The sequence below is a fragment of the Maylandia zebra genome, linkage group LG23 (assembly GCF_041146795.1).
Source record: "Maylandia zebra isolate NMK-2024a linkage group LG23, Mzebra_GT3a, whole genome shotgun sequence".
Classification (NCBI taxonomy): Eukaryota; Metazoa; Chordata; class Actinopteri; order Cichliformes; family Cichlidae; genus Maylandia; species Maylandia zebra.
The window spans coordinates 7,492,484-7,631,703 of NC_135188.1; the positions used below are offsets into that span (position 1 = coordinate 7,492,484).

The 139,220-nt window shown below is 40.6% G+C and overlaps 11 protein-coding genes and 2 pseudogenes across 29 annotated transcripts in view; 10 read left to right on the forward strand and 3 right to left on the reverse strand.

Moving 5' to 3' along the window:
- Positions 1 to 6,707: 6,707 nt before the first annotated feature.
- prdx6 (peroxiredoxin 6) lies at positions 6,708 to 13,364 on the reverse strand. Its single transcript, XM_004557232.5, has 5 exons — positions 13,141 to 13,364; positions 11,045 to 11,201; positions 9,582 to 9,725; positions 7,698 to 7,844; positions 6,708 to 6,999 (listed from the first exon to the last, which is right to left on the reverse strand). Exons 1-5 carry the CDS (start codon positions 13,230 to 13,232, stop codon positions 6,874 to 6,876), a joined length of 666 nt encoding a protein of 221 aa, XP_004557289.1. The 5' UTR covers positions 13,233 to 13,364; the 3' UTR covers positions 6,708 to 6,873.
- Positions 13,365 to 13,874: 510 nt separating this feature from the next.
- Positions 13,875 to 22,813, forward strand: plpp6 (phospholipid phosphatase 6). Its single transcript, XM_004557231.5, has 2 exons — positions 13,875 to 14,559; positions 16,663 to 22,813. The coding sequence occupies exons 1-2, from the start codon at positions 14,067 to 14,069 to the stop codon at positions 17,028 to 17,030; spliced, it is 861 nt and encodes a 286-aa protein (XP_004557288.1). The 5' UTR covers positions 13,875 to 14,066; the 3' UTR covers positions 17,031 to 22,813.
- A 1,447-nt stretch (positions 22,814 to 24,260) lies between these two features.
- LOC101471395 (flavin-containing monooxygenase 5) lies at positions 24,261 to 28,221 on the forward strand. The gene is made up of 9 exons (XM_004557230.5): positions 24,261 to 24,469; positions 24,583 to 24,748; positions 24,891 to 25,033; positions 25,135 to 25,334; positions 26,281 to 26,416; positions 26,502 to 26,721; positions 26,817 to 26,889; positions 27,553 to 27,805; positions 27,916 to 28,221. The coding sequence occupies exons 1-9, from the start codon at positions 24,344 to 24,346 to the stop codon at positions 28,063 to 28,065; spliced, it is 1,467 nt and encodes a 488-aa protein (XP_004557287.2). The 5' UTR covers positions 24,261 to 24,343; the 3' UTR covers positions 28,066 to 28,221.
- Positions 28,222 to 30,681: 2,460 nt separating this feature from the next.
- On the forward strand, positions 30,682 to 43,391 carry LOC101470927 (flavin-containing monooxygenase 5). 4 transcript variants are annotated; one of them, XM_004557227.3, is made up of 11 exons: positions 30,682 to 30,712; positions 37,486 to 37,624; positions 37,746 to 37,934; positions 38,031 to 38,196; positions 38,274 to 38,416; positions 38,628 to 38,824; positions 39,411 to 39,546; positions 39,644 to 39,863; positions 42,210 to 42,282; positions 42,466 to 42,718; positions 42,821 to 43,391. In XM_004557227.3, the coding sequence occupies exons 2-11, from the start codon at positions 37,493 to 37,495 to the stop codon at positions 42,965 to 42,967; spliced, it is 1,656 nt and encodes a 551-aa protein (XP_004557284.2). In that variant the 5' UTR covers positions 30,682 to 30,712; positions 37,486 to 37,492; the 3' UTR covers positions 42,968 to 43,391. The 4 variants fall into 4 exon arrangements, with proteins under 4 accessions (XP_004557284.2, XP_004557285.2, XP_076736459.1 ...); XM_004557228.2 differs by lacking the exon at positions 30,682 to 30,712 and adding an exon at positions 34,956 to 35,045; XM_076880344.1 differs by lacking the exon at positions 30,682 to 30,712 and adding an exon at positions 36,241 to 36,305.
- Positions 43,392 to 46,143: 2,752 nt separating this feature from the next.
- On the forward strand, positions 46,144 to 55,838 carry LOC101470625 (flavin-containing monooxygenase 5). Of its 4 annotated transcripts, XM_023155428.3 has the most exons (12): positions 46,144 to 46,299; positions 47,659 to 47,736; positions 52,315 to 52,455; positions 52,647 to 52,835; positions 52,930 to 53,095; positions 53,194 to 53,336; positions 53,423 to 53,622; positions 53,895 to 54,128; positions 54,318 to 54,439; positions 54,514 to 54,586; positions 54,682 to 54,751; positions 54,830 to 55,838. In XM_023155428.3, exons 3-12 carry the CDS (start codon positions 52,324 to 52,326, stop codon positions 55,205 to 55,207), a joined length of 1,707 nt encoding a protein of 568 aa, XP_023011196.2. In that variant the 5' UTR covers positions 46,144 to 46,299; positions 47,659 to 47,736; positions 52,315 to 52,323; the 3' UTR covers positions 55,208 to 55,838. The 4 variants fall into 4 exon arrangements, with proteins under 4 accessions (XP_023011196.2, XP_012776174.2, XP_004557283.2 ...); XM_012920720.4 differs by lacking the exons at positions 46,144 to 46,299; positions 47,659 to 47,736 and adding an exon at positions 49,563 to 52,132 and having other exon boundaries at positions 53,260 to 53,336; XM_004557226.5 differs by lacking the exons at positions 46,144 to 46,299; positions 47,659 to 47,736 and adding an exon at positions 49,961 to 52,132.
- Positions 55,839 to 57,051: 1,213 nt separating this feature from the next.
- On the forward strand, positions 57,052 to 62,683 carry LOC101483981 (flavin-containing monooxygenase 5-like; annotated as a pseudogene). The gene is made up of 8 exons (XR_013095705.1): positions 57,052 to 59,265; positions 60,042 to 60,230; positions 60,280 to 60,445; positions 60,600 to 60,742; positions 60,882 to 61,078; positions 61,637 to 61,777; positions 61,943 to 62,162; positions 62,373 to 62,683. The product of XR_013095705.1 is annotated as a flavin-containing monooxygenase 5-like (transcript).
- A 2,298-nt stretch (positions 62,684 to 64,981) lies between these two features.
- On the forward strand, positions 64,982 to 71,038 carry LOC101470147 (flavin-containing monooxygenase 5). Of its 2 annotated transcripts, none has more exons than XM_014414290.4 (10): positions 64,982 to 65,104; positions 67,012 to 67,152; positions 67,954 to 68,142; positions 68,293 to 68,458; positions 68,892 to 69,034; positions 69,264 to 69,460; positions 69,555 to 69,702; positions 69,788 to 69,995; positions 70,108 to 70,180; positions 70,263 to 71,038. In XM_014414290.4, the coding sequence occupies exons 2-10, from the start codon at positions 67,021 to 67,023 to the stop codon at positions 70,669 to 70,671; spliced, it is 1,665 nt and encodes a 554-aa protein (XP_014269776.3). In that variant the 5' UTR covers positions 64,982 to 65,104; positions 67,012 to 67,020; the 3' UTR covers positions 70,672 to 71,038. The 2 variants fall into 2 exon arrangements, with proteins under 2 accessions (XP_014269776.3, XP_014269773.3); XM_014414287.4 differs by lacking the exon at positions 64,982 to 65,104 and adding an exon at positions 66,771 to 66,928.
- Positions 71,039 to 72,890: 1,852 nt separating this feature from the next.
- On the forward strand, positions 72,891 to 77,979 carry LOC101470326 (flavin-containing monooxygenase 5-like). 2 transcript variants are annotated; one of them, XM_012920769.5, is made up of 10 exons: positions 72,891 to 73,022; positions 73,433 to 73,573; positions 74,123 to 74,311; positions 74,462 to 74,627; positions 74,835 to 74,977; positions 75,256 to 75,452; positions 76,179 to 76,326; positions 76,412 to 76,619; positions 76,732 to 76,804; positions 76,887 to 77,979. In XM_012920769.5, the coding sequence occupies exons 2-10, from the start codon at positions 73,442 to 73,444 to the stop codon at positions 77,299 to 77,301; spliced, it is 1,671 nt and encodes a 556-aa protein (XP_012776223.5). In that variant the 5' UTR covers positions 72,891 to 73,022; positions 73,433 to 73,441; the 3' UTR covers positions 77,302 to 77,979. The 2 variants fall into 2 exon arrangements, with proteins under 2 accessions (XP_012776223.5, XP_076736416.1); XM_076880301.1 differs by lacking the exon at positions 72,891 to 73,022 and adding an exon at positions 73,068 to 73,324.
- Positions 77,980 to 80,228: 2,249 nt separating this feature from the next.
- LOC101483699 (flavin-containing monooxygenase 5-like) lies at positions 80,229 to 84,871 on the forward strand (annotated as a pseudogene). Its single transcript, XR_013095582.1, has 9 exons — positions 80,229 to 80,287; positions 82,030 to 82,207; positions 82,372 to 82,538; positions 82,720 to 82,862; positions 83,113 to 83,310; positions 83,528 to 83,675; positions 83,761 to 83,968; positions 84,061 to 84,133; positions 84,237 to 84,871. The product of XR_013095582.1 is annotated as a flavin-containing monooxygenase 5-like (transcript).
- A 6,983-nt stretch (positions 84,872 to 91,854) lies between these two features.
- prrc2c (proline-rich coiled-coil 2C) lies at positions 91,855 to 114,484 on the forward strand. Of its 2 annotated transcripts, none has more exons than XM_004557225.3 (34): positions 91,855 to 92,250; positions 98,320 to 98,489; positions 98,909 to 99,083; positions 99,272 to 99,381; positions 99,721 to 99,840; positions 100,153 to 100,451; positions 100,564 to 100,643; positions 100,853 to 100,989; positions 101,098 to 101,185; positions 101,784 to 101,967; positions 102,113 to 102,731; positions 102,824 to 102,996; positions 103,250 to 103,520; positions 103,622 to 103,832; positions 103,940 to 106,405; positions 107,053 to 107,213; positions 107,302 to 107,456; positions 107,541 to 107,931; positions 108,037 to 108,122; positions 108,207 to 108,401; positions 108,507 to 108,764; positions 109,313 to 109,405; positions 109,508 to 109,609; positions 109,711 to 109,882; positions 109,977 to 110,198; positions 110,340 to 110,461; positions 110,553 to 110,707; positions 110,793 to 111,024; positions 111,110 to 111,220; positions 111,347 to 111,529; positions 111,612 to 111,712; positions 111,940 to 112,066; positions 112,169 to 112,411; positions 112,503 to 114,484. In XM_004557225.3, the coding sequence occupies exons 2-34, from the start codon at positions 98,375 to 98,377 to the stop codon at positions 112,767 to 112,769; spliced, it is 8,424 nt and encodes a 2,807-aa protein (XP_004557282.2). In that variant the 5' UTR covers positions 91,855 to 92,250; positions 98,320 to 98,374; the 3' UTR covers positions 112,770 to 114,484. The 2 variants fall into 2 exon arrangements, with proteins under 2 accessions (XP_004557282.2, XP_076736697.1); XM_076880582.1 differs by having other exon boundaries at positions 110,349 to 110,461.
- A 2,913-nt stretch (positions 114,485 to 117,397) lies between these two features.
- myoc (myocilin) lies at positions 117,398 to 123,826 on the reverse strand. Its single transcript, XM_004557224.4, has 5 exons — positions 122,963 to 123,826; positions 120,490 to 120,555; positions 120,321 to 120,413; positions 118,617 to 118,828; positions 117,398 to 118,529 (listed from the first exon to the last, which is right to left on the reverse strand). The coding sequence occupies exons 1-5, from the start codon at positions 123,456 to 123,458 to the stop codon at positions 117,948 to 117,950; spliced, it is 1,449 nt and encodes a 482-aa protein (XP_004557281.2). The 5' UTR covers positions 123,459 to 123,826; the 3' UTR covers positions 117,398 to 117,947.
- Positions 123,827 to 125,833: 2,007 nt separating this feature from the next.
- On the reverse strand, positions 125,834 to 138,377 carry vamp4 (vesicle-associated membrane protein 4). Of its 5 annotated transcripts, none has more exons than XM_004557221.4 (9): positions 136,755 to 136,983; positions 135,930 to 136,067; positions 135,035 to 135,136; positions 130,830 to 130,876; positions 130,466 to 130,516; positions 129,454 to 129,554; positions 127,692 to 127,771; positions 127,225 to 127,276; positions 125,834 to 127,128 (listed from the first exon to the last, which is right to left on the reverse strand). In XM_004557221.4, the coding sequence occupies exons 2-9, from the start codon at positions 135,930 to 135,932 to the stop codon at positions 127,103 to 127,105; spliced, it is 462 nt and encodes a 153-aa protein (XP_004557278.1). In that variant the 5' UTR covers positions 135,933 to 136,067; positions 136,755 to 136,983; the 3' UTR covers positions 125,834 to 127,102. The 5 variants fall into 5 exon arrangements, with proteins under 5 accessions (XP_004557278.1, XP_004557277.1, XP_014269820.1 ...); XM_004557220.4 differs by having other exon boundaries at positions 136,698 to 136,983; XM_014414334.3 differs by lacking the exons at positions 135,930 to 136,067; positions 136,755 to 136,983 and adding an exon at positions 138,355 to 138,377.
- Positions 131,676 to 139,220, forward strand: part of rangrf (RAN guanine nucleotide release factor) — a 7,737-nt gene continuing 192 nt past the window's right edge. Inside the window, exons 1-2 of one of the 4 annotated variants that reach the window (XM_076880801.1) lie at positions 131,676 to 131,808; positions 138,380 to 139,220. The exon at positions 138,380 to 139,220 is cut by the window's right edge and continues 192 nt beyond it. In XM_076880801.1, coding sequence (XP_076736916.1) covers positions 131,681 to 131,808; positions 138,380 to 138,974 — 723 coding nt within the window. In that variant the 5' untranslated portion in view covers positions 131,676 to 131,680 and the 3' untranslated portion in view covers positions 138,975 to 139,220. Of the gene's footprint in view, positions 131,809 to 138,180; positions 138,276 to 138,379 lie in introns of those variants that run through there. The other 3 variants (XM_004557219.3, XM_004557218.4, XM_012920719.3) reach the window with 3 other exon arrangements.

Sequence of the window (139,220 nt, forward strand, 5' to 3'; positions counted from 1 at the left end):
TTATTCTCCCTTCCCTGTTTCCACCTTCTCAAATCCCCGGGCCGACCTATGTAAATAAACGTGTGTACACGTGGTCGACTCACCTCTACTCCCCACCATCTCCTACTTAAATAAACATATGGGGGGAAGTGAGGGGTTAATAAGGCCAAGTTTAGGGAGAAGAAGAAGAACGGGGGGAGCGATGGAGGCATGGAAGGAGGGGTGGAAGGTGAGGGAGACCCAGGGGAGCTCATTATACTAAGTCAAAGTGCACACGCACACACACACATTCTGATGCACACCTCCAAACTTTTTTAACACACACACGGAGACTTGTTACTCTCCATGTGTAACATATGCTGGCTTAAAGCCCCATTAACACACAAGTTTTATAAGCGCACTTACTGAAAGCAGTAACCCACAAACCTTACTGTTTGCTGGTGAGGTGAAGCCCACAAGTGACAAAATAACAGTAACTTTCAAGGATATTAAACTGAGTGTAGCAATGATCTTAGTGTTTTTTTCTCTCTCTCTCTAGAGTTTAAGATAACATTTTCTTCAGGAGCAGGCAGGTATATATGTGTTGCACTACAAATATATTTTGTTTTTTAGCTTTTCTCTGAATCTCTAGCTTGACACTGTTTATTTACAAGTGCTTGTTTTATGATCATCGCTTTAATTGATAGTTAACTATGGCTCTGCACTCCCACTGTTGGATGAACATAAACAAGTGCTAAAGAAAAACACGTGTTACCCTCTCTCAGCTCTGTGTGTGTGTGCATGCACATGACCTGGGGTGTGAGAGCCAGGAAAGCCAGACTGGTTTCATTATGCTCCAAACTAGCCCATTACAGTTCAGGGAGAATCGTCCAAACCTTTAAAAAGTTTCTATGGCATTACCATCTCAACTTCAACTTTCCCCACTCTCTTCTTGTTCCTCACCTCTGCCTCCACTTTCCTCCCCCTCTCTGTCCACCACATGACACACACACAAACGTGCAAATTGCCACGCACGCAAGCTCACGTGCGTGCAAACACACACACACACACACACACACACACACACACACACACACACACACACACACACAAATGTGCAAACTGCCACGCACACAAGCTCACGTGCATGCAAACACACACACACACATAGAGGAACGTGGCATTCATTCTCTTTTCCCCCAGCGATAAAGTTTCACAGCCACCTTCTCTCTGCCCTCTCAGATTGACTGCCCTCTGCTTAAACATAAATAAACTGGTGGAAAAGTTTTATTTTCATCAAATATTCTTATTGCTGGAGCATTTTGGGCTCCTCACTTTCATTCCCTGTGATGTTCAATTCAGGTTTCTGCGAAAGGGCGACAACAACAGGAGGACTCGCTCTGTCAGAGCCTGGTTAGTGGTCAGTTTTTAACTAGGTCAAGGTGATTTTATCACAGTGGATTCACAGTGGTTCTCAGACTCTAACCCCCAAATAGAAATGTAACAGCTTTTATAGTTTTAGGTCTTTCTATAGTTTAATACTGATAATTAAACTTCAGGACCTGAAGTGGGAGCCCACCATCACCTCCGTCATCAAGAAAGCCCAGCAGAGGATGTACTTCCTGAGGCAGCTGAAGAAATTCAACCTGCCAACACGGACGATGATGCAGTTCTACACCGCAATCATCGAGTCCATCCTTACCTCCTCCATCACCGTGTGGTACACTGGAGCCACTATCAGGGACAAACAGAGACTGCAGCGTGTTGTGCGCTCTGCTGAGAAGGTGATTGGCTGCAGACTCCCATCTTTGCAGGACCTGTACACCTCCAGGACACTGGGGCGTGCAGCTCGGATCTCAGCTGACCCTTCTCACCCTGGACACAGTCTGTTTGACCTGCTACCCTCAGGCAGGAGGCTCCGGTCCATTCGCACCAGAACCTCTCGCCATAAGAACAGTTTCTTCCCCTCTGCTGTTGGACACATGAACAATAACCATATGACTGTCCCCGCCACTAACACATGACCCTACGCTGTGTCACTGCATCATTCCATGTTTGGCACTGATCACCACCTGCACTCATGTATATATCTATCTACGTAGCACTTTTAATTCTTATTCTCATGTATATATCTCATGTATATCTCATGCACATATCTTTCTACGTAGCACTTTTAATTCTTATTCCTACTTTTATTTTTTCATGTCTATTTAAGTGCTATTTATGACACTATGTTTGCACTGAAGCACCGCAGCAATTTCCTAATGTTGTAAACCTGCTCAACATTTGGCAATAAACCCCCTTTCTGATTCTGATTCTGATAATGGTGAAATTCATAGACTCCATAAGAAGGATGGATGCTCCCACCAAGTCACCACACTAAACTTTAGAAAGATGACTGTCACCATCTTGCTAAAGTTGTTTTTTAGTTATCAGAAGAAACTTGTCTTTGGATTTGGTGCATCACAAAGATGTGCCTGCTAATCAGTGCCAAGTTACATACAGATAAATACTATGATTTCACTCACCAAAACTAACACTGACACCACACACATGGTTGAGAGAAGCAGTTTGGGGACTCCATTTAACTGAGTATAGGCCCTAATTATACAAAATTAAGCTGCAACAGAATTTAAACCTCTTCAGTTGTAATGAATGGGGGAAAATGTCAACCAAACCAAATCCATTTCTTCTACAAGGCTGGAAATATGTGTATTTGCTGCTCTAAAGTTAGGCATTTTACCACGGGAGTCCATAGGGGTTAACTCCCCTTTTTAGTTAGCCTTAAAATAACTATTGGAGGAACTACCATGTTCACCCTTCCATGTTTGCTTTATTTTTCAGGCCCAGTTGCCACCTGGCAGCCTTACCCGATTTTGCATTAAGCCAAAAAGGAGCTGAGCAAACAAACTGTGTGCTTTTGCCAACAGATTTGACATCAGTTTCTTCATCTAACTCTAACCAACAAATGAGTATGTTTCAGAAAAGTCCAAACTACTCATTTAGGAGAGAAGTAGGAGAAACTGCACTTTCAATAATTACAGTGCAGATGTCTCTGTTGCAAAGCATTTTAATGACTCAAAGAGGTCTAGCACATCTGCGTTGTATGGCAGGGCTGGTGGTCTGTGATTCTTATTGGGTTGTGTTTGATTTCTCATCTTAATGTGCCCTGCATTATGATCGTGCACACATACACATCGCACACTCTATTATATGAGCCATTTACCGTGTCGCCATGATAAAGCTCTTGGCGCTCTGCTGAAGCTGTTTTAAAGCCCAGACACCCTTAGCCATTACTCAGGTGATATGCCAGCAGCCCGTGATCAATGTGTCTCTAATAGAGAGGATGAGGGAGGGCAAAAAGCGAGAGAAAGGCAGCAATATTGATAGAGAGAGGCAAAGATAAGCACATAGAGGGATTGCACTTTTACCTTCACATTTATCACCTTCTTCATTCAGAGCAATAGCCGGCCCTGACCTGTGCTGCAGTAATAGCCTGTCTGGATGCTGTATTTACGAGGTGCCATCAAAACAATTGCATTTATCTCGGCACCCAGATCATACACTTTCATCATTATGTCTTCACCTCTGTGTATGCAGGTGTGTGTGTGTGTCATGACCCATGCTTCAGCAGGAGTGAGGAAAGCTCAGGGGTGACTGTTGACTGTGATGCGGTTAATACTTCTTAAAGTTCAGCCAAATCCTGAGGTCATCACTCATGTGTCTGACCTTCAATCTGTTCACGTAGCTTATGTCCTATCAGTAAGTCTATCTAAGTCATACTTGGGCGGTCGGTACACAGAAATGCCTTCGGGCTTTGCAGCAGTTTTCAGAATGTAAACACTGTGAATCATAAAGAGGATTGAAGAGCACTGTGATGGAAGAAGAAACAAAGTGAGGGCTTTGGCTGTGCAGTGTTATGTCTGTGCATGGGAAAGGGAAGCTGAAGAAGCGAAAACTTTGATAAGCCGGGTTGAGTGAAATGGGGGAGGTGCCATTGTGTGAGTGTGTGTTAGACTGGTTTAACATGTGTGGGAGATGTGGAGAGCGGAGCGGGTGAGAGTGCCAGGCGATGTAGGGTGGAGAGAGAGCGGGGGCGCGTCTGGAAAGTATCAAACCTCAGCTTTGCATATGTGTGAGTGCACGTGCATATGTGGTGCGTTGTGGAGCCCCTCTGGTCTCTGGCTTGTTAACCTGCAGGTCACGGGCAGCTTCAGGTGATGAAGTCAATGCCTGGCACACAAGACGAGAATAATGAGCTCTTCCAGAAAAAGCACATGTTCGTGAATAAGAATACATACATACATACATGTGTTCGGGTGTTTTTAATGCTCTTTACATCGAAGTGCTGTTTTCACATTTAGGAAATCGTGCTTACTTGTCAACCGATTCCCCTCTTGTGGCTAAATAGCAACATACACAGCAACCAACTGGCTGTAGATTCATATGTAACCTGCAACATATTTTGACTTACAGTATGATTTTGGCATACCAGGTGCATGCATAAAGCTTATCTCCATTCTATTTAAATCACTTCTCCAGAAAACCCTCATCTGAAGCATCTGAGAGGAAAACATCTTATTTTCTGAGATGGACTGAAGGCCACTCCTTTTAGAGCAGCCTGTATTTCTTTGATCATGGGTATTGTGTGTGTGTGTGTGTGTGTGTGTGTGTGTGTGTGTGTGTGTGTGTGTGTGTGTGTGTGTGTGCTCATTCTACAGAAAGAAAGAGGCCAGCAGCTGGTATTGTGTGTGTTACCCCGTGAGACCTGGTTGGGGCTGGTGTTGTATTACATGTACTGGTGTTGCTGAGGCGAGGTGGGGTGAGTTGGTTCGATAGCCAAGAAGTGAGGGGTGATAGATGAACATGGTGATGCAGGGTGAGTGGTGAGGGGGTGGATACTGGCCAGTTATGCCCAGACACCCAAAGCCGTTCTCATGCTCTGGCACTGGCTATTGTAGTCTGGAATTTGAGAAATCCATTTGATCAGCACGGTGTGTCTGTGTGGGTGTTATTTTGGATGGCTCCTGAGGACAAAACAGCCATCAGACAAGGAAAAGAGAGAACAGACAGAGGAGACACAGTGCAAGGCTTACCTGATGAATACACGAACCTTCAACACACATTTGAAAGCTTAGGCCACGGCCTAAGACTCAACATTTTCATCAGTAAGAATGCAGCACTACATGTTTGGAAAACTGCAAACTATATGCAATCTTTTAGAAAAAAAATGTTGTCCAGGCGATGGAAAAGAAAAAAGAACATTCCAGTTCACATTGTGTGGATGACAAGGGTGGAAAGGAGGAGCACTCTGAGATATTTTATCTGCCCCTGCACTATTTTGCACCTCTGCACTCAAAGGGAATCCCATCTTTTCTCTTTGACCTCAGCATTCCTCAGACTGAGAGTGAATGCAAGGTCAGAGCATGTGTGTGTACGTGTGTGAGAGACACAAGTGCTCACCTTCAGACTACTTAAGGTAATTAATTCGATCCTCAGCCATGCAGTTTTGATGGTTGAATAACCCAAAGAGAAAACCTACACCTGGGTTTAATGTCTCAGTTAAGGTCGTCCTGCTGAGATGATTTTTCTGCAGCTGAAAGTTCGAGTCTTTCATCAGTCTCTGGAAGTTTGTGATGCTTTATAGATTTACGAACACATGACTATGTGTCTTTGAAATGAATAATAAAGTGTGTGTGTGTGTGTGTGTGTGTGTGTGGGGGGGGGGGGGGGGGGTTCAGCTATACAAAACTGGAATTATTCATTTCCTTTCTCTGGCTTTTCACTACACAGGGTGCATCCTGCACAGGCCACCCATCTGTTGCAGGGCTAACAGAGAGACAGCAACTCACACTTGCATTCAGATCTATGGGCAATTTAGAATCACCAGTTAACCTAACCCATTTAATTCTGTGTCTTTGGAGTATTGGAGGAAGCCAGAGTGCACAGGGACAACCCATGCAAACTCTACACAGAAATGCTCCAGCCAGATGGTGAAGTCCAACTCAGGACCTTGCTGTGAGGCAACAGTGCTAATTACGCCGTCACCACACCTCTACATGGAGTGTAGGGAGGGGCGGGTAGCTCTTTGGAAGTACTGCTAAAAACCTGAAACTCTGAAAAGTGAAGTGCCTCAATCCCACATCTTTTAATGTTACTCTTTGTGGCTGGAAATCACAAATCCATTATCTAGCAAGGTTTCTGCTTCATAATTCTAAATGTGGTGTTATGAACTAAAGTACAATCAGATAAATAGTAAAAGATTTAGCTTAATTAAAAACATATTCCAGTAGCATAATGCTCATTGGTACATTAAAGACATAATTATGCATAATCTGCAAGCTGAGGCAGCGCAACGAAAACAGAAAAGCGTGAGAAGGTTTTGAAAGTCTGCATATTATGAGAAATACAACATTACTGAAAGTAGAGCTCACCTTTACTACCAGTGTCCTCTATCATCTTTTTAATGTGTGAAAATACAAGTAGTCATTTCATTACATGTGGTACCACTCCCTATCACTGCAGTTGTTGAGAACAAGTTGGTTCTTTTGCCAATAGCTCAGCGAGGATTCCATTTAACACATACTGCCACCTACTGACAGAAAGCACTACTGCAGCAAAGGCAGCATGGTAATATTTCCATGCCAGGTTGTAGGAGGACACCTAGTGGCAAATTACACATGAGGACCTTGTTTAAAACTGTTGAAAAATTGTACAAAAAGGGAAAGGCTCAGAAAGCACAAAACAAATGTGAAAAATGTGTTTATTTGGGGATAAGTAGTTTGGGGATAAGGCATTTCTGCTTCAGTGTTGGAAATGTTGCATGACTGAGAATACAAGTCACCTAACTGGGTACGTGCACCGATTTATGTGAATTATTAACCAAAGATTTCCAGGTCAAAGAGTAATGTGATTTCAGATGTGGGTGTAGCGCAGGTATTTCTTTCCAGAAGGCACTTCTTCAGTTGTCACACCATTAGGAAACAGAGACGCAGCTTCAGCATCTGAGAGCGAGGGAATGACCATGACTTTGTCACCGGGCTGAAAAACATGTAAGGGTATTTTAGACACAGGGTATACGCCTTTACTATTTCATCATACGACATTCCCCCAATAAACCACTTTTTAGGAATAAACCTAAAATGTTAAATGAAATTTAGGAGGCAGTTAGCCGACCTTAAAAATGGTTGGTGCTTCAGACCAAGAAAAGTTTAACACAAATTTAAAACTGACCCCCCAAAAAACAAGACGTAACATGCTATTGGTGGATTTTGAGTCAGCTAGCTTGGAAAGAACCATTCTGCATTCAGCCTTAGTGCTAGGCCAATTGTCTACTCACTGCAGGCCCATATTTAATAGAACTTAAAAGCACTTTATGAGTCTTTATTAGCAAAAAGTGAATATTTCCCAACTATTTAAATCATTTCTATAAAACACTAATGTTTTATAATATGACAGACTGCTATAGTCTTAGTTGGAGAAAAATTTCAATGGAAAAAATAATAATAATAATAAAATGAACAGGCTGGGTCCCAGGACGATATTTACCAGATACTGAATGTGAGTTTTTACATTTGTCATAATAACATTATTTGCTATTTGCAGTCTAGTTCAATTATGCACACTTGGCATGGATAACTTATTAAGAGCTGCTGCTCAGTAGCTGCGCAGGTGGCGTTACATCAGTTCTTGTTCTCTGTTGATGACCTCGCTTGCTGACTGATGCCTTCACTACGTACCTTCCAGTCAACTGGTGTGGCAACCTTCTTCTGTGCAGTCAGCTGCAGAGAGTCAATAACTCTTAGCAGCTCATCAAAGTTTCTTCCTGTAGTTGCAGGGTATAGGATGGACAACTTCAGCTTCTTGTCAGGGCCGATCACAAACACCTAAAGTGGAACGAGATAACACTCCTTAACCACAACACTCTGGATATACTCTGTGTTTTAGATTTAAAAAAATTCAATATGTCCAAAAATGCTAAAACAGTAAAAAGGGTTTCCTTGCTAACTGAATTAAAATAATTAAATAACTGGCCACCTTGTTAGGTATGTCTGAAGTTCAATGAAGAAGAAAAGGGGATTTAAGTGAACATTGTTGTTTTTGCCATGTGGGCTCTCTGAGCATTTCAGAAAATGTTGAGAATGTTTAAAAAAAGAAAAAAAAGAAAAACATTTTTAAAAACTGTGAGCAGTAGTTCTCTGTGTGAAAAGTGCCTTGTTGATGCCACAGGTCATCAACAATGACACACCAGTCAGGTTAGAACAGGACACTGAGGCTAGGGCTGTTCGATATAACAATATATATCGGATGACCATATAAAAACGTCTATCGTTTCATTTTACGCTATCGTTTGTTTCGTGGTGTCGCAAAATAAACTGTTTACGGCAATATTTTTTCATCATTTTGATGGCTATATTAATTTCTTAAAGTTCTCTCTTTCTCTTATATTTAATATAACCACACTACGGAAGGACAAGCGTGGTTAGCAACAACGACAGTAACAGCATCGCGTGTCCGCTTGTTTATGTTCCACATAAACCTTTCACAATAAAGCTCAAGATCCTGTTGAGACTTTTCAAAATAAACTGAATCACGTGAAAGAGCAGATTATTTACGGATGAGAATTAAAAAAAGAGCCGCCAGGTGCTAAAAAATAAACCTTAGACTCAAACGTTAGAACAGGCTTTTCCTCGCAGCACGCTGTGTAATAATTACTCACAAAGAAAACGGCGGCCTTTACAACTTATGTCTAAAAATGTATAGTTTCATGCATCGGTTAATTAAAACACTCGACTCCAGCTACATGACGCGCAGCTGGAAACACTTCCCACAAGACGAGCTGCCTGAGATTCACAGAATTTACAGAAAATGTTACATTTTTGTGATTTATATCGTTATTAGACGATAGAATTCTTATATCGGGATATGAGATTTTGGTCATATCACACAGCCCTAACTGAGGCTACAGTTCACACACCAAAACAGGACAACAAAAAGGAAAGACAATACTGGATCTGATAAATCTAAATTTCGGCAGTGAGATTTGGATAGTATGGTCAACTTTGACATTTGTGTCATGTCACAAATCTCAAATGATCTCAAACTGGTTTCTTGAACATGAAAATGAGTTCACTATCCACCAATGACTCATTGCTATCCACCAATGGCCCTCTCAGTCACCAGATCTCAAACCAATGAAGCACCTTCGGGATGTGGTGGAATGGGAGCGTCGCGTCATAAATGTGCAGCTGACAAATCTACAGCAACTGTGTAATGCGATCGTGTCAACACGGACCAAAAACCTCTGAGGAATGTTTCCAGCACCTTATTGAATCTGAACATTGCCCGGGACTAGCAAGGTGTGGCTAACAGAGTGGCCAGCAAGTGTACATTTCAGTTTAACTGTAAAAATCAATACTTTTTTCAAGTATTAACTACCAGGTATGGTGGGTAATTAAAACAGCAAGTATAAAGCCAAAACATTTCACAAGCATGCAAGTCAGTGCAGATCTTATGGCAAAATAAAAATATGCATCTAATTGTCTGTTCTTTCACAATTATAGTGCTATTTTTTGTTTTACTTTTATTTATTGAAGAAAATAAAAAGTGAATGGGTTTCTCACACAGCGAGCCGTGAGGGGCATGCCATCTTTGTCTTTCTCATCTGGGTCCAGCATACCCATCAGGACTGACAGCTCCCTCTTGTCATCAGCGATGATGGGGAAAGGCAGGTCAGTATCAGCGTTTTTGCTAACAGCCATCACATCCTGTTCAGAGACAAGAGATACAGTCAGCTTTTAAATGGTTGTTAGTTCACATTTCATCCTCTGTTAATAATTGTGTCCCTCCTGGCAGCCATCTCTCCACTATTGCAGCACAGGTTTGATGAGTGATCACAGATCCTCGGCATGTAATCTTTAACTACTGGATAAGGAACAGCAGCATGTTTTATAAAGGCCATAAGTATATTCGCCTGTAGTACTATCATTGTTAATTTGAAGAATAAACGTGGTAGAAGTAGAAGTAGAAGTAGAAGAAGAAAAAGAATCCATAATAGTTTAACTTTCTTTGACAAACAAAATACATTAAAAATAGTTTACATTGGTAAAAAAAAAGTTTAAATGATATGTAGAATTATATATTTAAGTCAAAATTAAATCTGTATTTTTATAAAGTAAAAAGGTAAAACCACAGCTGGTGACCAAAGTGCTCTACTGTATTATACTCTATTATAAATACTTAATACTCCAGATTATTTTAAGTAGAAGATTTCACAGATTTAAAGAAAAAGAAAAAGCAGCACAGCTCTGATCCACTCAGAGAAACATTTTGTAGACTTTTATAAAAGTTTGGTGCTTTTTGCTTGACCAGGATCAGCTATGATTCCTTACACTCAAAGTAATGTACAAATAACAGCTGTAGTAAAGTCCACATTAAAAAAGTGTGATGATAATAATAATAATATACACTACAACAGAAACAAGAAAAACAAGAAAGAGACAATAATTAAGTAAGTAATCATTATAATAAACATTATTTCTTCCTCAGTGTATTTTACACTTAATATCATTTTCATACTTTAGTTCCAGTTGAAGGTTGTAAATTTACTTTCATATTCCTTCTTTCTTGCCATGCAAAACTATTTCATTACACCCCTTGCTGGTTTTGAAAATAACTACCATTTAGTGCTTCTGATGAGGTGCATTTTTCTATATACTATTTGCAGCACTTAACCTACTGTATGTGCTTCTTACTGGAAACTTAACTCGAGTTGGGACTTGAAGGCTAAATTACTTAATTACTCTTAGACCAGACATGTAGGAGCACTAAAGTTAAGATAAACAGGGTTTTTCTCCCAACGGAGCAGACAGAACCAGATCTTCCCAGTCCACGGACATTAGACAATTATTATCTCTGGAAATGTGAAGAAATTAAGCTTAGGATAGATTGTATAACCTGATAATACCAGGTTGAGTTTGAAGATAATGGTCAATATCTCAATAATATGTACTTTTCAGCAAGGGTGTCCTGAAGAACTTAAATTAAAAAAAAGTTCTTATACAGTTTGTGCTTGTGCATTCCTAACCTTGCTCCAGCTGTTGTGATCAGCAACACTGTCAATGGACAAGGCAATCATCTTTACGCCTCGTTTCTTGAACTCATTGCTGATCTTGGCAGCACGGGCGAGCTCAGTGGTGCATACAGGAGTGAAGTCCCTCGGGTGGGAGAACAGGATACCCCATCTGCAGGGGAAAAGAGATGTTGTTCCAACTCAACAAGGCCTCTGTTTGGAGCATCAATTAAAAGTAAAAATAAAATGTTAAAATAAAAAGTTTCAATGTGTTCGATCATCTTTATAACAGTCATCGTGTGCAATTCAAATCTTTATAGACAGGGTGTGTTACAAAAAACAAGTCACAAGTTCAAGGTAACCACAAGCTGAAGAGACTTGTAAAACAATAAGCAAGTTTTCATGCTTTCACCACCTTGTGCTTCCAACATGCTTTACAAACTGATACTGAGAAATATTCTGAAAGAAAAAGATAATTAAAGAGTAGGAGCCGAAACAAAAGAAAAAAAAAAGGAGGATGAAATAGCAGAGAAAGGGGAACAAAAGGAGGAGAGTAATTTCCAAACACAGGCTAAAGCAACAAGTATCTGTGAGTATGACAGAGAGAACAAGACTTTAAATCCACTAAGGAGTTACCTGTTGGTCTTTTTAAAGTAGCTTTGGAATCATGTGAGTTTGGGGTCTGCCATGACTTCGATGGATTTGCCCTTCAGTCTGTTGTGACCCCTCATCACATGGTTTAGAAGCATTATGATCAGCTGATTATTGGGTGACTAAACCAGTTTGGGTTTTTTGTTTGCTTCTTTGATGTTTTTGGCTAAATATCCTACGACTACCAGGCTTCAAATGAGGCTGAACAAAGTTTGTTCACCTCTTGGGATTAGAATTTGAACTGGTAGGGAAAAAAAAAAAATCCAAATGAGGGGGGAAAGGCACAAGGAAAAGCTTGAAACGGTTTGAACAGATGGCTGCCTCACACAGTCCAACATTTCCGAGGAGGGAAAAATAAGGAAGTTATTATGCAGTCACCAAAACTGGGTGGTGTTCTCATGTTGATGAAAGCTGGAATTATCTGATCCAGTTATACTTTTGATAACGCAATGTGTGCCAAAACTTTAGGATAGCAGAATGACTGTTTTCATTCTTTTTTTCCCCAAATATTCTGCTTTCTCTGGCAAAAACTGCAAGGCGTTTGATTTGTAGGGATATAAAACTGCATATAGGAGAAGCCTGAATTTTGAATGGTTTGCCATAAATCATTGCAAATTATTTTCTTGGGTATTTACAAATCAGCTAACAACTACATGTTTCAGTTTTTCCGAAGGAAAGAAAAACACCCCAGATATTTAAGTAGTGTTGAAAAGTGTTCCTGTTTAAAGCACATCGTTTCCCCCACTCTTCTCTCCTCCCCATAAAAAACGATGTGCTTTAAACAGGAACACTTTTCAACACTACTTAAATATCTGGGGTGTTTTTCAAAGGACGTTGCATCATGTTATTGGGACACCTCACAGCAAAATGTGCATTTCCACATTTCACCTCGAGCTGTGTGTGGGGGTGTGTTAAATATTATACATGCACACAGTGCTCTTTTTTTCTCTGCTCTTTTAACCAATCGAGCCTATTATTGTTGGATGTTTGAAGGATGTGTGCACTGCCAAGTTCAACAATAGGCACACAACAAGGAGTGCAATTAAACCTCAGTGGAGAACAGACTAGAGGGAAAACACAGCCACGCACACAACCGTTTCACATAGTTTACACCTCCAGTATCTAATGAACTGCTTCTTGTAGTCGATTTTATTGTCTAACAGTTTACCTGTTAACAGCGTGTAGTTAAGACTGTTAACTAAGTTTTTTGTTTGTGTAGTTGACAAACTACAAGTGTCTCTAAACCAATAGGTCACGCTTGTGTAACGCCGTCTATGTCAGCCGCCATAACTGGCGAGTAAGATCTGGGAAAAATCTGCTAAAGCTTTTAATCGAGAGGAATCGCGAAGGGATGGTAACTGACTGAGCACGCAATAAGCTGCACTGTTGCAGCATTATTACCAAAACCCACTTAAAACAAGTTACAGTGCGACGTCTGTATGCTGCAAGATGACACTCACGAGTTGCCCAGGAAGTCGTGAAACTTGATCCTGCCGATGCTGGTGTCGGCCTCGAAATTTGGGAATTCGTCTCCCAACAGAAGTCCAGGCATGCTCGACTCTCCTGTTCAGCTCAAACACCAGAGATAACGGACAGGAGCAAAATGCTGACCCCACTGCGCAATATGTCAATGGATCCGGATAGAGGCGGATCCATTCGGTCCAGCGTAGCTCACCGACCAACCAGAGAAGAGTCCTAAAACACGTGGGTTTTTTCCGACATCTTTCGACATTAACTATCGAAACAAACAGAGAATAACGACGCAAACGTATTAGAAAAAAATAATTAAAAACTTTTCAAAAAATAATGTGCAAAGTGTAAGAAAGATATATTGCTAATGTAAAAACGAAGACCAAAATTAATAAATTAATTCATTAAAATATGGCGAACTCGTCATAAATTTTAGGCCTTGTCAGTTTGCTATAAAAAAAAATCATTTTTATAGAAAATGAATTAAACGAACGTTCTCTAAAAAATAAATAGACTTAAAAACAAAAGATAAAAAAGATTGCAAATATTAAACCGTACTAACTCAGTTTTATAGAAATCAAATACATGCAAACTTAAAACTACTCAATTTTATACATGTATTTATTCAATTATTTGTTTATTTATTTTGAAAATACACAATTTCTACACAATTTTAGTCGCGATAACTTCGCTAAGGGAATAAAATAGTTTCGAAAACACAGCTTCCCAGGATACTTTGCGAGAAGAACAACAAATATGGCGTCACGGCTCATCTTTTCCTGGACGTGATAAGAATTGTGAAACGTACAACAGATGAGCTAAAGAAGCGACAACCGGGACAGCACTGCAGAAAATTTACCGCTGCTGTGCATCTACACTACACATACCTGTCTACGCCGGTGAGTTAACGGACACCATGCCCTCTCCTAAAGCGAAAAACCCCGGTCGCAGCGGAGGAAGCCCGGTGCTCGGGAGCTCCAACGGTCGCTACGAGTTCATGTCTCTGACAAAGCCGCTAAACCGGTCTTCACCGCCACACCTGCTCCAGCGCCAGGGCTCCGACCCGACCACGGCCCGCCTTCGAGCCTCTGAAAGCCCCACTCGGCGCCGGGGCTCCGGCTCCTCCACGGGCTCCGCGAGCGGTCAGGGGCCACCTGAAGAGGATGGTATCCGGCTCAACCCCTCCCTCATTCGCGTAGCGCTCAGCTCCTTGTTGGCCATCGACCTGTGGCTGTCCAAGCAGCTGGGAGTGTGTGCCTGTGAGGACTCGTCCTGGGGCAGTGTGCGCCCCTTAATGAAGCTCTTAGAGATATCGGGACATGGTATCCCGTGGCTGGCTGGTACCGCCTACTGTCTGTACAAGAGCGACAGTGCTGCAGGACAAGAAGTCATGCTCAACCTTTTCATGGGTAAAACTCTGCTTTTTGTGTTCTTTCATGTTGCTTCTTCTTCCAGCATCGTATGTAATCACAGATAAACCCCTCTCAATACATATCAGTGCGCCACTGAGCTGGGTTTGGTGTCACAGCTCCTTGCTCCTTCCCGGTCCTGATTTGTCCTGCACAGTTCTTTCATAATTTCTTCACTTAAGCAACAGAAGAGCTGATCCCACCTCTCATAACGCGTCAGATAATGAGTATATAGGGTTATCTTTGTGTAATTGGTGTTGGCTGGCTCTCACCTGTAGATGTCACCTGTTACACCTTTTGTGATGTTCCTTCACAGCTTGGGAAACTGGTAAAAGTATAAGATTATATGAAATAGGTCTTAATCTGGAAAACTGGATAGCTATGTAAAATGTTGACTGAAGTGCCAAAGTGGTCTGGGGCTTCTTTGCCTCCAGGGAGTGTCCATGTGATGCTGTGTGAAGCCACAGCAAGGAAATGCATGTGATAGTGATGTTTTCAGAAGAGTAGGGTCAAGACCGGAGTATTCTGCAGTGAAACCAGAAATGCCAAAGACCTATATTTGGATTCTAGACCGAGTTATAAACAGTTCTTTAATTACCGAGGTTGTGTTCAGAGTCATAATTGGATTAAGCAGTTGGTATCAGTAAAGCCCACAGTGTCGTGATTGCATGTACTTATTTATTGTGGTTTTACATTATACATTTATTGCTGTTCGGTGGCAGTATTACCTCGGTAATATCATAGGAAAACAAACATGCAGAGTTTCAGAATGTTTAATGGGCTTCTAAGCTAAAAATATGAGTAATAGTTTCATATGAAATTGACCTATGACAAAGTGTGATGGACATTTTCTCTATTTTATGACCTGCTTTCCACTTTCAGATATTAAGGAGAAGTCAGAAACTGAATTAAGCTGCCGTTTAAGCTGGATCAGGCAGAAACTTTATGTTAAGGGGCATTAAATAACAGACTATTGAATAAGGGCTTCCCTAGTTAAACCTCATTTACCACAATAGAGAGATGTGCCCCAAGGGTATTGAATAAAAAGTTCAATATGTCCCCATAGTCTTTCAGTAATCATTTAATATTTACTTGCCAACCCTCCCAAATGCATAATGTTAGTGAGTAAGCACCAACTACTGTGGTTCATATCAGCATTAAATAAACACAAGGCTTTAAGAAGTATTACCTTAAGTAGTTTAGAGCCAGTAAGCATTGGTATTGGTAAAATCCCAGCTCTTCATCAAAACATGTTTGGAACAAGACTCCCTCTTACACAGCACTCTGATGTGGGGGCTAAGTAGTGCACTTACTTCAAAAGAACAGCTTAAAAGGGAAGCAGCAAGCTGCTGTGTGATAATGCAAACCGTCTAAACCCTTTTCTCTCTATGGTTATTAACCTCAGGTCTTAAAAGCAGCAGATAATAATGTAACCACATAGTAGTTGTCAGTAATGATGGATGCAATGTGCATTTCTGTTTTCATTTTGCTGAAGCCCTTTCATTAGATTCGTAGAAGCGAATTGGCTTCATGCCACCTGAGTGTTGCATTAATTTTTCAGTGCTGCAGCCCAGGAGACCAAAAGCTTTTCATTCTCTCAATGCAGAAACACGACTTAAAAACTGCAGTCATTCCTGTAATCAGTGCTGCTGTTGTATCTTTCCCTTTCATCATACTGTGAAATTCTTTGTGATATCATTGTGGTGCAAATAACAGTTAGGTTTTGTTTTTTGTTTTTTTCAATAAGAAAACCCTGGTTCAAACAACAACAATCTTTACCAGATTGCAGATTATTGTAGGCCTTCTACAAGTCTAAAAATCTGCAAGTCAAGTTAACTTTTCACTTTTAATAGGAAAAAATAAAGGTTAACACAAAGTTTAATTCATCTGCTTAATCTTCAAGATCCTGGAGGATTTGCTGGCACTGAAATGGACTAAATAGTCTATGGTCTGGTTCTTACCTGGTGCTTTTCTACTCTACTTGATCACTGTAAACACTTCATACAACATGCTTCATTCACATTTGTTTGTTTGTTTTAATGTGGCTGTGTTGTTGTTGTTGTTTCATGCATTGTAGCATATCTCCATCTTCTTCCCCTGCAGGCCTGCTGCTGGACCTGATCTTGGTTGGCATTGTTAAGGCGGTGGTGCGTCGGCGTCGGCCAGCACATAATCGTATGGACATGTTCGCCACCTTTTCTGTGGACCGCTACTCCTTCCCCTCCGGACATGCCACGCGTGCCGCCATGTGTGGCCGCTTCCTGCTGGCTCACCTCGTGCTGGCTGCCCCGTTGAGAGTCCTCGTTCTGCTGTGGGTGGGCCTGGTAGGGTTGAGTCGAGTGATGCTGGGCAGGCACAATGTGACTGATGTGATGTTTGGGTTCTGGATGGGCTATTGCCAGTACAACCTTGTGGAAATGCTGTGGCTGTCCCCTCAAACACTGCAAGGGCTGCTGGGACAGTCAGCTTAAGGACTTAAGGAAATGGTAGTTTATATTTGAGTAAAGGAGCACGTACACACCTTTTTCCCTTATAGTAATATATTCTCACTGAATTGAAAGCAGCACTATTTCTAAGGTTGGGATCATTTTAAAAATACATTTACTTTGTAACAAAACGATATTTGCTGAAGAGAAATATGAATAATGTTGTGGAGCATAAAGTTGTGTTAAAACAAAAATTGTTTTGTTATAAAATAAATGTTTTTATACATTCAAATAAATATTAAGAATACTTTTTACATCCCATAAGTGTTGTATTGGAGATTATGCTGACACTAGAGAGTAGATCTTTATCAAAAAAAACAAAAAAAAACGAAGAGTTTTTCATGTTGTGTGACAACTAAGTCCACTACTAGCCCTCTTTCTGAGGTAGCTGCTAGCTCGTCTATAACAAGTAGCAGGTTAATCCCAACAGATTACAGGAGAACAGGTTTGACCATTTACCTTGAAGTTCTCTAACTCACTTATGACACTTCTGTAGCTTGATTCAAGGATACAATATAAAGTCTAAACTCAATTTTACATTCACAACACAGTTTAATGGGCTCTTACTTACTTTACACATCCACAAACTTTATAAGCAAGCTCAGTTCAGTCTTTACAAAATCTAGCAAAAAGTTTTTAAAAGTGAAACAGATGTGTTGAACACAATGTTATGCTACCACAACATTCCACCAGTGGCAGCTTATTCGCGTGCATCAAAAGAAGTGTACTTTAGAGTTGCTGCACAGCTTTAAACACTGTCTGAAAGTTTACAGTGAAATAAGTTGTTCAATCTGGAAACCATGGCAAAAACATATTAAATAGTAGTATTTATTAAACATAACGGGAAAAACTGAATTAAAAATATCCAGAATGTAACTTGTTTTATAATTTATGAATCAGACATGCTGGGTTTTTGTTTTTTGTTTTTTAATGAAAGATTGTATAACTACTCTGTGAATAGTTTTTTTTTTTTTCACAATTCACATTTACTTGCTGACATCAAATGAAAACTGCACATATAGCAAACTTGCTTACCTGTCTTCACCTGCCCCCCTCTAGCCTTTCTAGGTGCTAATCATGATATAAGCCCTAACATGTCCTCAAAGCTTTGTTCACAGAGCACAGAGGGCCTTTTTTCTTCTTTACGTGACTACTGATCAGATAAGAAGACATAACATTCTTTTAAGGAAGCACATCCAAACCCTCATAAAGATTAATTGCACCCCATATATTTGTCTGTTTCACTTTAACACTATCTCTCTTTCATTATTAGTCAACCAAAACTGTACATGTAACTGATAACTTATCAGCTCTGAAGGATTACATACACTTAACCGTAATGTTATCAGGTCGTCTACATATATCACTTGCAGAAATTTGCAAACGCAGTATAGTTGGCATATCAGAATTGTACAGTGTATTTGCTTAAAGGGACAATTCACCCAAAAATCAATTGGCTTAAGAGTTGTCTTCACTTAAATGGAATAAGACACTGCACATTTGTCTTTATTAGGCAGGAATGCAGTATAATGCACACACTTGGGTCTTAAGTACTACAGGAGTATATACTGTATATAGACATTTTCATTGTGAAATTTACTGAAAAACTAATGAAAAAAGTAACTTGATTCACTTGAATGACTCACAGGTGTGCTGTTTTAAATATATATAAAAGATTGTAAATATATTGCATGGTTAGGTTTTTTCATTCACATTTAAATGCTCTTGGACATTAAATACATAATCGTATATGAAGGGGGAAAAAATAATGATCTGTAGTTTCATTAACCAATTTTTCAGTCTTGTTTTCTGGTTTTCTTTTAAGCCCTTTGCTGCATTAGAACTTTGCACAAAAAGTAAAAGTTTGGTTGATTATGTCTTTGTTGTAGCAATGCTTCTGGGCGATAAATCTTATACTGCTGGAGAACCTGTTGTTTCCCCCTAAATGGTGCCACATTTGTAAGGGAAATGCATTTGTGGGTTGTGCAGCAGAGTTGAGTATTTGCGTTGCACCTATGAGAAACTTGCCAAATCTTCTCTGCCAATGCCAAACAGCTTATTCTGCTATTGATTCTTTGTTTTTGAGCTTCTGACTAGCAGCACCAGTGACCCTGCCAGTTAGTGCTCCAAACATGCTACGTTTGACTGATCTGGATAGGGCTCTTGCCAACTTCAAGAGCAACTTCAAGGGGATGTTGTCCAAAATAAAATTGCAGCATTATTTGGAGTGAGCTCTAATACCTTCTCCAAATTAAAGATCAAGTTCCATATAACGGATGAAGTCAGAAGTAGGCCATGAAGCGCATGTCACAAGAAGACAACACCACATGAAAACCGTTTCCTCACCCTGTCAGAACCTCGAAACTGCAGGCTGTCTTCTACAGAGGACAAAATGCTGGACAATATGGTGAGACAATCCAGAACAGACTCCACACAGCCAGTCTTATGAGGCCGCCAGGAGGCCTACCATGACTGCCCTTCACAGTAAGGCCCATTTGCATTGTTGGTGTGAGTAACATGTGCACTGAAACCTGAAAGTGTGGAGGAACATTCAGTAATGCGTCCAGATTCTGTCCACAGCAGTCAGATCGCCTCTTAAAGTATGGACTCACTACTTTTGAACATTGAACGGGGTCCTTCCAGAGTTTGGAAGTTGAGAGGATGGTGTTCGTTGATTTCCAATGAACACATATGGGATCAACTTGTGCGTGCTGTTTGTGCGAGAGTTACCAGCACAACCAGACTGGCTGATTTGTGACAAATACTGGTTGAAGAATGGGATGCGATCCCATAGCAGTGTGTGACCAACCTGGTAACCAGCATGAGCAGGAGATGCCAGGTTATTGTGGCTGCGTATGGTTCGTCCGCATGCTACTGAAGCCCGATTGTTAATTTACAAACTGCTAAATTGCCAACATGTCTTGTGTCTTCAAACCTCAATAATTCAACTCAATAAACGACACAAACAAGAGTAAAGAGCAGACTAAGTTTTGCATTGCCAGAGGAGATTTGGCAAGGTTTTCATGGGGGCAAACCACGTACTCAATACTTCTGCTCAAACCACAAAAGCATTTTTCTTACAAATATGGCAGCATTTAAGGGGAAATAAACAGGATTTCCAACGGTATGAAATATATAGTGTTACAACAAAGAAATAACTGAGCAAACACAAATTTCCTGACTTTTGTGATAAATTTGGAAGCAAATTAGAAGATAGCTGCAGGGGCGTAATTTCCAGGGGGGTTAGGGGTGTTATGACCCCCACCCCCCCACCCAATAATCAGACCCAACCAATATAACCCACCCAATAAAATTATGAATTATCTTGCATACATAGACTGTTTATTTTCTTTACTCATTTCAGTTATTATCTACAAAATAGTTGGATGTTTAATCATCTGGGAATTTACCCACATTTATTTATTTAGACAGAGATCTTGACACCCCCCCCCCCCCCCCCAAATGCATGGAATGCATGGGTAAACACCTGGAATGAAATAATTTCCTCAAGTCCATACCTGATTGCTCTGTCTGAAAATTAAAAATTTCAGTCCAAGAAAATATTGCCTAAATTTTTCTTATTGAAAATTTGTCCTAATTCCTACACTGTGAAATAATTCCTAACAATACTAGAGTTTTACTTTTTTACTTCTTTTTAATGCTCCACCAATGTTTAAAAAAATGAGGGCAATAATCTAGATAAGTAAATAGAAAACTAATAAGCTGATTTCTTTTAAATTACACAATTTATTTGCCACTTGTGCCAAAGCAGCAAGCAGTTATTTTGTTGGTATCACATTTAGGTGATGCCATGTTAGGTTTACTATTTCATTTATTATGTTATGATATGGTGTGTGCTGCAAGGGGTTCATGGATGAATGGACATGAGGTATATGGTTTTGTTTCTGCATTGTACATGTACTAAGATGCATCGATAAATGTGGAATATGCATTTGTGGAAATCGCCATCGCCAAAAGGACTGAATAATGTCTCTTTTTCAACTACAATAATGAGTGATATAATGTTCGTAGATTATATATTTGATGACCTGGCTCTTTGACCTACTGAACCCGATGTGAATTTCAATTTTTAGTCAAAACACAAGAAACAGTCATGTTTCACTGGGTTAGGTATCACTGGGTTAATAATTATCCACACCGACCCAATGACTGAACCTGTACGCGAAGTTTTTCAGTTCACATATTGCTGTATTTCCCAGATTTATTTTGATGTTTAATCCATTTTGGTGCAATGCCACTATCAGTAGTTGATTAAATGCCCAAGTGAGGTCCAACATTAACAATAAAATTTTAAATGACGCAAGTAGTTAAGATGTTGTAACTGAAATGTGTGTTTGACGTTGGCATTGTCACAGAGGCTATTGACCCTTCCCATTAGAACGTGGAGGGCGTGAGAAGAGACGTAGTTAACCTTTTTGTGTCCTTGAAGCTGCTCCACTTGTGTGCCAAATCTGAGTGAATGTTTATTTCTTCTTCTTCTTCTTCTTCCTGGTAAAATTGCAGTGTTATTTAGGAAATTTTGCTTCTACTAGGGATGCACATTGGCTCCATAGATGATGGCAGTGGCTAATATTTAATCTGTAATCGGTGCATTCATTTTGCACTCACTTACTGTTCAAAGATGTGGGATTAGAAGGTGAAAGTACATTTTCAAATAGTTTTTTTAATGATAAATATTTTTTTCTTTCCCAGTACAACAGAGAAAATGAAGGGATATGAACATTAGCTGCCAGTCGAATCAATACTTCAAATAGCAGTATCAGCTAATCACCATCAGTCCATCATTATAAAACTAAGCTTAGTAAGTTGAATGGGAATTTTAAATCCTTTTTGATTGGTTTATAATTCAAGAAAGGAAAAAATAGTTGTGCTAGTACTACAAAGAAAAGCAAAGAAACATTATGAATATGTTTTTGAATCTGTGAATGAGTTTTAATGCCGTGTTTGAAGTGTATGGCTAAACCACTCTGTCAGGAGGGAGAAAATACTTGAGTCAGTTGCACAACAGCTTGCTCACTTCAAACACACACCTCAGTACTGCCAGAGACAAGAAGTTACATCAGTTTTTTTGTCCTGTATTACGTGTATTTGACAAAAAGAAAGTTTCGTGTCCGTCTCTGGGGTCTTTTTTTTTCCCACCGGTTTGTGCTAGTTGGTCTAAGCCAGATCCAGATACCTGTATGAACTCAGCAGACTGTTCCCACTCAGATATTTTATTGACCTTGTGCAATCTGTGCTGTCTCTGCAATAACTAACCAATGATCTTCCCAGTGCCAGTGAGAAAGGTTTCAGCTTTGAAGATTTTCACTTCATTACACTTTGGTTGTAAATCTAAATATGCTGGATGGTAATTTTTGTGACCAAATAATTTTTATGATTGATTCTTTTCTTTTTTTAAGACTAAAAATGTTTAAAAAAATTAGTTGTGTATGTTGTGTACTGAAAGATTTTGCACATTTCTCATAACCTGTACTGTAACAGTTGAGAAACTTTATGAACAAAATGTATTTCTTATTCTATACATTTTTCAAACATGAAGCTTCTATACATTTTACTGCACTCATTGCCTGCTAAATACTATGAACTTCACTGTACATCACTTGTATAGATCTTATAATGCACATTTATGTATACGTCTGTGTGTGTGGTTATGCTGTATTATAGTCCGTGGATTTGAATTTGCTGTTGAAAATTATCCCGTAATTTGATTGTAAGAATTTGTAATTAAATGGGGAACCAATCTAAAACTGTTTTGCGTCATGTGTAATAGATGGATACATTAATAGAGTTCTGTGCGTATCATTATTGCTCCTTCTTCCCATTGCTCACTATTGTCACTCATTTGCACTCCTCTTCCTACTTAAAATAACACGAATTGAACTTTAGTCAAAGTCAAACCCATTTTGATTTTGGTAAACATGGTTCAGCTTGGTAGCTTCCTTTTTTGGACAGGACTGAGAGAAAGAAAAAAAGAGTGTGTATTAGTTACCCTCTCTGTATAAAAGTCTGTGGTCAGGTGATGCTTGCCCCACTTGAGAGGCACACCAAATCACCACAGGAAGATCAAGGTAAGCAAAAATAGACACTTTCTGCAATATAAAGCTTCCATATGTGTGTCGGGATTTTTAAATCAGCAATATTTCTAAGTGTGTCATGGGGTACAAAGGGTTTAAAATAGCTTGTGATTACTTGAATATAAGATGGCGTATTTCTTTTAATTTATTAACATAATTTTGCATTGTTATGATATTGTTATGATAACCATGCTCCAATGATATAATGACAAAATGGTAAATGGCCTGCATTTGTATAGCGCTTTACTCAGTCCCTAAGGACTCAGTCCCTAAGGACTTCACACACTGGCAATGGCAAGCTACGTTGTAGCCACAGCTGCCCTGGGGCGCACTGACAGAGGCGAGGCTGCCAGACACTGGCGCCACCAGGCCCTCTGACCACCACAAGTAGGCAAACATGGGGTTAGTATCTTGCCCAAGGACATTTGGCATGCTTGAGGTCTTTCAAAGAACTTTGATGTCACCTTTGCTCTTCTGTTTCTGAGAAGAATGTTTTATGACAGATGCCAGGATTAGGAATTTGTAGAGTTCAGTCATGTAAAACATGGTTAAACCATCAATTGCTCTAAATTGTTGCAGTCACTACTTTAAATCAAGTAAACTAACTGAGGATTATTGGAAAGGGATTGCCACGTGACCGTTTTATCTCGGTCTGGTAAAAATCTCTCGAGCATTTTAAACGAGCTGGAAACTAATTTAAGCTTCATTCTTAAACAGGAAAACTGTTCAGTATTAATACAGTTTTCTATGCATGTTTTCTTTTGTATTTCTTTTTTAACATTAAGATCTTGTCACCTGAATATAGTGCAATTGACGGTTTCCTTGGTTACAAATTTACATTTTCATACTTAATTTCACAAATGTTCAAAATTACAGGTACATTTTCCAACATCTGGTTGCAGGTCCATCATGGTGCACAGAGTAGCAGTGATCGGGGCAGGCCCCTCTGGTCTGACCAGCATAAAGGCTTGTCTGGAAGAAGGCATGGAGCCAACCTGCTTTGAAAGTAGTGACGACATGGGCGGACTGTGGAAATTCAAGGCAAGTCTACATTTAAGAAGACAAACATGTTGACAAGCAAACTGTTCGTGTGAAACTGAGTAAAATTCTTTGTTGTCTTTTAAAACTATTTCTCTGCAGGAAGTTTCGGAGCCCAACAGGGCTAGTATCTACCGGTCACTTACAATCAATATCTCAAAGGAGATGATGTGCTACAGTGACTTCCCCATTCCCTCTGATTATCCCAACTACATGCATCACTCTAAAATCCTGAACTACTTCCGAATGTATGCAGACCACTTTAAACTCCTAAAATACATTCGCTTCCAGGTAATAAAAACAAAGAAGAGTAGAATGAGAGAAAAGCACATTCTTCAAAACTGTTTTGGTGACATTTGGCAGATATCTGAAAACCTGAATCGGCCTACATTGTTATTTTTTAGACCTTAGTGAAAAGTGTGAGAAAAGCACCGGACTATTCTCGCACTGGCAGGTGGGAGGTGTTGACTGAAAAGAGAGATGGACATGAGGAGAGGCATGTCTTTGATGCAGTGATCTGCTGCTCTGGTCACTACACCTACCCTAACCTCCCACTCAAAGATTTCCCAGGTAAAATGTTTTGCATTTATCCTGAAAAGGCTTTGATTAAAATATGGCTGATTTTTAAAAATCAACCCTTAAAAAAATAACTGTCTTGTTTTTATACCTTTGTGTGTTAGTCTTTTCATATGACACCTCTGTTATGTTGCAGGAATTGAGACATTTGAAGGAAAATATCTCCACAGCTGGGACTACAAAGGACCTGAAGACATGTATGGAAAAAGAGTGGTGGTAATCGGAATTGGAAACTCTGGAGGTGACATTGCTGTGGAAACCAGCAGAGTTGCAGAGCAGGTTGAAGAAAGCTTTTTCGTTCTTCTTATCTTCTTTTGATTAGAGATAGAAAAAAAACTCCTTCATGAGTTTTGGTGAATTCTGTCTTTCCCATTCTCCAGGTGTACATGAGCACTCGTCGTGGTGCTTGGATCATCCGGCAAGTTTCCGACAATGGTGTGCCAGTTGACATGAAGTACAACACACGCTTTGTTCATATCCTGTTTCAGCTATTCCCAATCAACTTCTTCAATTGGTTTGGTGAGAAGAAACTCAATGCCATGTATGACCACACCATGTACGCCCTAAAACCCAAACACAGGTAGGTGGTGTCACGCCCACATAGATTTTGACTCAGGCCAAGGTAATGAGATCAATCACAGTGCGTTAGTTCCCTATAATATACACCAATCAGGCATGACATTGTGACCACCTGCCCAATACTGTGTTGGTCCCCCTTTTGTTCCCAAAACAGCCCTTACCTTTTAAGGCGCTGGCTCCACTAGACCCCTGAAGGTGTGCAGTGCTATCTGGCACAAAGATGTTAGCAACAAATCATTTGAGTCCTGTAAACTACAAGGTGGGATCTCTGTAGGTCAGATTTGTTTGTCCCACACATCCCACAGGATTGAGATTTGGGGAACTTGGAGGCCAAGTCAACACCTCAAGCTCATTGTGCTTCTCATATCATTGCTGGACCATTTTTGCTTTGTGGCAAGGCACATTATCCTGCTGAAATAGGCATCAGGGAACACAGTTTCCATGGAAACTGCAACAATGCTTAGGTTGGTGGTACATGTCAAAGTAACTTCTCCATGGATGGCAGGACCCAAGGTTTCCCTTCAGAACAGTACCTACAGCATCACGCTGCCTCCGGCAGCTTTCCTTGTTCCTATAGCGCCATCCTGTTTACAGATGTTCCTCAAGGTAAGCGATGCACACTTAGCCAGCCAGCAACGTGATATAAAAGAAAACATTAACAATACTAATCCCTGCAGACTGGGAACACCCCACATGAGCTGTAATTTTGGAGGTGCTCTGCTCCAGTCATCTGGTCATCACAAACTCTCTCAATCCCCTATGTTTAGCCAATTCTCTGTTTTTAACACATTGAATCTGAGGACAAAATGTTCACTTGCTCCCTTATAAAGAGATAACTGGTGTTACTGACTTCACCTGTCAGTTGTCGTAATGTTATGCCAGATTGGTGTATAACGCTGTGCTGTCAGATGAGGGATTCTGCTTCTCATTAAAATACTCTACTCTAGGCTCTTCAGTCAGATCCCAGTAATCAATGATGACTTACCAATGAAGATTCTGTCCGGGGCAGTCATCATCAAACCAAATGTGAAGGAAATCTGTGGGTGCACTGTGGTGTTTGATGATGGAAGTACTGTGGAAAAGGTCAGAGAAGAGTTTTCTTCAACTTTCTCCAAGATCTTTGTTCAGTGAAGACTTAGTTTAATACCATATTTCTTTGTTGTCACAGGTGGACACTATTGTATTTGCCACAGGGTACAACTATGATTTCCCCTACTTGCCAAAAAACGCCATGTACAAGTCTGGGCACCGTGCGGGTCTGTACAAGCATGTTTTCCCCCCAACCCTAGAGCATCCTACTTTGGCTGTCGTGGGTTTCATTCATGCCCTTGGAGCCATCATGCCTCAGGCTGAAATGCAGGCCCGTTGGGTCACTCGTGTCTTCAAAGGTAAGGTAGTCTGTTATTACTAACAGTTAGCATGCCTAACTGTTAGTTACAAATTAGTTCATTTATATTTACAAATTACCTTTTTTGCTGCCTAGGACATAAAAAACTGCCGTCAAGCCAGTCCATGATCAAGGCTGTTGAAAAAGATACAAAAAATATTGAAAAAAGGTAACTATTTGTCTTATTAAATACTTCAACCTGTCTTTTACCATTGTCCTTTCTCCTGTTATATGTCAGAAGATGCTCTAGCTATAGTGAGATTGGTTAGCAAGGTGCATAGCGAGGTTAGACAGGTGTATTGTCATAATACCTAAACATACAAATGCTCATTAGTCTGAACATGTAAATAAATTAATACTCACATTCTTTTTTCTTTGTAAGCAAACTGTACACATACATAATTTTCATTATCCATGTAATTGCATTTAAAAAGCAAATGGCACCATTTTAAAAAATCCAGTTAGAAATCTGAATTTGAAGCCAGCTGCTTGCATACCCTGACAATTCTAGCATGTGATTTTTTTTTTCCTTTTTTCCTTTTAAAGTTCAGACTGTAAAGGTTGCAGCTGCGTCATACCACATTTTAATCTTACACATTTTATAGCCATTAAAAGGTGTTTAATTTTAGACTTTTAATATTGCAATGATCAAGAACACTTAGCATTGGAATTTTTAGACTCTGGAAGCAATCATAATATCAAACCTAAGTATAAACAAGGAATGCTTTATTCTAGCATATCTATTCTGCGCTATACTCTTATATCTTATACTTCTATACCATGTTAGTGCCACTTTAGAATAATACTATTCTTTATATTATTCTCTCCACAGTTACATTGTTTCAAAGCTGACCCCACTGCAGGTGGACTTTGTTTCCTACATGGATGAAATAGCTGGAGAGATTGGTGTAAGGCCAAGCCTCCTCTGGCTCTTCTTCACAGACTACCCCTTGTTCAAGAGGGTTCTCTGGGGGCCCGTTACCGCCTACCAGTACCGGCTGATGGGACCAGGGAAATGGGAGGGAGCCCACAGGGCAATCTTTACCCAGTTTGATCGCATGTTCCAGCCTCTAAAAACCAGAAAGGTTTGATGTTACACTTTTTCTTCTGCAGTCTTCTTTGTTACTGTTGTGCATGATTTTAACATGAAGTAAAAATCATCACCACCCCCACCCCCACCCCCACCCCCCCGTAGCTGGAACCAGAACAGCCCTCCACTGCTCGTCGACTGGTTAAAATGAGCTTGACTGTCATGGTTGGAGGAGCTGCTATCTACTACTTTCATACTCGCAAGCCAGATGTCATCCCCACACTGCTGTCCAACATGCGTCCACAAAGAGTCTGATCAAGCTTCAGGGTCCAACAATGAGCAGAGGACTCTGAAACACACCAAATGAAATAAAGAAAAACACAAATTCTACTATTTCTGTAGTTCTTTAAAATATTTAGTTCACTATACTCCTGTTTGGAATTATTGAGCGATTAAAAAGGTGTCTGCTGATTTGTGTGTTATTCTATTTTTCATATGTGTGGTTATTTTAATGCATAGATTTAAAGCAACATTTTTTCTTTAAAAAACCCAGAAACATTTAGTTATAACACATTTAAAGTGCATTCCTTGCAGTACAGGAACTTAGGCTGACAGTGGATAGAAATGAATAAGTTCATACCAATGCAGATGACAGATTTTTTAAAATTATATTATTATTCTTTATTCTTTCTTTTATTGACAGATTTTCTGGATTGTTGAATCTCAACCAGGAAAACAGTTAGAAAAAGGTCTTATTCACATCACATTTTAAGTTATAACTGTAGAGTGTGAGTCCGGTGTGGATAAAGTAGTGTATGATCTGAATGGTATCTTGCTCTACTCAAACAAAAAAGGGTATCTTCTGAGAAGAAAATGCAAAATCATTTCCTGATTCCCAAGTTCCTAATGTTGCAAAATGACTGGTGGCTTGTGTCAGCCAAACACTTTTATTGTGATAATAATGAAATAATGAAAATAACTATTCAAAATATGAAAAGGCATATCTGCTGATTTAAGAACTTCTGGAAATTACAGCTGTATACAGTACAGCTAGTATGACTAAGTCATTTATTAATGTATATATTTCCACCTCTGAGTAGCTCCCTATAGCACAGGTGTCAAACTCCAGGCCCCGACGGCCGGTGTCCTGCAGGTTTTAGATGTGTCCTTGATCCAACACAGCTGATTCAAATGACTAAATCACCTCCTCAACATATCTTGAAGTTCTCCAGAGGCCTGGTAATGAACTAATCATTTGATTCAGGTGTGTTGACCCAGAGTGATATCTAAAACCTGCAGGACACTGGCCCTCAAGTCCTGGAGTTTGACACCCCTGCCCTATAGTAAAAACATGGTGTCAAAGAAAAAAAACACCTCTGGTTTTTAACTTGGGAACTACTGCAGGCCAAAATACCAGTTAGACCAGACAGTGACTGATCCTGTAAAGGAAAATGTTTCTTTAAAAAAAAAAAGGGGGGGGGGGGGGGTTTATAAACCCGTTCAACCCCCTTTGCCGTCATTTGATACCTTTCCATGCATTTCAACACACTGAACCTTTTTTAGCCAAACAAAACTGTACAGATGGAAATCAAGCCAATTATTCACACTCCCCAGCATGTTCGTACATACAGAAAAAAGCACACTGTATCTATTGAAATATTTTTTTAGCCAAAAAACAATAATAAAAGCAGGTTTGCTTTGCATTTCAGTTTGTTACTACCCTCCTGACTAAACCTGAAAACCATAAAGAAAAGATTTTAACATGAAGAACACAGAAGTGTGTTCCAGACTGTCCCAGAATTCAAAGCTTTTATTGCTTAAGATTAATTATTGTTTCATTTATTTATACGTATAGTATTGGTGGAATGTCTCCGTTAACAACTACAATCTAACGAGTGGACCTTGTTTTGTTGTTTTGCATTATGCTTAACTTAATCTGAACATTAGATTTCGTTTCACTGCCAGAGTGGAAATTTCCATCAGGCTGGGCAAAGTCTGTTTCTCTCTGTCAGTGTTACTTTTCTGTCCTTTTTCCCTCTGTATTATCTCTCCACTACCTTGTATGCTCTCTTTGATTTTCTGATATGCGGCTTATTCTTCTTTTTTTTTCGTCACTATTCTGCAACTCAAATGTACATTTTTTTGGTTGTTGTTTTTTTTTTTTACACCCAACTCAGAGAAGCAACAAAGTGGGCACTGGGGGCATTTTTTGAACCCATGAACCTCTTGACCCCAATTTTAACTGATTTATGGCTTCTAGTAGCCATTCATAATTACACAATGAGTTTGCAAGCCATCTGTGATCTATGTCCAGGCTGGGCACACAGTCAGGGAGGCAGCTGGCTATCAATCATTTACCTATTTTGCGGCATGCGCACACATTCACGCACTACAAAGAGCATCTCTTACAGTTGTTTATTAGCCTCTGCTCAAACACACCACCTACTGTAAAGCAAAGAATATTTGTTTTACAACTAGATCCAGTTTTTGTTACCTTTTTATAAAAGTCATCTAACAACATGCTAAATTAACAGTCCGATTAGCTTTACTTCCCTAATGAGCTTATGCCTGTCCACAGCTACAAAGGACTCTGGGTTGGCTGCCAATTACACCCATGAGGTGAGAACTGCTTTATTAAATCATCCGAGCTAAGACCGCCCCCATTTCCAGTACATGCTACAGGAATATATTATTACTATTTTTTCTGTATGTTTCTTTGAAAGAAAAAACAACTTAAATTCTTTTTTTTTCTTCAATATTCAAATAAAATGCATCTATATACATGACGCATACCACGTCCTTTCTAATCGATCTTAGAAGAACATTTGGTCTTTTCATCCCTATGTTGGGGAGGGGGAAGCCTGTCATTGGTCGCTGTCTCAGTGGGGCTATAAAAGTCGGTGCTCTGATGATTCTCTTTCCTCTTTCCAGACACAGAGCCAACAAACATACCAGGATCAAGGTAAGAAAGAAACCTGGCGTCCTTCAGTTTTGTTTCCCTACACACTCTGACACACATGCACACACATTTTTTGGGATAGCACAAGTAAATTTATCATTTCTAATCCCTGAATTTTCTGCATTTTCAGGGGCTGATTCCCACATGTGCACATAAAAAATAATTGCATGACAGTCGAGGCTGAAAAATTATACAAAGTGACTACCCAAAAAAGAATATTTGCATTTTCATTCTTGCATTTCTGTGCTGTGCACGGTTGCGATAAAGAAATAATCTGTAAAATGCATAACTGCAGAGATGAAAGTGAAAAGTACAGAATAGGTTTGACATCCAAAGCAAGCTTGTAAAAGCAAAGTATCAACAGGCTGCAAAAATATGACTGCAGAGCAAATTAGCTGAGCAAACTACATCCAAAGGGTCATTCCAAAGTTTCAGTGCTATTACAGCAAAATCACCTTTGGCCTTCATTCAAGTTCTAGGAACTGACAAAGTTTTATGACAGAAGTGGGGACTAAGGGTTGCTGTGCTGTGCAGTATCCTGGGAATCCAGAAATATAAATGAAGCTAAACCCATTAGTGCTTACTGTGTAATCAGCAAAATGCTGGGAACAGTTTGTTCTGCTATTTGTACTGTAAAGCACCTAAATGACACATGAAGTTTGTTTTTTTTAAACTAAATAATGATTTATTTGTATTCCACTTGGAGCTAACCCCCATTTTCCACTCAATAGCAGTATGCTCACACTTAACTAGTGGCAAAACTATTGTATTTCTAAATAAAACATTATATAGCAGTTTCTCATGACCACCATATTTACATGTCATAGTGCAGCATGTGACAAATGTAAACAGCTAACACTGTGCACTTCTTAAAGCATGGAAACAATCAAGGGGGATTCACTTCTTGTCTTTTTGGCAAAACATTGCAGTAGTGAGTTGCTGCATGTTAGATATATCAGTCTGAAAAAGTGTGATTATTTCAACAGATAATTTTACTGTATAAGTAGAATGAACCAATATTAGGTGATGGAGAAATGACTATTGTTATATATATATATATATATATATATATATATATATATATATATATATATATATATATATATACATATATACATACATATATATATACATACATATATATATATATATATATATACATACATACATACATACATACATACATACATACATACATATATATATATATATATATATATATATATATATATATATATATATATATATATATATATATATATATATATATATATATATATGCTTCCTAACCTGATGGTGTATCCAAAAACATGGAAAAGCTGAGGGAATTTAGATCAAAGTCTATCTAGTTAAATGTTTCTGTGGCTCGATTGGCTTGTGGGTTTTGTAGGTAAGCTATTATTTAAGTCGATGGTGTCTGAGGTGGAATGAGATATTTTTAGATGTGTTAGGCTATTTACATTTTTATATTGCTTTTTAGCTACCCTAACTTTCACAGGAGGCTTCTTTTTTTCCCCCCAGGCCATCTACCCATTCATTTTCTGCTGCTTATAGAGATTAGGGTTGCAGGGGCAGGAGTCTAAGTAGAGAAGCCACTTCCTCCAGTTTCCCCACGGGGATACCGAGATATTCCCCGGCCAGCTGGGATATAAAATTTCTCCAGCATTTCCTGGTCTCCTCTTTTGGTCATTACCCAGAGCTCATAGCCCTAAGTGAGGGTGAAAAAAGTACAGACATTCTGTGCTTAAGCAGAAGTGCAGATACTAGTGTTGTAAAGTACTCTAGTAAAAGTTCAAAAACAAATTCAAATTCTTTACTCAAGTGAAAAAGTACAGGTTATGAAATGTACTCAGAGTAAGAAAGTAAAAAGTAGCTCTTTGGAGGAAGTTCCACCAGATATTTTTGTTTAAAGCTAATTGAACCTTGTGCTATATTCATGTAATAATAAAGTATTATCAGTAGGGGAATGCAATTTTTTATTTCAGTCCAAATATTAATTCTAATAAATGTATTCAATTTGAATCTGGTAAGTAGAGCATGAGCAGAGAAAAAAAGGAAGGGAGATTCAGCCTGTGGGGAAACCTAAAATCAGTTTTGGAAGCACCTCTTGGATTATTCCTCAGATGTCCAGCACATGCAGTCTGGCGGTGGAATTCAAAATGGGGAAAATGTGGAAAGAGTAGGGACTCATAGGGAAGTAGAGGAGCAGAGAACTATAATGGAATCTAAAGAAACGGAAGTGGAACCATTTATCCCTGTCAATGGTGCTTATAAGCCTCAGAACCACTCACAGTCTTTGCTTGTCTACAAGTTAGCACACAGCTCTCCGTGACTGCCCAGCCACAGCAGCTTAGCCAATCCTGGCACAAAGATTTGAAAATCTCAGGTCAGTTCGATGAACCAGGCCAGAAAGATACATTGACATTTTCCCACCTTGCTTATCAGATTTAAAATGGACTGAAAAGGGGTTATAATGAAATCAGCTGTTTGGCCAGTTAAAGAAATTAAGTGGAGTGGCTGGGTCTCAGACAACATTCTATCAGCCAATGGGGAATGGTCAGGTGGAAAGGATGAACGGGACACTGGTGCAAAAGCTTAAGACACTGACTCACACAGAAATCAAACTGGAAGGAGCCCCTAAACAAGCTGGTGTATGACTACAACTATAAACAATTGTGATGTGACCTGTTATTTACCATTCTATATTCTCCATGGGAGATCACCCAGACTTCCAATTGATATGTTTTTGGGCTGCACTCTAAGTCAGCGTTCAATGATCAACATGAGTATGTAGAGAAATGGAAGGAAGGTATAGAGGAAGTCTATGGCATTGCCAAACAAAATGCTCAAAAGGCTGCTGAAAGGAGTAAGAAGTACTATAACACAAAAGAAGTTCAGTGCTGCAACCCGGTGAACATGTCTTGATTAAGAATCTGACACCCAGGGGAAGACCAGCCAATCTGTTCCTGGGAGAACATAGTTCACATAGTAGTGAGCCCAGTGGGTTCTGACCTGCCAATCTATGAAGTGAAACCAGAAAGGGGAAAAGGACGCTCCAAAGGCCTGCACAGAAACTTCTTAATGCCCTGTGATCAATCGCCTGTTGACACAACTGGAGCCCCCCAGAAGGGACCAAAGAAAACAGGAAAGGAGGCACCGGCCTGAAACGCAAATTCAGGAATCTGAGGAAGACAGTGGAGATGAGTATGAGCTACATTAATAAGCACTCCAAGCTTCCACCCTGTCAATGGAAAGAAACGGCCTTCTTGGTCAATCAGAGATGGATATTGTACATAACTGCACACCAGCAGGAGGAAAATTAGAAAAGCCAGTTTTCGTAGTTTTCGAGTTCAGTGAGCCTAGTGAAAATCTGGACATAAACTTACATGCTTAAAACTTGCCTGATGGGAACCTACCGCATGCATCCCTATCCTCAAATGCAGTGGCTGAACCTGAAAAGGCACCTGCCACAGAGAGCAAGAGAGGCACCCAGCAAGATGCATGACCTATGATAAGGGCAGCATTCCTTCCTTTTACAGTGTCCAGCCAGTATCCGTGTTGTTACCTGTGTGTCACGCTCCATTTCTCGTCCCATGGCTGCTACCCCTGCAGCCATACTTTCAGCCCTCCTTCATGTATGGACTCATGCAAGTCTGTGTGCAGACTGTTGCCATGAATAATTCATAGACTGTTCACAAACACCATTGCCATGGGCACTGAAAATGCTGTCTGCATAGTTAATTGCTCTTAATAACTCGTGGACTTTCCAAAGAATACCCATAGACTGTTTATGTGGTACTCTGTTACCAATTATGGATTGTGGTCTGTGTCTTTAAACTGTGACCCCTGACCTTTGTTCGTGTGCAAGCTGGCAGAACAAGAGCTTCAGTGTCAATTTCATGAGAGACTAGTAAAAAAAAAAGAGAGCGAGAGAAAGTAGAAACATTTGTGAGAAGATTTTGCAATTGTTTAATGTCGAGACAGCATCTATTTTGTTGGGAAGCGTGCAAGAAGATAAAATAACAACAAATTTTAACACATTTTTTAATAAAAACAGTATTAATATTCTGTGATTTATCTAAGGAGGTTACACAGGTATAGGACATGTTTTATAAGATACGTTTGAGAATTATTTTTAAAGTAAACTTTGTTTATTTCCTCCCTTACTGTTAAATATTAAGTGTTATCTGTGATCTACGAAGTGGTCTGAATCGGGTCACTTGAGATTGATTGCTTTTGTCTCCACCCATTTAGCTGGGGGAAATCCTCATTCGAGTAAAAGTTCTCAGTGAGGAAGCACCAGCTTGTCACTTTTGTGGTTATTTCTCCCTTGCAGGTATGCTTACAGTGTTGAGTGTTACTAAAATGAGTTATGGAGGGGAAAAAAGGTGCATGTTAATACTATTCCAAGTATGAAAAGAATATGTATATTAGTTAGAAAGTTTTGCAATGTGTGAGCAAACTCCCAGCAATGGGTTAAATACAGCCTGTGATAGAGCTGTAATGTACGAGTGTAAACCCATTAATCTAGTTAATTCTAAATTGTTTATATATTTGAGATATATCATTTGAGTAAAAGTTTTCAGTGAGGAAACACCCGCTTGTTACATTTGGGATCATTCAGGGGTGTAACATGAGACCCAAGCTTTTTACTCTCAGATTCCACAAAGGGTGGGTCAAGAGTGTCATGGGGGTTGGAATCTGAAAGAAGCCTTCTGCCTTTCTTGGCAAAGAATACAGAAAGAAGTGAGTTCTCGCCAGAAATGAGGCAACTGTTGTTAGCTGGCTCTATATAAATGAAATAAAATTAAAATGATTTGAACTGGAAGCTAACTGACAAAACAAGCAGAAGCTGGATTTAGTTTGGGAGGAAAAAGGAAGAAAAAAAGAAGAAAATTAATTATATCTGGAAACTGTGTGCGAGCGTGGGAACACAGAAAACAGAGATCTCAAGCGGGCAGGTCCCAAGGATTTAGGATAGGGTAAGACAAATGGGACCTGTGGAGAGTGCCAAGCCAGACAGGAGTTTGGCAACATAGATAAATTCCTTGTGGAGACTGGTCATGTGGCCAATGGTGGAGGCTGAGATGGTTGTATCATTTGCAGGGGTAGATGATTTATACATGAATGAGACACAAGTGAGAATAATCCAAATAATTCCAAAGGAGCAAGTAAAAGTAATGCAAGATACTCAGGAACTAACCAAAACATGGAGACTAGACTTTCACTGGACATAGAGGCAGGTAATCAGGCATTAACAGAAAGACAAGAGGGAGCTGAAATCACTGCAAACAATAAAAATCAAGACATAAACCAGAACACACAATCTTAAAATCAGACTCATCACTTAAATATCCATCAAGGAAAACAGAAACAGATTCAATTATATCAAAAGAAATAACACAAAACTGCTGGAAAAACTAGATGAATCAAAACAGGAATCCAGATACTAGGGAAAAAACTACAGATACTAGGGAAAAAACACTCAAAACTCAAACACCACAAAATAGCCAAGGACTGAAACATTGGGGGCATTTGAATACTGCAAAGTCTGTTTGCCAAATTTCAGAGAGCTAAAGATAAAAAAGAACATAAGGTTGGTAATCTGCTTCTCAAGGGTTCGAATCTGCAGCATGTTTACTTACAAAAGAAAGAGAGAAGCCAAAGCATAGATACTGAGTCAAACCTATCAATGCCTCCAAACACAAAAATCGATTGGTCTGATAAGGAAATGCTGACATTTGTGTTTCAAAGCAAATACTTTATAAAAATGTGCAGAAGCCCCTGGTCACGTAGAGTGTTTGGAGTGCCTGTGTCTCACTCTTCATATGTTTAGATTTTCGCCTTTCTTCAACATGAAAACAAACATGATGAAAAGACATTTTATGTGGTTTATAGACTGCCTGTGCAAATTAGATCAATATTCAGATTGATTCTTGCCTGAACTTTTACGTAAGTGTTATTTTCATGTAAGATATATTTTAAGTGTACAAAGAGCAGGTAAGGTCAAACTACTGTTTTTGCTTTTCAAACTATTTTTTAAAGACACTTATTGAACTTATTGATCAACAAGAACTCTCTCGTAATATCTTTCCTGACATTTATCCCCCTCGTTTTCAGGACCTATATTTTAAGTTATATTTTAATCAAGGTATTCCATTTACACGGCACACAGTTTTGCATTCTTCTTTACATTCTTAATGGTTCTAAATAGCGTCATAAAAGCAATGCAGAAACGATCTTCTTAAGAGTATTTCTTAACTTATTGACTTGTTTTGGGACTTTTGAGCTGATCAATCATCAGCCTTTCATGTTTGCGTGTTTGTTAAAATCTGACTGAGTATTTAAACTGGAGGACAGGATCACTCATTTCATCTCGCTCTATACAGAAGAGGTAAGGCTGACACAGGGCTCGTGTTTATGGTAATATGACTTTTAAATGCAATCGGTTACAGACTGTAAGATATGCTCTAAGACGTACGGCTTCATTATCTGTGTAATCTATCTGTAACAGGAGTTATCTGACTTTCGTAAAATTTTAAATGTGTAGAGTTACATGAATATTACGGCAAGTAAATGTGCAACTGTATAAGCAATGCAATACATGTTGCAATGGAAACAACCAATAAGGTTTCCCTTTTTCTTTACAAAAGCTTTCGGTATTGAGTTTCACTGCAACTTTGTCTCTTCCTGTACGATATCGTACTATACGGTGTCTTGTTTAACTTTAATTTTCCCTTTTTTCTCCTTTGATAAATATTTTTCTCCTGTTGCAGATCCATCATGGTTCACAAAGTAGCAGTGATCGGGGCAGGACCCTGTGGTCTGACCAGCGTAAAGGCTTGTCTGGATGAGGGCATGGAGCCAACCTGCTTTGAAAGCAGTGATGACATGGGCGGACTGTGGAAATTCAAGGCAAGACTTTAGTCTAGAGAAAGATTCACTACTGACTGTGACTATTTTTCATATAAAATTTAATGTACAATTTTAAACTATTATTTCTTAACATCTGTTGTCTGGAACGTCTTCTCTGCAGGAAGTGTCAGAACCAAACAGAGCTAGTATCTATCGTTCCCTTACTATCAATGTGTGGAAGGAGATGATGTGCTACAGTGACTACCCAATCCCTGCAGACTACCCCAACTACATGCACCACTCTAAAATCTTGAACTACTTCAGAATGTATGCAGACCACTTTAAACTACTGCAATACATTCGCTTCCAGGTAGCAAGATAGAAAGAAGAGCGATCAATTTTATTATACCCTATATTAATATTTATATGTATAAACTGACCTGCTATTATATTTATTGTATCTTAGACCAAAGTCAAGAGTGTGAAACAGAGACCGGACTTTTCTCGCACTGGTCAGTGGGATGTGGTGACTGAGACTAGAGATGGATACGAGGAGAACCACATTTTTGATGCCATTATCTGCTGCACTGGTCACTTCAACTATCCTAACCTGCCACTCAAAGACTTCCCAGGTGAGTGAATATCTGTACCACCACATGATAAATGTTAAAACATGACTGTATAAAAATTCCACTCTGTTGTCTGAAAGGAATTGAGACATTTGAAGGAAAATACTCCCATAGCTGGGACTACAAGGGGCCTGAAGACATGCATGGGAAGAGAGTTGTGGTCATCGGCATCGGCAACTCAGGAGGTGACATCGCGGTGGAGGGCAGCAGAGTTGCAGAGCAGGTTGGTAGTGCTCTCTAAGTGCTCAGCTTTCTTCCTAACATTTTAGTGTCCCTTTTTTTGTCTGATAGTGTGCCAATTTGATGTGCCTTTTGCATCCTCATTCCTCAAGCTTTACCTCCTAAAATAAAGAGTACAAGGATGCCCTTCATCCCGTGAGATAAGACAATTTCACGTTAGTGTTACTTCTTTCTTTCTGTGTCTTGTCTTACAGATGTATCTGAGCACTCGTAGTGGTGCTTGGGTCATTCGTCAGGTTTCTGACAATGGTCTTCCAGTGGACAGGTTCAACACACGCTTTGTCCATATCATGTTCAGGCTGTTGCCAATGAGATTTCTCAACTGGCTTGGTGAGAAAAAGCTCAACTCCATGTATGATCACGCCATGTATGGCCTCAAACCCAAACACAGGTGGGATATGTAAATTCTTCCCTAACGCCACGGTTTCGCTGGATGCAATCTATCACATATAAGCTGATTGTCTCATCTTGTTTGCTAAACTGTTCACCATACCAAAATTGTCCATAGACTGTGTATCTGCTAGGAAGTGAACACTATTTAAATCATAATTTGTCTATTGGGCATGTGGGCAATCGTGGCTCAAGAGTTGGGAGTTTGCCTCGTAATCGGAAGGCTGCCGGTTCGAGACCCGGCTTGGACAGTCTCGGTCGTTGTGTCCTTGGGCAAGATACTTCACCCGTTGCCTACTGGTGGTGGTCAGAGGGCCCGGTGGCGCCAGTGTCCGGCAGCCTCGCCTCTGTCAGTGCGCCCCAGGGTGGCTGTAGCTACAATGTAGCTTGCCATCACCAGTGGGTGAATGTGTGTATGAATAGGTGAATGACTGGATGTGTAAAGCGCTTTGGGGTCCTTAGGGACTAGTAAAGCGCTATATAAATGCAGGGCATTTACCATGTAGTTTACCACGTAGTTATCAGAATATATTATTATATATGAATTTTACATGTCTGTCTTTCCTCTGCTGCCCTCACCTCATCAGGCTCTTCAGCCAGATCCCAGTGATCAATGACGATCTGCCCTTCCGGATTTTGTCTGGGTCGGTCATCGTCAAACCAAACATAAAAGAGATCCGTGGTTCCACTGTGGTGTTTGATGATGGCAGTACTGCAGAAAATGTCAGAGAACCAAATTATCTGATGTGCTTTAAATATTCCAGTTCTTAATGTCATTAAAAACAATTTCAGCTCTTCTTTCTTGTCCTCTTTATTACAGGTGGACCTGATTGTGTTTGCCACAGGATATAACTACGATTTCCCCTACTTGCCAAAAAATGCCATATACAAGTCTGGGCACCGTATTGGACTGTACAAACATGTTTTTCCTCCAATCCTAGAGCAGCCTACCCTAGCTATTGTGGGTTTTATCCATTCTGACGGAGCCATCATGCCTCAAGCTGAAATGCAGGCCCGTTTTGTCACTCGTGTCTTCAAAGGTGAGGAATTTCCAATAAAAGAAAATTTTAAAACTGAGGTGAAATAAAATCTTTTACAGTTAAATATCAAATACATTGCATTTTACTAATGATTGTCGCTGGTCACTGTGTTGTCTTCGTAGCGCTTGTTAAAAATAACACAGCATCCACTTATGATTGCGAGCTACCGCTCCAAACATTTTATTAACATCCTTATACCACACCACAGACCAGTCTTCTTTTATGCGCTCTCCCTGGAGGCATTCATGACCTCCTCAATACAGGTTCTGAAACAACTTCACTTTTCTTCACAGTCTCATGACCATCTAGTAGTTTCAAATCAGACACCGTCTCTGCATGTGACACATAAGCATTTTCATCTTCCTCACCACATTGTTCCTCCCTTAATGTCTCTTTAGTCTTCAGTAAGTTGCGACGGTTCCTTCTGAGCACATGACCTTCTTCAGTTCTTACATCATATAATCTTGGACCTGCTTCCTGAAGAACAATGGCTTTCCTGTTCCATGCATTCTGATCTTGGATTCTCACTACATCATCCTTTGCAAGCAATCCAAGTGCTCTTGTTCCCTTGTCCCTTGTCCCTGTGGATGTTGAGGACTTGATGTGACATGTTTAAAGCCACATTCTCTTGCGAAATTCTGCCATTCTTTGCAATTATAGCAAGGACCATTGTCACTAATGACAGTTTCTGGTATTCCATGCCTGGCAAAGATGGACTTCACATGTGTGATCACATTATTAGCAGTTGTACTTGTAAGTAGAGCAATCTCAGGAAAGTTAGAGTAATAATCTATAACCAACAGATAGTCTTTCCCATTAAAATGAAATAAATCTGTTCCTACTTTCCTCCACGGTGCTGTAGGACGTTCAGGAATCATCATGGGTTCTCTTGCCTGTCTGCTCTGAAACTTCTTACATGTTTCACACTTTCCGATCATGTTCTCAATGTCTTTATTAATACCAGGCTAGTACACAGTATCTCTAGCCGTCCTTTTACACTTTTCTATTCCCAGGTGTCCCTCATGTATTCTTTGAAGTATCACCTGTCTCAGACTATGTGGTATCACGATCCTATTGCCTCTCAACAGCAGTCCATTTACCACGCTAAGCTCTGATCTAACATGATAATACTTTGAACAGGACCCTTTGGGTCAGTCTCCTTGGATATTTTCCATCACTGTTTGCAGCTCCCTCTCTGCAGCTGTCTCCTCACATACTTGTTTTATCTTTGCGTCAGACACTGGCAGAGACTCCACTATCATATTAACATGATCATCTACTTCTTTCTCAGTGGAGCTTGCTTGACACACCTGTGATGCTCGTGACAGTGCATCTGCTAAAGCTAAATACTTGCCTGGTGTGTATATCAAGTCAAAACTATACCTCTGCAGTTTCATCATGAGACGCTGAATCCTCGGCGACATCTCATTCAGATTTTTCTTAATGACTGACACAAGAGGACAATGATCTGTCTCAACTGTAAAGGTAGGAAGACCATAAACATAACAGTGAAAAATATCAAGTCTATATGCCAGCCCAAGACATTCTTTCTCAATCTGAGCATATTTGGTTTCAGCCTTAGTCATGGATCTAGAAGCATAAACAATTGGTTTCCAGCTCCCCTCTTCAGCTTGAGGTAAAACAGCTCCAAGCCCATTCTTTGAGGCATCTGTTGAGATTTTCAGACTCTTAGTTGGATCATAATATGCAAGCACTGGGCACGTTGTCAGTGTGGTCTTTAAATCATTCCATTCTTGTTCATGCCTCGCTGTCCATTTAAATTCCATGGAATCACGAAGTAACTCCCTTAGTGCTGATGTTCTCACTGACAAGTTAGGTATGAATTTTCCAACAAAGTTGATCATTCCCATCACTCTGAGCACACCTCTCTTATCTGTTGGGTGTGGTATGGTTGCAATGGCTTTTATTTTTCTTTCATCTGGCTCAAGACCTCCAGCAGAGAATTTGTCTCCCAAAAATGTTATTTCCTTTACACCAAAATGACATTGCTTCTGGTGGCTTCAAATTTCCATCTCAAACAGAACTTTGAACTGCTATCGCTTCCACAGTCTCGCTTTTACTCCTGGTACCATTTGTTGTCTTCATAGCGCTTGTTAAAAATAACACAGCATGCACTTATGCTTTGCGAGCTACCGCTCCAAAACATTTTATTAACATCCTTATGCCACGCCACAGACTAGTCTTCTTTTATGTGCTACCCCTGGAGGCATTCATGAGCTTTCTTAAATACAGTGCCCCCTGCTGGTAAACCTTATCATTACATCAACATCTACATATCAACACAGTCACTATCTTTACTCTTGCTTTCTCTCTTTTGCTCTTCAGGACATAAGAAACTGCCCTCAAACCAGGCCATGATCAAAGCTGTTGAGAATGACACCAAGAAGATTGCAAAAAAGTATTTAAAAACTAATTTTCCCCTCTTAGATTTAGTAATAATAAGAATATTTTTTGCAAATCATTTACCAAAAAAGTGAAGAAATCATTTAAACCTTTCAACCCTTCCTTGTTTAAAACTAGGTGTGTGGGTCTAATATTCTATTGGTTAACTTATTTGTTTTTTGACTTATCCTCTTTACAGCTACGTTGTGTCAAAGTTAACACCTCTGCAGGTGGACTTTGTTGAGCACATGGACGACTTAGCAAAGGACATTGGAGTGCAACCAAATCTCCTCTGGCTCTTCCTCACAGACTTCCCTCTATTTAAGAAAGTTCTGTGGGGGCCTGTTACAGCCTACCAGTACCGGTTGATGGGACCAGGAAAATGGGAGGGGGCACGCAAGGCAATCTTCACTCAGTATGACCGCATGTACCAACCTCTAAAAACTAGACAGGTCTGAAAAAAGCGTTTATTTTGCATACTCTGAGTTTTGCTGTATGCACCAGTCAGCCAATCAAAGATGCATTCTTATAATCTTTTCATATGTCTCCTCCAGCTGAATGCACAACAGAGTTCAACGACAGGTTTCCTGATCAAGCTTAGCTTGACATTCATGGCTGGAGGAGCTGCAATCTACTACATCCACCGCAACCCAACCACCATCTCCACCCTCGTGTCCAAGCTGCGTCCACAATCAGTCTGATTGAATGAGAAACCCAGCACCAGTATCTCATCTTGCACCTCCTTTGATACTTAGGGTTTCAAAATAATTTGAGAAATAACAGTGAAGCTATTAAGAGACAATACCAGTCACTAATTCCCATAGTTAGTAACACCACACTGAAAACAATGACAGAGGCTTGACTTGGATTTTGACATGTTGCATAAAATACCATCGTAAGAAGATCTGTTAATGTCATATACTGACTCATTTAAGTACTGTAACCATTTCTAGGGTAACATATAATTAGGATCCTATGATTACTTATTTCTTTGATATGCTAAGAGGTTATACACTGTAAGATATTACAGCAGATTATCATGTTTTCTGTCAGCAGTATATTACATTATTAAAGACTTTAAAAGCTGTACTGAATAATTTATAAATATTCAGTATGTGCTCCGAATTGTTTGTTTTATTTATTAATTTATACGTTCTGTTTTTGATGTCTCTTGGCCTGTTGTATGAGGTTTAACAATATCAGTCTCTGTGAATCTGTTCACTTAACTTCTTATCAAATACAAGGTCAAGGGGTCATCGACACACTTGGTGTATGTGAGACAATGAAATAAGATAAACTTCTGTCAGTGCGTCCCAGGGTGGCTGTGGCTACAATGTAGCTTGCCATCACCAGTGTGTGAATGTGTGTGTGAATGGGTGGATGACTGAATGTGTAAAGCGCTTTGGGGTCAATAGGGACTAGTAAGGCGCTATACAAATATCGCGATGGGCGTAGCTCAAGAGTTGGGAGTTCGCCTTGTAATTGGGAGGCTTCCGGTTTGAGCCCCGGCTTGGACAGTCACTGTGTCCTTGGGCAAGACACTTCACCCGTTGCCTACTGGTGGTGGTCAGAGGGCCTGGCGGTGCCAGTGTCCGGCAGCCTCGCCTCTGTCAGTGTGCCCCAGGGTGGCTGTGGCTACAATGTAGCTTGCCATCACCAGTGTGTGAATGGGTGGATGAATGGGTGAATGACTGGATGTGTAAAGCGCTTTGGGGTCCCTAGGGACTAGTAAAGCGCTATACAAATACTTACCATTTACCATATAAAAGATGTGGTCAAATCATTGTAATTTTGTCATTAAACTACCTCAGAGCTGTTTGACTGAGAGAAGGCAAAAATACTTTTAACTAATATTTAACTAATATTGATGACCTTTATTACATTTTCTGTTAGTTATCTAAAAGATATAGTTTGGAAAATATTTTAGAAGTCCCTGTCCATGAATGTTGTTTTCTGCTAGAGAAAGTAGTTAAAAAAAAATAAAAGACCAATGATAAGTTTATTTATTACACTGTCAGAATCAGAAAGACATATCTTCATTGATACGAAGACATGTCTTTTACATTCTGCCCACTGGAGGCGTTGTTCTACAGCGCAGTCATGACTGTTGCAGGGACAAACACAAACATCTGCAGGTGCAATATCAAACTGTAATCTGGGTATAGTTTTACAAGGATGATGATTTTGTTAATAACTCTGTAAGTGATTATGGTTTTTGTAATTGTTTCAACTGTTTACACCTTTGGACAGTGTTGGGGAGTAACAGAATACATGTACCGCCGTTACGTATTTAAAATAAAAAGTATGAGTAACTGTATTCCGTTACAGTTACCGTTTAAAAAGGTGGTATTTAGAATACAGTTACTTTGTTGAAATAAATGGATTACTTTATTATTTTCCTGTTTCATATTGTGGCGGGTCAGGCCGGTTTGGGTTTTTTGTTTTGTTTTTTTGCCTGTTTGGGTTTTGTTTGACAGCTATGTTCTGTTGTTCCAGGCAGCAGCGTTACGGTTGCCATGGTGACGCGCTCTCTCTGCGAGCGCTTTTGTTGTTGTTGTTGTTGTTGTTGTTGTTGTGCTAAGCTAATAGGCTTAAAAAATGTAGCCTAATGGTATGGGGCACCGTTTGTAAAGTGAAACATGCTGAAATTAACGGCAACATTTTTCCACATTTAGCTCAAAACAAGTCCTTTTTTTACAACATTTAGTAAAATATTTGTAACTTTTCATATTTAAAACAGAATTTTAAATGTTAAATATTCAATCTAAATGTTAAATCTAAATATTATATTTATATCTAAATGTTAAATGTTAAATCTAAATATTATATTTAAATCTAAATCTAAATTTTAATTCTATATATTATATTAAATCTAAATGCTAAATCTAAATATTATATTTAAATCTAAATGTTAAATCTAAATGTTTAGGCTAACATGCAAATTTATTGCACGGATCAGCGGAAATACCAAAATAAAAGCTTTCCGAAAACCTCCGGTGCAAAAGTGTGCCGGTAGTGGTCAGACACGGTCTCACTCCCTGAGCGTAATAATTTTCGCTAGGTGACAAATTGTCAACATTTTATGCTTTCGGGTACACAACACGTTCCTAAATGATGGCATCGAAAACAGGAGAGCACATGAGAACCGTTTGGACTCAATCTACACATGTTCGATCATTTTCTAAAAATCGCTTTGGAAAACACTATTTTACGTAATTTAACTGCTAGTTAAGGTTAGGAATGAGGTTATGGTTAAGGTTAGGTTTAGGGCTGGAACACATGGCTGGAACGACTATTATGGCGGGACCTTCATTCCACTGGAATTCAGCCATAACCCGGCACAGACCACGAGAAAGCACGTCCGGCAATTTAGCTGAAAACATCGGAAGATCCATTTTGTCGGCCATCCAAAGGTTCAGCAGTAGTGCACTCTTAGCAGCTGCAGTCTCCACTTCACAATCACTGCAGCACATGTCCAGCGATTTTGCTGGACATGGTCGTAGGCAAGAAGTGAAGCAGCACATGGCGAGGAGAAGTGAGGGGGAGAGCAGACACAATTTTGCACCGGAGGTTTTCGGGAAGCTTTTATTTTGGTATTTCCGTTGATCCGTACAATAAATTTGCATGTTAGCCTAAATATTTAGTTTTCTGTAACATTTAGATTTAACATTTAGCATTTAAATATAATGTTTAGATTTAATATTTAACATTTAGATTTAATATTTAACATTTGATGAAAAGTTAAAAATATTTTACTAAATGTTGTAAAAAATTACTCGAAAAAACATGTTTTTGTAAGGTTTGAGCTAAATGTGGAAAAATGTTGCCGTTAATTTCAGCATGGTTCACTTTACAAACGGCGCCCCATATTATGGCAGTGTAGTCCGTGCTGCCGGGAGAATGGACTGCCATACCCATTATGTGTCTGTGAGCGCGAGGAGGGAGAAAAATGTGAGTGGAAAAGTACGAGCTGTCACCGAGCAGAAACAATAATAACCACTGCAGCCAAGAAGAGTGCCTGACGAGCCCAGTTGTAAGTAAGCTATTAAGACTCTGCTGTAGGGGAGACCGGGGATAGTTGTAACATTTTTGACATTTCTGTCTGTAAATTGAAGCTCTTTTAAGGTAGTGGATTCAAAATGTAATGCAAAGTATTTACATGTCTCTGCTATTAAATAGTGCAGATATTTTCTCTGCAGCACAATTACCCATTGCATGGTATGGCCTCAAACACAAAGAGTGAAATGTTACAATTAACCCCATAGTCTGGGTTAGTTGTAACATATCCTGGGGTGAAATGTAACACAATGAAATAAGGGTACTAACAAAATATTAACATGTAATCTTTGTTTATTCAACAGATGAATTCACTTACATCCATTTATGTAGTTATGTGTGTGTGTGTGACAGAATGCAGAAATCTAGCTTTTGAACATATTTCAACCCCTCAAAAAAGACAAATTATGGAATTTTCTGCAACTGAATATTTCATTAATTTTGGTTGGTCTTCCTTGAGTTTGGCCTCATTGGCTCAGTGGGCATTATAACCTACAACTCTTGCACCAATTTTGAACATAACAATGAAGCTGAAAAAATGTAGTTGTTCACCAGCATCGCAATTCCATTACTTTTTTTCATGGCTTACCTTGGTGTGGTTTGCAGAGTGCTTCAGAAAGATGAGGAAATCTGTTTCTTGCACCCATCCTGATTTATTTCCACTACCAGTACTTCCTACTGGTCCATCTCTGACACAGTGGTCTGCATAATGTATGTGTGGGAACACAAACAGTGGAGGAATTGTGTTGCCAATGGCATTAACCGCATATACAAATGCGACCAGTGAACCTCTCTCTGCTGATGTCGTTGCCCCAACTTGTTTAATATAAGTTAAAGTAATAGTGTGGTAAGTTGTAACATCTGTATTATTGTTACAACTGACCCAGACTCCTATAGCCATGAACTAGCTAACATTACAGCCAACGGCTAAAACATTAGCACTAAAGACCTACACAGAATATATCCCCATAGACATACAAATAACATAATTTAAGTTTGATGAGTTTAACTGCAAAGCAGATAATGCTATTAGAAATTGAAATAAAGTAGAAAAACTTACTTTTTGCCATACAAATGACTTTTTTTCATGTTAAATTGTCTGTGTTTTGACAAAATGTCCTGATTTTTCACATGTGATAGCAGAACTGAATTGGGCATGCACAGGATGAGTCACATCATTTGAAACTTAGCCCTGATTGGAGAAATTGGAAGTGTTACAACTGACCCACGTTACAACTATCCCCGGTCTCCCCTACACTGTGTTCGTGTTTTCCTCCGAAACAACAAGTTCCGTTGGAGCAGCCTTTCAACGCCTCTCTCTGTCTTTATTTTTCAGCTACGAGCCCGACACGGAACCAACGTATTAGCCAGAGGTCCCTTTACTACAGTTCGGAGCCGCGGACCTTCAGTAATAGTAATAAATCACACAGCAACAGTACATTCATGCAGTTGTAAAAAGCATGATAATATATTAAGTAATCCAAAGTATTCAGAATACGTTACTCTCATTGAGTAACGTAACGGAATCTGTAGTGGAATACATTTTAAAAGTAACCTTCCCAACACTGCCTTTGGATTATATCATCAGATAATTCAACAGGCTGATGTTTTTGGTGTCCTTAAAAGGAATGTTTAGGGGCAAGAGGGTGGCAACATCATCAACAATGTTTTAATGAAATAAGAAATAAATTACAGGGAATTCAGCCAAACTAACATTAGTTCAGAGAAACACCCAAAGCATGCTGTGAACTTCTCTGTCCTTCTTCCGAATCACTGAGTGCCCCATTAATTCTCCAGGAAATAACAATACCATTAGCAAGATAGCAAGAAGATCTAGAGTCTTTGTCTTTCCTGTCTTTACAGGATCAGTAACAAATATAAATAAATTCTTACTTGTCATTTTATGTCCTGGTTGTTTTCCAAAACACAGGCCATATTGTTTGGTCCTCCACTATTAAATGAGAGTTAAAAGATTACCTGCACTTTAACTCGTTTTATTAAAGCACCGGTTAAAAATCTTGGTGTAATCTTTCACACAAATTTAAAATGTGAAAAGCAAATCAGCGCTGTGGTCAAGAGCAGTTTGTCCCAGCTCAGGTGAATCTCAAGATTAAAATCTTTAAAAAAAGAAGCACATCTGGCAATGATTATGGAAATGAATATGCATTCTTTTGTTATGTCTAGAGTGGACTTCTGTAATACACTGTATACTGGAATTAGTTAATCATTAATGTCTGCTTTCCAGTCACTCTTCATCCAGTCATGTTGTGGTTGAAGCTTATTTTGAAAGGGGGCCATACACAAATCTAAACAATTACTAAGAATGACTAACACAACAATTATTATCCAATTATTATCTGATTCTCCCATGAATTACTGAATACTGAATAAGTCCGGTGTTGGGGGAAAACTCTGTAAAAGACCCAGGAGAAATAAAGACACAATGAGACAAGATCACTTTTTATGCTTTAACGTGCACACGGGTAAGCTGTTCAGAACAACTCACAACGTGTACAGAGGCTGGGCACTTTTTATAGGAAAGACAGTGAGAACAGGATAAGAAAATACAAAACAGATAAAATAAACAACTCCATATGTGGCGCTAGTCTCGTCAGCAGAGAGCTGGGAGAAAGCTGTGAGAGATAAAACAATCTAAAACAATATGTCCCAAAACAGTATGTCTTTGCTGAGAAAGTCTAAAAAGATAATTCTAAACTAATCTAACCATAGACAAAAGGGCATGCTTGCACATTTAAAAGAAGGTAAAGAAACATAGAATCATTTTTCCTGTAGCATTCCCTCCTGTTTTAACTTATTTTAAATGTATACAACAATTGTCTGTGAAGGTTATTTATTAAGTATCTTAAGCAATTTTTTAATTTTCAAAATGTCAGCATAGCAGAAATGGAAATCATTTGGTCTAAAGAATAAAACAAAATAAAATAATAAAAAGAACAAAGAAAATCATAGTAAATGAAAATCATAGTAAATGAAAATCATAGTAAATGAAATAACAAGTGGAATAAACAAGAAAAAATAATAAAACTAAACTACAAAAAATAAAGGATAAAAACCTTATATTTAAAACGAAAACTACAAAAAATAAAAGGATGAAAACCTTATATTTAAAATGAAAACTTCAAAAAATAAAAGGATGAAAACCTTATATTTAAAATGAAAACTACAACAAATAAAAGGATGAAAACCTTATATTTTATTAAAATATTTTCGTGTGAATTATTTGCTTTATATTCATTTTATACATTGTGGGCATGGTCATCATGCCAACTGTGTTTCATTGTTAATATCACTTTACAGGTTGTTATCCTTGCTATTATTAATTTCAAATACTCTAAAGATAATTTCTACTGTAACTTTCCCTTTGTTCATCTTTATTTCGTACTTTTTATATTTATATCTACTCAGTGGGGTCTGTTTTCAACCCTTTTAAACTACTACAAAACTACTGTGATCTCTAGTTTTCACTTAATAAGGGATTATTATGTTCTTCCTGATATGGGTGTTGCTGCAGATGCGGCTGCAGGAGTGAGTGATGGTTTACTAAAAGGATTGTGGGAACTGCACAGTGTCTCATCTTCTGGTTTTACTAAACTGGCAGTTGAGTTCTGTTCTTCTGATTGTTTATATTTTGTTTTCTTAAATCTCTCAGTTTACAGACACTGTTTTTGTCCGGCGTCTGGACTTTTCTTTTCTCACCACTGCTCGTAAGCAGGAGTGAGTTTTAATTTCACTTGCTTGATTACCCATCTTATTTATGTATTTACTTATTTTTGTTTAAGTAATATATACACAATACAGCTGCTATCACCTTCGCTGGTATTAGAGACGAGAGTGGTTGCTCACACGCCCTTCTACTTTCGGACTATTTCCAAAAGCGGTGTGAACTTTACGAGACGGAACTCGACCGTTCTCTCAACTCACCAGCACGTCAGTGAATAGCAGTAAAAGAAAAACACAGTAGGAGCAGCTCAGTCTCTTATTGGACCGTGAAAATTCAGCTTGCTCCATTAATTAAAACAATACACACACACACACACATTCACATTCACAGCTTCGACACGCGCGCGACCAGAACCCTTATGATAAGGGGAGCTCCCAGAGCTACTTACTCCCTAGACCCAGTCTAGACCCAGCTGGGGGAGCTACCCAGAGCTCCAAAGCTACCAGTCGACGAGCTCCCAGAGCTACCAGTCGACGAGCTACGCTACCAGTCGACGAGCTCCCAGAGCTACCAGTCGACGAGCTACTTCCGCTATTTTAAATTCCCTGAATTCAAAATGCGCTTTTACGCAAGATTGTGTCAGTGTGTCTGTATCTACCTGGTCAGTGTCGCCGGGTCTGGTCCACCTCGATCGGGTCCCACCACCGTGGGTCGCTTTCTAAGACGTTGGCCAAGACCCGAATTTAAACGCTCTTGGACTTTTATCACACACCTGGTGTGTGAGCTGTCGACAGACGAACAACGTGGACTGGTCACGGAGATGGGACACGATGGAGGCGATCCGGCTCGAAGGACCAAGAAATGTTGGGGGAAAACTCTGTAAAAGACCCAGGAGAAATAAAGACACAATGAGACAAGATCACTTTTTATGCTTTAACGTGCACACGGGTAAGCTGTTCAGAACAACTCACAACGTGTACAGAGGCTGGGCACTTTTTATAGGAAAGACAGTGAGAACAGGATAAGAAAATACAAAACAGATAAAATAAACAACTCCATATGTGGCGCTAGTCTCGTCAGCAGAGAGCTGGGAGAAAGCTGTGAGAGATAAAACAATCTAAAACAATATGTCCCAAAACAGTATGTCTTTGCTGAGAAAGTCTAAAAAGATAATTCTAAACTAATCTAACCATAGACAAAAGGGCATGCTTGCACATTTAAAAGAAGGTAAAGAAACATAGAATCATTTTTCCTGTAACATTCGGTAACTTATACAGTTTGCTTTTTGGCCAGCTTTCCTTTTAGTCTGGTATTAGAATAGACTTTATTAAGATAGCATCTCCACTTCAGTCTTAGTGACTAAAGTACAAACCTTCTTTGTGGTACAAACCCCAGTGATACCTGATTCCTAAGTACAACAAACTAGACTCCTGAATCTTACTTCCTATAATATGTAAATCAAGAGAAAACAGTGAAAAAAAAAAAAGAAGGAAAGAAGCAGTTCAGCCTTTATATATGATAACAAATTTATGTATTTACATGATAGAACACTTAATACAAACCACACTAACAAACACTGGGCCTAAAGAGACTTCTCCTCTATAACAGAAAGAGTATAGCAGGGTTTGGAGGTCTGGGCCAAGTTGCTGTCAGGAGAGTAATATAGAAACCCGAACCTTTAAACAGCAGGATGTCATGGAGGAGCCAATCAGCAGCAAACACATCGATAGGCAAGCCCAAGAATCAAGCCATTCAGAACAGAGCCATTGAAGCCTACAGAAGGATCTTCAAAGATCCTCAAATTGAAAGATGTCACACTATTACAAAAGATTTGGATAAAAACCGCAATAAAGGACACACACTACATCACATATGACCCAGATGCAACAATGCAAAGATGTACAGATCTGAGAAACTGAGTCTTCCCATCATGTGGGTTCTAATAAGAAGCACCTCTTTTACTCATTCCAGCACTCATTTATAGAATATTTGAAGAGAAGGGTTAAAGTCCCTCCTCTGGCATATTGTTTAACTGATTGCACAACAAGAGTTCAGGTCATGGGAGCTTACACACCGTTTAACGCCCAACACCGGCTAAACAGGACCGACAAGCATATAACTGAAGAAGGTGAGAACAACTGACATGTCTTTCAAACTTACCGGTACCTATTTTTGTGCACATAGCTTACAATGTTACTACTTTTGAGGTAGTTGATTATGGAAGACAGAAGAAGAAACATAAAAATGTGCATGCAGTCTCATGTTTGTGCATGAAACATGTCTGACTCACAGTGTCTTTCCATACCCAAGTGTTCAGTAATGGTTCGACGTGTGGCAGTAGTTGGAGCAGGCTGTTCTGGTTTGGCCTGTATCAAGATCTGTGTGGATGAGGGGCTCGAGCCTGTCTGCTTTGAAAGCAGTGATGACATTGGCGGCATGTGGAATTTTAGAGTAAGTGGGGGCACAACCACATTGCAAAGTTTGATGATTGTTCTTACTGTTGTTGAATCCTGTTATTACTGTATATGGAGAAAGGGTTTAGCTTGTCCACAACAATCATTATAAACACTGCATTAAAGTGTAGAATGGTTGCAGAGAGATGTTTTTACCTGCTTTGCTCTTGTTTTCATGTGTGTCAACAGGAGACACCTGAGCCAGATCGAACCAGCATCTACCGGTCCTTGGTGGTCAATACCTCCAAAGAAATGATGTGCTTCAGTGATTTTCCAATGCCATCTGACTATCCCAACTTCATGCATAACTCACAGCTTCTGCAGTACTTCAGGCTCTATGCTGAACACTTTGACCTGCTTAGATACATTAACTTTCAGGTAGATGGCATCTCATCAGCTCAAGTATTCTATGAAAGCAGTGTTGTTGATATTAATGTATATTTTTCTGTGAATGTGGGCATGCACACCTCAGACCACAGTGAGGAGTGTTTTGCAAAGGCCGGATTTCTCTCTATCCGGCCAATGGGAAGTAGTGACCATAAACAAGAACGGACAGGAAGAGAGGCACATCTTTGATGCCATTCTGGTGTGCTCAGGTCACTACACCCATCCAACATTACCATTGTCTGACTTTCAAGGTAAATAAATGGACATCTTAGAATAATAGTATTTAAATTATGACATTCTTGGAAAAAATGTTTTCCTTGTGACTGTAGCAAAATCTGTATTCCTCCAGGGCATGAAACCTTTTCTGGCAGGTGTCTTCACAGCTGGGAATATAAAGATGCAAATGCCTTCACAGGAAAAAGGGTGGTGGTGGTCGGCACTGGCAATTCTGGAGGTGATATTGCTGTGGAGATTAGCAGATCGGCCGAGAAGGTGAAATGCAAACGTTTGGTTTGTCACGGAGGTACGGGACTGAGAGAGATGATCAAATGTCGACTGTACCGCTTTTGTATCGACAGACCTTTCTCAGTACACGTCAAGGGGCCTGGGTGCTGGGCAGGATGTCCACCAATGGCGTTCCTCTCGACATTGCAGTAATCAAACGGATCAACAACGTCCTCTTCCAATTGCTCCCCAAGACTTTGGTCAACTGGGCAGCAGAGAGAGCACTGAACAATAAATATGACCACATATTGTATGGTCTAAAACCCAAACACAGGTAATGTACGTGCTTTTGAAATAGTCGTCACAACTTCACGAAACTTTAAAAAAGACAGCACAATCCCCTCAAACCTGAAAGACACTTACAATTGTAATTCCTACCTAATAAAGACGAAAATTAATCAGAATTATTTCTATATTTTTTCTTGTCTGACATAAGTCTTTCTCGAGTTTTACTCATAATTTCATCAGTACCAGCATGGCATGAGCTGACAATTAGACAACAGCATTTGTAGCAACAGAGACTTCACTACTTTACTTCTTTCACAGACTTATGGAGAGAAACCTTATGATCAATGACGATCTCCCAGGCCGAATCCTTCAGGGGGCAATAGTCATGAAGAACAATCTGGAAGGGTTCAAGGACTCTAGAGTTGTATTTGAAGATGGCACGGTGGAGAAGAACATTGACGCCGTGGTATTTTGCACAGGTTACATTGCAAAGTTCCCATTCCTACCATCAACTCTGTCAGAGGGACCATATGAAGAGGTGACACTGTACAAGTAAGTTTATGGTGGACAGAGTGGATCACTGACTTGCATGGGTATCCTCTCAAATGTAAAGTCTAGAGATTAAAGTTTGAATCATACATGATACGTTTTTTGGGGGTTGGTGCTGCAGGCAACTTTTACAGTGCTATCATATTAAAATTCTTAAAGTACCACCACAAAGTTTTATCTTTCATGTTTTAGGAGAGCGTTTCCTCCATCCCTGCAACCTCCCACACTGGCCGTCATGGGACTTTTCCAAGTAAAAGGTCCACTCATGCCTACAGTGGAAATGCAGGCTCGCTGGGCTGTTAAGGTCTTTTTAGGTAAACTCTTCAAACAAACACATAAGCTTACACTGGGTTTGGGGAAATAGTAGCTGAAACATCATATCTTTAAGGTCAGAGTCGTCTTCCAACCAAAGAGAAAATGCTGGATGTCATTGAATCTGAGAGGAGGAGAAACATGCAAAGGTAGACATCATTTCTGAAAGTTATTAAATGGCCCTGGTCGATTACTTATTCCCACTAAGTCCTGTTAATGACACAAGCAAATATTTCTTTCTCAGCTATCCCTGTCCACGGCAGGCTGTTCTACAGGTTGATTACATCCCATATCTGGATTTTATGGCTGGGGAAGTGAGTTCACTTTAGCTATAAATAAAATTTTCAACATTAATCATAGACAAATCCTTCATAACAGATTTTTATTCACAGGTAGGTGTTCGACCAAAACTCCTGAGGCTTTTTCTGAGAGACCCTGTGCTCTGGGCAAAGGTCTTCTTTGGTCCCTGCACACCTTATCAATATCGTCTTAGTGGGCCTGGAAATTGGTCTGGTGCCAGACAAGCTATCTTCACTCAGTGGGAGCGGGTTTCTCAACCGTTCAGAACCAGAGAAATACCAGACAACACCAGTAAATTTGGCTTGTGTTCTCCGCTGATGCTCACATTCACAGGAACTGTAATAATAGTCGTGCTTTTTTCTAAAGGCAAGATCGTTACGACCCTGGAAGCTGCTACTGAGATGCTGAACAAAAGCACAGTTTTTCTGAGGGAGTTGTGGTTCAGCTTACCACAGAATCCTGATATGTAATGTATTAATAGACTTAATTAACATAACAACAATTTTAACAACAAAATTATTTAACATGGATTAAAGAGGAAAGAAAACAGGTCTGTGAATCACAGAAAATCTGTTTATTTTTTATTTCTGTGTATTCATTTCCTGCTGGCCTGCAGGGAAAGAGGAGATAAATTGGGAGTCTCCTTTTCTTGTCGTAGTGTAAAAATCATGTGCTGCAATTATGTAATATTATACAGTTGTAAAAGTACCTTCCAGTTCCAAAGGTCTGCATAATCTTCACACTGAGGCCTGCAAATGCAAATGCAAAAGGAAAAAAGAAGTCATGCACACTACAGTGCAGTTGGAGTGATTCTTAAAAACTATGTGGTTCAAACAAATGGATGGAAGTCTGAAATAAAAGAGGAAATTAAGTTTATATGTGCAAGGCTCATGTCAGAGAAAATGATAACCAACTGCAGAAGATTTTGTTAATGAAATGTTCAGTGATAAAAAAAAAATGAACCTTTAGTTTCTGGGTACTGATGATGAGCAGTGTGTGCCATTTAAAATACGTGAAAATGTACAAATGCACCATTTTCTACCTGCAGTTCTTCTTGTCTAACACTCATGAAAAAAGCAAATAAAGACATTGCCTAAAATACTGAAAAAAATGTTTTCATTTATATAAAACTGTGTTCTTTCGTGGTTCAGGATATGAACACTCACTCCTGGAAAAAATATTTTAATTTGCATTGATTCTTTTGACAGACTTGAGCCTAAAAACTTTTTAGGATATGGAAGATATGAATATGATATAAATATGAAAGATAATTAACAAAACCAAAAACTTAAACAGGCAGACCAATAAAAGAGGTCAACTCAATAAACTAAACTCAAAATAACAACTAACAAAACATCAAACAAACATAAGACAAACTGACTTCCTGAAATGACAGGAGGGAACTTAAATACTAGCTTAGCTAAATCATATGACACACAAGGGGGGGGTGACTGACATATAACCAGCTAACACAAAACTGTTAAACAAACTCCAAACACTCCCCAGGCAATGAAGCATGTGGTTTAGTCCACTGAGGCTGTCAGCAGTACTTCAGATCCCCCAGCCCTTTTGCCAGCCAGGAAGGAGAAGCCAAAACCCCAGGTAGCTCAAACAAAGAAAGATGTAACATAAAACAGAACTTTGACCTTACAGCGTTGATATGTGTGCACCCCATATTAATATTGGAAGGTTTGAACGGGAAAAAAAAACTAATTTAATAAGGAAACAGTATATTTGAAAATAAGTGTAGTGACTGCAAAGTAAACTAAAGTGAAGCAACTAGTGGTGAGGTGTGGAGCTTGCCATGTGCGGCTTGCCATCACGGGCCCTAAACAGGAAACCCAGCGTTTTCTGTTTATGGAGAACAATGCAACCAGGGGCCCGTTCTTCGTACGTCGCTTACTACATCCAAGATCAAATGACACATCCAAGATCAAATCATCGCGCTAACCGTGAGCTCGCTAATCCGGTTCCCCGAACACACCTGCTGTTGACGATTACTACAGCTGGACGCAGGAATGTGACATCACTGGGTGTCGTAAAAGGGGCTACGCATCGATAGTAGAAACATTGATCGGCAACCCGCTGATTGGTCGGCGAAAATGTCGAAGGGGCGTGCTCGGTATTTTCCGGCAGCAGACCAAGAACTCATGAGTGAGGGATTTCAGGAGTTTCAGAGTTTAATTAAAACGCAAGAGAACACTGCAAAGGCTGCAAAAGCAAGGAGAGAGGGCTGGCAGAAAGTTGCTGACAAGTCAAACTCGTAGGTAATTTAATAATAATAATAATAATGGATTGGGTTCATATAGCGCTTTCCAAGGCACCCAAAGCGCTTTACGATACCACTATTCATTCACTCCCACATTCACACACTGGTGGAGGCAGCTACGGTTGTAGCCAGGCTGCCATATCGCGCCATCGGCCCCTCTGGCCAACACCAGTAGGCGGTAGGGTAGATCTATCATATGACACTATATTGTCCAATATCATATGGCATTATATTATATTATAATATGTTATATTATATCCCCTTTCACATTAGAGCCACAACAGGACCCACAAGAAAATGGGAACAAGTAAAAGTGGAATACAGGAGTATTCTACAGAATGGTAATATTTATCTCTTAGATTGCTTTGCGTCTCTTGGCAAGGTAATACTGGCCTGTAATACTCTGTTAGTTTGTTCATAACAGCAACCAAGAAAAGGGCAGAGCAAAAAAAAGACAGGTGGTGGTCCTGCACCCCCTCGTCAACAAGTTGGTTAAGTAAATAATACCCTCACGGGAATATCGATATCTCTCTATGAGCACACTGTCGCGCTGAGGTAAAGGATCCTGTCTGTCCCGCAATATACGCTGAATTCTGAGGACTCTCCTTATCAATCTTGCACCTTCCGCAATGGGTTGGTCGCGTATACGGACAGGACATGGCTGCGACAGGCTTCCCAAATCCACCTTCGCTTTTATAGCCGTGGTCTCTCATCTTGATTACACGAAGTAATTTACAATTACTACTGTGAAATATGAATTACATCTGTAATAATCACATACATGTAATAGAATGTTAATAGTACATTTCCCTTTTTTAGGAAATGACCTGTATGTATCTGTGTGACATCAATAAAAGGATCAAGTGCTGCATTACCTTTAGTTACATTGATAATATTTATTTATGGTGAAACAGTGGAAAAATATCGCTGTTGCTTTCGTATAAATGAAGCGGACATACCTGCGTGGCCGCGATCTAATCCTGTTTACATAAAGTAAACCTGCTCCCGAGCAGGTTTACGCTTACGGCTCTGTTGCTATGACAGCAAGTCCCGGATGAGCTTCGGGGAACCGACTGATCCAGGATCACGCGAAATCGTCAACAATCTAATCCGGCTAACCTACTTAGCGAGGTACGAAGAACGGGCCCCAGGCCCTGTAGTGTGTTATGTGTGTGTTGTCATTCATGTACAGTCTCAAGAAGTTAAAACTGCTGACCTCCCTAAAACATCCATGGTTAACCTGGGACCTCCCAAAAACTGCTAAATTAGAGCTAATCCAAAAGAACTAAGTCCAAAAGGGCAAGTAAGGAGATACAATCATCTATCTTGCTTAAGGTTGAGTTGGCATATTGTAACTCCAGTGTGTCTGTTGAAGCTCCAGTGAGGAGTAGATTATGGTTCGCAGAGTTAATGCTAAAGAAAACCACTTCGATATTAATGCTGGTATTTACTTGGAATCTGATGCTTCCGTGCACAAAGGCCCTCCCACTGGAATTTAAATTATTGCTGTTACTCAAAGACACTGACTTGAGCTCATAACAATGCTTTATTTGGCCACTTGAGCATTACTAAGACATATAAATTAATAATAATATATTTCCTATGGGCCTGGATTGAAGTCAGATGTTATATTTTCATACTTGTCACATATGTCACATAACCATGTGATTCCTCCTGTACCTCCTACTAGTACTACTATTACTTCGTTTGGGGAACTTTTTGTTACAGCATGAAAATCAATGGAGGAACCCCTTTTTTGCGACTAATGTTATTAATCTGTGTTTTACAAGTGAAAATCTCTACAGTAAATTAGGTCTGTTTGCTCCAAACACTTAGGTATTAGACCAAATCACAGCACCATTGCTAAGGACAAGTAAAACTAATTGGATTCATTTTTGCAGGAAAACTGAAGAAAATGTAAATGTTCAGTCTCATTCAGCACTTCTCTGCGTGCTGCTGAATTTAATGTAATTATCCTTGATTGACTCAAGTAATGAAAAAAAGGCACACTCACATGCAAGTTAACAACTCCAAAACAATGGGTGTGAAACAGTCATGCTATAAACATAAAACTCAACCATTTTTCAAACTGCAAACATCTGTAACAGATCAGCTAGCTGTGCAAGCATGGTTCAGAGAGTGGCAGTGATCGGTGCAGGACCCTCGGGAGTGACGAGCATCAAAGGCTGTCTGGATGAAGGTCTGGAGCCCACATGTTTTGAAAGCAGTGATGACATTGGAGGTCTTTGGAGATTTAAGGTGGGAAACAATGGGGTTTTTGGGGGGGATATAAATGACAGCATATTGAAGTGAAGCTTAACATTCAAATTGTTGAATCGTTTCTTGCAAGGTTTACTGTTTTTAAATACAGACACATAAATGGAAGTTCAAAATTTAGAAAAGAAATTGTAAAAAAAAAAAAAAATGTAAAAAACGAGCTTTTGAAAAAAGTTGAAAAATTAGTTGCTTTAAATTCTTGAATCATGTATTTCAAACAACCTTTGTTGGGAATATGTGACAATGTGATCTGCAGTGCTATTTTTTCTGTAGTGACACACACAGAGATGCAGCTTTGCTGAGAATGACTTGTGCAACGTTAAAGCAGAGATCCCAGAAAATGTACTTAACTGGCTGGTCTAACATGGATCAAGTGTTAAAATGAAGAGCAGTTCAGTTATTTTGATACTGAAGTGAAGTGCAGAATCTGTTCTCAGCTGTTTTGTGGTTTTAACAAAAGCTACATTACTAAAGTAGCTTTGTAAAATGTAAATTCCTTAATGCACTGCTCATACATCAATTCAAAGTTTAAAATAAACAATTTAAATTTCACTGGAGTGAAGGAGAGAGATGGTATCAAAGTTGGAGAGAGTGGGCAACTATCCCACAGAAACGTGTGAAAATAGAGAAGACACATCCAGGGATTAAGAGACCTGTAAGACACTGACAGAGTTTTGAAATATACTTAAAGTCAGAGTTTAAATAGAAGCAAAGTTGCATTGTGTTTCGTTTTTTGTCTTTATGTTCTCCTCCTTCAGGAGAAGCCAGAGCCGGGGCGGGCCAACATCTATAAGTCAGTGATCATCAACAGCTCCAAAGAGATGATGTCTTTCAGCGACTTCCCGCCTCCTGCTGACCTCCCTAACAACATGCACCACTCTGAGGTCCTGCTGTATCTGCGTCTGTATGCTCAGACGTTCAACCTGCTGCCACGCATACGCTTCCAGGTTGGTGATCTTCATAAAAAAGAAAAAACTGTGTTTGTGTTTGTGTCAGACTACTGTAATCAGCGTGAGGCAGACGACAAATTTTGAAGTGACGGGTCAGTGGGAGGTGGAGACGGAGAGCAGAGAGGGTCAGAGGGAGACCCGTGTTTTTGATGCCGTGATGGTTTGCACTGGACATTTCACCCAGCCTCACCTGCCACTCAGAGACTTCCCAGGTAAATTTAAGAAATGCAGCAGCTGCTCTTGCTCCAACACAACAGATGTCACACACTGTGTTGTCTGTTAATGTTTCCAATGGTGGTTGAAATGACTGACAAATATTTATATTTAGCGACAAATTCAGTATTTATTTATTTTTAATCATTCCAGGTATTGAGAGTTTCCGAGCCAAATATTTCCACAATTGGGAATACTGCAGTGCTGAGGGTCTGGAGGGGAAAAGGGTGGTGGTCATCGGGATTGGGAACTCTGGTGGTGATATTGCTGTGGATGTCAGCAGGGTTGCGGAGAAGGTAAGCTGCTGTGCTACATTTCTTTACTTCTATGTTGTATTCAAAAAGAACAGTGATGTTTATGAATATGAAAGCACTGTATTCTTAAAGGAATATAACTCGTGAATCTGAAACCTCCTTGTGCTGACATGACCTGCAGGTGTACCTCAGTACCAGAAGTGGAGCATGGGTTGTTGGCCGTGTAGGGCCAGGGGGACTTCCACTAAATGTTGTCGGGAGTTCTTGAATGGACGCACTGATACGAAAGCTCTTCCCCTCATGGACCAACACAATGTTGGAGAAGAAGCTGAATCAAGCGCTGGACCACAAACTATATGGCCTGAAACCGAAACATGGGTAAAAGCATGGTCAAACGTTTGAATTAAAAATACATCATCATAACCGAGAACTTCAAAAATTATGTGTTAAATGTTCCAAAGGAATTGTAACAAAAGGTAAATGCAATACTAAAGTACTCCCTGTACAACGCATCCACTTAACACACTGTTTGCTGCTACAACTACACATGTTTCTTTTCCAAATATTTATAAGTGACTTATGTATGTATGTATGTATATATATGTATATATTGTACTATTCTTAGTTAGCGTATTGTCTGTCTTGTCTTAATGTTGGTTTAAAATGGAGCACTGTAACAAAAAATAATTTCCCCCAGGGATCAATAAAGTATTCTGATTCTGATTCTGATTATATTTGTTAAAAGAGCGAGAATCTGAAACACACATGGTGTAATGTGCAGCATGTTTATATAAACAAAGTTTTTTATGTATGTATGAATGTATTTATTTAGATAACAGTGACTTGATATCTTGCCATGACTACTGTATGTTTGCACCAGGTATTTGTGTCTAACTGCCTTGGTCACTAACATAGCTCCTGTAAAACTGCATTCAGCTTTTTTGCACAGATTCCTGTAGTGAATGATGACTTGCCGGCTCGAATCATCTCAGGTCGTGTTGCAGTGAAACCAAACGTGGGGGAGTTCTGTGGGTCTACAGTAGTGTGGTCTTTGTTGATGGAAGCACCATAGACAAGGTGTTTATGACTTCAACAACTATTCTGTTCAGGTGAAAAATATAGGATATCCAAGTAGTAATTCTTGGACTGTCCCTTTTCATTTGGTTTTATTTTTGAAATGATGTAAAGGGGATTTAAATGCACATGTTCATCTAATCCCAGGGTTGTTTGTCTGTCATACAGGTGGATGTGGTTGTGTCTGCCACAGGGTACAACTACAGCTTTCCTTTCCTGCCCTCAGCTCTACAGGCTAAATGTGGTTACAGGCTGCAGCTCTACAAACATGTGTTCCCTCCTGCACTGACCTCACCAACACTGGCAGTGGTGGGCTTCATACGTGGCTTTGGTGCTATTAACCCTCTGGCTGAGATGCAGGCTTGTTGGGCTACAAGAGTGTTTAAAGGTAAAACATAAAAACGTATAGGAGAATATTTTGATTGTGCAAAGTCATGGAAGGGGTTTCAGTAGGAATTCTGCGATGTATACTTTATATTTTGAATTGAGAAAACACTAGAGCTATTAATGCAAACCTAAAGTATATGCTCCAGTGCAAAAGTAAGATCATCATGCAATAACTCTGTGTTTGAAATTGTTCTGAATTTTTCCATGACAGGTTTAACAGCCCTCCTCACAGAGGAGAACATGATGAAGGAAATTGAGAAGGACACGGCAACCATGTATCAGATCAGAAGAAGGAAATTATTTTTAAGATATGTTAAAAGGCTGCTCATCTCCACCAGAATCCTTATTTTTTGTATTCTGATTAATGTTTTACAAAGTCTCTTAGCTTAGACTGGTTAATATATGCTTTTTCAGTGTCATCTGTTATTTCTTTATTTGCTTCTCTGTTAGGTTTGCATGCTCAGAACGCAACCCACTGCAAGTTCACTACATCCCTTACATGGACTCTCTGTCTGAAGAGGTGGGGGTAAGGCCAAACATACCATGGCTCTTTTTTAAGGACCCAACACTGGCACTGCAGGTTTTTTTAGGACCCTGCACACCATACCAATACCGTCTGACTGGACCAGGAAAGTGGGCTGGAGCCCGTCAGGCTATCCTCACTCAGTGGGACCGGGTGTTTCAGCCTTTTAAGACCAGAGTGGTAACAGAACCAAAGCCAGACATCAAACATTCTTCTAAACTGAGCATAATAATGTTTCTCTCAGGTGCTGCTCTGTTGTGTTGTATCTTCTACAATAAGCTCCACTTTGTCTCTTACTTCTCTGCTTCTTCATTCCAGAGATCTCTTCAGTTAATTGCAGGGTGAATGAAGGAGATGTAGGCAGAGATTGTTTTTACACTACAGTGCATAACTTGTCAAGCTGAATAAGAAATAAAAAATATATATTAAAATTAAAAATGAAAAAACTGGATTTGTTAAATCTGCACAATTGATTGTGTTTGTTTTTCGTGGTGTGGTTTTTGGTAACTGTTGCTTTTTTGCATCATGCCTATCTACAGAAACTTGTATTTGAGTCACTGTTTAATACTGGCAGCAGAAAATTATTTTCAATGATTAATTTTATATGGTATGGTTCAAACAAAGTTGCTAAAGTTAAACTTATGCACTCACTGGCCAGTTTGTTAGGTACAGAAAACTCAATGCATTTAAGCCTTCAGACATTGCTAAGACAACATGTTGAAGTTCAACCCGAGCATCAGAATGGAGATAAAAGTTGATTGAACTGACTGAATGTGGCTTGCATGTGGTTGTTTGTGGCATATCCGATATTTCAGAAACTGCTGATCTGTGGGATTTCCCCGCAAGTCACCTCCAGAGTTTTTAGAGAATGGTCCAAAAAATAGAATAATGGATTGGATTTATATAGCGCTTTTCAAGGCACCCAAAGCGCTTTACAATACCACTATTCATTCACTCACACATTCATACACTGGTGGAGGCAAGCTACAGTTGTAGCCACAGCTGCCCTGGGGCAGACTGACAGAAGCGAGGCTGCCATATCGCGCCATCGGCCCCTCTGGCCAACACCAGTAGGCAAGTAGGATAAAGTGTCTTGCCCAGGGACACAACGACCAGGACAGAGAGCCCAGGGATCGAACCAGCGACCTTCCGGTTACAGATGCGATTCCCAACCGCCTGAGCCACGGTCGCCCGAGAAAAATGTTAACCACACATTATAACTAAGGTATTCAGAAGATCATCACTGAATATACAAAAACACATTAAAGCAAAGGGGCTACAGCAGCATACCATTGTGGGTGCAACAACCAGAAAACAATTCATACAAGCTCAAAAAAAATTCTCAAGATTGATATTAATATCGCTGAACAATCAAAGTGCAACAGCATGAGCTATTCAATAGATGTCAGCGATTAGCTGCTATACACAGCATGCCATGACATTTTCCTCACAGTAAAGTAAGGTGCACTAAAGTTCATCAGAAACTGAACATTAGTGCATCTTACTTGTGGAACCATAAGAAAATCTTTTATCCATAGGAATGAATAATCATTAAATATTGTTAGTACAGATAAAAGTGTCCAATCTGCAAAATGAAGACTGAGTAATTCACCCCCTGGTGGTACATACGAAAGCCTGATCCTGTGAGCCTGATCCGCAAGGTCAAGGAATCATCCACTTACAGACAAACCAATCCACACCAATACAAATCACTGCACAGATCTGTTGCTGTGCAAGTGTAGCAAAAGTCACGTGTTTAAAAAAAACAAAAACCAGCCAGAACTTAAGCATGGTTGTGAATACGCACACCCAAACAGATGAAATCCCACTTAAAACACAGTACATTACAAATGTAAATTAAAAGAATTCCTTTTTTTCCCCATCCTGTACTGTAGTAATTGGAATTATTGTCTGAAGGCCAAGAAACAGGAAAGTGACAGGTGACAGGAAAGAAAAAGAAAAAGGAAAGAAAAGTTGGGAAGAGAGTTAACAGAAGGAGAGGAAAGAAAAATGGAGGAGAAGAGGGATAGAGAGAAAAGACACTGGAAATCTGCTTGATCACCTGCTGAAAAAAAGCAACAATAAAGCAACAACCAACATAAGCATAAGTAACAGTAAATAAGTAAATAATAACAGTAAATAAGTAAAAGAAATGCTAAACTAGCGTGGACAAAGTACCCCTTGCACTTAGCCACAGAGTTAGCCTCAGTCATTGTAGTTGGACCAGAGATGGTGAGTTCAGAGTTCATTTCAGTCTCATTCTGTTTACTCATATTAACTCTCCTTATAGGTCAGCAGTCCATCCAAGGGCTTGCTTGCTTTGGAATCAATGATTAGCACCCTACTTGCACAGCTCTCACTCTAGCTACTACTAGGCTACAGGCAACACAAAAATTATTTTTTTCTTCAACGTACTAGAGGTAAGAACTTTGTATAACATTTGAGTTCATAAGTGTAGCAGAATCAAGAGTAATGTTTACAGCACTTTGTAATGTATGTAGGCTACCACTCCTGCAGGCAGTAGCCTATTGGCTATCAGTGATTCCTGAGATTAGGGACGAAACAGGTTTTAATTTTCTAAAATATATTTTTTGATTTTTCAAAAACATATTTACATATAATTGTTACACAAAGTTTTGGCTGTCTCACCATGTTTTGGTACAATCTCCCAGGTGTAACATTTTTTAATAATTTATGTTTTTGCTGGAGAAGTGCAAGGTTTTTGTCAACACCGTCAGACACAAAGAAATGCAAAAATATATATTTTTAATTAAGTTGTTTCAGCTATTTTGACTATTAGCAGCTTCTCTATTCTATTGTTTATGCACATATGTTTTCAAAGTAATTATACTACATTCAAAAGTAAGATTGTTTTGGCTTTTTATTATTAAAGTTACAGTCATACATATTTTCAGAAGCTTGTATTTAATCTCTATAAGAAACAATCATATTAAGCAGAATGCAAATTACACATTTATTGAAAAAATTAAGTATTTTTATTGGAAGCTCATAAGGGAGGAAAATATATGGTTCTCCAAAAGAGAAAAATAAACCAAAACTCCATATTATGGAGTTGACAAGGTGCTGATGGTGGTGACACAAATCTGACGGTGTTGACACACTAGTAGCAAACAAGATATTATTTCTTTCAAAATAACTATTAAACCTTAGCAACCTTTGTAATATCACAAGACACATAACAATTCTGTTTTTGCACATGTCAAGTTCTACATCTTAATAGTTCACCAGCAAGTAGCTACCTACTACTCCTTGATTCCTAAAGTACTCTGTGGTTGTGTGTTTAGACCCTGCTGTACTTCCTCTCCTTTTGTCTCTCTGTGCTTTCTTCCAAAACCTTCTCTTCTGCCTTTTTTCTCTTTCTTTCAGATCACTGATGTTCTTTATTTTTCTCTTTTTCACTCTATTTCTCCATCTTTCCCTTTCCTTTATGAGAAACTCTTTCTTCAACTCGGGCTGGCTGTTAATTTTTTCTCTCCTTCTTTTTTGATACTCCCTGTTCCTTCTCTTTCATTTCTCTACTGACAGGTTTCCCTTTGCTATTCTAGCCTGAAATGAACCATTTTGTAATCACTATAATTTTTCTGAACCTTATGCTTTTTTACAAGATAACAGAATAAAGATCAACGCTGTCAATAATAATAATATTGAACGGGTTGCATTGTTGCACTTTGTCATGTTTCTCAGGTCTTTGTCTGAATGTCCTATGAACATTACCTGTCATGTTCTCATGTTGTTGCTAAGGATTGTCTCATTGCACTGAAGTCACACTGGGTTAAATATTTACACTTAGGTTTTAAGGGGTATTTTTTTTTTTCTTCATTATTTTATTTACGGGTTGTACGGAAGCCCCAAACGCAATTTCATTGTTCTTTGACAATGACAATAAATAAATACTTGACTTGACTGTCGTCATATCATCTAGGGCAGGACTAGGCAACTCCAGGCCTCAAGTGCTGGTGTCCTGCAGGTTTTAGATGTGTCTTTGATCCAACACAGCACTTTCAAATTGCCAAATTACCAACTCAGCATGTCTTGAAGTCCTCCAGAGGCCTGGTAATGAACTAATCATTTAATTCAGGTGCGCTGAGCCAGGGTAATATCTACAAAATCTAAAAACCTGCAGGACACAGGCACTCGAGGCCTGGATTTGCCTACCCCTGGTCAAGAAGAAACTGCTACATCAGGTTAAAAGTCTGTTTCAGCTTTTTCTGTTTCTTCCGAAGGTAATTACTTGTTGCGTACAGCTCTTTGGCTGCAGTTTGTTAACAGTAAACATTTTTGAACCGATCTGATGTCTCCTTCGCAGAGCTGCAGCATGAGTCGTCGTGTGGCAGTGATTGGTGGAGGGGCTTCAGGTCTGGCCTGTATCAAGTGCTGTTTGGATGAGGGGCTGGAGCCTGTGTGCTTCGAAAGTAGTGATGATATTGGTGGTCTGTGGAGGTTTAAGGTTGGTGCTTTCCTTTTACTAGATTAATTATGTAAGCGGTAATAAAAAGAAACATCTGGATGAGCACTTTAAAACTAATTGGCCACAGGTTTATTTAAATTGGAGACTTCTAAGTACAAAATAAATCTAAATTTGAAACCCTTTTTAGAAAAAATGGGTGCCTATTCTCTGGACTAAAAATGTGAGGGACCATCTGGCAAACCTAATCAATGTGGAAAGGTATAAAAGCGCTACAACTTTTTTTTTTGAGTAGTGTTGCTGCCATAAATTTTTAAAATTACATTTCACACAGCAGAACATCTCAGCATCTCAATTTTAAATTTTCATTTTGAAAATCATCAGGTACAAGAGCCAAACTAAAACTGACTGAAAAGACAGCCGATGTCTAAAGAAAATCTCAAAAACCTCCAGAAAGCCTGGAGAAGCAGCACTCAAGACCACTTTATAAAATTGTCTGGTTCCTTTCAAGAAAAATATAAATGGATGGCTCAAGATTTTTGCACAATACTGTAGATATTATTGAAGTAATTAAGTCTCCAACAGCAAGTGTTATATGAAGTATATGTCACCTTATGCACTGTAAAGTAGTCTTATCAATAATACAGCAGACTTATATTGGTAGATTTATACTCTAAAATAAATGGCGTGAAAAACAAAGTACAATATTTGCAGTAGATGTGTAATAACATAGATATAAATGAACTACAAATGTAATAAAACTGTGCTCAAGCCTATGACGAGCATTGAAAGAGTAATGGTGCTTCAGCTCAATTATCTTTTTAAATAAATTTCCCCCTTTAGGAGAATCCAGAGCCAGACAGGGCCAGCATCTACCACTCTGTCATCATCAACACCTCAAAGGAGATGATGTGTTTCAGTGACTTTCCCATCTCGGCACACTTCCCAAACTACATGCACAACTCCCTCATCATGGACTACTTTCGGCTGTATGCTGACCACTTCCAGCTCACCAAGCACATACGCTTTAATGTAAGAATGCTTTATGATGTCTGAAATGGTAAATTGTATCACATAATTAAAAAATAAATAATTTAAATTAAATCCTAATTACTCCAACATTAATTTCATAGAAAAAAAAAACTTTGTTCTGTCCCCTGCGTCTGTCTTTCTGTTGTCCAGACCAAAGTCTTGCAGGTGAAGCAGAAATCAGATTTTTCTCATTCAGGCGAGTGGGTTGTTGAAACGGAGAACAAGGATGGCAAGAAGGAGAAACACATTTTTGAAGCTGTGATGATCTGTATTGGACATCACTGCAACCCCAATATGCCTCTTCATGACTTTCCAGGTAACCCTTGCACTACAAGCTATCAACATTCAATTCAGTGCCAGTTTGGGAGTAAGCGGATGAAGACAGGACAAAGAAATGCTGTGGAAGTGAGCCAGAGATTAATAATAACTAATAATTAAATCCAGAGAGGTGTATTAACACATACTAAGCAAAAAAGATGACTGATGAAGAAACACAAAATGCATCGGTGGAATCCTAGACCTATTGCAGTATAACTAAGGGAGGATTTTGGGTCACCTGATCCAACTATATACTTTATCAAAAGGAACGTTATTCTTATCTTATAGTTCACTCAAGGGGCAGAACTAATCAACCTTCAACAAAGCATGAGTGAAACTTTTGCCTGTCTTCAAATATAGATCAGTCTTTTTATAGCAGAAGTATTGAAACATTGTGTCTACCCACCATAAGTCTGTCTTATTTTCTTCAGGCATTGACACTTTCACGGGGAAGTATTTCCACAGCAGAGACTACAAGACTCCCGAGGAGTGGAGGAATAAAAAGGTCGTGGTGATTGGAATTGGAAACTCTGGAGGAGACATAGCAGTGGAACTGAGTAGAGTCACCAAGCAGGTTGGAATGAGTTGGTCGCATCATTAGAGAAAAAATGTGTCTGAACTGGTTGAGTATTTAACATTCTTAGTGATGAAAATAATTTCACGTGACGTTTCAACATTCTCACAGTTTTAGGCTGAAAACAGTTTAAATACTACACAAGCAGTGACCTGTGACACATGGATGTGGACATTAAAGAAGACGTAACAGCAAAACTTGCTAATTTTTTTTGTTTCCTTCATTCAAGCTTTACCTGAGCACTCGAAGGGGAGCATGGATTCTGAATAGAGTCTGGGACAATGGGATTCCTGTTGACTTGTTTTTTAACAGGGCGACAGGTTTCCTAAGAAAAAATCTTCCCTTTGGTGTTTTCTGTAGTCTGAGAGAGAGCCGGCTCAACAAAAAATTTGATCACGCTCTGTACAACCTAAAGCCAAGGCACAGGTATAGTATTCTACTAATACATTACATTTTACAATGTAATTGGTGTCTGGATTGTTTCATGTCGGAATTTGTTTTGTTTGACTTTTTATTTCAGGGTGTTCAGCCAACATCCCACAGTGAATGATGAGCTTCCCAACCGCATCCTCTCTGGAACAGTTCAGGTGAAACCCAACATCCGCAGATTTCAAGGTTCCAGTGTGGAGTTTGATGATGGCAGTGTAGTGGAAGATGTTGACTTGGTGGTAGGTCTGGAATTACATACTTTTCTTCACCTTCATAGAGATCAGTGAAATTGACTTTTGACTAACATGGACCGCTGTCTTTCAGGTGTTTGCTACAGGATACCAGTTTTCCTTTCCATTCCTGGCTTCACAGGTGGTCTCTGTGTCTAACAACAAAGCATCTCTGTACAAATATGTGTTTCCTCCTGAGCTCGAACGCCCGACTCTGGCTATCATTGGTCTAGTGCAGCCACTGGGAGCCATTATGCCCATCTCTGAGATGCAGGCCAGATGGGCTACACGTGTCTTCAAAGGTAAAAAATTACTTTTTCTTTAACACAGCTTTTTCTCATCACTCAGGATTTTAGAATTTTTATAGAGTTGTTATTTTTACTACAGTAAACAGCTTTGTCCCCTTTCAAACAGGCTGCATAAAGCTTCCTCCATCAGCTGCCATGCTAAAAGATATTCAGTGTAAGCAGGAGGCCATGGCTCAAAGGTAATGAAGTGGATTTACTCAGCTTTATAGAAACCTATGTTTAAGATCTGCATCTTCATATGTTCAACTCAAACTTTTTTAGGTATGTCACCAGTCAGAGACACACCATCCAGGTGGACTACATCAGCTACATGGATGAAATAGCAGAGCTAGTGGGAGTTCAACCCAACATCCCAAGGATGCTGCTGACTGACCCCAGGCTGGGAATGAATGTGCTCTTTGGTCCCTGCACGCCGTACCAGTATCGTCTCAGGGGGCCAGGAAAGTGGGCTGGAGCCCGCCAGGCAATCCTCACTCAGTGGGAGAGAGTGACTCAACCTATGCAGACCAGACCATGTGATGAGCTCAAACCCAGCAGATCATATAAGTGGCCTCTGCTTCTGTCGGCTGCTGCTTTGTCCTTCACTGTCTATGTTAAAAGGAACAACCTTCCAGCTTTCCTTCAGGATCCCACTGCTTTGCTATACAGGCTTAAAATAATGAAAGTTTAATCAGTTTACTTGGCTGAAGTCAGCCAGGCCATCATCACATAGTGAGAACGAATGGTTCGACTTCTAATGACCACAGTGGCATGAGGACCACAATAGACCTTCTAATAGTATAATAGTACTAATGTTAACGAAGAGGCTGCATTAGACTGTTTTTAACAATGAAAGACATGAGTTTTTAAAATATACATTCTGGATTTGTTTAACTCTGCACTAGAATCTGAACAGAAGTGTTTCTGCAGCTTTCTTAAAATTTTGTTTTTTAATTTTATTTTCTGGCAAATAACTCAGCCAACAATCTGTGGTCGTTCCAGTAGCCAGTAATGAAATTTTCTAATAAAATTTCTAATAAATAATTTCCATAAGTCTACATGTTTTCTACAGTTACTTTATGGCCACTTGCGGCTTTTGCTTAGTGTCAAGCTTAAGAGTCCATGATTTTTCTTTCTTCTTTTAAAGTATTTATTATTTTTAGGGCTCAAAGATTTGTGTCATGTTTAGAGGCAGGACTCGCACCCACGGCTGCATACAGTGCATTTATTCACAGTCAACAGAAAAAACACCGTTCAAAAAATATCTTAGCAGTTGGAAGGTCCAGTCTCCACAAGGTTTCCTTTTAGATGCAGACAAAGTAGCTTTGTCACACCAGAGTCAGCTCACCACTCGATATCTCACAATTTCTAAATGCTGTGCACAGGGACAGACCAGTTAACGTATCTTCACAATTAACCCAAAAAATAGGAGCAGGAGCAACGCTTCATTTACCGCTTTCAAGGCAACAATCCAGCAAAGACTGATCCACTGCTCCTTCCTTATGAAGCTGCCCAAACGAGATCATCAGAGCAGGTGTGTTCCTGCCACCAGGTGTGTGTCTGAAACTTGGTCCCCACAATGCAGAAAGGCCAGTGCATACAAACGCACATAAATACAAACAAACAGAGAAAATGAGAGAATGAAGACAGACTAAAACGCAACAATTGGCAGGTTGAGGACTTGCAGTACCCTGGCAGTTTTTTAACACTTAAAGGTTGATTTAATAATGCATGAAAACATACGCAAGCATATCAGTGCTGTTTGACAGTGTTTCATTAGAAGTAGCAAAGTAAGTTAAAAAAAATATTTAAGCAGTGTCACTGCGGTATTTGAAGATCCTGTTTCATCAGCAGGAAATGTCCCTGCTTCCTTAAAATCCTTTACTTACCTCTCAGCTGGTCCAACATATAACAAAGCTTGATACTGCTTGACGTTTGTTGCTGAATTTTCAGTTGAAACTGGTATCGACATAAATGACTGCTTGGAAAAACTTTCAGTTGCCACTGTAGAATTCAGCTTGTGGCACATAATTTGAAGAGGGAATTGATGCTGCTTCACTTTGTCCGGCTGTTTCTGAAATTTAGGGTCATGCATTTCATGGTGGAAAGCTAAACCAGGTCATTTTGAAACAGTCACGTCTGACATTGGACGTTGGACTTTAACAACTTGAAAACAAAACCAATAAGCTTTTCATTCCAAGACCCCGGGTAGTCAGTCCCACTTTTCCTCTGATACAAAGACATATCTCTATCGTATAACCTCTTAGGTATAGGGCTTTATGAAAGGTGCCGCTCCTTGACTTTAGCCCACAGAAAACCCTAAAAATGTAACCGTTTCATTTGAGTCCAGAACATTTCATATCCTTTTTTTCTTTTTTAACACAAAGAAGACAAAGACTTACAGAAGTAAACACATATTAGTATGACAGTTTTACAATGAGGCTTACTTCTTTATGCAGAAAAAGATCTTGAGTGAGCTTGTAAATTCACACTGACGTTATACACGGTTGGATTTCTGTAAATAAATAACCAGAACAAACCACTGATCACACCGGTTGGCTGGCAGCGGGATCCGTGCCTTCTAAAGACAAACACAGCATGTAGTATCTCCGGATGACTGTTAAATGCAGCATATAACATGATGTTTTTCATTTTACATGCTTTGGAAATTGAGTGCAAAACACAACAAAAGGAAAAATTCATGAACACAAAATAAAAAATAAATCTGAATGTCCTTTGAAATGTGATTTATTTGTAGTTATTTTATCTTTTTTCTTCCTCTTTTGTAATAGAATATATCTCCTGTTGTGCTCTTGCGCTTTGTGAACTATTGTTTTTCTATTTTTATAGGTGTGTTGTGCACATCAGTCCTGCCATGCAGAGGCGTTGTCTGTTTGCTTTTCCCTCGGTCTTATTCTGACGCCACAGTGAATCAAGGGTCAGCATGCTACTTTATAAATTCAGGGGAGCAGCTCTCGCTCCGCCCACAGTTGAGTTGCTTGCAGCACGATAAACATTGTTTCTTTCTTCGAGGCATCAAAGGTAGGAAACGAGCATATGCGATCGCAGCTGATGAGTGCTTCCTGGAACAGATTTAAAGCCGATGATTGCGGCTGTCGGAGACTGTTTGTACTGTCCGTGAAGTCTGTTAAAGTTTGGCAACGATTGCACTCTTTACTGAGTTGTCTGCGTTGTGTGGCGTTTCGAACAGCTAATAAACATATTAAGTCACTTTGATTTTTGCCAAGTTTTAAATGTGGAACATATTCAGTATTAGAGGAAGTGTTGTTCGGCAGTAATGTAAACATAACTGGAGAGCCTGCGATTTAACGGGGGAAATGAATGTAACGTTGTTATTACTCTTGTTTTCTGCACAACTTCCTGCTCTGCGTAGCTCATTGGCTGCAGCTTCTTGTTAACAGTAAACATATTTTGCACTGTCTCCTTCGCAGAGCTGCAGTATGACCCGTCGTGTGGCAGTGATCGGAGGAGGGTCTTCGGGTCTGGCTTGCATAAAGTGCTGTTTGGATGAGGGGCTGGAGCCTGTGTGCTTCGAAAGCAGCGATGACATTGGTGGTCTGTGGAGGTTTAAGGTTGGCTGACGCTATGTGAATCACTTTACTTTTTGGTCATGTTTTATCATTTTTCATACATATGAAGTGGATTTCCTTCATTTCGGGGGCACATGGTGCGCACTGAGAATCAGAATTTGATCCGAAATAAATATTATGCTAAAAATGGTGCGGGCACAAGGGTTGAAGCACTGTTTTGAATTAGGCATCTTGTTTGCTCAGTGACAAAACAAGTATTTAGATTTCTTACTTGAGAAAAAGTGGTAATCTTTCTCAAGAAGCCTAATACCTAGTTCAAAAGTTTTAGCATTAAATATTCTTAATTTCAATAATTATCAGTAATAGAGCAGATTATATTGGGAAATGTAAACTCTAAAATAAATGGTGTGAAAAACAAAGTACAATATTTGCATCATATTTATTAGACGCGTAAAAACATAGATATAACTAAACTACAAATGCAATAAAACTGTACTCAGGCCTCTGACGAGCATTGAAAGAGTAATGGTGCTTCAGCTCAATTATTTATTTATTTATTTATTTATTTATTTATTTATTTTTTAACTTTAGGAGAATCCAGAGCCAGACAGGGCCAGCATCTACCACTCTGTCATCATCAACACCTCAAAGGAGATGATGTGTTTCAGTGACTTTCCCATCCCGGCACACTTCCCAAACTTCATGCACAACTCCCTCATCATGGACTACTTTCGGCTGTACGCTGACCACTTCCAGCTCACCAAGCACATACGCTTTAATGTAAGAATGCTTTATGATGTCTGAAATGGTAAATTGTATCACATAATTAAAAAATAAATAAATAAAATTAAATCCTAATTACTACAACATTAATTTCATAGAAAAAAAAAACTTTGTTCTGTCCCCTGCGTCTGTCTTTCTGTTGTCCAGACCAAAGTCTTGCAGGTGAAGCAGAAATCAGATTTTTCTCATTCAGGCGAGTGGGTTGTTGAAACGGAGAACAAGGATGGCAAGAAGGAGAAACACATTTTTGAAGCTGTGATGATCTGTATTGGACATCACTGCAACCCCAACATGCCTCTTCATGACTTTCCAGGTAACCCTTGGCCTACAATCGATTACCTCTTAGTTACCTCAAGGGGGGGAAAAAACTACTGACTCTGCAGTTGTAGCAAGATAAAGAGGGAATTGTGTTATTGTTTAAATCAACCCTTGATACTTTCACGTATCTTCAAATATAGGTCAGAGCAGAAGTATTGAAACATTGTGTCTACCCACCATAAGTCTGTCTTATTTTCTTCAGGCATTGACACTTTCACAGGGAAGTATTTCCACAGCAGAGACTACAAGACTCCCGAGGAGTGGAGGAATAAAAAGGTCGTGGTGATTGGAATTGGAAACTCTGGAGGAGACATAGCAGTGGAACTGAGTAGAGTCACCAAGCAGGTTGGAATGAGTTGGTCGCATCATTAGAGAAAAAATGTGTCTGAACTGATTTAGTATTTAACATGTGAAACTTCATGATTCTCACAGTTTTAAAGCTGAATCCAATATAAATACAAGCATGTAAAACCAAACAATGGGCATAATTATTTAACTTGTACATCTTCTTAATGCTTTATTTACATATTAGTAATTAGTAATATTAGTAGTTTAGAAAGTAAAATTGAGACAATTCAGACAGAACCAACAAGAGAGCTAACTACTCTTTCTTTCCTTCAAAGCTTTACCTGAGCACTCGAAGAGGAGCCTGGGTTCTGAACAGAGTTGGAGACAATGGGGTGCCCCTTGACCTGACTTTTAATAGAATCCTGGACATTCTGAGGAAAATCCTTCCCTTTGATTTTTTCTGTAGTATGGCAGAGAGTCGGCTCAACCAAAGATTCAATCATGGTCTTTACAATCTAAAGCCAAAACACAGGTACTGTATTTGTAGCTAGTATAGAATGTAATATAATCTGCCACGTTCGATTTTTCCAAGTAGTTGTTCTAAGACAAAAATGATGGCCTTTTTGTGCTCACCTTTGTCCTTCTGAACAGTGGCACACACCAGAAGCAGCGTGATATGTTACTTGCAATATTTTGCTTTTTTAGGTGTATCATGCACCCCTTGAGTTTTGTAACCTGGCCCACAAAGCTGGCACAGTGAAGCTGGATGAGTGGTTTGGCCATTTCAGTGATCTATCAGTGCAGGTTCTCAGAAAAGTCCCAGCTTATGCATCTGCAGATGCTTCAGCAGCTGGAAAAGATGAGAATTTTCTGCATGCAGTCACTTTGCTTCCTGTATTGATTACTGCATATATCATCATTGTTGCCTCTTTTTTTTTTTTTTCCTGAGCAGTGACACATATTGTTCAGGATACGATCAACTCTGACACATTTTAAGCACCATTATTAATTTTGATGGGGCTGTGCTGGCGTCAATGTTGGTGTTATTTTATGCAACAACAGTGCAATGTCCAGTGTAAACAACCAGTTCAAAGTATGAAACTTCTGGCTACAACAACAACCCCTTGTCAAAATCAGTGCCTGACAACGTTGACATTTTCTGATATTCATGTTTGCAATTAGATTTTTTTGTATAAATAAAATAATATGAAAAAACTCCTTTCTGAATTTGTTTTGTATTTTTGACTTTTTATTTCAGGCTGTTCAGCCAACATCCCACAGTGAATGATGAGCTTCCCAACCGCATCCTCTCTGGAACAGTTCAGGTGAAACCCAACATCCGCAGATTTCAAGGTTCCAGTGTGGAGTTTGATGATGGCAGTGTAGTGGAAGATGTTGACTTGGTGGTAGGTCTGGAATTACATACTTTTCTTCACCTTCATAGAGATCAGTGAAATTGACTTTTGACTAACATGGACCGCTGTCTTTCAGGTGTTTGCTACAGGATACCAGTTTTCCTTTCCATTCCTGGCTTCACAGGTGGTCTCTGTGTCTAACAACAAAGCATCTCTGTACAAATATGTGTTTCCTCCTGAGCTCGAACGCCCGACTCTGGCTATCATTGGTCTAGTGCAGCCACTGGGAGCCATTATGCCCATCTCTGAGATGCAGGCCAGATGGGCTACACGTGTCTTCAAAGGTAAAAAATTACTTTTTCTTTAACACAGCTTTTTCTCATCACTCAGGATTTTAGAATTTTTATAGAGTTGTTATTTTTACTACAGTAAACAGCTTTGTCCCCTTTCAAACAGGCTGCATAAAGCTTCCTCCATCAGCTGCCATGCTAAAAGATATTCAGTGTAAGCAGGAGGCCATGGCTCAAAGGTAATGAAGTGGATTTACTCAGCTTTATAGAAACCTATGTTTAAGATCTGCATCTTCATATGTTCAACTCAAACTTTTTCAGGTATGTCACCAGTCAGAGACACACCATCCAGGTGGACTACATCAGCTACATGGATGAAATAGCAGAGCTAGTGGGAGTTCAACCCAACATCCCAAGGATGCTGCTGACTGACCCCAGGCTGGGAATGAATGTGCTCTTTGGTCCCTGCACGCCGTACCAGTATCGTCTCAGGGGGCCAGGAAAGTGGGCTGGAGCCCGCGAGGCAATCCTCACTCAGTGGGAGAGAATGGCTCAACCTATGCAGACCAGGCAATGCGATGAGCCCAAACCCAGGAGATCATATAAGTGGCCTCTGCTTCTGTCGGCTGCTGCTGTGGGCTCGGCTGCCTACATTAGCAAGAACAACCTTCCAGCTTTCCTCCAGGATCCCACTGCTTTGCTGGACAGGGTTAAAATGTACCTGCCTACACAATGATGGAAAATTCATAACTCATCAGCTTACTAAGTGAGTGATGCAATTGTATATTAACATCAAAGACCAGCTGATCTTAAATGACTAAAAGCTACAGTTATAGCTACATTCATGTGTATTGTCTCAGGTTTCTTGCTTTATACCTTCAGAATTGTGTAACTGGAAAGATCTCCTTTTTCAATTACACAATTTCTGCAGGTTATTTGTTTTAACCCTTAACAGGATGCTGTGACATAGAATCTAATTTAAGCCGATTAAAAAAGAAAAAAAATTGTTTTCCAACAAAAAAAAAATACATTAATAGCGCTTTAATCCAGATTTGTTTGCAATATATGAGCATAAACATGGGTAAAAAGAAATTATGCTAGCACAGAATGCCATTGTAGAGGGGTAAACTGTTGTTATCCTTTTTTTAACATCAGCACTGTTACTCTACATTGACATGCTGCTCTGTTTTCTTTCATTATATTAATTGAAGTATTCAAATGTTTTTACAACATTACTGATACACAGCACAGATGGTTTGCTATTGTTTCTTTCAAATAAAAATAAATCACAGTGTTGTCACATCTTTCACTACATTTTTAAAATGTTGTTTTATCCATTACTATGTCCCAGTGACTCTAAAGTATGAAAAACATGACTCATAACTATAAATAAAAGTTCAGCACTTGAAACAAATCCATTTTCATGTCTTTTATTAGTAAATAAATCTTTTAAGCCACAAAGATCTGAGATTGTTTGCTGAAAAAATAAAGATCTCTTTTCTCTGCTTTGACTTGGTATTAATACTAAAGACCAGTGCAAGCACGCCTCTTTTTGATGGTGATTGATTGATTGATTGATTGATTGATTGATTGATTATGCTTTTAATTGTCACTTGCAATGTTATACGTACATCTTACCTGCAGTGAAATGGGACCCCTTCCTCCATACATACATTATTGGGGTGCTCAGGAGGTAGAGCGGGTCAGCTGCTGATGAGAAGGTTTGATCCCTGGCTCCCCCAGTTTGCATGCCAAATATCCTTGGGCAAGATACTAACCCCGACTTGCTTTCCAATGCTTCCATCGGAGTATGAATGCGTATGAACGATAGTTAGAAAGCACTCAAAGTAGATAATAGTGCTTGTGTGAATGGGTGTGTGTGGGGTGAATGCGGCGTGTTGTCTAGAGCGCTTTGAGTACTCCAGGAGGCTAGAAAAGCGCTATATAAGAATCAGTCCATTTACCATCATTGTTTGCAATGATAATGGATGAGGCTTCAGTTTTAAAGCTGAATTGAGCTTTCAGTTAACTTTCTAGTGTAGATTGTTAATAACTCAACACAATCTAAACCCAAAGCACAGGTACTGTGTTTGTAGCTTGTATAGAATGTAATATAATCTGTCATGTTAGATTTTTCCAAGTGGTTGTTCTAAGACAAAAATGATGGCCTTTTTGTGCTCACCTTTGTCCTTCTGAACAGTGGCACACACATGAAGTGTGTGTTACAGTTGCTGACGTGCAGTGTTTATTGTGCACGTCTTCACTTTTATATTCTGGCACTTACAGCTGGAACAATCAAGCTGGAGACTCCAGTGTGTGAGTGGCTTGGTCATTTCAGTGATATACAAGTCCAGGTTCTCAGAAGGTCCCAACTTATGCAGATGCTTCAGCAGCTGAAAAAGACAAGATTTTTCCGGATAAAAATTTTCCAAAATTTTCCAGCCTCTGCGTGCAGTCACTTTGCTTCCCTTATTCATTACTTCCTATATCAGCACCTCTGTATCAGCAGAGGGTTTTTTTCTGAGAAGTGACGCATATTGTTCAGGATATGGTCAACTCTGACATGCTTCAAGCACCATTATAAATTTTGATGGTGCTGTGATGGCGTCAATGTTGGTGTGCGTAACAACCAGTGCACTGTCCAGTATGAACAATCAGTTCAAAGTGTGAAACTTCTGGCTACAGTGCCTGACAATGTGACATTTTCTGCTATTCATGTTTGTAATTAGATTTTTTGGTAGCAGAGATAAAAGTGTTAAATAGAAACAACTAACAAAGGAGGAGACAACATAGGAACTGAGAGAAAAGTGTGATCCAGGGAGGGAGGGGGTGAATCTGTACGCAAGTGAGAACTTCAGTCATCACCAATCATCTGAGAAACGTCAGAAAGGTGTGCTTATCCAAGTCATGCAAGAATATGTACAAAAAAGTTTGGAAGCTATGTACATGAAAATATGAATGCAGTGAGTTTCAAATATAAACCCGTAATTCATTATAGAACACTAAAAACATGCCCGTCTACAAAATTTTACATCAGGGAACGTCATCCTAAAATTGCTGAACAATTGTGCCCCTCTGCCAATCTTTACCTCTGAGAAACTTTTTATAGTTACGTTCCTGACTTACTGCCAGTTAACCGAATAACTGGCAAACTGTTCCTCCAGATATTTTTCAGTAACACTTACTATTCCGGTATTTTGTTACCACCTCCCAGCACTTCGGAGATGTGGTGGTGCCATCAAATTCAAAATGCGCTAACATTTTTAAGCATTTGATGTTTGTCGTGTTCTGCTGTGAATAAAATGTGGGTTAGGGGATTTGCAGATTGTTGTTTTTTGTTTTCTGTTTACAATCTACTCAGAAACCTAACTTTTTCAGAATTGTTTTGTATTGAGTGAATCACTGAAAAGCAAAGTACCATTTTAGAAAACCATTTAAATCCTTTTAAGATGAAACTCGGTATATTTTCAAATTTTACTGTGCTTTTCTTTTTAACACCAGGTTTTGTATAATGGTAATTTTTGCTTTTTGGTGTCACTGACATGCAAAATATAACATACTGAGGATTTGTTTGCTTTTCCTTCAGTCCTGGAGTCAAATAACTGACCCTCCTGTGAAGCAAGGGTTCATAGGCTCCTTTTATATTTAGACCAACCATTTTCATTCCTACTCTCTGCTGAGTTAAATGCAGTATGAAAGCTCTCTTAATTTCTTCAAACAAGGTAAGAAATTTGGATTCTTTATCATAACTGCTGAGTGCATTAAGGGCTGTTGTATCAGGGTTAGCTGTTTCTTCATTTTTAGTTCTGAACTGTACATTTAGGTGTTCTCATCTGTTTATGATTGCTTCGTTTTGTTGTGAGATATGGGGCATGTGGCAGTTTATATATGTTTATAGAAAGTTTCTGAGTCTAGGTGTTTCACAGAGTATTGAGGATTCAAATTCAAGAAGCAAAAGTCAAAAAAATATATATTTCAGTCAAAAACATAAAACAAACTTTAGAAATCAAAGGCAAGGCAAGGCAAGTAGGTTAACAGACACTTACAGTGAGCAAAGAAACAACAGGACTATATATACTCACACAATGAGGGTTAATGGGGAAACAATAGGCAAGTCCACACAATCAACGCAATCAAAGGAGAGGAAGTAAAACTATAAACAAGGCACAGAAAAAAACAACTAGCAAACTAAACCAGGAAATAAGTAACAATGACCAAAGAGGGAAACTTAGACACAAATGTAAAGTCAACATGAGGAAAACACAGAAGGAAAAAACACATTATTGTGTATAGAAACTCAGATATGCACAATAATGGGAAATAAGATCTTAAGATTCAAAATACTAAGGATATACATGAAGAACAAAAATGTGAACAATAAGTTGAACTATAAATCAAATAAAAACTATTTAATAGTAATAATTAATAATAGAATAATTAATTATTATCAATCCTGCATTGGCAGACTGAGGTGGGTGTTTCCATCTTTAAGAAGGGGTACCGGAGGCTGTGTTCCAACTATAGGGGGATCAAACTCCTCAGCCTCCCTGGGAAAGTCTGTGCCGGGATGCTGGAAAGGAGAGTCCATCCATTGGTCGAACCTCGGATACAGAAGCAACAATATGTTTTTTTGACCTGGTCGTGGAACACTGGATCAGCTCTTTAACCTCTGATGATGATTCTTGGGAGTTTGCCCAACCAGTCTACTCTACATGTGTTTTGTGGACTTGGAGAAGGCATTTGAGCATGTCCTGTTGGAGGTGCTTTGGGAGTATGTGGTGTGTGGCCCATTGGTACCGGCCATTGGATACTTATGCCTCCATTGCAAGAGCTTGGCTTCGTCAAGTGACAGCCTCCAGCTTGCACTGGAACTGTTTGCATCCATCCGGAAGGGGCTCAGAGTAGAGCCGCTGCTCCTCCAAATCAAAAGGAGCCTGTTGAGGTGGTTTAAGCATCTGACAAGGATGCCTCCTGGGCGCCTCCTGGGTGAGGTGTTTCGGGCATGTCCAACTGGGAAGCAGACCCAGGACACGCTGGAGAGATTATATCTCTTGGCTGGCCTGGGGACACCTTGGCGTTTCCCTGGAGAAGTTGGAGGAGGTGGCCATGTGTTCTGCCTGCTTGCCTACCTGCTTAGTTCCATGTGTATTCCCAGTTTAGTTAGTTTTATATATCTGGTGTTCAGCAATAAAGCTGCCTTTTGAGTTCTTTTGAGTTGGTCTTATCACCTGACTAAATGTTGACTCCCAAGAGTATTTTGTGAAGACATGTTGCCTTGCAACATTAAATTACCTGGGAACGTGAAATCCAAAGCCAGAGTGGACTATAGCTATGGCCAAAACAAAGCAGCAATGACATTGGTGGTCTGTGGAGGTTTAAGGTGGGTTAGACAACATACAGATCGGACTTTGCTTTGCTCTGACAGATGAGATTTGTTTTTCTCTATTCATGGCTTTCTCTGCAGGAGAATCCAGAGCCAGACAGGGCCAGTATTTACTTTTCTGTCATAATCAACTCTTCCAAGGAGATGATGTGTTTCAGTGATTTTCCCATCCCTGCGCACTTCTCAAACTACATGCACAATTCCCTCATCGTGGACTACTTTGGACCACTTCCAGCTCACCAAGCACATACTCTTTAACGTAAGGATGTTTTGCTATTTTTCTGTATTCTGTTGGCAAAACTTAACGTATCACCAAGTTTTCAAAGAAAAAAGCTTTTTTAGTACTTTTTTAGTACTGATATATATAAATGGGGCATACCCACACTCTTATCAAAAACCTGCGTCTGTCTTTCTGTTGTCCAGACCAAAGTCTTGCAGGTGAAGCAGAAATCAGATTTTTCTCATTCAGGCGAGTGGGTTGTTGAAACAGAGAACAAGGATGGCAAGAAAGAGAAACACAGTTTTTGAAGCTGTAATGATCTGTATTGGACGCCACTGCTACCTCAACATGCCTCTTCATGACTTTCCAGGTAACACATGTCTGCGGGCTAGCAATAAACTACATGTAGATTTTATGTAGCCTTATAGAGTTTGGCTGTAGCAATAGAAAGAGGAAGTAATAATATTTAATAACAGTGTTTGACATTCTTTAACCATGTCTGTCGTGGAAACAGAAAGGGAGATTGTGTCTTGTTGTTTTATTTTCTTCAGGCATTGAAACTTTCCAGGGGAAGTATTTCCACAGCAGAGACTACAAGACTCCTGAGGAGTGGAGGAATAAAAAGGTCGTGGTGATTGGAATTGGAAACTCTGGAGCAGAAATAGGAGTGGAACTGAGTAGAGTCACCAAGCAGGTTGGACTGAGATGAACTGATTCCTCATTTAACATTTTTTTAAAATAATAAAAATTTACCCCAAAATTCATTCAGTTAAATTCAGTTCTGTCATTTTTGGACCTGAATCCATACCACCAAAACATACACCTTATACATGAATTATTAACCTATCAGTAGTTCAGACGCTATCAATATGATGAGAATTACATTTTTTAAAAAATATACCAAGAACCAGAGCAATGGCTGACAATGATTAATTTCATCCTAGGTTTACCTGAGCACTCGAAGGGGAGCCTGGATTCTGAACAGACTTGGGGATAACAGGATTCCCATTGACTTGTATTTTAACCGAGTGTTCGACTTTCTAAGGAAAACTGTTCCCTTTGTTTTTTTTCTGTAGTCTGGGAGAGAGACGACTAAACAAAATATTTGATCATGCTCTGTACAATCTAAAGCCAAAGCACAGGTATTGTGTTAATATCTACAACTGCACTAATGCAGTAGGCAGACTCCCTTGAATCTTGTGTTGGGCAAATCTTTATTACTATTTTGATGACTTTATTGCATTTCTTCCTATCAGATATTTTGGACAAAAACTTGGCTTCATGATTGCATGACTGGAAAGCCAGTAAATTCATTTTTTTCATCATATCAGTAGGGCAACGTTTAACTTTCCATTTCAGGCTGTTTAGCCAATATCCAACATTAAATGATGAGCTTCCCAACCGCATCCTCTCTGGAACAGTTCAGGTGAAACCCAACATCCGCAGATTTCAAGGTTCCAGTGTGGAGTTTGATGATGGCAGTGTAGTGGAAGATGTTGACTTGGTGGTAGGTCTGGAATTACATACTTTTCTTCACCTTCATAGAGATCAGTGAAATTGACTTTTAACTAACATGGACCGCTGTCTTTCAGGTGTTTGCTACAGGGTACCAGTTTTCCTTTCCATTCCTGGCTTCACAGGTGGTCTCTGTGTCTAACAACAAAGCATCTCTGTACAAATATGTGTTTCATCCTGAGCTTGAACACCCCACGCTGGCTATCATTGGTCTAGTGCAGCCATTGGGATCTATTATGGCTATATCCAAGTTGCAGGCCAGGTGGGCCACACGTGTCTTTAAAGGTCAGAGTTTAATTTAAAATACTTTTCTTTTTCAACTTAGGCATTTACAGGTTTTCATTATTACTAAAGTAAACTGTTGTGTTCTTTAACAGGCTGCATAAAGCTTCCTTCTGTAGTTGTTATGCTGAAGGATATACAGTGGAAGCAGGCAGCCATGGCTCAAAGGTAATAAAGTATATTTACTTGATTTTGTGGTTGCTTAAATATATAGGATCTGTAACACGCCACTTTTTGTTCTGCACATGTTCAACCTAAATGTCATTTTCAGGTATGTCACCAGTCAGAGACACACCATCCAGGTGGACTACATCAGCTACATGGATGAAATAGCAGAGCTAGTGGGAGTTCAACCCAACATCTCAATGATGCTGCTGACTGACCCCAGGCTGGGAATGAATGTGCTCTTTGGTCCCTGCACGCCGTACCAGTATCGTCTCAGGGGGCCAGGAAAGTGGGCTGGAGCCCGCGAGGCCATCCTCACTCAGCGGGAGAGAGTGACTCAACCCCTGCAGACCAGGCAATGCGATGAGCCCAAACCCAGGAGATCATATAAGTGGCCTCTGCTTCTGTCGGCTGCTGCTTTGTCCTTCACTGTCTACGTTAAGAGGAACAACCTTCCAGCTTTCCTACAGGATCCTGATAGTTTGCTGCACAGGGTTAAAATCTACCTGCCTACACAGTAATGCAAAATGTATAACTGAACAGAAATAAAAGATCTGATTAGTCTTGTAATAGTTTAATAGTTGGTAATGCTTTTGCAAGAAATAACATGAGCGTTGGAAATGGACTAATTACTGAAATATATTAGTGAGTGGTGCAATGATTTAATTACTTCAAAGGCCAACTACAATATGTGTCACAATCTGCAGAGGCAGACTGCATGAATTGTTTATGTGAGGACCCAAAAGCAGACCACAGACAGATGGAAACTGGAATTTAACTGAAAGTGTGCTATTTATTAAGGCAGATATACCAAACAGGGAGAAACATAAATAACAAAAATTAAACACAGGATCGTCTGAACTGGAGAGACTAAGAAAATAAGACAAGAACTGGAATACTAGAAAAACCTGGGGAAACCTTGGAAACACGAGAGGAAGCATGGAAGAGCCGTGGGGGGAAAACAGACACAATACAGCAAAGGTCAGAGGAAAACTCAGACAATATATACAGACAGGAGGTGATCAGGGGAAAACATGGGGAACACAGGTAAATGAACAAGACGCCACAGTGGAAGCAAAACTAAACACACTGAACATGGACCATGAGACTGTCAAAATAAAACAGTAAAAAGGCAGACTAAAACACTTGGACTTAACAAGAGAACAGGGAATTGACAATGGGAGACAAGACGCAAACATAAATATGGAACACATACAGAGGATATGACGGGCTGGTGAGAACACACATAACAGATGGGGAAGACCTAGCATGAGACACAAAGGGAAACATGTAAACAAGAGGAGGAGATGAAAACAGAGAGAGAGAGAAGGAGGGGTGACCCGAGAGAGAGGGAACGAGAGCGAGAAGGGGCACAAGGGTCAGGGAGAGACAGGCTGGGGAAACATGGGCAAACATTACAGACAGGGGAGGCATGAAATAAATGCAAAGAGGGGAACATGGGGACTAAATAGGGAAAACCCAGACATGAGCATCACACACACGCATATAAACGGAGACACCGAGAGAGGGGCACAGAGGACAAAGACTCAAGGGAACCTAATAAACAAGGAACTAAACTGATGATAAGTGAACTCAGAGATGTAATAGGAATGAACTCAGAACTAACCAGTTAAATCAAAATAATCATAATAATGCATAACAGATATGAAAACACAAGAAAACTCATCAAATAACCCAGAACCATGATAATATGATTGTTTCTGTATCATCTTAGCATTATTCAATGGAACGGATGCCTCGTTCAGGAGTGTCATTATGCCTTTCTGTGCCCTCTGGCTAGAGTTTCAAAAATTCTATTTAAATGACTAATTATAGTTTTTTAACATTTATTATGAATTTCATTGAGTCTGAACAGTTAAAAAATCGTAAAACATTTTCATGTAAAGCAGTACTGTATACCCCTGTGTTCCTTTCTCTGGTTTACATTATTGTTTCACTTTTGTATTGAGTAATATAAAATGCTTCTCAACTCTCAGGCACCATTTTGGCCGAGAGGTTCTGTAGAGCTTGTGAGAAGAAAACAGCTCGAAGTAAGTGTAAGGTTAATATGATCATTGTAGACAATATTTTTTCTAAGTGTCCTATAATGTCAGGACTTAAAATTGTAGAATTGCATATGCTCAATTTATGCTCAGATCTAGCAAAGGAAGTAAATAAAAAACTTTTTCTAATAAGAAATGAAACAGCCTCAACATTCCCCTTAAAAGTTTGTTTTTTTGTGTTTTCAGTTCGTGCTGTTGACACTGTGTTAAAGGTTCATGCCTCCTATTCATTTGGCTTGTCTATAAATCAGGTTGTCATGAAAAGTTTGGACACTTTTTTATTTGTGTGTGTGTGTGTATGTGCGCGCGCGCGTGTGTGTGTGTGTGTGTGCGCGCGCGCGCACGTGTGCGTGTGCGTGCATGTGCGTGTGTGACATTTAATACATGCACATGGCAAATGAGTCCGTTTTTCAGTATATTGCACACTGGAACTGATGCATAATTTACATAATGCATAATTTATCCCAAAGGAGTTTTGTGTACTCATAATATCTGTTTCTCCGCAAATCTGATCTAAAAAAAGTCAGCAGATTTCTGAGGTATATAGTTACCCTATGGCATTTATTTTACTGACTTCACAGTCCATTTTGACTGGACTTTGATCTTCTCTGTTATATCAGCTCCATGAATGAGATAACAAAATTCCTGAATGAACACAGGTTGCCACTCAGTGTTGCACAATTCCTGTATTCTATAAGAGCATTTGCAGTGTCCACCTCATCAACCTGTGCAAAGCAGACCTAAAGGTGGGTTCTGTTAGCTTGTTAAATGCTATTAGATTGTTGTTATAACCAGAAGGCATAAGGGAACAAGGGATGAGAAAAGGGTGCTGTTACATGAAGTGGATGTGGGGCCTATTTTAAGGAGCTTGGAAAGAAAAGCGTCTGGATTTCTTTAAGTTGCTTGAAGGTCTTCAAGCAACTTAAAGAAGTCCAGACGCTTTTCTTTCCAAGCTCCCGATGCCCTGGATGACTGAGAACCTTCACAGACATGTGGGGCCTATGTTATTTTCTGTACCCAACATCTAGACTAAAAGTGAAACAACTAATAGCTCAGTGTTCCAACATTAGGGACAAGCAACTGCTATCACAACTAGAGATTGATGAGCTACAGCATAATTGTTACGACAAGGGGAAACCAGCATGTCAGGTCGGGGGGAGATATTATCATCCCCACCCCACCTAAGATTGAGTACCGAGCCCCAAGTACAACTTGCACATTGAAGGCGTTGAGCGCTTTACCTGAGAGATAGTATCATGGCTAAGCTGAAAACTTGGACCCTCCATGACCAATTTTGTGAAGTACCCTCTGAAGGTCTACTAGAAGATGTGAATGCAACGTCAGGGGAAACCAGGCAGAAACAAACTGATCTACAACATGTCTGTGAAGGTTCTCAGTCATCCAGGTCATCGTAGTCAAAGGAGCTTGCAAAGAAAAGCATCTGGACTTCTTTAAGTTGCTTGAAGACGTTTCACCTCTCATCCGAGAAGCTTCTTCAGTTCTAAGGTCAAATGGTGGAGAGTCCCAGATATAAACCTAGTGGGAGTGACCCCCCACAGAGGGACAAAAGGACCCCCTGATGATCCTCTAGTCGCCTGAGCCAAGGTGGGTTTACGACACCAACTCTCTGCCATCTATAATCCAGTTTTGAGATCCCTTCCCAGTCGTCTTAACGCCCACTCACATCCTGGGCCATCTGACCTCAGGAATTCGCATGATAAGGTGGGGCCAGGTTTCACAATGAACACACCCGAAACTCTGGCTGATTGGGACCCACGCCCAGTTTCCCACCTTGGCTCAGGCGACTAGAGGATCATCAGGGGGTCCTTTTGTCCCTCTGTGGGGGGTCACTCCCACTAGGTTTATATCTGGGACTCTCCACCATTTGACCTTAGAACTGAAGAAGCTTCTCGGATGAGAGGTGAAACGTCTTCAAGCAACTTAAAGAAGTCCAGACGCTTTTCTTTGCAAGCTCCTTTGACTGATCTACAACATGAAAACAGTGATCAGCTGTGCCTTTCTGGAAAAAGAGACTAGAGGCCAAGATCAAGATAGCACACAGGGAAGCCAACTATCAGAGCTGCAGAAAAGTGTGATGAAGAAAGGGTAGTACAGCAAGGAAAGCCTAAGAAATACAGCAAGCTATCCATACCTGAGACTTGACATAACCCATAACAACAGTGCTCAGTGGCTATAGTGGATCTAAGAGCAGACCATAGCAACCTCCCTGAACAGCTCCAGTAAGCATCACAGTGGCAGACATCCAAGAAAGGGTCTCCTTAGGCTCCTTAGGCTACGGATACCAACTGGGGAATGGAGCAATTGTCAGCCCCCTAATCTAGATAGATGACATCAAGCTGTATGCCAAGGATGAACGAGACATTGATTCACTGATCCACACCACCAGGATCTATGGGATGTCATTCGGAGTCAAGAAGTGTATAGTCGGATGGTAACAAAGAGAAGGAAGGTAGTCAGAACTGTGTGTGTGTGTGTGTGTGTGTGTGTGTGTGTGTGTGTGTGTGTGTGTGTGTGTGTGTGTGTGTGTGTGTGTGTGTGTTGAGAGAGCTCATTGGTTGATTTTTTGACATGTTCAATACTTTTTCCCTGTTTCATTTCACATTGTTGCACATAATGTGTGGATTGGATGGGTTGATACTAACATATGGTGAGGATTCCATGTCAATGGCAACTTCACGCAAGTACATTTACTTAGAAAAAACGTCTTCAATAGCCAACTGCTCACATATGCACCATCCTCTTGTAACTCACCTAAATCCTCTAACACAGGGGTTTCCAACTCCAGTCCTCAAGAGCTACTGTCCTGCAGCTTTTAGATGCATCATTACTCCTACACAGCTGAATCAAATGGTCGAATTACCTCTTCAGCATGCCATCAAGTTTGGCAAAGACCTGGTAACAAGCCAATCATTTGATTCAGGCATTCCGGAGCAAGGATGCATCTAAAAGCTGCAGGACAGTAGCTCTCGGGTACTGGAGACCTCTGCTCGAGTCCATGCATGAATTGCACACACCAAGTACTTTTCTAAATTTATTACCTTTACCCCCTGGGCAGTTCTTATTACATAACTCCATATCAAGGCTGAATCATGGACTGATAATGTAGCCTAAATTAATCAGTAATGCCACCTAATGGTGCTTTGGGTATTTGCATGATGTTTTGCTTCAAAAAGCCACATGAAACTACAGTATGTTTTTCGTATTGTCCTTTGTGTCTCACTGCATCACACTGGAAGCCACATGGAAGCATGTGATTATGAATCTCCCTCTTGCAGCCAAATCAGTGACTATGATTAACTAAGATTGCTTTTTAAGGATGGCATAGTACCATTGTGTCATGCAATTGTCCGTTAAAGCAGGATAAAAACGTGAGAAAGTTAAAATAAATAAATAAATAAATAATAATAATAATAATTTGATGTTTGTAAGAGTGAAATGAGAATTATAACCCAAAAGGTAGTTTGTCACTGTGTTTATTATTCTATAAAATTCTATAAAAGTTTACAAAAGAATTTTTTTTGTCTTTTATTTTAGTTCAGTAATATATAATCGTTGTGTTTTAAAATAAACCTTTTGTTTGTTTGTTTTTATTAATAGATAGATAGATAGATAGATAGATAGATAGATAGATAGATAGATAGATAGATAGATAGATAGATTGATTGATTGATTGATTGATTGATTGATTGATTGAGTGATTGAGTGATTGATTGAGTGATTGATTTTTTTTTTTTTTTTTTTACTGTACATACTAAGTTATCCGCCGTTCACGAGCCGCCGCTAAACACCCCAGAAGAAGCTTCGTCCACGCGTGATTTCTTAACATTTGGGTTGCCAGATTTAGAGATAACAAGATATGGAGAAAAATACGTGAAGGAAAATTCACGTATTTGACGCTAGAGACTGCTAATTTGTCTTTTGAGTGAGTTCGCCATGAACTGACGGTGTATAAATAACACTGAAATGAACTGAACTGAAATGATAACATGCTAACTTAAAAATGCAACGTCTGGCTTTACTTAGAGAAGTCCAAATGAATTTATTCTAAACCAAAAGATGCCATGCAAGTAATGAAAGCGCCACACCTTGACTTCCATGGCACTTGACTCTAGTTTCTGAAGGTAAGTGTCTGACAAATGGACAGAGAATACTAAACTGGAATTTTTTAAACATTCCAGATAGTTGTGGGGTATTTATTTATTTGTTTATTTATTTGAGTATTGAGTAAAGAATAAATACATTAAAAAAAATAGTAAGTTAAAAAATCCTTTAGCTTTTCTCCACAGATCTTCCTGTCTTGATGCATGTTCGATCATTCGGGTAAGAAAATCTAAGAAAGTTGAGTCTGTTCACCCGGATGCATGCATTCTCAGTGGGAGAAACCTTTCATTCCAAGATACTTTTTCAGTTTCTTGGTGTCTCCCACTGATTTCCAGATGAGCAGAATCAACTTTCGGGCATACCTTCTCACCTTCCTCTTTTGGGTATTCCTTTTAGAGGTCCCGACAGTGGATCATCGGTCTCTCACCTTATCCACATCCTCCTCTAGCACATTGACAAATTTGCATGTCCTCCTTCATCACATCCAAGAACCTCCTATTACTCTTTTCCCCCTGCCTGGCACCTCAGTATTCAACAATATTCAACATCCTTTGTCCAAAATGTCCTCTGCACATGCCTAAACAATCTCAGCTTCGCTATCTTTATCTCCAAATGCTCAACCTGAGCTGTCCCTCTGAGGTATTCTTTTTCTAATAATGTTCATCATGGTCACTCTACAGTGCTATAGTGTCCAAACCATACATAATGGCAGCTCTCACTACTATATTTTAAACCTTCCCTTTCACACTTGCTCCTTTTGTGTCACAAATCACCCCAGGACCCCCCCCCCCCCCCCCGCCCCCCTCCACCCAGCCTGCCTGCACTCTCTTCTTCACTGCTTTTGTGCACCATCGGGATGGATGGTTGACTCCAGGTAGATTTGGAATCATTATTCAGAATCAGAATATTTTATTAGTTCTAGATGAAATTATGTGGTCACAGTTGCTCCAAGACAATACGAATAGTAGTGACCAGGTTAAAGTACCAATATTAAATATTACAAAATATTACAAAATAGCTCTAATAATCCAGATAGTTCTAATAAATAAATATCCTGATATATTACAGAGAATTGAAAGTTGGACTTAAGGTGACCCTTTTATACATTTATAACGGGTTTTTGTCTCTGTAGAAGATGAACAGATATCAGGTTTGTGCAACATATGCAGTGTATGCTTGTGCTTTTAGATGGGATATTGTTGCACATTAAAACTTTTTTTTAAATATATTTATAGACGATGTCAAGATCTAGTTGAAATAAGATAGTTATGGGGGATTGGTTAATTGTGATCATAAACAAATCAAGGTTCAGTAATACTTACATGTTGTATTATTTTAACTCAGTATAACAGAAAACAATTTAATTGCAGCGTAAAAAAAGGATACCTCAGAATTTTTCAATTATCATCTCAATTAATTATAATTTTTTAATATAAAATCTGAAATCTGGAATTTCAATCAAATGTTGGTGCACCTGCACGGGATGTGAGAAGCTTTTAGAGAGGGGGATGTCAGAAAGCATATCTGGCAACCGCGGTCTGCCATCTTTGATTGTGAGACAGGCCGCGGCGCGAGCGGGGCCTCACTCAACTACAAAAACGGTCTGGTACGAGATAACGGGTGGGGAGACATACGGAACCACGAGAAGACTGCGAACCGGTTCCCGCTGTAACGGCCGAGCAGACGAGAAGAGACCGGTGGCGTGAAACTGCGGAGAAGACAGAAAGTGCAGGACCGCGCATGTGGAGAGCGGTTTGTTGGCAGCCAGCGAGCGGAGTAGCTAACCATCGTTAGCCGAACTGGGTTAGCAGGCTAGCCAGCTTTTGTAATCCGCCGGCCAGACACTCACTGGTCCACTACAAACCAGGCCGAAACCGGATTTCAAGTAAAGCCGTACAGCACCCGAAAGGATAAAGGAGGCACCGGCGGTGGCAGGTGGGTCTGTGTGTCATGCAAGTTGAAAGTGTGAAGTTTTGTTCAGTCACTGATGGGCTGGTGTGCACACAGCGTTAGCTGGTTAGCATGCTTTGGCCACTGACGGGCTGGAAGTGGAGGTGATGGCGACTAGTAAGAAACGGAACTGTGCTAAACCGTGCAAGCTGACGGCCTGCTTTCAAACGCCACCTATAATGACATTTTACGTTAAAAGCTGGCCCGTTGGCTGCGTTATAATGTTGGCGGTTTTGTGCCTAGCTTTTGTGAGAGTGAGGTGATATTTGAGCCCGGTTTGGTTGAGTTCCGGCGAATAGGGCCTGCACTCCCCTGCCGGTATGAGCCACCCAGCCCACCACAGGGTCGATTCATGGGGAGAGATGGCCTGCAGATTCATGAATGGCAGTAATTTAAGAAAAGTAAACTGCACGGAACAGTGAAACCTTTATATCTGATCTGGCATTTAACCAAGGAACATGTCCTGGTGTTATTTTCCTTTATGTTAAAATGAAACTTTAGCGCACTGCTTTCATTTCCAGCCATGATGAGGTGCAGATTTAACGAATTGTGGTCGTAAAGAACATTTTTACTCTGTGAGTATGCATGTTGGCAGGGTTGAGTTGTCTAAGACTCCATATGATTCATAAGCATCTCTTGGATGTGGAAAATACTTGGAAGATAATTAATTGGCTTCATGGTGATGCTTTCTGCTTATGCATTTTAGATTAGTAATGGGTCTACATCTGAATGGTTTCAAGGAGGCCATTCAGGGAAATATTGATTAGAGTAGTACTTATTGATCCACCAGTCAGTGATGGTGCCTGATCAGAGAGGCACAGGGACAAGAAGGGAACAGTCTTTGGGAAGCAGTGATTTATAAAGATAAAGAGAAGTTATTTTTATCCTTCATTTGGCATAAAAAAACAACTTTAAAGGGACTGATATCAGTTTACTTTTTTATCACACCACTTAATCCCATGACATGACTTTAATTCATTTGAATGTCCAATCTAAGCACCTACCCATCCTCATACTGAAAACAAAACCATACTTCACCTTCTTATGGGCACAATGGAATTGCAGACAATTCCCAAAGGAAATGGATTCATTAGGATTGATGCCATTGAATAAACATAATAATTTCCAGTCCTTTCACCCAGCTTTATGTTCACTGTGCCAAAAACACTAAGCAGTCATTAATAATGGCTTACTTAAGCCTCTTTCATTGGCCCTGACCAATGTGGATGTCAGTTGATAGATGCTGAGTGGGTTCTAATTATTAATGTTTTCTATTTATGGGCCATATCATGTGGCAGGTTATTATTTGACAGATATTGCTGGCAAAGTCGATTGTTGACAGGGCTTATTAAGGGTTTAATATTTTCTGTATTCTCTGCATTTTCTCTAACTTTGACTGGTGTATATATAAATTGTAGCCCATTATGGCCAGTGTAGATTCTTCTTTTTCTTTTCTTCTTCCTTTTTTTTTTTTTTTTTTTTTAAACTGCACCATTACAGTGCAAAACATAGAGGACCATCAAGAACAAGACTGTTAGTCACATTACAGGTGAAAAAGTACTGCTATCAAGAAGAGACAAAACAAATGCTTTGTAGTAGTAATCATATTCTAACGTTTATTTAGTTGTATTATTGCTGTAAATCAAAATTGCAATTGCATTATGACCAAATTAATCATCTAGCCCCGCTGCAAACAGAATGGTGTAGACATCAGCAATATACAGACACGTAACCTCAGTCTACTAAACTTGCAAGTAGAGCTCACCTGTAAAAGGGAGTCTTGCAAATTAAAAAAATTATTTTTACTAGAGATGCACAAATTAAACTTGTCCAGTTTCGAGTTGAGAGAAATCACACTGCTCAGCTTATTGTTACCAACACCGGAGTCTCTATTGGACCATTATTTAATCCAAATGTCAGATCAGCGCATCCCTTGTCCTAACCTTCATTTAGAGTGCCAATAACCACACAAAACCAATAGTGTTCCTAATTTTTGAGTGTGGATTTATGAGCAATTTTGAACTCTAGTCATATTTCATTGCAGAATAATGTCCACATGTGTTTGCATAATGTGTGTATACATTGTTCTAGTTAAGTGGTTGTATGGCAGTTTACTCTGACACAACCAGCATACAACAATTGATTTTGCACTGCAGAACCACACCACTTTCTTATCCACCTTGCCTGTTTACAACTTCCTGTCACAATGTTAGAGGGGAGCAGGTGGCAGCATAACATCTGAGACCCAGTAGTTACCTGGCATATTTAGTTTAAGTATGTCTTTTCCTGTCAAGTGAGGGCAGCACTGTTTAAATGTCTTGTTAATTAGTTATGCTCTACTTTCAAGTGTAAGCACAGTGGCGACAGTTATTAATGCCTTCTCAAATGTGTCAAAAACATCATCTTTGTTTATTAACTTTGTTATCCAGAACAGGAAAATATTTTCACTGCCAACATGCTAGAGCTGAGCGAGTAATAGTTTTATTTTTAATTAAGAATTTGGGCTTCCAGCGATTATTTAAAAAAACAAAAAAAAAAAAAAAACAATTAAGATGAACTATTATTGTGCTGTATTATGTTTAATAGTGAAGCACTGGACCGATCTTGCTCTGATGTGAAACTTGGTGTTAATGTTGCCCTGTGGTGATTTTGTTACTGCAGTAGTAATCCTCAGAATGAGAGGAACTACAGCTTTGCTGCTGACTTTGGTCTCCCCTCTTCTGTGTTTGCGGGCAACTTTGGGGCCACATCAGTTGCCAATAACCTGTTTTATCTCACTCTTTTTAAAATTCAACTCAGGAAAAAAGCTAGTTAAAGAACATTTTACAGTTAATTGCCAATTATTATTTTCTAGTGTTTCATGTCAAATGATTCTGATCTTATTATTTAATAAATATCTGATCTAGACTCAGTAATTTTACCTTCATTAAACCGTCAAAATCTCTGAGAACTGCACACAAACTATTTGATGCACAAAAGAAACGCCAAAGTGCTGATAGTTTGAGTATTTAATAAGGGGAAGAAAAGAGCTCATGCGTGTAAACGCTAATGCAGAGCAGTTGCAGGTGTGCAGGGTTGCACTGGAGGTCAGGCTAGACAAATTAGGGCTGGAGAGCTGGGATGTTATTACAAATCTTTCTCTCTCACTCCTAATATAATCATTCAAAAACTCTTACAATATAGTCTCTTTAAGTGAATGTTGATTAAGAGCAAGTCCACAACATATTAAATACTAAATTACCCCATTTGGTGTAGAGAGCTCATTCTTGAGTAACTTCAGACTTTGGATTTTTATAAATGTGCTTGTTGAACGTTTAAGAAAAATTGTATTCATTAATGAGCTTAACAAAAGAATCTTGATTTAGTTTCCCCTGTGTTATTCTTATCATCTCAGGTTAATAGGACCTGTCAAAACTTGTCACCACTGTAGCCCCTTTTATCACTTTATAAGTGATAAAAGAAGAGCATCACTGGAGGGACACAAAAAGGATTAACCACAATAGCTGTTTTACATCTGTTATCTTGCTTTCATAAGTCATCATGAAGGCCTTTACTGATAGTTATTTTATTTTTTTTACCTCCCCTCGTGCAGAGGGATTCCTACTCAATCACCTTGGAGTTAGTGGCACCTGATGCCAGTTCTCTACCTGCGAGGGGGTTTGGTTAGACAGATCCTTTTTGAGGAAACAGCTGGATGAAGTTGAGAACTGCCCTTATAGAAATGTGGCCAGCAAACAAAAAGCTTGAGTGAAGAATTGTCTGCTAATAAACTGATTGTGGGTGCCTCTGGGGAAAAAATGTAAAATTCTAAAATGAGTCATAAAATCTATTTTGGGGCAATTAATAAACCTGGTCTAAGTTGGGAGGAAAAAGAATGAAGAAACCAACAAAAAATAAAAAGGTTTCTTTTTAAAAATGAATAAATAAGCTGAACTGAACAGAATGGAGATGTGTTTTTGGTTTAATAAAGGCACTATGGATTTGTATTGGCTACCATCGCTACAGAAACCAGGGGTAATGTTCATACTCTCATACTTACAGAAAATAAGAGGAAATCTTTTTGAAAGTATTTTGTAAAATGAGAGCCACATTGTCCTGAATATGATTTTTTTTTTTTTTTTTTTTTTTTTTTCCTTTTAAGTTAGTTTGTTGGTGTTCACCGGCAGCATTTTGGATAGTGTGGACTGATCTGAGCTGTCGGCTCCCCCAAGCGCGCACATACACACACCAACATAATCTCACACTTACAGACTATGTTACACCACTTCCCCCGTTAATAATAAATGACCTTTGTGTGACATAGGAAAGACACTGCAGCTGTAAATGTGTCGCCTCTCTGTTCTTGGAGCTGCTCACTCCAATTCACTTTCTGGTGTTTCCTTTTCTTGGTTACTGAACTGTGTATCTTAAATCCTACTCTATTTCCTGTCATCGCCCCATTGCCATAACTGAGCAGAGTGCCTTTTCTTGTGTCATTTCTTATGTTGTCTTTGTACTACTAAAAGGTTTTGGTGGGTATTCTTTTTTTTTTTTTTTTTTTTTTTTTTTTTTTTTTTTTTGGATAAAAGTCATTATGGCTACGTTCACACTGCAGGCAAAAGCGCATCAAATCCGATTTTTCTTTACCCTCTGCGACCCATATCCGATCATGGTATGACAGTGTGAACGGCACAAATCCGATATTTTCAAATCCGATCTGGGTCACTTTCGTATGTGGTACTGAATCCGATACATATCCGATGTTTTAGAAAGCGACTGCTGTTTGAACGGTCATGTCGCATTAAATCCGCCTTTTACGTCACTGACACAAGACAGACGCCAATTATCAGCGATTAGTCGACTAGTCACGATTACATCAACTATCAAAATCGTCGACGAGTAATTTAATAGTCGACGCGTCGTTTGAAGCTTTGTAAGATCCCAAAAGACGCTGGAATAAGTAGCAGGATTTAAGAGTTTAATAACGGACAGAAACAGAAGATGGCAGCACTGCATGTACAAGGATACCAGCTGCTGTTAAACCCCGAAGAAGAAGAAGCTGTGTCCCAGTATTCATAGCGCGGCCCTGCTCAGTTTTCAACAATGGTGGCAGCTAGTTGGTTTTAATATTACTCTTATTATTCTTTCATGGTCACAAAATAAACTTAACAGATTTTCAGGTGAGAATATAACTGTGTAAACCTCAAATATTTGCTCAGTTTATCAAGAGACCACATATTTTCCAAAGCGCTCCGACGTTTTTGGAGACGTCTTTTACCCACCAGCTCGATAGCTAACCGGGGTTCAAGGCTCACTAGAGCCCGTGAGAACACCGGACTCGCGGCAAATCGTTTTCAAACCCACCACAGTCTTTCGCTACTCAGGTTAAACATAATATATGAGTGACTTGGATAACTTAAAAATTATATTGTTTGGCTTTTTTTAGTATTTCATCTGTTCCTGAGTAAATCGGTTTGGCTGAGATTAAAGTTATCGTTTTTACACAGCTGAATAAACGTCAAACAGGCAACTGATTATCAGAAGTGTGACATGCTCGAGAATATACTCCGATGTCCTGTTATATTTTAGATGGCAAGGAGCACACGGCTGAGTTTATTAAACTCCACTGAAACAATCTGCACATTTCATTAAAATTTAATAAACTATCATCTTGTCTTTATTTTTAGTTAGCACATACCTTACACACTTAAAGCTGTAAGCTAATGATAGTTATATAAGAGTAGCAGATGCTGGTGCAATAAGCTGTACATTTTATGTCCAATGGGTGCATGATCTGATTAGTCGACTCATCGCAAAAATAATTGGTGACTAGTCAACTATCAAAATAATCGTTTGTGGCAGCCCTACTTCCAATTTGGCAGACCATTAAAAGATGATCTGCTCACTAGGTGGATCAGGGTTCATGCAAGTTCATTATGAGTGTTAACGTAGTCCCTGGAGGGAAAACCCCTTTTAAATTTAATACCAAGTCAAACACATTGGTATTTTAGCCAATAAACTTTGGGGGGGGGGGGTCTCTTCTCTGATCTTATTTTTCTCTCCCTTGTGCTATAGGAGGCTGGTTCTGGGGGCGAGGCCAAAGGACCAGACTCAATGAGTTTCCAGCGAAATGTCCGAGAAGTCAGGGCAGAGCACCAAGGCAAAGGATGGCAAAACAAAGTATGCAACCCTTAGCCTCTTCAACACCTACAAAGGCAAATCTCTGGAAACCCAGAAAACTGCAGGTAAGCTTCCAGTAATAAAGCATGGAAGCAAAGAATTGTAGGATATTTTTTTTAATCTAATTATTCTAAGTACTCGATGAATCTTTGATTTGGCTTAACTGTTTTTATATTCATGTTCATAGGCAGTTATGAGGTTGTTTGTTGGTATACTTCAGATAAAGAATTATACAGAGAGAATGCATATAAACAAACGGGTATCTTTTGTCTGTGTTCTTTTTAATTGTCAAGTTTATCACTGACGTGTTGGGACTACACTGCAGGCTGCATGAGGAGCAGTGTGACAGCTGTGTTATGAATAAATCCAAAATAAGTCAAACAAGCTGACCCCTATTACTCATGTGAACATTGTTTAAAAGCAGTTCAGGGGGGCAAAATATCCTAATCTTGATCTTCTTCTGCATAATGTTTCTTCATTCCAGTGGCTGCCAGACATGGGCTCCAGAGTTTGGGCAAAGTTGCTGTCAGCCGGCGCATGCCCCCTCCGGCCAACCTCCCCAGCCTGAAAGCAGAGAACAAGGGAAACGATCCCAACGTCAACATTGTCCCCAAAGACGGCAGTGGATGGGCATCTCGAACTGAAGCCGGGGAGGAGAGGTGCATTTAACTTGCTTGCATTAAATATCTTAGATCCACATTTGTTTTTTTCATACAGAGGAAAATAGTCTAAACGTTTTACCCCAAGTTACTTAACAGTAGCTGTAATTATCTAATATAAAGTGAAGTACCATTCATATTTCAGATTCATGTTGTTGAAAGCTTTACCCTGTTTTTATGTACCATAGGCAACAGGAGACACCACCACCTCAAAACAAACCAGCAGTGGTCCAGCCACAGGACCTTTCTGTTGGGGGCAGTCGTTCCTGGGCAAACAGCAAGCAGACACAGCTAGACGGTAAATATGCGTACCATTTGCTCCGTAAGCCTTACACCTGCTCAAAAAACTATTATCTATGTGTACACCATGGTTGTGCTAGGAAATTATGTAAAAGATTGTAAACAGTATCCAGCACATTCCCTACTTGTGTTCACCAAACAAAGTCCCAATCCTCAGTCTGCCATTATAGTCCGCTTGGAATGCAGATCATTTGAACTCTGCATAATGTAATGTTAGGGTGTAGAACTTCTGTGTACCAAATTGCGGATTAGACCCTTCAGTGCATCTGTAAATGACTGTTATATATTTAACCTTGTGATTTCTTCACATTTATAATGATCTGCTTGTCCTGGACAGGTTCTCCCCGTGTGAGCAGCCATTTTCACCAGGAGTTTCCCAGCTTGCAGGCGGCTGGTGAGGTCAAGGACGGTCAAGAAGAGGAGCCTTATGGACCAGGCCCAAGCCTTAGACCTCAAAGTATGGACACAGCCACGACGGGGGAACGGGGGGGATTGCATTCACGTTTGCAGTTTTCTCTTGTTATACAATATTTAAAATTTAAAAAAAAAAAAAAAAAACTACACTTTTTGAAATATTTTGGGGTGTTTTCTTGTTTGTTTGGTGTTTTTTGGTTTTGGTTTTTTGTACTACTTGAACACTACAGTGGCCCTCCAATGAAATGACAGTGCCAGCAGTGGCCCACAGCTCATTTAAGTTTGAGATCCCTGGTCTAAAAGATTCCTAACTGTAATCAGACAATTAAAACCTCTTTTCTGTCTGTCCTGGTAGATGTTGGCAGTTGGCGTGAGGGTGGCGGCAGGAATTTGAACACTGCACCTAGCCCCCCGGAGATGGAGAACAGGGCTGTGGAGGAGGGTAGCACGGCCCCTGGTACCTCTACGCCACCTGTCGAAGCAGATGAACCTGGCCGAAACACAACCACTGATGGCCAAAGGGAGAAGAAGGATCCCAGGGAGAGGTTACCTCCCTCTGGCCCCCCTCAACCTAAAGTTAATGGAGGCCAACAGCCTCCTGCTGGCGTACCAACTCACTTTGACCCTGCTTTCAGGAGCATGATGCCACCTTATGTACGTAATATTGTTACATATTCTGGATGGGCAAAACAAAAATATCACAACTGCAAAAACTAGTGGTTGTTTTTCTTTACGCTGTGTGTTGATTGCTGTCTCTGTGATTTAGATGTTCCACGCCTATCCGCAAATGTCCTTTGGTGCAGGGCAGGGGAACTTCAGATACCCTGTACCACAAGATGGGGCAAAGTGAGTTTAAGGGATAAGCGCTTGATACTTGGATTGCAGAAAAAAAAGATCAATTTTGAGTTTTTATTAGTACGGTATTTTTGGATTATTTTAAACATGAAACATTAACATCATTACTACACAAATTACATGATCACAGAAGCACATTGTGTACACAAGTAATTTATGTATTTGTTAGGTTTAAAAATCAACTTTCCTTTATTTTTCAGGGCTCCTCGTTCAGCACGACCTCAGCAGCCACCCCCACAATCCTGGCTTCAAGACCCAGACAGACCCTCTATTATCAGTGCAACTGAACTGAAGGAACTCGACAACTTGGACACTGATGCTGATGAGGGCTGGGCAGGTCAGTAGATTTATATCTTCTATAAATGACAACATCTAATTGTAATAGAAATTTGTGCGTCTCTGATAATTCTAGCTTCTTATCAGTCATGTCTATTTTGCAATTCAGGAGCTCAGATGGAGGTGGACTACACTGAGAAACTTAACTTCAGTGATGATGAGGAGAACCAAGCTGCTAAAGACAAGGGAGAAAACTGGTTAGCATTTTTTTTAATATATTCATTTACTCATTTACTATATCCTGCTTTTACTTTTTGTGTTCTTCACTTGCACCACACAAGTGTTTCCCAGTATTGGCAAAATTTGAACTGAGTTGGTCCAAAGTTTTATTAACTTATGATTAATACAGATGGCTACAGTAGGGGAAACAGTCGTATGCATTTGAATGAGGTGGACAACATTATGAATGATTGTTGGTAAATGGACCAATACACGATAAAACAGTGCAGTAATGGGCAGTTGTTAAAGATGATTTGCAGCGCTTGACCATTCATTCACTTCCATGAGCAAAGAAAGAAATTGATATTCACATATTGCTGGGAGGCCACAGCATGAGAATGGTTGTTTAATGGAAGCATTATTGTCACTTGTTGATGGGCAAAGTGGCAAATAATTTATGCAAAGTGAAATAATAAAACATTTTTTTTATTTTAAATGGAAGTTTGGCTGCATTTGTGGTGAAGTCATTAATGAAACTAGCAATTCAGGTTAGTTGAAAATTGGGCATGCGTGTTAGGTGTTTGTTTGTTTTTGTTTTTTTTTTGTTTTTTTTTTACTTAACTATCTTCTTTTCAGGGAATGGCTGGGTAAAGTGGATCGTATGAGAGCTCGGCCAACGGACGGTCAGGAGGGCTGGAAGGAGGGATCTGAGGACCGTGGAGGAAGTAAAGCTTCATGGGCTGAGAGTGTTGATCCCAGAGCCCCATCACCTGGGAGTATGGGGCAATATAATAAATCAGCTGCTACACAGGACTTTCAGGTAAAGCATGTGCAAGTTACAGAAGCCTACTATCATGTCTTAATTTTATTAACACTGTTACTTCCCCCTCACCGCCTGGACCCGTTTAGGGGAACGTAACAACACTGTGATCACTTTGTTTATGACTTTATTCTCCGTTTTTCAGGCTGGCAGTCGCTCTGGTGGTGGTGGAGCTCAGCGTGGGGGCAAAGCACAGGCTGCAGGGGCACCTGGTGCTGAGGAGGATTCTGAAGCCTGGCGGCAAAAACGGAAAAAGTCTTCTGAAATTTCTGAAGCTGTAGAGCGAGCAAGACGGAGGAGAGAGGAAGAGGAACGCCGGATGGAGGAGCAACGACTTGCTGCTTGTGCTGAAAAACTTAAACGTTTAAATGAAAAACACCGCCAGGCTAATGAGGGCAAGCCTTCCCCTGCTCAGACCACCAATGATGAGGCAGGAGCTCCCCGTGAGGAAGCATCTTTATCAACTCCTCCTGTTTCTAGTCCTGCACCTTCAGTCCCAATTTCACAATCACAAGCCACAGTCATGCAGACTTCCTTACCTGAGAGAGGGGAGCGAGATAGAGCAGAACCAAATGCTGAGGAAGAGGTTCACCTGCCTCGTCAGCCCACCCCGCCTGTCCAGAGACCTGTAGCCTTAGCTCCAGAGCAGCCACAGGGCGAGGGAGAGACCTCCTTGGCTGAGGTTGGTCCCATAATGGACGAGAACCAAACTGATAGGACCTCAGTGCCAATCCGAGACTATTTTAACATGGAGGACAACAGAGGTAAGCTAACTCTGAACAATGATCAAGTTGCAAAAAAATTATCTGACTACCACTTGTTAATTAATGCCAATACTGTTTTTGTTTTTCCACAGTGGATGAGCCCCACATGTCTTTGCCTCACAAGGAAACCCCTGCTGGTGATGAAGTCCCTATTGCACAATCACCGCTGGAAGGGGAGGCAGCAGCTGCTATGCGTCCTTCTGTCATCTCAGGCTATTCCAAACAGTTTCAGAAGTCTTTACCACCTCGATTCCTCAGACAGCAGGTAAGGGTTTGGCCTTACTTGGTAAATCATTATCTGGTTGTACCATAGGCTAGTTGGGGATCTTAGAAGGCCTGTCAAGCAACATTTCCACACCTGAGCTGTTTCTTTGCAATAGCTTTAACTGTGACATATGGTGATCAGGTTGAGCGCTTGGTAGAATAATTTGATAAGATGTGTCCGTTTGATGGGTTAAGTTGGCTTGAGTTTTTTTTTTTTTTTAACATTTCTTAAATGTTCTTCAATGCACTTGTAGGAACAGATGAAGCAGCAGCAATGGCAACAACAGCAGCAACAGCAGAGTGGGGGCTCTGTGTCTCCCTCAAGTGGTGGCAGCGTTCCAGCTGCCCAACAGCAGCAGCAGCAACAACAACAGCACCGCTCCATGTACCAACCCATAGGCCCTCACCACCAACACTTGGCCTCCATGGGATTTGATCCCCGTTGGCTTATGATGCAGTCCTACATGGACCCTCGGATGATGTCAGGCCGGCCACCTATGGACATGCCAACTAACATTCACCCTGGTAAGTAGATATGCAAAATAAATTTGGTGTGGGTGTGATAAGTGTTGCTGTGTGGGGTTTTTTTTTTGTTTTTTTCAAAGTACATCTTTTGTCAACTTCAGGGAGGATGCCACCTAAGCAGATTGTACGCAGGGAGCCAGGGGACAACTCAAGCTCTAGCTCGGATTCATTTGACCACTTAACCCGACCAGTTCGTGACCACGGCCTGGCCTCAGACTCACGGATGGTCTGGGGATCAGACCCATACCCACAGTCAGAGCCATTACCTTCTGTGACTCCTCCAAAAGGAAGGGATGATAACAAGGAGCAAAGGTTAAAAAATATTAATTGACAGAAAAAAATATGAATGGAAGTAATTGGTAATTAACTTCTTTCATGCTTTAAACATCTCAATTAAAATTTGGTGTTTTTATTTATAGGATGGATTCTGGTTTGGATCTGGACAGGGGTCTTCCAGCTATCTATCCCCAAGATCACGGTTCATTGGACTCTCGTAAAAGTAACTTCTTCCGGGACCCTTCAGAGTCTCTATCAGCATTTACGCAGGGCCCGGAAGACTTGCCAGGACCTCTTGACAGAGTCCCTGTAGGCACAGGTTTTGACCCAGAGGAGCCAGGCTTACCAAGTGGGGAGGAGGTAGAAGCTCTTGGCCAAGCCATGCTCCAGAGAAATGTCTCACAGGGCTCCAGCCACTCTCTTAAGCTTGAAGAGCCTAGGTTTGACGGGCTACCCCTGGGAACAAAATCACTAGAGATACAGGAAGCAGGGGAACGAACTGATGATAAGCCCCAGAATGAGCTCTACTCTCAGGCTGCTGTAACAAATAACAGAGCTACCCCTCCTGCTGATGGATTACACAAACAAGAGAAGTTGCCTCTGCCAGCACCCAGCAAGCAGAAGACTGAGCTGCGGTGGGGTGGAAGATCAGGAGCTGGACGCAGAGAAGGACCAGGAGGAGACAGACCTGCACGTAGATCTGGGCCAATAAAGAAACCTGTCTTAAGGGACATGAAAGAAGAGAGGGAGCAAAGAGAAGAAAGAGAGAAGCGTCATGAGAGAGGGGAAAGAGGGGATAGGCCCAAAAAGGAACAGTCGTCCAAAGCTCCATCTGCAGCTGCTGTTGTATCAGAAGACTCCAGGCCTCACGGTGAGGGAAAGAGAGAAACTGCAGAGGCGGAGGAAACTCCAACTGCCCATCAGAGGGCCAGAGACTCTCAGCCTTCTTCTGGGGCTCCCACCTCTTCTTCTCAGGAGGAGAAGGTGGAAAAGGCACCCAGCAATGAGAAACATCCAGAACCCAAACTGCCCTCTCGGAAAGAGTCCAACCTCCCTCCACGTTCCTACCGGCGAGAGGAAAGAGAGAGGGGGCGAGAGGAAAGAGAGAGGGAACGAGAGCGGGAGAAGGAAATGGATAAGGACAGAGAGCGAGAATGGCCGGCAGACTCAAATTTCAAAGGTCGTGGTCGAGGGGAGTATTATTCCAGAGGACGAAGCTACCGTGGGACTTACAGTGGTAGAGGCAGGGGGAGTCGGGGTAGAAGCCGGGCAGAATACCCCTATCGAGAGCCCCGATCACGCTCAGATTTACCATCTGCTGCAGGTGCTGCTGCCTTTCGCAACAGGGAGGAAAGTGAAACGCGAAGTGAGAGCTCGGACTTTGAGGTTATACCAAAACGTAGGCGGCGCCGTGGTTCAGACACAGACTCTGAAAGTGAAGGCGGGAGGGAGTCTGCCAGTGATACTGGACCATCTGACCGTGAGCCTAGCACCAAACCTAGCCGTCCACTGAGAAGAGAGCTCCCTGGGGAGGGCCGCTCAGTATCTCACAAGCCAGGCTTTGGACCACCTCACATGGGGGAAAAGGTTGGATCAAGAGCAGATGATGAAAGCCGCCCCAAACCAGGATTCCTTCCTAAAGGAGAGCCTTCTCGGCGAGGAAGAGGGGGATTATACAGCAGACGAGGTGGAGCGAGGGAGCGTGGAGGCCCACGCTCAGCCCCTCTTAGACGACCAGCACCCAGAGAACCTTCGTCCCAGTGGCCCTCTAAACCCATGGAGACATTCAGGCCTGAAGATGCAGAGTCCACATCAAGATTTGACAATCCTCCTACTGACCGACGACCCCCAAAATCTGAGGGGAAGAAATTTGGGGAGGGGGGTCCTCAAAGTAGCAGAGAGAGGCCTCGTCGATCTAGACCAGCACGGCCCCCAAGGCAAGATAAACCGCCCCGCTTTAGGCGTTTAAAGGAGCGTGAGGCTGCAGTTTTGGCTAGTGGAGAGTCAGCCCCCAGTCCCCCTGTTTCTTTACCCTCAGTGCCTCCTGCTGCTGCTGTGCCCAGCACTGCAACTGCCCCAATCCCCCTCTCCCCAACTCTCTCTAGAGCTCCAGGAACCCCATTAACTGTGCCTGCAGAAACGGCAGCCTCTATGCCCACACCTGACCTGCCGTCTCCTTTAGAAGCGCCTTTGCCTGATACAAGTAGTCCCACTATTACTGCTGCTGGTACCAAGTCGCCTGATTTGTCAAATCAGAACTCGTCAGATCAGGCGAATGAGGAATGGGAAACTGCTTCTGAGAGCAGTGACTTTAATGAAAGGAGAGAGCGAGAAGAGAAGAAAGGAGCAGTGGAGCCTGCTAATGGAGCAGCTACAGCATCTGCACCAGCCCCTGCACCACCCCAGGGCTCTTTGACTCCCAGTAAAAGCTCACCTGATGGAGGGCTGACACCAAAACGTGATGGAGCTCCTGGAGCCAAGAGGAGCTTCTCGAGTCAGAGGCCTACAGAGAGACAGAATCGTAGAGGCAACAGTGGAGCCAAACCAGGGCGCAGCTACACAGGGGGCAAGGGAGAGAGGAGAGGAGGGGCCAAAGCTGGCCGCAAAGGGTGAGTGTAAGACAATGAGGCTTTTGTCACTTGCACAAAGAAGTTGAACAGAGTTTATTTTCAAACAATAAACCATGTGTGTAGTTATTATGCCTAATTAAGAGTTCAACTGAATAGCACCAGTGCAGAATGTAAATATCGCAGTAGTTTGAAGTGGCATGTTCTTGTTGTTTTAAGTTCATGACTGGGTTTCTTTCCCTGGTAAATAAATCTGGAAATGATCTTGTTAAGATGAAAGAAATTTCCAGAAGAATTTCTACTGGAAGTGCATTTAAAAAAGGAAAGGGGTATAATCATCATAGTATATTTATTATACACAATCAGTTTTATGGGATGTAGGAACTAAATTCAATCCTTGTATTTGAGCTTTAAGTTTTGTTAAAAGGGGCCATTATTTCTGCAATTATTTAGAAGGATTCTTCACTCTGGTGATCAGTATGCTATAATTGGCTGTCATAAAAGTAGCTAAATACGGAATCAGACTGGTGGTATTTTTAGACTTTTACTGTGTCTCAGGTTTCTGAAGGAAAGCAGAAAGATTCTCACTGTTTCTTGTACAAGCTGCCTGTGGTTTTGTTTTTTGCATAAATATACAGGAATTAAAGGTTTAAATGTTTTTGCTTTCTACTTGTCTCTTAATGAAACAGCCCTGCAGCCCAGAACTCAGAGACAGCAGCGCTAGCACCTGGAGGAGCAGCCCAGCGACCTGCAAAAGAGCAGCCTGCGCGTCGCAAAGATGAAGCTAAGCAGGCCACCAAGAAGCCCAAGGAGAATGCTCTTTCTCAGTTTGATCTCAATAATTATGCCAGTCAGTAAACATGCTCATAGATTAAGCCTGTACTGCACTCGAGCTGTTTATCACTTGAAAACTGAGGTTAAATTTGTTGTTATTGTAGGTGTTGTGATTATTGATGACCACCCAGAGGTTACCACCACAGAGGACCCACAGTCCAGTGCCAACGATGATGGTTTCACAGAGGTTGTCTCCCGAAAACAACAGAAGCGTCTGCAGGATGAAGAGAAACGGAAAAAAGAAGAGCAAACTACTCAGGTGGGGGAACGATAGTTTGTGTGGTGCAATGTTTAAAGTTAAAAAAATGTAGGTGTGTAACTAATATCCACACATGTCCTACAGAACTGGGGTAAAAAAGGCCCCGGTGAGAAGAGCAGAGGAAGTGGAGGAAAGCTGCCACCAAGATTTGCTAAAAAGCAGTCATCGCAGCAGCAGCAGCAGCAACAACAACAGGCCCCTCAGTCTCAGCCTCCTGTAGCTGCTGCCCCCCAGGCCCAACAGCAGCCTTCAGTTCCTGCTGCCCAACATCCTCATCATGCCTCCTCCCAGCCTGCTGCTTCACCTCAGACTCTGGAAGGAACAGTGGCTCCTCTGCCTTCTGTTCCACCTGCTGCTGCAGACTTCACGTCAAAGAGCCTACCCCCTGCACCTGCACAGACACACAGTACTCTGGGTACTGAATTGTGGGAGAACAAGGTAGCGGGTGGTACCGTCCTTCCGGATGTCAAGAAGCGTGAGTGGAAAAGTTCATTTTGGTCTTAATCTTTTGACTCTTGAAATTATCTTTGGTTGAATTGTGGATGGCTTTCTAATCTAAAATATACAATGTTTATTCCAGTTGGTCCAATAAGCCCTCCCCAGCCACCTTCTGTGAGTGCCTGGAACAAACCTCTTACCTCCTTTACTGGTACTGTCTCCTCTGAGGTAGGTAAAATGCTTCTCGCACCTTCCTCTTTATTGTTTTAATGCTTTTGTCACACGATAAACCGTGAAACATGTGTTTTTTAGGGTATAAAGCCTGGAGCGGAGGGCAGCGTGGAGCTGGGGATAGACAGTATTCAGTTTGGAGCGCCATCATCTGCAGGCAGCACTGACAGTGATGGAGTTCCTGCATTGCTTGAAAGTGGCTCTGAAAACAAACTACCTGCTCCCAAAGAACAGAGACAGAAACAACCTCGAGCTGGCCCAATCAAAACACAGAAGGTACACATAGTCTTCTAGAAATGCAGTTTTGTGTTAAATGACACTGGCTTGTGTCATTTCTGTAAATATTTACTCCAGCCTAAATGTTTAATCACTTCTCCTCAGCTACCAGAGATGGAACCAGTGGAAACCAAGGAGTACAAGCCAGGTCCCATTGGTAAAGAGCGCTCTCTAAAAAATCGTAAGGCCAAAGATGCACGTGGAGGAGAAGCTGATGGGATGGAGGGAGGAGTACCTGGAGGAGGTGCTAGCAGAGCAGCAGACTCCAGTCCTCCCACTAGCGACACCACAGTACCAGAGCTGGGTGGAGACATTGAGGGCATGATCACAGTCCCCTCAGCAGAGTACAACAGCAACTCTAAGGTATACTACAACTGTTTTACAACCGTTCACATTGAGCTAGATGAAGTCCTGCTATAATTAACCCATATAGTCTGATGACTGAAATGGGGGAGAGTTTAGTTTATGTCCTCAATTTATTGTTTACAGATGGAGCTAAAAAAAATACAATGATAAAGAAACCACTTCTCTTCAGACAATATCAGGTCATTATTGACTGCATGTAAGCAAACACCATCCATCTTTTGCTCACCACACATTGTGGTTACTGGCAGGCAACCAAAGTCTGTTCAAATGTGATCAGTTAGTAGCACTTGGGCTACAAGCAAACTACAAATGGAAATCAGAGAACACCGGGCATCAAATCCTGTCCCTCAAACTCTGTTGAATGACTTCATTTGGGACTTCATTCATGGCTGGCACAATATTCAAATTATTACTTAACCAGTGATGTTTTTTCCTCCCCAAAATTCTTTACTTTTTCATCATGAACAACATTTAGTTAACACTTATAGTACTTTTGTTACTCTGTTTTAATATGAATGCCTTCATATTAAATTATTGTCCCTCAGGAGTCTGTCACTGACTATACCACCCCCTCCTCGTCGTTGGCCGACAGCGTTCCCACAGCAGGCAACAAAATGGAAGAGAGTTTAGTGGCCAATGTGAGTATATGTCTTTACACAGGCTCAAAATGTTACACACCATTTTTAATTTGAGGAGATTACGTCTTTTTTTTTCCCTCCCTCTGGTTCTATGTTTTTTAGGTGGCACTACCGCACTCATTGCCTCTCCCTCGCCGCGAGACCCTCCAGCAGAGCTCCAGTCTCAGTACAGTCTCTCCAGCTACTGTTGACCTAACACTAAAGGTACACAGATGTACAGAAAACTCTAAGCAACATTATTTTCTGCAAAATTTTGTTCTCTGAACCATCACTTAAACACTTTTTTCTTTCTTTTACCTCTTCAGATGGAATCCGCACGCAAAGCATGGGAAAATTCTCCAAGTCTGGAGAAGAGTTCTCCTGTCACCACCTCCTCATCCCCCATCACCTCCTGCGCTTCCTCATACTCCTCCTTCTCCTCAGCCTCCATGCCACAGATCCCGGTGGCTTCTGTTACCCCCAGTACCTCACTATCAGGTAATGTAACTCCCACTCAAACATATCCTACTTCCCACAGTATTGTTTTTGCAAACTTGTTAAAACACATCTTTTAATCATTTTCACCTCGCAGGCTCTGCCACTTATACGACATCGTCCCTCAGTACCAAAACCACCACAGCCTCTGACCCCCCTAACATCTGTAAGGTGAAGCCCCAGCAGCTGCAAGGTGGAAGCCTGTCCTCTTCTAGCAATAGCAGCAGTAGCAGCAGCTTCTCTCAGCTTGGCTGTGTGCCTCCCCTCCTGCCCCAGCAACAGCAGACCCCACAGGTGTACGTCTCTCAGTCTGCAGCAGGTGAGGAGAAAACTTCTGTTATACAGATTTTAAAGGTTTTGTTATTACATATTTGTGTGTGTGTGTGTGTGTGTGTGTGTGTGTGTGTGTGTGTGTGTGTTTCTGTTTCTGTGATTGATCTGTAATGTTTAACATGTGTAGGTTCTGCAGCTCAGATTCCAGCCTTCTACATGGACACTAGCCACCTCTTCAGCACACCCCATCCTCGTTTGGCTCCTCCTTCCCTGGCGCAGCAGCAAGGTTTCCAGCCCGGCCTCTCACAGGTAGGAATAAAACAATACAGTTAAGTCTTTAGAGAAATATTAAAAGACAAAACCATTATTTAAATTTTTTTCTTCTTCCCCCACCTTATAGCCAACTGCCGTGCAGCAGATTCCCATCCCTATATATGCTCCTCTGCAAGGTCAGCCTCAGCATCAACACACTCATCAGGCTCAGCTAGGACTCAGCGCCGGCCCTCCAGTCTCACAGCCACAGGACCTCTTTAGCTCTTCACTGCAGCCTTACAGGTAACGGCATCACAGGCTTTCAGTTTGCTTCTCCCTTCCCGCCATTGTTTCTTTCATCTCATTCTTTGGTTTTGTCATCCATCAGGTCCCAGCAGGCATTCATGCAGAGCAACTTATCACAGCCCTCTATGATGCTCTCAGGACCATCCCTCCACAGTTATCCTGGTGTGCAGGCACCTGAGCTGGGCAAGCCTCAGTCCAACTTGGCTTATCAACAACCCTCCTCCACCCAGCACATTCCCATTCTGTTTGAGCCGCAGCTGAACCAGCCCTCTGGCATGGGTGGGTCTCAGCTCATTGATACACACCTGCTGCAGGTAAACGGAAAATCATATGGACAGTGAATTTGATTAATTTGTATATGCATGCATTTCATCTCACTTTTTTGTGCCTTTGGTTCAGACTCGACAGGGAATGAATCAGCACTCGAACATGTACTCAGGGCAGGTGCAACAGCATGGTCAGAGTAGCTACTACAGCAACACACAGTCACCCAGTTCTGCAATGCAGCAGGTAACCTACATGCAAAAATAACAAATAATAATAAATTTATGAACCTGTTCTGGGTTTTAAATGTTGGACCACACTTTATTTTTCTTCTTCTCACTTGGGGTTACCATTGTTTTAATTTCTCCCCAGGTGACGGTCCCTCAGCTGTCCCTGCCTAACTTTGGCTCGGGTGGAGGCCAGCCCCTCTTGGCACTACCTCCCACTCCTCCCCAAACCCAGCCCCCCAATATCAACCGACAGCCCCCAGTCTCTCAGCCGTACCGAGGCATCATGGGCCCCAACCACAGCATGATGCAGCCTCCCACCAGCAAGGTATTGAACCATCTGTATTTGACAATTTAAATAAACAGAAGTTTTTACGTGAGACTCAGTGGCTTATTGTGACGTGTTGTAGATGGACATGGATATGAAACTATTTGGCAGTGGGATGGACGTGAAGCCAGGGACTCCTCCTGTCAGCGGCAGGAGCACTACACCCACCTCTAGTCCTTACAGGTAAATGCGTAAAAGTACAGTTAACATTGTTATCATTTTTATTTGAAGCCTTATTTAATGTGGACAAAACAGAAGAGAACAAACTGTAATGAAAACCAGTCATTTTATATAGATATTCCTGTGTCACAAACTAAAAATGTACCTTAAGGCGCTTCTTATTCTCAGGAGTGTTCATAGGTTTTGTTAATATCATGTTTCTGTAATGTTTCTTTGACTTCTCTCTGCAGGGCCAGCTCCACCTCTCCTAGCAGCCAGTCAAGCAAGATTAACAGTATGCTCTACCAGAAGCAGTTTCAGCCCAGCTCTGCCGGCATGAGAATGACGCAGCACTTTCCTGGCCAGTTCAACCCACAGGTAATAATCAAATTTTGTTTTTCTTTGGTAACTTGTATAAAGCACTAATTTTGAACTATTAATTCCAAATGATTGAGTTTATTCTGCTCCCTTTTTATTCAGCTTCTGTCTCAGCCCAGCATAGTCTCTCCTCTGGTTCGCCCTCCTCATGCTAACTCCTTCGCTGGAGGTGTCCAGCGCTCTCCCATGGGCCCTCCAATGTCACCCAATGTAAGCGGTGGGCTCATGCCTCACCCCAGACCGCAGCACCCACAGCACAGCCACCACTCCCCACGGGGACCACCTGGCTCAACCCTTGCACCCAGAGGCACGCAAGCAGCTCTAAAGGCTGAACAGGACCTAAAGGTGTGTCTGCTGTTATTTGTTTGTTGGAGTAGCCTGTGCAGTCTAATGGATATATTAGTTGAATTATTTGTATTTTTCTTTCCCTCTTTAGGCAAAGCAGCGGGCTGAGGTGCTCCAGTCCACTCACAAGTTCTTCTCAGAACAGCAGCAACAACAGCAGCAGCAGCTCAAGGCCCCGCAAGCCAGCAAAGCATCTCGAATCGATCAAGGAGGAAAACCCCCGCTTGACACATCAGCTCCAAACCACCAGACAGGAGGCGAGCGCCCAGATTCTGAAAAACCCTCCGCATCCACGGCCAAGCCCATACGGACTGGCCCCATAAAGCCGCAGGCCATCAAACCAGAGGAGGGAAAGTAAAGCACTTCTGACCCTCTTCAGATAATGAAACGAAAGGATGGAAGAGTGAATCTAGCCCCATTCACTCAGCCACCACCTCACATCAGCCCCGAGGACAGCGTGGGGGAGGAGTTGGGTAGAGATACAGATGGTAGTGGTTACTGACAGTAGGCCCTTTGGAGTGTAAACAAAATCCTCTTCCTCATCTTCCTTCCCCCGTCTTGTCCCGCTGTAGGTGGGGGCATTTGAGTTGGGTTGTTCCATCACATTTAGCTGCCGGTAAAGTTGCTGAGCAAGCTGTTCCATAGAAATCTACTGTGACGGTAGATGACGAGAGAGTTGGGGGGAGAGAGAGAGAAATCTGAAATTTGCTGCTGAGTTTGCCATTTTTTATAGCTCCTCATTTCTGTTCAGTTTACCCTCCCACCCACCAAATAGGATCACACATTATATCAGATCCCTGTTTTGTTAACAAGAGAATGAATCAAATTTGATTTTGTAGTTGAAGCAATCTTAAGATGTCATTTAGTGAAGCACACGTTTTGTTCCCCAATCTCCCATTATAACTAATCCAGAGATCCGTGCAGGCGTGCACACCCTCTCGCTCAACGGTTTGATCCGATTACTGCTCGAAGATATGAATTCTGAAATCCTGTTGTCATTTGTTTTGTTTTCTTTCTTTTTTTTACCAGAATTGAAATGTGAAAATCGCAGCTTTTGATTGACTTTAATAATCGATTGAGTTCTTGATTCGTCTGCCTGTGAGCCTTTGCTCCTGCCTTCTGCTCTCATCTCCTTGCCTGAGATTTTACCGATGTGTTGGGGTGGGTGTGTGTCGGGTCTGTGCGTGTGGTAAAAACAGAGGGAGAGCTTGTAGCTGGACTCTCCTGTTTATTTAGCCAAAGGTTAAAGCAGAGCAGAGATGAAGTCGCAGCCTTTTTAAGATTGCTGAGATTTGAGTGGATTTACAGGTTTACATGGATGATGTATGATCACTACTTGCAGTTGTTCCAGTGTAGGAGCTGCTGTCACACACACACACACACACACCCATTCACTGCTTTCACACCCATCCTTGCTATCACACAAACACACACATACACACCTCACTGTCAAACACCGAGACCTGCTGCTATTGACTGATTTTTAGAGTTTAGCTAGAGTTTAGCAGGATAGGGCTGGGTAGAGGAATCAGTGAGCCGATCGTTTAAAACAAATCTTTGTGTGTGTGTGTGTGTGTGTGTGTATTGACCTTTATGGCGAGAGGGAACAGGAACAGGACGGAGAACAAGTTTAAAATAAAAATAAAAAAAGACGGAGGGAGAGAAGCCTCAAATTCTGAAGTGTTTGGGCAGAAGGACAATTATTATTTTGTTGTCTTTGCTGATGAGAGCAATCAGTGCTGTTTTCTCTCTGCCTCACCTCCACTGGCTGCCCCACCCACAATGCTCTCATCTTGGGGTTGTGGTGACAATGGTCCTTCAGAAATGTACAGTAGTATGCGCCCTGAGGTGGTGAGGGGACTCCTCACGTCTACCCTGGTTGAGGGAAAAGTCCTTACTCTGGAGGGGGGATTAGGGAGGGAGGGTAATGAATTGTTTGTTTTGTTTTGTTTTTGATTTTATTTTATTTTTGTTGTACTTGTACAGGGGTTTCATCGCTGTATTAAAATATGTACGGTCTTATTTACATTCTCTTGGTTTGGTTACAGAAACTAATAAATAATATACTGTTGAGATGTTTTTCAGTGAAGTGTGCTTTTTACTTCCAAATCCTTTTCGATGATCATGCTGTGAAATTTCTAATCAATTTAATTCGGGTTTTGATTGCATCTGACCACTAGGTGTCAGTAAACACCATTTTAAATGGGAACAATGGAGAGCTTACATGAGGAAAACCCATTTTCTTCTAGTTCCACCTTCTTTTGAAGAGCTGATGGAAAGGTCTTATGACTGGTCAGTAAATCACTGATGTTTTATTACCCCTTAACCCTCTCAGGCTTAAATTAAACTTTTTGTTGCTAATGCACAACCAAGTCCTGCAGTGGTACTTCTGAGTAAAAGAAACTCATAAAATATGTATGTTGGGTAATCACGTTAGTATTTAACTGTTGCAAATCTGCAACGCCTGCCTGGAGAGGGTTAAAGTCACTGCTTGACCAGGTTAACAGGGTTTTGTCTCGAGAGAAAGTACTTTAACCCCTGGAGGGTCTTGGGTCGATTTGTGGCTATTTTTCGGCTATTTTCAAATTTTGATTACCTGCCATTTGCACAGTGTTGAATGGAATATAGCGAAAGTCTGCAAAAAAAAAGTTTGGTCACATTTACTGTTAAAATTTCAGTATGACTTCCGGAAATTAGCTTCAGGGGCTAAGCTAGCGATAAACTTACGCTATTGATCCTAGGGTCGATTTGTGCCCCATTGAAACCCTTTATAAACGCTATTTTTCACGGCAAAAAAAATACGGTCAAATCGATCTCGATCGGTAATGCTTCCGCTTCCGCTTGCAGTACTGGCCTTGGAGTTGTAATTTTTTTATTTGTCCACCGGGTGGCGCCCTTGCTCCACATTTGACCCGGGGCTGGAAAACAGCGGGCTGCTTAAAGAGACCTGCGGGAAATGACGCCTCTTTTCCGGCGTGCTGCCGCGGTTTCGCCCGCTGATCGTGCGGGACAATTTTCGGCCCCAGGACCGTTTGAGGTTGGATTTTTTTTTTTTAAATCAACAGGAAATGACGTATTTGTTGTGACGTGGTACCGGATGTGTGTGTTGGAAAAAGGGGTCCGACGCAACATGCCCCGGTCATCGTCGCGAGTCAACCCGGGAGCATGCACCGATTCCGGGCTAGAGGAGGAGCATTTGCCGCCTGGAGACTATTTTCTGGTCCTGAAAAAAAAAATAAAAGGCGATCGAAATGACTGTTTGTGCCAATCTTTAGTCCATCTAAAGGCCTAATTATAATAACAATCAAATATTACTTCAAATGTTTTTTTGGGAAAATATTTAGTTTTTTAGTTTTTTTTTTAGTTTTTTTGTAATTTAAAGGGTTAAAACAACGAAAATATAATTAAAACTTTATATGAATATTTCAGGGAGAAGTAGTTTTAAAAGACTGACCAATTTAAAGTGAAAAAAAAAATTAATATTTAATATTTTTATTGCACTTTTTGGGCGTGGTCGATAGTGTGCATTTTATGAAATGCGCTCCTGGAAAAAAAATAAAAGGCGATCGAAATGACTCTTGGTGCCAATCTTTAGTCCATCCAAAGGCCTAATTATAATAACAATTGAATATTACCTCAAATGTTTTTTTTGGAAAATATTCAAGTTTTTTGTTTTTTGGGGCAAAAAAAGCAGTGCGCTCATGTGACGAAACCGGGATATAAAGGGTTAAAATCCGCGAAATGTAATTAAAACTTGACATGAATATTTCAAGGAGAAGTAGGTCTAAAAGATTGGCTAATTTAAAGTGGAAAAAAATATTAATATATAAATTTTTTATAGTGCTTTTTTGGGCGTGGTCGATTTGTGGCTCTAAGACCAATAGTGTATGCATTTTTCTAGGACCCTCCAGGGGTTAAAAACCTTTCAAATATGCTAAATATCATTTTATTTATTTGAAAATTAGATTAAATCTTTGCTAATTGGTAAGACTTGGTTTTTATTCATTTGAATCGCCAGTAATCAGCAGTGCTTTGAGCCCTTTCAGTTTTCCAAGACTTAGAATGGTATTTTAGTAGTATTAAAGTAATATTTCCTGAACCATATAATTTGAAAACCTCAGCTTATGAGCTAAAAACAACAGTTCCGTTTTAGCTGTGTTACCAACAACGACTTTAGACACCTGTTCAGCTGAACATATATTATACTTCAGGGATATCGAGCTGTCCATTCTACCTGCTTTGGTACAAATGAAAGTGGCGAGCAGCAGCTCAACTGGCAACTTATTAACGTCTACCAGATGCTCTGGGTTAAACTGCTGTCATCTGTGAAGTCGACAGTGGTGTTCTCTGGCAGATACCAGTTCAGCTGCATAATCTACAGCTGTGAACACAAGTCTCACTAAAGGATTGCAGAACCCGATGAGACCCTTATGGAATCAATTTCTAACTTTAGTTGGACATATCCACCAGTAGCCCTCTGGACATAATTTGGTAGTGCTTCTGTTCTTCCTTGCACAAAGGAGCATATGCTGGTCCTTATGCGGCCCTGTCCAGGTGCCATCATGTAACACCCCATCTCCACACTCTTGAGACTGTTTTGGGAGAGACGACAAACTTTGCAGTGCCTGTGTATGTGTCATCCTGGGGGAGCTGGAAGAAGTTGGGACATGCCAGTCGAGCTGCATGGTCCTGGTGGTGAGAAGAGGGTGCAATAAAAGACCTGTCTCATGGTATCTTCTCCACACTCTTGAAACTGTGCTGGGAGACTGGGTGTGAAATGGATTCACACTGGTTTCTGCTCCCTACCTGGATAGATTTATACCCCTGACGTTTAAGTGAGCATGTGCAATACTTTGATCAGAATAATTGTTTTATTTTTAATCAATCTAGTTTTAATAGCTAGAAAGCGATGAAATTGCATTAAATCTTTGGCTTTTCTTTAAAAATTGAACGTCTCAACATCTTAAGATAACAAATAATCACTCAGACTTTCTAATTCAGGTTTATTTCATGATGATTTTGAACATTACATCATTATTTTGACTACATTGTACAAGTACATGCATTATTCAGTAAGTAAGAGCGCAGTTTATTTGATAAAAGATGTTGACTGGTGAAACAACTGTATAGGGTGTATGTAGTACCACAGGAGTTTTTGTCATATATTTTTAATTCCACATAGAAAAATTCTGTGTTCTTTTCTTTCAACCTCAAATATACATAGCTTAACAAGAAAACAACAAAATTATACATCTGGATTAAAGGCGGTACAAAAATAATTCCTCTAAAAACATGTTTGTGGACCATACCACAGCCAAAGCTCCTCACATCTGAGGAAAAAAGCACCTGCCTGGAACACTGTTCCTCAGATGTTTTCATCTCACTTTTAAGTTTGGTAGTTAGGCTCCTCTACACATGGATACTGAAGGTGTTAGGTTTCTAACAACTGCTGCCACTCATGCTCTAAAGCTGTGAGTCTTTGAAGCGGGAACAGCCAAGCAAATGTCACTTTTCAGCAGTCACTCTCGTGCTGGCCTCAGTTGGCCTGCTGGCGCCCGAGCCTGACGTCATAGGACACTATGTGGAAGTTGTCCCAACCAAAGAGCTTCCTCTGAGCCAGGCTGTAGTCGATCATGCTGTTGTAGCCGTACTTGTTCTTGAAGGGGATGGCCAGGTTCTTCCCCTGGCTGGTTTTGGTGTCGTACATGTAGTTGATGGTGGTTTCACGAGATGCATAACTAGCTACGGTGTACAGCTTGCCGCAGATGATGAAAGAGTTGGCCACAGAGTTCTTCCTGATGTTGGTTTCCCAGCTCTTCTTCACCCCCAGGCTTTCTGGGTCCAGCTGTGAGATAACGATTGCTCCCTTGGCCTTATTGGTGGAGTAGACGGCCCACAGCCCATTCTCGTCCACAGACAAGTCGATGTCGGTGTAGCCTCCCCAGGAGTATGGGAACTGGCCATGGAAGCCAGCGTGAGGAAGCTCACGGCGAGCTGCGACGCTCTCAGAAGCCAGGTCGTATCGGATGAGAGTGCGGCTGTTGCGTCTCTGATAATACAGGGAACCTCTATACACAGTGGCACCAGTGCTCTCTAACAACTCCGGCAGCAGCAGGACCTACCGAGGGGAAACAAGAACAATAATCAAGATTTAATTAAGATCAAAGATGTGTTCCATCCTGAACATCAACCATGTGACACCTGCCTTGGATGGGAAGCCTTTAGAGAGTTGCTCCAAGTCCTCATACCCAAACATCTGCTTGACCTCAGCACCAATGGCATCAATGCGCCAGAGCATGTTGGGTCCGTAAGGAGAAACAGCCTCAGGGTCTTGCATCCAAATACCATATTTACCTGCTATATTATCAGCTTTCCTGTGAGTTACCGGCTCACCAACTGAAAGGAGCTCCCCACATCCTGCAAACAGGAAGGATAGAAATTACTATTATTTTCTCAAAAAACACAAATGTTCCCTGATAGTTAAACATTTAGGCCATGGGATCATTTAAGGTGGCTCAAACGAGGAGATCTACATGCGCATGACTGAGGGGTGATGACAGGAATCTGATCGAGGTCACGGTTTCTCCTCATGGAAGCAGACAACAGGTCTGGAGATGCAACTCGACAACAAGTCCAACTTTGCCTGAGTCACCATGACCAGAGCAGCAGCAGCTGTAGTACGACTCATCCTGCGCGGGAACTCTATGCTTCTCTTATTTGGAAAACGATAAGGCAGGCTGTATATTTACCACTTCCTTAAATACACCCTTGCTCTCAGGTTCAGGAAGTAAAGCCGGATTTAAGGTTAAATAGGAGTATGTCTTATAAATATACTGGTTAGTGTGGCCTCATCTAAGATCTAATGACTATCTGTGTTGACTGCATGTGTATTTTCATGATGTCCATGAAAAAGAAACTAGCCCAGAAATGAGCGGTGACGTGGCTTTGGGAAGGTTCAAGCGTGTCATCGCTAGAGGTGCTTTCCCTCTACACTTAGAAGACAAATATGAAACTCAGGATTGCGCTCATACCTACAGACAGGCATGACTGTGGTATTCTCACCCCAAATGCCCCAGTATTAATAGTAGTATTTGCTTTGAGACTGTCAGCAGAGGTGGGGGGGCGAGTGTCATGTTTGGCAAGTCAGATGGATGCACGGGGAGAAGGGTGGAGGGAGGGAGGGAAGTAGGAGCTGTAAAAACTGGACACTTTAAAGGGTCATACTGGTGTGTTTGTACTATAAACCTTATAAAACGTAGTCATGGTGACATCATCCACTGGTTTATGAGCACCGTGTTTTTCTGGAGTCAGGAGTGACCATGTCGGGATGAGAGGATGAGAGGGTAGAGTGCTACAATATCATCTCTAGTAATCTACAGTATAATCTGTATGGGTGTGTTACACAGACACACATACCTGCTAATTAGACTAGAGTCTCACAAAAGTGGTGCACAAGACCAACACCAGGATCTCATAGGTTAATTTAAAATATTATACCAAAGGAGACAAAACATTAAACACAACCTATAACAATATAGTTTATATCAGGTGGAAAAGTTAAATAATATCTCACTGAGATAAAAATGACACAGAAAGAGAACAAAAATAAAAAAAAAACAAAAGTGAAATAAATAATAAGTATTGTGGTATTAAAACTCTTCAAAAGGCACAAACATGTTCAAGGAGTCCCGTTTTGGAACAAGTAAGTTATTTTAAAGAAAACCACTTTTTAAATGACCCACCGTACAACTGTAAAATATTTGTTTCCATTATTCCATTTTGCAACTAGTAGTTCAGTACTGCACAACATGCATTTAATTGGTGTGTATAGACAATATGTATCTACTGGTCTCTATTTGTGATTCCATAAATAGCAATAAGCCTCAGTTCAAATACACCATCCAACTACCTGTGTTGTCCTCGTTGCCACCTGGAGCGGGTACCTCTGTCACGGCAGCCTTCAGCTCCTGAAAGCCCGGAGCTCCATACTGCCATGCTGAATCTGAACAGAGAGAGACCTGGGGTGAGCTGAAGAAGATACAGGAGACAGTGAAAGTTCTGCAGAAAAGTCATCTCACCTCTCAAATTGCTGCTGTCTTCCTGCCTGCTGGGTCTGGTCAAGAGGCGAGACATCGGATTCAACCCTAAACACAGACAGGCACATCATAGGTTTTTGTTGCACACTTTTCTTGTAGTTGGAGAGAGTTTATGTATACCCAAATATGTCTATGGCATCAATGACAGCAGGGAATCTGACAGCAGAAAAGAAACACCCCTAAATGGATTCCCAGCTGCTCTGGAGTCAGACAGTCGGTAGATTGACCGACCATAACACACACATACATAACACACAAGTCAACACACTTGACACCCCGTTCCACCCCACCGTCAGCTCAACTTCAAACCACCCGTTTGCTCTTCTTCCCCTATATCACTCTTCTCTTCTCTTCTCTTCTCTTCTCTTCTCTTCTCTTCTCTTCTCCTTTTCTCTCCTTTTCTCTCCTTCATGAAATACTCAAACCTAAACAATGTCAAACAATAACTGCAAACTGTGTACCCCTCAGAAACTTGAAGACGTAAACACGGTGATGTTTACAAAAGAAAAAAAATGATACGCAGTCTATGTCTGGGTATGGCCGTCCTCTGGGACTAATTGCATGGGTGTGAGCATGTGAAAGCCGTGCTTTTCATAATCAAGCCTAATGATGCAGAGAACGTTTTCATCTGGAAGCAAATCTTGATTTATGATAAAGACGGGAAGAAGGATGGTAAATGACGAACAACAGTTGTGTTGTAAAAAACGTTCCCAAATGTTCCCAAAAATTAAAGGTTTTTAAAGCAAAAGCACCAGTCGTGATTTAACTGTAGCAGGAAGTTTAATGTCTGCCTCTGCTCTGAGGACAGTCCCACAGAGTAACAGCCATTTATCATCATCACAGGTAAACAGCCACATTCTCCTACTGTCTTTTCCCTAGTGTGTATGGCAGTGATTGCCATATGGGCCCTCATATCCTGCCTCTTTTGTTTGGGATGTCACTGAGTAAAATACCATAAACCTCATTAATTTCCCGCCGGAGGATTTATGTGAGGATGGAGGAGTCTAATTGACCCCAGCTAGCAGACTTCGGCTCGGCTGCTGTAAACATTTTGCATCTGGATATTTATTCTTCCTGTATACTCATGAGTCAGTGTTTGAAGTATACCACACAGAAGATTTTCTTAAGCTGCAGTTCCTCTACCTGTTGCATGTGAAGCCCTGTGCCTGAGGCATCTTGCAAATATTATTTACTACTGCAAATCCTGCTGGCTGCACATTCAGGAAGTTGAAGAAACTCTTCTAAAAGACAATGAAGCAGACTGTATTTATTCCTCTCCTGTGACTTAAAACTAAAATAACCTTTTTCTATATAAATCTGACTTCTACTGCTTGTCTTCTACTGGCTTCATCGATTTTCCACCATTTTCAAGTTGTAAACTTTGATTTTCTTGGATCTTAGTTCAGCTGTCTACCTTAAAAAAGGTTTGTGTTATCACTTCCAGTGTAAATTCTATGTGAATATCTTTTTATAAGACCTAGAATAACATTACACAGTGCGGCTCGTATATTTTGAGTGGCAACTACTACTAGAGATCATAACCACTGCATGGGTTGTAAACAATAAAAAAATGTTCCTGTCAGAGTTTCCTTACTCCTAAACACAACCTGGTTTGACATTTATCTCTTCTCTCCTCCTGCATGTCTTCCTCAGACTCTGATCTATTCGACATCTGCCTGTCACCCTGAGGGAGCCTCTCTGTGTATTTCAGTCTGCAGGTGCAAACATGAGGAGCTCAGCAGATAGCCTGGAGTATGCAGGAGATAGAGCTTATAAGCTCTCCTGATGCACAGGGAGTAGGGATGTCTGGCAGGAATTAGAAAAGCAGGATTTACTGCTGATGGCAAGCTCAGCCTTAAAAGCAACTTACGATGAGAGCCAGGAGGGTGGACGGAGTGACGGCGTAGAAAAAAAGAAGAGAGTGCTTACCAACAATATTATGGCCATGTCAGTTCTACTTGTGTTTGGCCACTTATAACCTCAGTGGCTCTAAGATAACTTCTAAGCTCCGTGGAGCCCTCTAACCCCTGTTCTTGGCCACAGACCCACATCCTCAACAATCCCAGCCCACCAGCTATCATCAAAAGCCCTCAGATGAGATCTGGGCAAAGGAACAACCGCTTCCAGAGAGTGCATCACATTTCAGTCCCCCTTCCCTCCCCAGCAGAGCTATTCGCACACTTCTTGCCATGCAGAGGGAAACACCAGTCATAAAGAAAGCAACCTCTGCCCATAAATACTAAGCTGACCCCCTCTGGGCTGCGTGTTTATCATCCCTAAATGCAGTGCAGGAAGTGGGAAGCACAGAAACCTGAGCTGAGTGTAGCTGCAGACAAAAGGGGCAACCAAAACATTAACAGCATGCAAACAGGTGTGAATCATTAAAACATGAACTCACTGATGAGTTTGCAAATGTTATTAAGCATTGCACGTAAGTATGTGGTGGTTCTCTTACCACTACCAGGTCTTTTTGAGACCCTGTCCTGCAGAGTGGGGCTGGGTGGGACCATGGGTGTCTGTTGAGGACAGGGTTTGTTCCTCAGCCTCTCTGTCTCCCTCCTCATCTCCTCCATTCGAAGCTGAAGCCCATTCAGTTCCCTCTCTAGGTGCTCCTTTTCGCTCTGCAGCAGGTTCCTCTCTCCAACAGCCCGGTTCAGTGCCTCCTGCAGCTCAGACTGAACTCTGGCTCCAGACCCTTGTTGAACCCCTGGGAGCCGAGAGTCCCCTGCACTCAGCTGGGACACCAGGACCTCCAATAGGTTGAGTCTGGCCTTCAGTCCTTCCACCTCCGGACCTCCAATTTGTGGGCAGCTGGACTCAACAGGGCTAGGAACCGTGAAGGTGTAGTGGCATCGCCCACCTCGGTCATTTCCCCTCCACAGAGTAGCTCTGTCCTGTGCCTCACCTCGCATCAGAAGACCGCATAAACAGAATGAGAGTAGAGCAAACATGTTTGAGACAGCTCACAGTTAACTCTAAAAACTTTTTCTTTCTTTTGCCCACTCTTGGATTTATTGTGGAATTATCCTAAACCTTTCGCAACTCCTAATTTCAACTGATGGCTTTCTTCTTCTTTTTTTTAAGTCTTCCCTCAGGTATTTTCTCTTTTTCTGCAGTTTTGCCCCTCTCCTCCCACTCTTGCTCTCTCCTCTGTCTCTCCTCTATAAACAGGTCTGCAACACTGAGCTCTCCCCCGACAGCTCACAGATATTTATACATTCTGGAGGGGACGAAAGGAGGGAAATGAAAAGGAGATGAGAGGAGAGGTGTAGAGGAGGGAGGAAGAGAAGGGAGGGAAGAAAAAGAAAGTAAAGAAATACTGGTTGTTTTGAGAAAAAAAAAGTCTCATTCATGCACAAGCTGTTTATGCTTACAGATTTAGGAATCAGACGTTACAGCTTGCTGTCTTTTCATTATTTTCAATTACTGCTATAATTATACCTTTCATTGTGTAAAAGCCTCCAATAATATGCCTCATCCTGTGTGTCAAAGGCGATTTGCTTGACATTTCGGTCAATAATAGAGGGGAAAGCTTGTCCTTGTTGGATACAATTACCTTCTGAGAAGACAGTGTTCCCTTCCCAAATTGGAAGGGGGGGGCGGGGGTGATGCAATCGGCAAGTAAGAGCCGTCCTCCTGAGTGGTCAAAGGTTATAAGTCCTTTGACAACTGGATACCTGACGTTGATCCCCATGAGTGAAAATTCCCAGCACTTGTTGCCTGAGTGGATTTGTTTCTGTCTTTTCTGACACACTGCCTGTAGTGACTCATTCCTACAGTTATCAGATACGAGGATAGCTTTAGAGAGCCAGAATAAAATATCTGAAAGAGAAACACTCCAGGTGCAGATAAACATACTTTCCAGTCGAAACTAATCTTTACAGCTCTCAGCTTACCTTCATATCCTGCCTTTGTTTGCATTTCTTGAATCTCTCTTGGCTCCTTTCCTACTCCTCTTATTCTCATGCCTCCTTACTTTTCTATGTTCTCAATTCTTGACCTGGCAGATCACTCTGATGCCTAAATCGTCTACTTTAGGGATGCCAAAGGGAAAAGAGGGAAAAGGAGAGCCAGTCAGCTAGAAAGTAAACAAGATAAGACATGCAGACGTAATACTGCTTCTGGTAATACTTACTTGACACATTTACCTTTATCGAAGCAATGACTGGCTGGAAAGATGGATGAACAGATGAATAGGGTACACTATGCTTAAAATCAACTTTTCTTTTATGTGGTATTGTTAGATATTAATTTCATTAATATTTTCCAATAATTTAAATTAAAGAGAAGTTTAAAGGCGAAACCAAAAGAACCACAGGTAAACACTCACGAGGAGAATTAAAATAAAGAGCAAAGAGTCTCCTAAAACCACTGACACTATGATCTTCTGTTTGATCATTCTCAGATGAAGAGGGTGTGTGCTCGTTAACTGGCTGCCATATTATCCATTCTGCTTTCTTGTGGGTTTAATTCACTTTTATACGACTCATAAATTCGTCGCTATGCCCGGAATCTGAAGTCATCAGATATCAGCACCTTGCAGAGGACCAAAACATCCTCGGCTGCCAATGTGAGAGTGTCTCAGCAGGGGCAACGGATAAAAGTGTCTCATAGATTTAAGTAGTAGTGTGGCCCAAATCTTTTTTCCTGACCAGTAGCAAAATTCAAAACTCTAAGCTCTAACTCTTGACAGGGCAGCAGCTTTTACAGCCAGGACTTTACAGCCTCTGTGATTACCATCGAGCAACATGCACCTTTATCACCACAGCTTTAACGACATTCAGGCAAGTGCATGACATGAAATGACCTCTCTCCTCTTCATAGCTGAAATTAAGTCATCCCCCCTACTGTGTGCATCACTAATGAGCACGAACTGGAATGCCATTTGCGTATGATCAATAAAAGGCAAGGTCCCTATGGGCCAATTTAATTCCTCCTCCTTTAGAAGACTTGGGTAGTGCTGGCTAAGTAAAGGGCAGAGCTGTCAGTGTGCGTTTGCGTCTACTGTCCAGGGAACGAGAGGCAGCGCGTCTGTCAGAACAATAACACCTCACGAGCTCCAGTCCCTCCAACTTTAGTGCCATCATGGGACGCCAAACTGCCAGTAAAGCCACAAGCCAATAAAACTGTCGGGTAATGAGAAGAGATAAAAGGACTTTGCAGGCTCTGTGAGCATGAGGATAGTTAAGGGTGTTTCAAAGTGGAGGTACAGCATGAGAATTACTTTTTCCCCCTCTATACATATTTCCCCATTTCCATCCATACTCATCTATTCTGACTTCCTATAAGACAGTGTACTAGTTCAGACCACAGCAAAGCAGACAAGTGCCCTTTAAAATCATTTTATTTCAGAGCAAAAAAAAGGATCACAGTCTTCCAATGCAATGCCAGAGTATTATACATCATTACAGAATCAATATTTACAGCCAAAATAAATAAAAAAAAAAAAGACCATGTAGAGTTAATTCCAGACAGTTACACCTACTCTTGTTTCACAGCTCAGCTTTCACCACATAAATCACCCCCCCTCCTTATAACGTAACCATACAGTGAACCATACAATCCCTCCAACGACGACGGGAACACCAGCAGCTAAACACTTGAGCGAATAAGAAATCGAAAACGGTGGAGAAAAAGAAAAAGACAGAAGCAGCCTATAAACCAAACAGAACCATCTGCAGCGTGAGAGATGATGTAATGTCACAAGCGGGAAAACAAATTTGACAGCTGTGACCAAGCTCAGCATCTGAGAACAGAATGGTTAGGAGACATTCATAACCTTGGTGTTTTGGTTTGACATGGTTCTTCTGTACACTAACAATCTATGGTGATATTTGTTACAGAGCAGGTTCTTGTATGAATACATGTAGTTCCTTTCTAGTCTCGTGTTTCTGTGAGAACGAGGAAAGATACCTGAAAAGTGAAAGCAGTCAAAGCCACTGAAATGATTAAGAAAGAAACACCACTTTAGACCCCACAGATGAACCTCAGATGTTCTCCCACCTTGTGATGGGCAGAAAACATTCTCAGTGTCCAAGCCTCAGAGTAAGTGAGCACACAAGGAAATCGTGGGCAGACATCAGAGGTTTATCTGCTGGAAGTTCACAGCCTCTTTATATAAGACTGCTGCAGCAGAAACAGACTGGCTAAACTAAGAGATGGTTGGCATCGATTCCCTGCCTTTACAATATCGATGTATATGATGCTACATGCAGGACTTGTTGTCACGTCCTGCATGCGATATGTATCATGGAATGGAGCACTCCTTCACATTGACTAGAGGGCTGAGAGGTTTCTCCCAAACAGCACTGGTGGAATATCTCCCCATTTTTTCCCCATGTGTCCCATTTCTGGAGCTTAGTTTCAAGTTGGGGATCAAACCAAGCCTTAGTACCGACCTCACTGTAGATTTATGTGAGAATACAGTGATAAGATCTGTACTAAGTGGAAAGTAGAGACCAGATCCTTGAGGGTATACAGGATGATACTGAAGAGGGTGTGGGAAGCTGGCTGCCGCCCCCTAGCTGGAGTGGAGGATTGTGTGCAGGGGTAGCTAGAGGAAGAGGAAGGTTGTTCCCATCCTCCTCCGAAGTCACTAGCGATATCGAAGAATCACTGGAACTGATGAAGAGAAGAAAAGAAAAAGTAACAGTAAGAGAGAAGTCCCGCGCACTTTGTAAATTTACACTCTGTTCATGTATTTGGTATAATACTTACTAATGATAATCAGCAGGAGAGCAACCACCACCAGCGCAATAATCATCTTCATCTGAGAGAGAAACCACACATTAGACACAGAACACACAACGGTGAACATCTCCCGTGGAGGACCAAAAACTGTCATAATCGTAAATACATGCAAAAAATAACTCATTAAATGCATTAAAAATAACACTAAAAGTTAATGTAGGCATTCATTAATATGTAAAATGTTCATATAATTTGTATAATTTCTCCTTCATTATCCAAATGAAGGGCGCTATCATGGGGTTCAATGCTTTGCCTATTTGTAGATCAACTTTGGAAATAGCTACTTGCAGACTACAAATAACTACAGAACTTAAAACTTTTGCTAATCAAGCTGATTTGCTAGATTACCTCCTCATTTCCATAATGAGCAGATATTTAAATGTTATCTGTGTTGCATTTAAATATATATATTAAATAAGAAATGGATGCCCCACCTTCATATCTCTCCACCACATCCTCCTGTGCAGCTGTTTGGCTCGGCTGCTGAAAGCAGAAGCGTTGTCCGATAGGCTCTCTGCAACATCACATGATTACGGCACAGATGAGTGAAGGACACGTGAGGAGGGAAGTAAATCGAAGAGGACAAAAAAAAAAAAAAAAAAAAAAAAAAAAAAAAAAAAAAAAAGGACATCTGTTTATTAGTAAAGTAAACAATAAGCTGAATATTGTTTTCATTTTCAAACTGGATAGGGTCACTCAAGTTTTTTGGCTCGGTGTTGTGCATGTGTAGGAGTTATGTAAGACTTAACTGTGATGGTGAAGTCACTCCTCTAAACAGCTTCTTTTTTTTTTTTAAACCAACTCTATTGGCATCAATTGTTGTACAAGTTTCCACATTAAAACACAATGGAGCAAAAACACATTTCCTCCAGCCCTTCTCCAAACGACTCACCCGCACCGCCGATTTTCTGTTTCTTGGATACTGTTGTTAACTTTATGTTTATGCATGATAACATGAAGGTAGGGTTGAGCTCCCTAGTGTGCACTGTATTACTTATCTAAGCTTGCGTCCCTATTTAAAGTCTTTGTCTCTGCTGTTTCCATCTCCATGTTTACAACCTGTCACCACTACAGAGCAGTGCTCAGGCTTCTAAAAAGACTCTTGTGGAATTTAACCACAGACTACCTGCACATGGGTCAGAGGGCAAACTGCTAGTGTCGATTACATGATTGTAAATTTCTCACGTAAACGCAGAAGGAAGGCTGAAGGGCGACAGGCACAGCGAAGCCACAATTAGACACAGACATGTCCACATGCACAAAGACTCACATCAAAGACACACAAAGATGTGTTCCAGATGTGCGTCATTGTCTTGCTTGTCTGGTCAACACAATAGACCTAAGCTGGAGTACAATGTACAACATCTGTGTGTGTGTGTGTGTGTGTGTGTGTGTGTGTGTGAGAGACACCAAAAAGGAAAAAAACAAAAAACAAAAAAAACAACAACAACAACAACAAGTGCAATGCAGCAATGTGTTTTCATTAGCGGCGAAAAAGATGAGCTGTGCGTGTCCAACAAAGAGCAGTAAGAGCACAGAACCTGTCGAACGCTTTAAGTTGCATACCTGGAAACAGTTACACAAGGATGCATGCAAGGTATTTTTAACATTGCATGTATGGAGCCTATTCACATGCCATCGTTGCTACTGCACACCCGAGTGTGTGCAGTAGCAACTTTGCATAATGTTAATGCTTTTATCCTTGTTAAGAGCCAAAACATATTTAATATTTTAAGGTTTACAGAAATTGTTCCATTTAATTTACTTAACACACCGACACAATGTAAAGGTAGGATATCTTCAGTGCACAGTAACACTTGGCTGTTTGTTTGACTTTGGACCTTCTTACCAGTTGAATACATCTGTTAAAAACTATTCTAAATTAGTCTCACACTGTAATGAGAGCTAACCACATGCTTGCATTACCGTTAAAGTTGAGGGCATTCAACTTTAAGGTTGTTTGCATGCTACGAATGTCCAAGCCTCATTAGTAAATGACTTTCTTCTGAATTTGATGCACATAGCATCAAATTTATTAAATACCTAGGTAACCCAAAATAAAATAAGTCTGTAGGGTCTTTCTGGAAACTAAACCTTAAAACAAACAATAATAGTAATGGTATTTCCTGCCTTTCATGCTTGAGTAGTGCACACATGTCTGGTAAATATGCACACGCGGTGGCTGGTGTGTCTCACCTGACTTGTCCTGCAGGTCATCGAGTCGCTCGCCCCTCTCTATCACCTTGGAGATGTTCTCCTGCATCACATCAATCACCTCGTCGACCTGCGACTGCACCCTGAGGACACAGAATCACAACGGTAGGACCGGTCTTATTTTGGTACAGTAGAAAGATTCTCTATGTCTGGCCTTGTCCAGCTGGCAGACAATGAAAAGCCTGACAGCCTCAGCGTGACCTGTCTGCACCTGTTAGGTATCTGCAGCATTAAGTTCAAATCCTTTATTTATACTACTCATAACTGAGTATGGCATGAGTAGTTCACATTACCCTTAGGTCACCCTTATTTTAGAGTAATACCACTTGGAGGCCTGCATGGTTAACAAGCGGAAAGAAGTTGGCAAGGAAACTCACGAGGGAGGAAAAGTAATGATATAAAACTGTGGAATTTCTCTCTATAACAACTGTCTGCTCTCACTCACAATCAAACTGACTGTTTCAAACAAAAGCTCTGCAGTAAATTATCAGACTTGGCTTTCAGCTTGATTGCATGCTGAAGGTAGTATACAGTCATAAGCCAGAGCAAAACAAACAAGAAAGAAAGACATAAAAGAAGTATGAGCTGCCATCATGACACATAAACAACTACAGTGACCACAGCGGTTAAGGTTCAAGAGCCCCGTGAATTTAACATTTGTCAAATGTGCAGCTATGGCATCTAGTTTCATATGCTCACAACAATAACAAACTATAAAGTATGAATGGAGTGTGGAGAAACAAGTCAGAGTGTGAGACGATCTAAACAATGACCTCCTCTGTTCTCTGTTAGTCTGCAGAGGGACTGAGACATCCTGAGAAGGTTACACAATAACCTGCACATGATGGGTTCTCTTACACAATCTGGTAATAACCAGCAGCTTTTGGTAAACATTACGAACCATAGTTACATAACACCAATATCAAAACCAGTAATGGAAATACTACTCTGACCTCTGATTCTTTGTTGTAATGAGGTATGCGTTTGTACTTACTGCTTGATTTTGTCATTCTGAGGTCCAAACCTGGGTCCTGTTGGCCCTCTCCTGAAAAACAAGCATGGATGAAGTCAAATGTACAGACTACAAGCATGAATTGTGCTGATTAGTTAGTGTACTATGCTCTAACAATCAATATTACTCCCATAGACTGGCTGCAACTTTAGACTGGCTATTAAACTTTCTCAATTTGGTGGTTGGTTGTTTTCTCCATGCTCTAAAACCTGGTCAGTATATGTCAGAAAAACATAACATCTTCACAACCTGATTCATCTGAGCAAATTAATGCTCTACTGTTTGAAATGCAACTTAATTTTAAATATCTAATGTATTATTAATAAATTAATTAACAAACACTCACAGAAAGAAGTCTTCCTCCTCATCAGAGTCCTCCTCCAACAAATTCCTCTGTAAAAGAGAAAAAGGTCAGAGGTCACAGAAGTTGGGACTATTGCCTGCCTGATATCTACTTTGGATAAGGAGGGACTTGGTCAGAGCGCTAGTCTATAACCAATATTAAAGCCTGAGCAGATTGCTGAGGAGTAGTCCTGGTGACGAGAACTCAAGAAACTGGATGCACTTTATTCACCAAAAGGCCACAATGCTGCTTTAGGGATCAATGACAGTCTTTGACTTACTATCCTTCGAAGGTCAATACAGTGAATACAACATTAGCCCAGTGCATCGATCAGCCAAAACATTAAAACCACTAACAGATTGTCTAAATACAGTCAAACTGATCAGCTTGTTAAAAAGCAGTTGTTTGCTAGGAAACCTTGGGTCCTGGCAATTAATCAACATGTTACTTTCACACCTGAACACCCTGCCTAAACACTGATGCCAAAACAGCGCAACCCCATAGCAGCCCACTGCAGGATAATAATCCCCAGCACACTGCAAGAAAATCACCCAGGAATACAACAAGTCTGACTAATGCAGGCCCCATCCTACAAAATTCAAGTTCCACAGGATCCATGCTACAACGGGCCAAAGTTACAAAGGGCTCCAATATCAGGCTGTTGTATGGTGGCTGAAAAGTAGAGATGGACCGATCCGATATTACGTATCGGTCCGATACTGACCTAAATTACTGGATCGGATATCGGAGAAAAATAAAAAAATGTAATCCGATCCATTAAATATCACGAAAGCACCTCACAAAACTTGCAACACGCCGTAACTCACCTCAGAACGTTAGCACGTTGGAGCAGTATGCATCACGTGATAGTGAGGCTGTGGCATGCGGGACCTGTCGGTGGTCTGGATAGCATGTGGAGCTTCGCTAGCAACCCGGCATTTCATCTCCGACAAAGTTATCCCGAGAGAAGTAAAGCAAGTGTGTAAGTCCATCTCTGAATGTTTGTAAAGCATTCCTGCGTTAAGCTTAACAAGCGACTGCCTCTCCTGCTGCTACTTCAATCATGAAACTGCTTAACGATCAGCTGATCGGCTTTTCTGTCGCGAGTCCGTGTCTCTAGTTTGCTTTTGGCCCACTTTGCACCAGAAAGAGGAAACCAGCGGCTGAACAACAGCAGCACGTTTAAGCTTGATCAGCTGTTGTTAGAATTTATTTATTATTACTTTCTACTCGAGGATCTTTTTCTACGTAGCTGACGCTGGTAACTGTGCAGGGGCGGATCTAGCAAAGTTTAGCCAGGGGGGCCGATAGGGCATTAACAGGGAAAAGGGGGCACAAAGACATACTTTTCTTTCTTATTCTCATTTAAAATGTCGAGCTTTTAATAAATAATTATCTGACACCCAAAGTTTTAATTTGATGTAAAATGAATAGAAGTCAATTACTGTATATAGTAACTATTAAGTCTAATATATATACCCTAGTAAGCTATAGTACTTTTTCCTTTGGGAAGGTACCATCTGTGCAGTCTGCAATTTTGTTGAAGAAAGATGTTGAATCTATTTAATATTTCTTGAAAAATAATTGATTTCTGTGCATTTTTTTTCACACTGCATCAAATTAAGGTTGATTACGTCGATTAAGCATCATGAGGTGGAGCGTGAGGGGTGGTTCCCTATTTTTTATTTATTTATTTTTGTTGTTGCTGGGAGTTGGAACCCTATTAGTTAGGTTGCTTAATATTTATGCTAAGTACTCTTTAAAATACCAGAATAGGGAGGATGGTGCAGGTTTAAGTTTATTAGATTGATCAGTATTGCTGAACTATGAAATTTTTTTTTTTTTTTGCATACAGGTATAACAGAATAGCTTTAGTGTAGTTGTTGTTTTAAACTTGAGTATGAACTTATACAAAATGCAACAAGATATTTAAAAAACAGTTTTGTTGATTAAAAAACACTATATCGGATTCATATCGGTGTCGGCAGATATCCAAATTTATGATATCGGTATCGGACATAAAAAAGTGGTATCGTGCCATCTCTACTGAAAAGCAAAAAAAAAAAAAAAAAAGCTGAATTTCTGCTGGCCAAAGCCCAATAAAAACTCCTTCATCTGTTCTAAGTAGAGGTTGTTAGTGATGACCCAAAATAAGGGCATCACTAAAATAATGCATAATAATTGGAGGAACACATAACCAATATGTGTGTGTAAACACACTGCCTACTTACAAAGAGCTATGTGACTACTAAAACAGACACCCGATGTGTTTTCTTGTCTTATTTCTAAGACAGGCTCAATACAAACCCAAGCTTCTGTTGCATGACTGGCTGAATTCAGGCACACCATTAACTTTTCCCCAGATTTTGTTTTCCAGCCTGGTGCCTTGTTATTACTGGCCAGGTGGGCAGTCGTCACAGTGTGCAGCAATAAAAGTTCAAGTCTGTTGATCTAAGAATGTGATGTGTGAGAGCAGCCACTACATTACACAAGCACTGGAGTGAAATGGTTTCAGAGCAGGACGATCATTATGCTATATCACTACCCTCACCTATGGTCATGCTCTTTAGATAGTGACTAAAAGAATGAGAGTGTGAATTCAAGTGGCAGAAGTAAGCTTTCTCTCAAGGGTGGCTGGCCTCTTCTTTATATTCAAGAAGGGCTCGGAGTACAGACGCTGCTCCTCCACATCAAAAGGAGCCAGTTGAAGTGGTTGGGATGCCTCCTGTGTGAGATTTTCCAGGCATGTCCTGCCCGAAGGAGGCCACAGGGTAGACCAGGGACACACTGAAGAGATTATATCTCTCAGATAGCCAGGGAATACCTTAGTGTTCCCCTGGATAAGATGGAGGACTAGGATAGGGAGAGGGAGGTTTGGGTGGCTCTGCTTAGGCTGCTACCCCAGCGAACCGGATAAGTGGAGGAAAATGGAGGAATGGATGGACAATCAGTATGCTGAGAATCCAACATAAAAATTTACAGATCAGATAAAAAAGTAAAAAGAAAAGGATGGGACAAACTGTCTGGCATCTTACGGTGAATTACGCCACAATATCCCTGCAGTGACGACAAGTCTGAGCCACTGCTGGCTGTAATCAGGTCAAAAAGCACTCTGGTGTAAATTGTTAAGTATAAAGAATAAGTGAGGACAGCTGCATTGAATTCTCACAGGAGAAGAGAACGAGTCTGTTTCTTATTGGACTGAAGGCAGGTGGACTTTATCCACTGCTACGAGATACTACACAAGAAAGGTAATCGATATTAAAACCCAACAGTGTGAAATTTTTATGAGAAAGATCAATTACATTTGAATTTCATTACCTTAGCAGTAACCAAGGTTAAAATCTCAATTCTTTCAGCCATGGCATTCACCTTCTAATAACTGCGGCGCCTATGGATGCACTGTAGTGTCAATTCTGCCAGTCAATGTCGAGCCAATACAATTTATTCTCCTGTAAATAACACAGCATCTGCAAAAAATCTGTGGGAATGGTGGCCATATGATCATAAAATGCTTTATAAGTTAAGGCACTAACAATCTCCTTCTGTACAAACGTCTTTCTTTCTTTCCATTTGAGACAGCAGACGTGAAGGAAACCGTTAGCAATTATTGTAAGACAGGAGGCCGGGCACTGAAGGAAAAGCATGGGAGGTTATTTTGTTATGCAAGCCTCCCGGTAAGCTTTGCTTTGATCTCAGCTCAGCACAACAGCAAACAGGATGACACAGAGGAATGAACACAATAAAGAATAGGATGGAGGACAGGGGAGGTGCAGGTGCGTGGGACGGGGTGATCAACCTGATGAGAACCAGACATTTGGCCGTAGCAGTTTCTAAAGCTTCACCCCTTAAAAAAAGTCGCTTTGGTTCTCTCCCCTTATTTTTGTTGTTTTTCCATTATGACTAATCTGACAAATAAACTTGGAAAAATCTACATCTGATACGGGGCTTTTTCTTGCTCAGGATGGGCTCAATCAGTCAATCCACAGTAAAAGTAATGTGTTACCCTATGAGATAGAAGTCCAGCATGTCCAATACCCTCTTGCCTAACATCTGAAGGAACAGGCTCCATCTCTCTCCAACCATGAATGGTATAAGTGGTTAAGAAAATATACTACATGTCCTACTTTACTTCTCTAACTGCAGATGCAATTTGTTGCAAACCCAAATGCCAAGCACCAGCTCCTTCATGTCTATTTGTGTCTCACCCTCTCGCTGCGAATGGATCCCGTGACCTCATCGTCATTGAGGTGTCGTTTAAACTTCGGTGGCATGTTGTCTTCAGGCTGCTCCTCCCGGTCTGGCTCCCTCTGTAGGGCAGGAGAAGAAAAATCATCAATGAAGCTTTACCACACTGTGGGAGAACTTAAAACAGAGTTAGATACCTGAATAGAGAAGATTTCAGTATTGGTAAGAGGAAAGGAGTTACAGACATAACCACATGCAGAGTTTACAAACATACTGAGAATCTAAACATTATAAATGACTAAATGTGAATTCACGGTTCAGCAATACAACTCTATTTGTTTGTTTAGCTACTTTATTTCACTCTTATTGTTCTGGATATATTGAGCCACTTTAATGCAAGACATCTGTATTCTATTTTATTCACCTGAGCTATTTTACTTTACATAGCCTGTTTACTGTATCAGGTTTAGGACTCTCAAGAGTGTAGCTCAAGATAACTGATTATTGCAGTCCCCAAAGTAATTGGATGTGATGTTGGATCAGATATTGAGTTTCCAGCTTCTCATATACAAGAAACATAATATTTTTTTAAAACAGTCCAAAAACAGATATCTTATTTTCTGTTTTAAATCCAAATCCTTCTGGTGGAGCAGGTGTTGAGTCTCACTAGATATGAAAGGAAATGTCATCATTGCTCTCCATGTAACACGGAAATGGAAAACATGCTGTTCTTCCAATTATGCACCCTGGAGTCTGTGTTTGGGTGTTTCATGCTCCAAAGAGCGAGACAAAACACACACAGATGCCTCATTAAAGGGCCTCTGTGACACTGAACTAAACAACATGTGACCCTCAGTGGTAATATAATCACAAACACACACACAACCTCTGCTAACCCAACAATACAACTTATACCATTGAATCCAGCTAGTTCTGACACAGTGGCTTTCTCAGATTCTTTTTCTGGCACTGCAGCTGGAAAACTGGGCCTTTCAGCGGTCAGGAGAGGAGAAGAGCTTTCCAGTAAACAGAGAAGAGAGGCAGGGGACAGATCTGAAGCAGGAATAGTGTGAAGAGAAAGAAGCCAGAGTTACAACTATGTAACATGTTAAGGCTCAGGCAGGAAAGCAGGATGAGTCAATTTTAAAAAACAGAAAAACAGAAAGAAAAGCAGTAATTTATTACATAAAGGAAAGGCTTGATTTCAAATTGGAACAAAAGACCTGTGGAAATTGCTTAATGTTGGCTGTTGATTATTAATGACCCTAATCAATTAATTGATTGCAACTTTACGCAAACAGAAGAAGAATGAAAAATCAACCCCACAATCAATTTCTATCAAGGGAGGAATACCAGATGAGTAAAGCTTGGCTTGGGGTTAGGGGTTAACCCTTAGCTTGGCCGATTTCCCCCCCTTTTTTCTATTACATGTAAAGTAATAGCTTTAAGGGTCCCTCAGTTTAGCAAAGGAGTAAAACTGAACACTCAAGCTCACAATCTCATAAGCTAATTAACATTATATCACAGCCGTCAACAACTTTAGCAGGTCGAGCTATTTGACAACCTAAATCTTAGCAAATAATATTCCTGTCAACCTAATTAACAATGAAGCTTCAACTCCACAATACGAAAAACAATTTAAAAGCTACTATAGCTTAGTTACACTCTTCTTTATTATTTTACCTGTATGAAACAGGCCGCTTAGCTACCAAGCTAAGCTAAGGATGCTAACGCGGCTACCTGCTGTTTTCCACAGGATCCGCCGCTCGCTCGAAGCAGGTAAACTCCTCCACACAGAAACTCAGAAATTAACACGAAGGCTTAATGCGACTTTACGGATCTGTTTGATTCATCGCAAATGCTATCAATGACCATGAAACACGATGATCATTGTGGATGTCAGCTCTCCTCGTCCTATCTTTGCTCGGTCTGAATCAGCTGACCAGGAAATCAACACAAACAGCTGGTGGAGGAGGAGAGAATGCCGCAGATGTTTGACGGCCTGCGGAAAATGTTTTACCTTACGTTCTTTTGAGAGTGAGTGAATAGTGGAATTGTACAGCGCTTTGAGAGCCCCGAAAAGCGCTATATAAATGCAATCCATTATTATTTTATGCAGTAAATATTCCACTTCTACACAGAAAGTTCAAATGGGATCAAAGTGATATATTTTTGGAAAGAAGAAAAATCTGGTCTCTTCAAAGAAACAAATAATTTTACCAATGTATTTATGGTGCCTTTACCTTATTTATTGCAAACAATCACCAGTGCTGAGACAGAGAATTGTGCCAAGGGTATTGCCACTTGTTTCTTCAAATAAATACGATAAAATAAGTTTTAGCTGATCTATAAATAGACAGGTTCTTCCGCTCTTTCTGTACATGCTTTCTTCCTTGTTACATTTGGGTTGCTTAAAAATGTTGAGCTGATAACACTGACAACTTCACATTTTCAAACAAAAAATACGTTATTTTTTACTCACAAAGGAAAAGACTGAGTCGTTTCTTTCCCACAAATCCAATTGAGACCAAACATAATTAATATACCCAACATCTTTTAAAGGTACAATCCACCCTCCCAAAAAAAGTTGAAAAAAAAGTTGAATCCGTATCCAAGGTGTAATTTATCACATAAAGGCAAAGTCTGATTTCAAATTGGAACAAAAGACCTGTGGAAACTGCATAGTTATGGCTGCTGATTATTAATGAACCTAATCAATTCATGCAACAAAAAAATTAATGTAAATCAATTTATCCATCTTTTTACCTCGTTAAGGGAGTCTTTTGTTTATTTGTGTCATTTGTCATTTGTGTCATTTCCAGGTAATTTGAAAGAAAGTTGAATCTGGCTATGAAACAGAAAGCAGGAGTGGGATCATATAAGTTTATACTTATCCTTTTAGCACAAAATTTGTGTTACTTTTATGCAGATGAATAATATATTGGGAACTTTGTTTTGTTGAACGTCCACGTCATTTGGACATTCAGCATTTAAATGTTCGAATTAAACCTACTTATATCTTTCTTTCTTTTTTGCTATGTATGTTATGAGCTTTAAAACAAAATCAGAAATTTTAGATTTTTATTTTTTAAGTTTATTCTGCGAAATCGTCTCTGTCGAGGTCTGCCACACCTGTAGGTGGCAGCAGCGTGTTTGTTATAATGGCAAAAAAAAAAAAAGCCACACGCGCAAGAAGAAGATTAAGTTTTCACCGGAACCACATTGAGCGTGCAGTGGGAGGTGAGTTGGTGAGCTGCAGATGTGTGTTTATAAGCTTCTTTTTTTTCCTTTACAATTTTTGTTAAGTAGGTGGTGTTTATATGGGTGGAGACGGTCTCACCTGTGGTGTTTCTTTCTGTTTACAGGCTTCACAGAGAAATGCAGAGTGCAGCAGGCAGCGCTAACGAGGCTCATCCTCTGTTTGGAGGAGCCCTGTCAGCTGTGATCCCTCACAGCGCCACAGACATCAGCGAGCTGAGGGAAATCCCGGACAACCAGGAGGTGTTTGCCCACGCCCACACAGACCAGAGCCTGATCGTCGAGTTGGTGGAGTACCAGGGTCAGGTGGCTGACCAGGATGCAGCCAGGTACCACTTTGAGGACATCGCGGGTAGCAACAAAGCTCTGGAGCCGGGGGCTTTTGAAGTGACCAGTGTTGTGGCTCTGCCCAAATCTGAGCTGTCCCTGTCAGAGTGCAGCACTGCGTGGATGCTGTCTGGGACTCAGTGCGTCTCTAAGTTCAATGAAGAAGCAAGGAATTCAGTGACCATCCACTTGGGCCTGTTCCGTCTGCCGCAGTTCTCCACAGATGTCCTCATAACATTTAATGACCCGCAGAGTATCAGCCCTGAGAGCAGCAGTGCCTGTGCAGTGGGGACACACCAACAGCCCTGGATGGTGAAGGACTTCCAGCACCTCGTACAGACTCTGACTCTGCATAACCCTGGGGTCTTCGGGTAGAGCAAGTCCACTTTTATGATGTGGTGTCTCTCGGTCTCTCTCCCTGGGGGACATTAACAACATTTTTAAAAGGCAGGCTGGTTATAGACTATATTTTTGAAATTCTGAGCTTATTCTGTTTGCATCAAATGTCACACAACACATCTCCCCCGGTGGAATAGACCCTTTATTTAAAGCCACCTTCCCCCTATACCATAATGCAGTTGCTATCTTTTTAAAAAGTGCTATTATGGGGGGAAATGCTTT

What these genes read in the sequence shown, in the direction of transcription:
- LOC101470147 (XM_014414290.4), top strand. Translation starts at nt 67,021, where the DNA reads ATGAGTCGTCGTGTGGCAGTGATTGGTGGAGGGGCTTCAGGTCTGGCC. An exon ending in TGAGTAGAGTCACCAAGCAG is followed by an intron (nt 69,035 to 69,263) that starts GTTGGAATGAGT and finishes CCTTCATTCAAG; the next exon opens with CTTTACCTGAGCACTCGAAG. An exon ending in GGCTACACGTGTCTTCAAAG is followed by an intron (nt 69,996 to 70,107) that starts GTAAAAAATTAC and finishes CCTTTCAAACAG; the next exon opens with GCTGCATAAAGCTTCCTCCA.
- prrc2c (XM_004557225.3), top strand. Translation starts at nt 98,375, where the DNA reads ATGTCCGAGAAGTCAGGGCAGAGCACCAAGGCAAAGGATGGCAAAACA. An exon ending in GGAAACCCAGAAAACTGCAG is followed by an intron (nt 98,490 to 98,908) that starts GTAAGCTTCCAG and finishes TCTTCATTCCAG; the next exon opens with TGGCTGCCAGACATGGGCTC. An exon ending in TTGATACACACCTGCTGCAG is followed by an intron (nt 111,025 to 111,109) that starts GTAAACGGAAAA and finishes CCTTTGGTTCAG; the next exon opens with ACTCGACAGGGAATGAATCA.
- LOC101471395 (XM_004557230.5), top strand. Translation starts at nt 24,344, where the DNA reads ATGATGTGCTACAGTGACTTCCCCATTCCCTCTGATTATCCCAACTAC. An exon ending in ATGGAAGTACTGTGGAAAAG is followed by an intron (nt 26,417 to 26,501) that starts GTCAGAGAAGAG and finishes TTGTTGTCACAG; the next exon opens with GTGGACACTATTGTATTTGC. An exon ending in ACAAAAAATATTGAAAAAAG is followed by an intron (nt 26,890 to 27,552) that starts GTAACTATTTGT and finishes TTCTCTCCACAG; the next exon opens with TTACATTGTTTCAAAGCTGA.
- LOC101470326 (XM_076880301.1), top strand. An exon ending in TGGAAGATGTTGACTTGGTG is followed by an intron (nt 76,327 to 76,411) that starts GTAGGTCTGGAA and finishes GCTGTCTTTCAG; the next exon opens with GTGTTTGCTACAGGATACCA. An exon ending in CAGGAGGCCATGGCTCAAAG is followed by an intron (nt 76,805 to 76,886) that starts GTAATGAAGTGG and finishes AAACTTTTTCAG; the next exon opens with GTATGTCACCAGTCAGAGAC.
- vamp4 (XM_004557221.4), bottom strand. An exon ending in CAGAATGACAAAATCAAGCA is followed by an intron (nt 129,555 to 130,465) that starts GTAAGTACAAAC and finishes CTGTGTCCTCAG; the next exon opens with GGTGCAGTCGCAGGTCGACG. An exon ending in TGTGGTGGAGAGATATGAAG is followed by an intron (nt 127,277 to 127,691) that starts GTGGGGCATCCA and finishes TTTCTCTCTCAG; the next exon opens with ATGAAGATGATTATTGCGCT.
- myoc (XM_004557224.4), bottom strand. Translation starts at nt 123,458, where the DNA reads ATGTTTGCTCTACTCTCATTCTGTTTATGCGGTCTTCTGATGCGAGGT. An exon ending in TGGCAACGAGGACAACACAG is followed by an intron (nt 118,829 to 120,320) that starts GTAGTTGGATGG and finishes TCCTGTTTGCAG; the next exon opens with GATGTGGGGAGCTCCTTTCA. An exon ending in CTAAAGGCTTCCCATCCAAG is followed by an intron (nt 118,530 to 118,616) that starts GCAGGTGTCACA and finishes TCCCCTCGGTAG; the next exon opens with GTCCTGCTGCTGCCGGAGTT.
- plpp6 (XM_004557231.5), top strand. Translation starts at nt 14,067, where the DNA reads ATGCCCTCTCCTAAAGCGAAAAACCCCGGTCGCAGCGGAGGAAGCCCG. An exon ending in CATGCTCAACCTTTTCATGG is followed by an intron (nt 14,560 to 16,662) that starts GTAAAACTCTGC and finishes CTTCCCCTGCAG; the next exon opens with GCCTGCTGCTGGACCTGATC.
- prdx6 (XM_004557232.5), bottom strand. Translation starts at nt 13,232, where the DNA reads ATGCCTGGACTTCTGTTGGGAGACGAATTCCCAAATTTCGAGGCCGAC. An exon ending in ATCACAACAGCTGGAGCAAG is followed by an intron (nt 9,726 to 11,044) that starts GTTAGGAATGCA and finishes GTCTCTGAACAG; the next exon opens with GATGTGATGGCTGTTAGCAA. An exon ending in TGCCCCTCACGGCTCGCTGT is followed by an intron (nt 7,845 to 9,581) that starts GTGAGAAACCCA and finishes GTTCCACTTTAG; the next exon opens with GTGTTTGTGATCGGCCCTGA.
- LOC101470625 (XM_023155428.3), top strand. Translation starts at nt 52,324, where the DNA reads ATGGTTCGACGTGTGGCAGTAGTTGGAGCAGGCTGTTCTGGTTTGGCC. An exon ending in GGTCTAAAACCCAAACACAG is followed by an intron (nt 53,623 to 53,894) that starts GTAATGTACGTG and finishes CTTCTTTCACAG; the next exon opens with ACTTATGGAGAGAAACCTTA. An exon ending in GAAGAGGTGACACTGTACAA is followed by an intron (nt 54,129 to 54,317) that starts GTAAGTTTATGG and finishes TTCATGTTTTAG; the next exon opens with GAGAGCGTTTCCTCCATCCC.
- LOC101470927 (XM_004557227.3), top strand. Translation starts at nt 37,493, where the DNA reads ATGGTTCACAAAGTAGCAGTGATCGGGGCAGGACCCTGTGGTCTGACC. An exon ending in ATGGCAGTACTGCAGAAAAT is followed by an intron (nt 39,547 to 39,643) that starts GTCAGAGAACCA and finishes TCTTTATTACAG; the next exon opens with GTGGACCTGATTGTGTTTGC. An exon ending in ACCAAGAAGATTGCAAAAAA is followed by an intron (nt 42,283 to 42,465) that starts GTATTTAAAAAC and finishes TCCTCTTTACAG; the next exon opens with CTACGTTGTGTCAAAGTTAA.